This window comes from Nelumbo lutea, chromosome 2, assembly GCF_056320005.1.
Source record: "Nelumbo lutea isolate HS-2025 chromosome 2, American lotus-T2T, whole genome shotgun sequence".
Lineage (NCBI taxonomy): Eukaryota > Viridiplantae > Streptophyta > Magnoliopsida > Proteales > Nelumbonaceae > Nelumbo > Nelumbo lutea.
The window spans coordinates 92,829,272-92,973,450 of NC_142685.1; the positions used below are offsets into that span (position 1 = coordinate 92,829,272).

At 37.7% G+C, this 144,179-nt stretch overlaps 4 protein-coding genes and 1 pseudogene across 7 annotated transcripts in view; 2 read left to right on the forward strand and 3 right to left on the reverse strand.

Moving 5' to 3' along the window:
• Nucleotides 1-14,518: 14,518 nt before the first annotated feature.
• ANNAT8 (annexin 8) lies at nucleotides 14,519-17,044 on the forward strand. The gene is made up of 6 exons (XM_088971109.1): nucleotides 14,519-14,655; nucleotides 15,493-15,638; nucleotides 15,730-15,948; nucleotides 16,046-16,258; nucleotides 16,362-16,451; nucleotides 16,552-17,044. The coding sequence occupies exons 1-6, from the start codon at nucleotides 14,583-14,585 to the stop codon at nucleotides 16,756-16,758; spliced, it is 948 nt and encodes a 315-aa protein (XP_088827235.1). The 5' UTR covers nucleotides 14,519-14,582; the 3' UTR covers nucleotides 16,759-17,044.
• A 13,026-nt stretch (nucleotides 17,045-30,070) lies between these two features.
• ANNAT4 (annexin 4) lies at nucleotides 30,071-34,082 on the reverse strand. 3 transcript variants are annotated; one of them, XM_088971111.1, is made up of 6 exons: nucleotides 33,997-34,082; nucleotides 33,312-33,484; nucleotides 32,096-32,308; nucleotides 31,118-31,339; nucleotides 30,909-30,980; nucleotides 30,071-30,547 (listed from the first exon to the last, which is right to left on the reverse strand). In XM_088971111.1, the coding sequence occupies exons 1-6, from the start codon at nucleotides 34,040-34,042 to the stop codon at nucleotides 30,338-30,340; spliced, it is 936 nt and encodes a 311-aa protein (XP_088827237.1). In that variant the 5' UTR covers nucleotides 34,043-34,082; the 3' UTR covers nucleotides 30,071-30,337. The 3 variants fall into 3 exon arrangements, with proteins under 3 accessions (XP_088827237.1, XP_088827236.1, XP_088827239.1); XM_088971110.1 differs by having other exon boundaries at nucleotides 30,909-30,983; nucleotides 33,997-34,072; XM_088971113.1 differs by lacking the exon at nucleotides 30,909-30,980 and having other exon boundaries at nucleotides 33,997-34,072.
• A 13,022-nt stretch (nucleotides 34,083-47,104) lies between these two features.
• On the forward strand, nucleotides 47,105-50,167 carry LOC148871986 (annexin D3-like). The gene is made up of 7 exons (XM_088971114.1): nucleotides 47,105-47,236; nucleotides 47,342-47,429; nucleotides 47,496-47,641; nucleotides 48,559-48,786; nucleotides 49,006-49,218; nucleotides 49,635-49,724; nucleotides 49,840-50,167. Exons 2-7 carry the CDS (start codon nucleotides 47,354-47,356, stop codon nucleotides 50,041-50,043), a joined length of 957 nt encoding a protein of 318 aa, XP_088827240.1. The 5' UTR covers nucleotides 47,105-47,236; nucleotides 47,342-47,353; the 3' UTR covers nucleotides 50,044-50,167.
• Nucleotides 50,168-52,500: 2,333 nt separating this feature from the next.
• On the reverse strand, nucleotides 52,501-86,881 carry LOC148871987 (mitochondrial fission 1 protein A-like). The gene is made up of 5 exons (XM_088971115.1): nucleotides 86,682-86,881; nucleotides 72,211-72,346; nucleotides 71,875-71,996; nucleotides 53,064-53,127; nucleotides 52,501-52,974 (listed from the first exon to the last, which is right to left on the reverse strand). Exons 1-5 carry the CDS (start codon nucleotides 86,772-86,774, stop codon nucleotides 52,889-52,891), a joined length of 501 nt encoding a protein of 166 aa, XP_088827241.1. The 5' UTR covers nucleotides 86,775-86,881; the 3' UTR covers nucleotides 52,501-52,888.
• A 51,324-nt stretch (nucleotides 86,882-138,205) lies between these two features.
• Nucleotides 138,206-144,179, reverse strand: part of LOC148871988 (MLO-like protein 13) — a 16,013-nt pseudogene continuing 10,039 nt past the window's right edge. Inside the window, exons 5-13 of the transcript XR_016107837.1 lie at nucleotides 143,741-143,807; nucleotides 143,503-143,603; nucleotides 140,814-140,888; nucleotides 140,613-140,701; nucleotides 140,459-140,508; nucleotides 140,344-140,384; nucleotides 140,011-140,214; nucleotides 139,856-139,916; nucleotides 138,206-138,590 (exon numbers count right to left, since the gene is read on the reverse strand). The product of XR_016107837.1 is annotated as an MLO-like protein 13 (transcript). The remainder of the gene's footprint in view (nucleotides 138,591-139,855; nucleotides 139,917-140,010; nucleotides 140,215-140,343; nucleotides 140,385-140,458; nucleotides 140,509-140,612; nucleotides 140,702-140,813; nucleotides 140,889-143,502; nucleotides 143,604-143,740; nucleotides 143,808-144,179) is intronic.

A 144,179-nucleotide genomic window follows, 5' to 3' on the forward strand; every position in this document is an offset into this window, starting at 1 on the left:
GCACCAAGGACTAAAAAACCATTAAAACAAAAACTGATGCAGCTATTTATAAAAAAAATCTACGTGATGCTGAAATGTAGTTGAACATGTATATAGACAACTAACAGTGTAATGCTCACCTTCCGATAGCTAATAAGTTGATTCTATCCAATTATTTCAGAAAAGAAACGAAAGGAAAAAGAACAGAAATCATGCTACTGGGTATGCGAACACGTGTCATACCTAATAGAAGATTTAAGTGTTTAAGTAGCGGAAATGGACTCTGGATCTCCTCCCAACGATAATTCTGCCCACGTCTACCCACAACACACTACCCCCATGAATTGGGAACATCTCTCCCTGAATAATAATATGTATGAGGATGAGATTTTCTCCATGTGTGACTGTGATGTTATGTGGATAGATGTGGATAGAGTTTGTATAGGCAAGAGATCCGAACTCACCGAAATGATGTTGTCCCTCCACTGATGCATTCACTTATGACAGTATGCATGTCTTAAGCAACTTATTCTGTTTGGAGACCTTCGTAGGAAGGATTAGTGATCGTTCATGGGCTATTCTTGGGTTTGATATATAGCTAATTGGTGTAACGCTTTGATATGTTTGTAAATTTCTGTTATGTCGTTGTTGCATCAAGAATGCTACATGCTCCTTCTCTTGGATGTATGCACAGCCTGTGGGTGTTCTTTGGCTTCTAGAGGATATGGGGGAACTCTAGGGACGTTGGAGACAGTGGAGAGTGGATCTAGGATGTGACTTAGGGAAGTTTGAGTCTGCTTGGGATGTGAAGGGGGTATTCTCTAGGCTAATGGGGGTAGAGTTCTCTCCCTAAGTTAGATTGTGTATGTCTAGGTTAGGATGTGTGTAGGATTGACCTAGGGGGGATTCATTGGATGTGATTGAGATTTTCTCATGTGTTTGGATGGGGGTTAGGGAAGCTTGGAGCTTCTTGGGACGTGAATGGGGTATTCTCTAAGCTAGTGGGGGTAGAGTTCTCTCCCTAAACTGGATTGTATGTCTATAATGTGAGAAAGGAATAATATTTATAGATTTTTTGGGAGGATTCTAGAAGGGAATGAAGGGATGAGATTGGGAGAAAAGGGAGATCAAAGGATGAGGTTTAAAAGGGTTTTTGGAAGGAAATTGATTGAGAGAATGGGCTGTCAAGACAGCTTTGGGAGAGATTCTCTCAATCAATCAAGACAATGAGTGAAGGATTTTACCAATTTACCCAAATTGGACATTCCAAATTTAGGTGATTGGCTTGATTGATTAGAGGCTCCTATCTGGCCAAACCTTGGATTTTAAGATGGTTCTAGAGGTTGGGAGAAAAGTTTGGTCATGGGATGCCCTAGGCTCGAAGTTGTAGTGAAGGGGATTCCAAACGGAAGGCCCGAATTGAGTCTAGCGCCAGGCCTCAAGATGAAGGGGTTAACGGTGTCTGAATTAACAATCTTGGTATCGTTGGACTCAGAATTTTGAGTTCTATCCATATACAATGTTGGATTTTAGATTTCATAAGGCATCGGGTTCAGGATCAAGGATGATCTCGATTGAATGATCAGAACGATTCCGGCTTCGGGTCTTGAGATGAAGAGGTAAACAATGTCAAATTTGGGTGATCTTGGTATTGTCATATTTCAATTTTTTTAGCTCTATGTACCTATGGTTTTGGATTTTTTTATTTAATGTGAAATGATGTTCAAGGTAAAAATGACTCCAATCGGACAATCGGAATCGGTTTCAGCTCCAGGTGTTAAGATAAAAGGGTAAACAATGCTGTATTTTGGTGATCTTAATGTCGTGGGTTTTTGGACTCTATATACCTATGGTTTTGGATTTCTGATTTAATATGAAACGAGGTTTATGATCAAAATGACTCCGATTGAACGATTGGAATCGGTTTCGGCTTTAGGTCTAAAGATGAAGGGGTAAACGGTGTTGGATTTGGGTGATCTTAGTGTCATTGGATCCAGATTTTTGGGATCTACATACTTATAGTTTTAGATTTGTGATTTGGTGTGAAATGCGGCTTAGGATCAAAACGACTCTGATCAAACAATTGAAATCAGCTTTGGCTTCTGGTCTAAAGATGAAGGGTTAGATCCTTACTTATGGTCTTGGATCCTTAAGGCCCCAACTTTTGTACTTATGACCACAACTTCTGGTCAAAATGATTTTGTGATTTGATGTCATTAGATTTGGATTTTTAGGCTCTATGTACTTATGGTCTTGGATCCTTAAGGCCCCAACTTTTGTAAAATTCTAAAAATACCCCCAAATCGATTGAAAGATTAATTGAAACATGCTTGAAGTTTGAATTACTATAAAAATATTAAGAAACACAAAAATAAGATGTCCATAATTTGAAACGCCCTCGAACTGAGCATCATCAATAACATCACTCAATACCCAAACTAAGTTATACGTGAGAATTCAAATCAATTAATCACAACCAAAGTGTTCACCTAAAAATCAATTTTCTCGTATAAAATGCACATGGTAAGGTGATAACTCCCTCTAAGGCGGAATGAAGTGATGTTTTGCGCGGTATAAAAGCAGCAAACAAGGAATCTCTCACCTACATGTTCTCTGTAATGCTAAAAGAATTGTGGAAATTATGATAGATTCACTCACTCCTTGCTCTTGGGAGAAGAAATTATACATGCATGGACCAAGTGTTGTGCTTATATCAATGTTTGTAAATTGTTATGTAAATGATATAATCACAGTATGGATTATATGGAATACTCTTCACTTCTTCACTTCTTCATGTAATGTGAATTACAGAATTAAATATACTCGATTCACTTCTTCGGTACATGCAATGGTTTTAGGACAAATGTCATATGATTCATCCATGTGACAAAAAAGTTTTAAAGAGAAAATCATAATTAAGTAATGGTATCAGCATGTCAATTTGTTTCTGCTAATAATGGTGCTGGGCCAAAATCACTGAATCAAATAATATAATATGAAGGTAGAAGCTTTTGTTTGAAAAAAAGGTAAAAACTAAATGTAGAGCTGTAAAAAAGGCACGGCCTGCTTGCATACAAAATAATATAAATACTAAGGTTTAGTTTGGAAAGATTATAAGTACAAATATATATATATGCATACATCAATGCTTTTGAACTGTCGTTGATCCGGACAGTCAAACTATTTGGTTCGGAAACCGTTCAAGCAATCGGTTCCATTTCACTCTTGACTCATTCTTGAGTCAAAAACCATTGACTTAGTCAGAAAACTACTGACCCGGGTGGTCAAACTGTTAATTCATTTGACCCGGATAGTGGTTCACGGTTTAAGAAATTGTAGAGATGGGAGAAACCCTTACTGTTTGAGTCTAAGATCTGATATCCAGAGAGAAGAAGAAGAAGTTGCAGAGACCTCTAAGAAATCAGATCTGAGATCTAAGAAAAAATGAAAATCAATCTAAGATCTGAGATCCGAGAACTCATATATCAGATCTCAGATCTGTCATCCGTGTTGGTACCGCCGTCGCTGGCGAACATCAAATGATTCTCCTCTTCCTTCTTCTTTCCTCTTTCCCTCTTTCTTTCCTTCCTTCTTCTTTCCTCTTTCCCTCTTTCTTTCCTTCCTTTTCTTTCTCCCCTTTTCCTTATTTTTCCTTTCTCCTTCCTTTCTTTCTTTCCTTTTTTTCTTCTTTCTCAGTCGACAAAAACTCTTTCCTCCACCTCTCTTTTCTTATATATATAAATATATAGCTACTTGTGTTTGCCCTAATGCAAACCGTTTGAATCATTCAACCCAAACGGTCGAACCGCTGACCCAAAAACTGGTAGCTAGAACGGTTCCATTTCCGGATCAGTTTTTAAAACATTGGCATACATATAAAATAATATAAAATACAAGGTTTTACATTCTATATATTCCTCCCAAATTGAGCCTATTAGGTCATATAATAAACAAATTCTGGACGTAAATTTAGGCTATATTTGCTTTGAAGGAAAATGCAAGGAAGGAAAAGGTAGAAAACCTTTACAAACCTTATATGGATTTCCCTATCTCTCTTCCTTTCCTTCAAACCAAACATAGCCTTAAGGTATCACGTCAGTTGTACTGATTTTCTCGTTTGGAAACAAATTTTAATTTATGGCCTATAGGTTATTATAATAAAGCTTGCATGAAGCAATCAATCACTTCCTTTCTCTATCGAGTATAATTTTAGTGCTAATTACTACTGTCACCCTGGCTCTCACTGATTGATGAACATGCTGGGCCATAATTCCTGCATCCGCTATGATAGAAATACAGATACTAGTCTCTGAGCTCCTTAAAGAATGCCATTCTTGTGCACAGGAATGCTTTAGGTGGTGATGGCTTCTAGGAAATAACATGCATAAATGTAAATAAGATTGTTCCTTTTCTTTTAAATCTGAAGTGTTTCATGGCGAAGAGATCTCTGAAGAAGATTTGATCATCCCAGCACGTCTTCATTGAAATCGTTGTAATAAGAGCATTGATTGTTCCAGCATGTTTGACTTTAAATCTCTGTAATAAAATCTCCAATGATTCACAAAGAAACAAAATGGAAAAACACACAAATACAAAAAAAAAAAAAAGGTGGGGAGAAGAGAACAAACAAAGAAAGATGGAAAGAACAACAAAGAGAGGAAGAAGAGAGAAACATCAAGAAAGAAAAAACAGAAAAACCCAAAGTTAGACCAAGAAGAAGAGAAACTGCCAGAACTGCAAAAGTGAAGAATGAAGGGAGAGGGAGAGAGGGAGAGAGGAAGAGTGATGGAGGCCCATCACAAGAAAGCCCATCTCACCCCTAGGGGCGGCAGCTCTAGGATAAGGCAAGAAGTCAAGATAGAGAAAAAGCCAAAAACCCAAGGTTATCAAGATTAGTCCAAGAAAAATAAGCAAGAACAACTCAAAACTCCCAAGACTATCAAGATTAGAAAGACTCCAAGCATCATCAAGATTTCCAAAGACTTCCTAGATTTAAGTATAGAGAACTACCAAGGAGATTGGACGGTGGAAGATCAAGCCCAAGAATTCCAAGAGGGTTCGACCTTATCAAGATAGCTCAAGAGGATCAAGATCAAGATCAAGATTCATGTTCTTTCCTAATTATTTTACAATTTCCAAATGTATTATAAATACTACTATTTTCCCAAAATTAGGAATCAATTCATACTTCATATTTTTCATATTTTCTTGAGTTCTCTTCTTTTAGCTTTCGCCACCTTTTCTCTCTCCTAGAGAAATCGGTGTTATTCGCTAGGTGCTAGTGAATGCCCAGTGCTTGCATAGCCAACTCCGGTTTCCATTGCTTCCATGCTGTGTCAGGTGGTATCAGAGCAGGGAGTTCACCCAGTCAGATGACCAACCAAGACGGTAGCAGTCACAACCCACCCCGTGACGGAGATCAGGGGTTCCCAACTGTTTAGAGAGCGATTGAAGAACAACGCACAACCACACGTAACATCGAACGACAGTTGGCAGAGGTGACTGAGTAACTGCAAACCTTGTTACGGGAGGTTGCCCCATGGAACCAGAAAAATCCACAGCAGATCGAAGGAGACAACCACGACAGACCACCCGTCGTTACTGCGTCTCGACGTCCAATTCTTGACGATGACGGTGATGATTTCGAATTTGGTGGTGCTCCAGTTCTTCCCGGCAACGACAGAAACGGTAGAATTTGGCACAATCAAGGTAATTTCAATCCTCATAGGAATAATGATGAATTTAAACTCAAGGTAAATATTCCTACTTTTAGTGGAGATCTTGGTATAAAGAGACTTCTGGATTGGATCACAGAAGTCGATAGGTTCTTTGATTACATGGAGATACTAGAGAAATGAAGGGTAAAACTAGTAGCTTTCCGATTAAAGGGAGGCGCATCTGTTTGGTAGGAACGGATGAGAGAGACCCGGATGAGAGAAGGAAGGGGTCCTGTTCGAACCTGGAGGCGCATGAAACAATTAATCAGATGTAGATTTTTACCTCCTAACTATGAACAATATATGTTCGAATCTTATCAGAGGTGTGCACGGGGTTCTCGCAGTGTTAATGAATATACATCTGAATTTTTGAGATTAGCTGAGAGAAATCAATTATCTGAAAGTGATAACCAGCAGGCAGCCCGTTATCTAAGCGGTTTGAGACCGTCCATCAGAGATAAAATTGGTGTACAAATGGTTCTTAGTGTGCAGGAAGCAAGGAACCTAGCCTTGAAAGCAGAATTAATGTTCCAAGACAAGGCACGCGGTGATAATTACCGCCAGTACAGCGGAAGCGACAACAGACCGGCAACTGTCGACCGGAACAAATCAGTCCCGACAGTACAACCTTCTCACCCGGCAAGCACAAGTAATGCCGGTAAGGCTACTACAGGAGGACATACGCGAGGTAATCCTTCCAACCCTCCTAAACCCAGTAACCCTTATGCAAGGCTTGCTCCTATTAAATGTTTTAAAATATAATGAGGTGGGACATAGATCCAGTGACTGTCCCAGGAGGAAGGCAGTTAATATGGTAGAAAGGGAGGAGGAAGAAGATATTGAGGAGGAAGTATACTGTGGACCTGATGGGGAGGATGAAGAGGGTCCATATGAACATGAGGAGTATACTTGTGTGGTAAGAAAATTAATGTTGTCCCAAAAAAATAAGGATACTTCTCAAAGGCACAGATTATTTCGTACCAGATGTACTGTCAAGGGAAAATTATTTAATTTAATTATTGATAGTGGCAGTCAGGAAAATATTATTTGCAGGGATGTCATCCAACAATTACAGCTGGTTCCTGAAAAACATCCCAACCCATACACAATTGGGTGGATCAAGGAAGGAGGCAACGTACGAGTGGAAGAACGCTGCAATGTACCTTTTTCAATTGGTAAGTACCATGATGAAGTATATTGTGATATTGTTGATATGAATGCTTGCCATATTTTGTTAGGGAGGCCTTGGCAGTTTGATATAGATGCAAGGCACATGGGTAGAAAGAATACTTATCAACTTGAAAAAGAGGGTACATGTTATACTTTGTTACCCATAGCAGAGAAAAATATTACAAATACTCCAAAGGCACATGAGAAGAATTTCCTTACCATCACCCATCATCATGTTGAATTTGTTAAAGAATGTAAGGATACTCATGAAATACATTTGTTAGTAGTAAAAGGAGAAGATGTTAATGATGAAAATAAAATTCCAACTGAAATACAAGGACTACTAGATGAATTTAATGATGTAGTTCCAGAGGAGTTACCAAATGAACTCCCTCCCATGAGAGATATACAACACCATATTGATTTTGTTTTAGGTGCTAATCTACTTAACTTCCCACATTACAGGATGAGTCCTAAGGAGAATGAAATCTTACGGGAAAAGGTAGAAAAATTATTGAAAAATGAACACATTCAAATTAGCATGAGTCCTGTGCAGTACCTACCTTACACCTAAGAAGGATGGCAGTTGGAGAATGTGTGTCGACAACAGGGCCATTAATAAGATTACCATTGGGTACAAATCTCCCATTCCTAAGCTGGACGACATGCTGGACCAACTTAGCAGAGCTGTAGTTTTCTCAAAAATAGATCTCAGGAGTGGATATCATCAAATCAGGATCCATCCCGGAGATGAATAGAAGACAACCTTCAAGACTAGAGATGGCTTGTTCGAGTGGTTAGTTATGCCCTTTGGACTAACTAACGCACCCAGTACATTCATGAGGCTGATGAACCAGGTATTGCACCCATTCATTGGTAAATTTGTGATAGTCTATTTTGATGATATTTTGATATACAACAAATCTATCACTAAGCATGTGGGACATATTAGGGAGGTCCTACAAACATTGAGGGAAAATAAATTATATGCTAATTTGAATAAATGCATCTTTATGAATGATAATTTATTATTCCTGGGATTTATTATAAGCAATGATGGAGTGAAAGTAGATGAGGAAAAATTGAAAGCCATTAGGGAGTGGCCGACCCCATCCACTGTCACAGATGTCAGGCGATTTCATGGGTTGGCAACCTTCTATAGGCGCTTTATTAAGAATTTTAGTAGTATCATGGCTCCCATTACTGAATGCTTGAAAAAGGGTAAATTTCAATGGGGAGAAGAACAAGAGTAAAGTTTTGCTCTCATAAAAGAAAAATTATGTTCTGCTCCTATTCTTGCCTTGCCGGACTTTAATAAATTATTTGAAGTTGAATGTGATGCTAGTAGAGTTGGCATAGGGGCTGTATTGTCCCAAGAGAAAAGACCCATTGCTTTCTTCAGTGAAAAACTATGTAAAGCCAAGAGAAAGTGGTCTACTTATGATAAGGAGTTCTATGCTGTGGTCAGAGCCTTGAAGACATGGGAACACTATTTAATTGCAAAAGAATTTGTTCTCTATACTGACCACCAGGCCTTAAAATATCTTAGTGGGCAAAAGCAATTAAGTAGTGATTTACATGCTGGATGGTCTGTTTTCCTAAACAAGTTCCCATATAAAATTGTGTATAAGACAGGACAGCAAAATAAAGTGGCTGATGCACTTAGTAGACGTGTAGCTCTCATCAAGACCCTCAGTGTGGAAATTGTGGGTTTTGAGTGCCTAAAAGACTTATATACCCATAATGAAGACTTCCAACAGGTATGGGAGAAATGTGTGAGTAAGCAGCCAGCAGAAGACTTCTTTATTTATGATGGGTTCCTTATGAAAGGGGAACAGCTGTGTATCCCTTGCACTTCCCTCCGCGAAAAGATCATCAGGGATTTGCATGGGGGTGGATTAGTAGGACACTTGGGAAGGGACAAAATAGTAGAAGCAGTTAAAGGGCGATATTACTGGCCGAAATTAAGAAGGGACGTGTGTACCATTGTAAGCAGGTGCTATGTTTGTCAGACAGCTAAGGGACAAACCCAGAACACAGGTCTCTACATGCCCTACCCATTCCTACTGCTATATGGGAAGACCTGTCCATGGACTTTGTGCTAGGCTTGCCAAAGACCCAAAGGAACATGGACTCCGTCTTCGTGGTGGTTGATAGATTCTCAAAAATGGCTCACTTCCTCCCATGCAAGAAAACAGCAGATGCATCCGCTACAGCCAAACTATTTTTCAGGGAGATTGTCCGCTTGCATGGGGTACCCAAGACCATCACTTCAAATCGTGACACACGGTTCCTCAGTCACTTTTGGATGACCCTGTGGAGGTTGTTTAATTCTTCACTTAATTTCAGCAGTACAGCCCATCCGCAGACAGATGGACAGACAGAAGTGGTAAACCGGATCTTAGGGAATTTAATTCGTAGCAAATGTTGGGAGAGGCCAAAACAGTGGGACTTTGCCATAGTCCAGGCTGAGTTCACCTATAACAATGCAGTGCACAGTTCTATAGGCAGATCACCATTTTCCATCATGTACATGAAGGTCCCTAACCATGCACTGGATTTAGTAAAGCTTCCCAAAGTACGCAATGCCAATATCTCAGCAGAACAGATCCAGTCCGTCCAAGAGGCCATGAAGCAGAAGCTAGAGCAATCCAACGCCAAATACAAGATGGCCGCAGACAAGCACCGCCGGTCTCAAGTGTTTGATGTAGGTGATGAGGTTATGGTCTTCTTAAGAAAGGAGAGAATTCCCGTGGGTACTTATAACAAGTTGAAGCCCCGGAAGTATGGTCCATACAAGATCATGAAGAAGATCAATGATAATGCCTATGTAGTGGATCTACCAGATCAGATGGGCATATCCAAGACCTTCAACGTTGCTGACCTTCACCGGTATTTGCCAGAGATCACACTTGCCTATCCTAATCACGACTCAAGGTCGAGTTCTCTCCAAGTGGGGGAGAATGATGGAGGCCCATCATAAGAAAGCCCATCTCACCCCTAGGGGCGGCAGCTCTAGGATAAGGATAAGGCAAGAAGTCAAGATAGAAAAGAAGCCAAGAACCCAAGATTATCAAGATTAGTCCAGAAAGATAAGCAAGAACAACTAAAGACTCCCAAGACTATCAAGATTAGCAAGACTCCAAGCATCATCAAGATTTCCAAAGACTTTCTAGATTTAAGCATAGAGGACTACCAAGGAGATCGGACGGTGGAAGATCAAGCCCAAGAATTCCAAGAGGGTTCGGCCTTATCAAGACAGTTCAAGAGAATCAAGATCAAGATCAAAATTCATGTTCTTTCCTAATTATTTTACAATTTCCAAATGTATTATAAATACTGCTATTTTTCCAAAATTAGGAATCAATTCATACTTTATATTTTTCAGATTTTCTTGAGTTCTATTCTTTTAGCTTTCGCCACCTTTTCTCTCTCCTAGAGAAATTGGTGTTATTCGCTAGGTGCTAACGAACATTCAATGCTTGCATAGCCAGCTCCGATTTCCGTTGCTTCCACGCTGCGTCAAAGAGAGGAAACGGGAGCGATCACATCCTTAGTACTACTCAAACTTACGTGAAGTGGTTTTAAAGCCATGCTTGTTTGTGATGCAATTTCATTAGCTTTAGCTCCATTTGGTTTAGTGTAATTTCATCTGTTATAAAATAGAAAATTTCATTTTAAAATCTATAGCCAAGAATCGATGGACACAAAATATATTGAATAAGAATTAGGGCCGTAGTTGGATCGGATTCAGAGGATCTAGCTACATTCACATCCAATCCGATTATCAATATTTTAGAATATCAGATTCAGATTTAATCTGATAATTATTAATTAGGTCAAATAAGATTAAGCACACATATGATGATTATTTTTTTAAGTACACATATGATGATCATTAATCAAATGCAAATTATAACTTTCAAATACACAATAAATCAGATTTGGAGTCCAACTACATTTAACTATGGATCCCCTTTTGCCCCACAATAATGGGTTCAGATCACCTACTAACACACAACAACACATGGTGACAGGGGTGTTCATTGTTTGGTTCAAATCGCAAAACTGAATTGAATCAAATTGAATTTGCGATTTGGCGATTTGGTTTGGTCTGCACCTGAAAATGGTTTGATTCAGTTTCAGGTTTTGTTAAATTGCGGTTTACGGTTTTTCGGTTTGATTTTATGGACTTTATAGACCTAACCAAACTATAAATCATAAACCATAAACCGAATATATATATATATATATATATATATATATATATATATATATATATATATATATATTAACCGGATGTATAAAATTATAAATATATAATAAATTCTTTTATTTTATAATAAAATAATAAAATAAAAGTTTTAAGTTTTAATTTTTAGGGGTGTTATTTAGATATTTTAATTGGGCAAAGCTTAATAGAATCAAAGAATGGTCCAAAATTCCTCAAACTGTATTAAAACCATGGTCTAATTTGGTTTTCATGCCAAAATAGTTTGGTTTGATTTTAGAAATTTTCAAACCATAATTTATTAGTTTGGTCTAAGATCTTTTCTAACACATCAAACTGGATTATAAACACCCTTAACAACTGCGCATTTGGAACATCTCCCATGAATGAAGAGAAACATGTTCCCAATATGCGGCTGTAGTGATCGGGACATTGTTGGGAGAGTTTTATTGGCAGAGATACCTGTTCCACAACAACATCGACATGCTAAATTACTGGTTATTTCACTATTTTGAAAACTGGATCGGACAGTCAAATTGTTTGACCCGAGACTAGTCATCTTTCCAGGTTTGGTTTTAGATTGGACCACTTCTTTGAAAAAAAAAAACATTGAATTGGTTAAAAGACTATTAATCAAACGGTCAAACCATTAAACCATTCAACCCAAACAGCAATTTACTGTTTTAATAAAATTTTATTTAATTTCTTTTAACATTATTAATAAGAAAAAAAGGAGATTGAGAAATGGGGAGGGACTAAAACGATCTCACTCAAATCTAAGATAGAGAGAGACAAGATCTCATAAGTTAGATAGAGATTAGAGAAAGAGTCATTGGCATCGTTCGTGGCCTCTCGCCTTTTCCGTCGTCATTGTCGATGAATGTTCATCCTCCTTCCTTCTTTCCTTTCTTTTTATTTCTTGTTTTTTCGCCGATAATTATCTCTCTCTTTTCTCATATAAGTAGAGAAAATGGTCTTCAAAACCGAACCGAACGGTCGAACCGATGATCAGTTTCCAGTTTTTCCCCAAAACCGAATTTTCTCCAAAATCAACGGTCATTCTTACCCCTTTTTTTATACGGGTGATGGGAGACCACGGAATAGCAGAACCGTCCAAAGTCCAAACAACAAACAAGATCATGGCCTGGATGGTCCGTCCAATTTGTCCCTTCAACGCTCTGGGGAGGTGGTGGGCCCTTCCCCTTCTACTCATCTGTCAAAGCTCAGCATCGCCACCCACGTTGAAAATCTAGAACTTTGAAACTGCCAGAATGTAAGTGGTGGGCCCATCAAATCATGTTTGTTTCAAATTGAACACGTAATGCCACGTATCCCTTACATGCCAGGCTTCACGTCAATCCCGCGGTCCAGCATTCTCCTGGTACTGATTAGATTCCACACAATGGGCCCGTCATGTCATGATGGTGTAACATTTCTTATTTGTCGTATTACCTTAAAGCCTGAGACGCTCACGGGCCGCGGCATTCTTCGTGTTAATCTTTTGGGGCAGTTCACCAACTGCATGATGCCAATTTCTCCTGTGGGTCCTATTACGCTCTTTTTGTTAAGTCGTACAACTGATCACAGCCGTCCAATTTTGGAGTAATTCACCAAAAAGTAAGCAATTTAATTAACTATGTTTTTGTCAACTTATTTAACTGCTAACCCGGTTCGATCACCAAAATTACATTGACTTACATAGTGATGCAAACGGATCGAATCGAATCGGATGCAGGCATATCCGAATTCATTTAGATAGGAATTCCAATTGAATTTTATCCATCTCATGTAATTGCAATAAGATAATAAGATATTGAATTGTATAAATAAAATAAATTAAAAATGATCAAAATGTCATATACTATTAAAATGAATTAAAATTTAAAGCAGCCTCAATTATAAATTATTTGAATTCGGGTCACTTTTAGGACCGAATTCGAATTCAAATTTGGACAACCAAATAACATTAACAACCCTATGGTTAGGGATGGCAATGTGAAGGGTTATTTTAGATCATCTTCACCTTCCTAAACCTCCATTATCAAACTTCTACCGAAGATGCGGATTGAGTCCAGCTACTCGTTACCATTGAGGTTGAGAAAAATTATTAGTATGTATTGTTGCGTTGTGCCAAAAAAAAAAAAAAGGATAAAAACAATAATTACGGTTATTATGGAGATTCAGGCGTACAAGTAATATAAAAAAAAAAAAAAAAAAAAACCTTCAACACATACCCTCCAAATCTCAAGGATGAGAATTCAAACCAATGTTTTAGAAAACGATTCACAATCATAACCGTTTTAGTATGTGTTTGATTTTATTGGTATTTATTGAAAAAATGCTGCTATATCAACGCTATATGACATTCGCATTTTTTATATATGAAGTAAAATGAAATAATTGTTTAGTTTCACCGTTTATCAAATGAACGATAAAAATCTGAAACGTTTTGAATTTTGTGCATGGGGTATTTGGAGAAACGCCAAATTTTTGTTCCCCTCAATGCCCTAGTATTTTTTGAAATCAAATGCTAAAACGTTTAAAGTAAAAATAGGAAACATTTAAAGTAAAAAAAAATATATGTTTAAAGTGGAAAAACACAAATAAACGGCCACTCATAAATGGAACCAAACACTAGGTTAACGGTTTGATTGTTTGATTCGAATAGACGGCCTGTTCTGATAAAAAATTTTAAAAATAATTAAAAGTTAAAAAAAATGTTATAAATCATTGAATTGGTTAAACAAGTCAATAATTCAACCATCCAATTTGGATTATTGACCGATTCAGTAATTTTTTACCAGAGACCGAATTTGGAGTAAAATGTAACCAGTTATCTGAGCAATTCATAAAATGATGGTCCAACTGTTCGAATCAACAATAATTAAAAAACCATCATTCAAACCCCATTTACATATTAAGAATATATAACCTTCCCCATTTAACAAAGCCACCCTATTGGAATGGGGAAATTGGCATCCCTACCTAGGATTAATGATTTTCAGTTCGACCCGTGACTCAATTAGTATGATGATCATGCAAACTGAGCAGTGATTCTTTAACCCGACAAATCATATTGTCCGGATATAGGACCCGACCAAATTGTTGGAGTATCCGGGTTTAATGGTAAGAGATTACAAAATAGGAATACTCCATTATAACTTGCCTTATACAATGAGGGTAGTTTTGTCATGTAGGAGGAAAATTTTACTCATTATTTTATGTATGTGCGCTTGCTTTATCGAAACCAGACTGTCCCAGCACAAAAATCCTCGGCAAAATTAGAAAAAAAGTGGGCAAAGAAATGGACAAATTGCATGCTTTATTTCAATTGATTGAATACTAAAAACGTCAAAGAAACAGAGTACCGAGAGTGGGTGTTTGGATTATAAAAGGAAGAGCAGTCGAAGGAGACTTACTTGTGTGAAGGCTGTAGAGTGTAGAAGAGGAAGAAACAGTAAGGGGTTTTAAGTGATTGCTCAACAATGGCTACCATCACAGTCCCTGATCACACTTCTCCTGTTGAAGATGCAGAGAACCTCAGAAAGGCTTGCGAGGGTAATCTAGTTGATTTGATTTAATTCTTTGCATTTTTCTATCTCCTTTTCGATATGTTTCTTCTCTGTTGACTGTTTATTATTCATGAATTTAAACGCACATGGGTTCATATATTTTGTCACCTTGTTCGTAACACTGGTAGTTCCATTGGAAAGATCAGTCTTTTAGTTTCATTTTGATCTTCTTCATTTTTTCTCCTTTGTAAATGTCTGTTTTTTTTTTTTTTTTGATAGATAAATAAACCTTTGTAAATGTGTTTGAATATGTGTTTTGATGTATAGATTTCGTGATCAACCAGAAATTGGTCAAGGTAAAATTCACAATATTGGTAGTTCCAGACTCCCAGGCCATCGAAAAGATCAGACCTTTTACTTTCATTATGATCTTCTTGCTATTTTTTTCCTCTTGGTAGATAAACAACCCGATACTGTTAGTTCAAGTGAAAAGATCAGTTTTTTTTTTTACTTTCATTTTGATCTTCTTGTTTTTTCCTTTGTAAATTTTTGGGTATGTGTTTTGAGTATTTGATAGATAAGAAGCAAACCTTTGTAAATGTGCTTGAGTATGTGTTTTGAAAAAGGATTTGGTGATCAACAAAATATTAAGATTTACAATATTGTCTGATTGGTTTACTTCAATTTCTGAATCAAACAACTTAACTTGTGATGGTAAGACCAATAAAATCTACTCAAAATTCCCATTTGTAAGTTTTCCCCTATTGCAGATTTATAGAAAATTTGAAATTTGAAATTGTTTAGCAATGGTCATTTTAAGTGTTACATACCCATTAGTTTCAAGTTCGTCACACAGAAGTTTCATTCTTTTGGAACTTGTTAGGATGGGGGACCAATGAGAATACCATTGTTTCAATACTCGGGCATAGAAATGCAGTTCAAAGGAAACAAATCAGGCAGGCTTATGAGGAGATTTATCAAGAAGATCTAATTAAGCGACTTGAATCCGAACTCAAAGGGGAATTTGAGGTTTATTTTAGACACTTTCAGTATGCAATGTTTGATTCATATGTTCTTCTCAATAAGAATGAAATGACCAACTTAATTTACATGTTTGTAGAAAGCTGTATATCGCTGGATACTAGATCCTGCAGATAGGGATGCAATCTTGGCTCATGTAGCTGCTAGAAATGCAAAGCCTGACTATCGGACGATCATTGAAATTGCTTGCATTCGATCTCCTGAGGAACTCTTGGCAGCGAAACGGGCCTACCATTTGCGCTACAAGCATTCTCTGGAGGAAGATGTCGCCTCTCGTACTACAGGCGACTTCCGTAAGGCAATGCACTTGACATAGCAATGATGCTGTTTACAGATTAGAATTGCTTCTCTGAATTTCCTAATGCTTGCATTTTGGGTGGTGGCTTGTGTTACAGCTTCTAGTTGCCTTAGTGAGCACTTACAGGTATGATGGTGATGAGGTAGATGTGAGCCTAGCTGGATCAGAAGCCAAAATTCTTCATAATATGATTGAAGGGAAATCCTTCAACCATGAAGAGGTAATCAGAATCTTAAGCACAAGGAGTAAGGCACAGCTCAATGCAACCTTCAACCGCTATAAGGACACACATGGAGCTTCCATTACCAAGGTGATTGTCTGATTGAAAACTCTTTGATGAGAAAGCCAAGTATGTTGCATTGTAGTGGGAAATTATTTGATCTCATGTGATCACATCTTATTTCTGTTTGCAGAGTTTATCAGGTAATCCTGCTGATGAGTTCTCTGAGGCACTATGTATAGCTATCCAATGCATCAGATCACCTCAAAAGTACTTTGAAAAGGTGAGATGTTGTAAAAAAAGACATAATGGCGTTATGCTTGAATGCTTGCATACCTAGACTTAGAATTCTCATGGGATTTTTGGTGTGTTGCATTCATCAGGTTCTGCGTAATTCAATTAATAAGGTAGGAACTGATGAAGATGCAATTACGCGTGTGATTGTAACACGTGCAGAGAAGGACTTGAAGGACATCAAGGATTTATATCACAAGAGAAACAATGCATCTCTTGAGCATGCAATCAGCAAGGATACTTCAGGCGACTACAAAACTTTCCTCCTTACTTTACTGGGGTGCGAAGAGCTGTAACTCTGTTGTCCAAATGTGTGGAAAAATTTGTTAAATCTGGATTCTGTGGTTTGAGAGTTGGCGTCTGGTTTGTGGGGTTTAGTTTCTAGGCTACTGGGAAAGCATTTTGCTTTCTGGGTTGTTAGATGGTAATGAGTGTTGAACTTTGGTGTGCCGATAATCCTATGATTTTCATTACTCCTCCCCTGTTTCTTCCCTAGTTTCTGAGTGTCTTGGATCAGAATCTTGCTTGATGTTTACCGGTTGGAACTCTGCTTTCTAAGAAATTTTTATGATGTTGATGTCATTTAGTTTGGCTGTTCCAGTATTTATCTTAGGTATTCATATTCTATTATGACCCTAATTAATTTTAGATTAATATATTAATAAGAATGCACATCATACATACCTCAAATTTGAGATTATAATGCCACATTGCTTTATTTTTTGGTAATTGCCATATTATATTTTAAGCATAGAAAAATTAATCAAGAATTAAACATCCCTTTGAACATATCCTTTATTATTTCCATGCTCTTTATATCATGCACAAGTCTCAAGCAATGGGGAAACAAAATCAAAATGTGGGTCACCACCTCTCATCATTTATGTGGTGTTTCTTTGCTTGGAAACAGTATGCAGGGAAATCAAGATGTACAAGTAATGGTTATACTTTGGATATATCCCTTAAACAACAAAAGTTTTATCTTTTCAAACGAGCACATATTTTGGATAGTGAAAGGAAATATGACAAATGAAACATGTTTATTAAAACCAAAGGAAGAAAATCTTGTAGGCCAAAAGCTAATAAAATCCACAGTTGTGCTCTGGATTATTGCTAAAGATAATATGGTTGGATTCTGGCTCAGAGAGAAATTATGGGAAAGGGAAAACTTAGAAAATAGAAAATCTAATTTTTGCAATACTTCTGGTTTACTTTTGCTTTGATCTGTGTTGGATGTAGATAAAACAAACAATAGTTGGAATGCAAAGAGCAACCTATACTTTGCTACATTTAGGAAACCAAAGAGTTGCAACAAGATAGTTCACTACACAGTAATTTGTAATTCACCCCATTTCTAGAGATTTAAGCAACAATTATTTTAATATGTAATCAGTGAAACATGACCAACTGGTTCAATTGGCCACTAAATTTAATCCAGTTCTAAGTTAATAAAAGCTCCTGTACTAGATGGATTTAAGTCCCACTCTTGCGTTCTTGTTGGGTTTTAGTTTGATCTGACATTATCATCTGTTTATAGATTTTATTTTAGGAATGATACTTATTTTTCCAATTGATTAAACTAGGCTGTTTCAGTGATCCCTCTCTAATCTTGTACTATCTCTCATGACTTGGAATGTTCAATGACCCAACTGGTTGATCCATGCATGATGGCAGTATGGTATTCCCAAGAATCACTTGGGGGATTTTAGTCCATGCATGATGATACTTTGTATCCCCAAAGTTGGTTAGAGGATTTCAAAAGAAACTTGAACGACTTTTAAAGTTAAGGGTAAATTACAAAGACCCCCTGTAATATTGGGTCTGTGACAAAGATCCCCCTGTACTTTGTTTTGCACAAAGATTTCTTCTGTACTATGACTGACAAAGACCCCCTTCTATTAGCCTTCTATCCAAAAAGGCCGTTATAATATTTTTCAATTCCCATACTATCCTTATAATAAGGATGAGAAAAATACTGTTCATCTTCCCCTTTTAATAATCATTCCTTCACATTCCTCCCTCTTTTTCCCTCTCTCTCCCCTGGTCTCTCTTCTTCCCCTTCCCCTTTCTCTCCTCCTCTTTCTTCTTCCACGCAATCGGTGCCTTGTCGCTCTCCTCTATATACGACCTCACGATACATTACTGGTATTTCATCAAAATTCACGGGTTTTTGAGTTCTGCTTGGCAAAGTTCTACAAAAAAAGTCTTTGTGAGAATTGGGAAGACATAAATGTATAGAGGGAGGATAGGAGTAATCGACTCGAGAAGCAGCCCTTGAATCAGGTCGCCTGCCGTGCCGTAACTCATGCTATGGTGGTAAGTCGGATTTCATTTGCCTTCTTCATTTTCTATCCTTCTTGCTGTTGTCGCTCATTTGTTTCTTTTGGTAGGTGAACTCTTCTATTCACGCCTTAGTGGCCCAGGTGGAGAGGAGCTCGCGACAAGCGCGAGCTGCTGAGGTAGTTGCTCATGCTGCCGAAGAGGCTTTTTGTGCCGCTGAGGCGAATACCCGAGCTGCTGAGGCGGCCGCTCATGCTGCCGAAGAGGCTGCTCACGTAGCTATGGCCAGGCAGGCGATGTCTCAAGGGGATGCCGAGGCCATGGGGGTAGTCGTGAAGCATATGGCGGATCTGAGGTTGGACCTGCAGCATCAGGTCGAATATCTTTAGGAGGACATCAGGGAGAAAACGCAGATCTTTTCCCAATGTATTGAAGATGCCAAGAAGAAGGCCGTTGAAGATTACATTGCCTTGCCGCGTTTTGATGACCTGATGGTGGATTCTTACAGAATGGGATTCAAACTGAGCTGGTGGATGATCCGGAACACGTATCCCGACCTTGACGTTAGTGTCATATCCACTTCGCATATAACTCAGGAGATGGCAAATGCTGCCGATGGCGAGCCGAATTCTGAGGGCGAGGCAGGGACTTCGGGTGTCAATGAAGTGCCTTCTTATGGGGAAGAAGTAGCTTCGGGCTTGTAATAATTTTTTTTTGTACTCTTCCTTTTCTTGCAATGAAATAGACAATCTTTTTGGTTAAGTGTTCATTTTTTTGAACTGATAACATGCCCGATCTATTTCTTACCCGGGTCATTGTATTTGCGTGACCTATTTCGGTGTTTAATACTTAGTCTCTGCTCCGTTTTATTCTTTTGATTGAAATTTTGCCGAGCTGATAACATGCCCGACTTTTATTTGCTCGCTTATGCTGAGGTTCCTCTTGTTGGCTCTGCATCTTAGCCCTAAGGCTCTTGTAGCGATTTCGTCCACTTCGCTTGGCGGTTTATAGGTAGTATCGCCTCAAGTTAATAATGTTCAACGCTCAGGGTACTTGTTTGCCTTCTAAAGTTTCGAGCTCGTATGCCCCCCCGAGCGCTCTCTTTACTTTATAGGGCCCTTCCCAATTTGGTCCAAGTTTGCCCACGCCAGGTTCGGGCACCATAATCTTATGGAGAACCAAGTCGCTGACTCGGAAGCTTCGCTGCTTTACTCTGGCGTTGTAGTACCGAGCTACCTGCTACTGGTAAGCCGCTGTACGGATGTGCGTGAGGTCTCTTACCTCATCCAGTAGGTCAAGGTTGGTACGTAACTCATCTCCGTTCGTCTAATCGTCATATGTTTCTAGTCACAATGTTGGTACTTCGATTTTCGTCGGGATTACTGTTTCAGTGCCATAAGTGAGGTTGAAGGGGGTTTCTCCCGTGGCAGTATTTTTTGTAGTTCGGTGAGCCCATAAAACACTTGGTAGCTCTTCTGCCCACAACCCCTTAGCTCGATCTAGACGTGCTTTCAGTCCGCGCAGGATGGCTCTATTCATTACTTCTGTCTGACCGTTTGCCTGCGGGTGTGCGATCGATGTGAAGTTCTGCCGAATCCCCATATTTTGGCACCACTCTTGGAACTTGATATCCTCGAACTGCTTTCCGTTGTCGGAGATCAGTACCCGAGGTAACCCGAAGCGACATACTATGTTCTTCCAAAAGAAGTTCTGTATGTTTCGGGCCGTAATTGTTGCCAGAGGTTTGGCTTCTATCCACTTTGTGAAGTAATCTACTGCCACCACTAGGAATTTTCTCCCACCTGTTGCTGGCAGGAATGACCCCAGGAGATCGATGCCCCATTGTGCAAAGGGCCATGGGCTGGCGAGGTATTTGAGGTCGGAAGCAGGCTGATGGTGGATATTGGCGTGCTTCTAACACTTGTCGCATTTTCTAACGAGCTCGACGGCTTCTACCTTCATCGTTGGCCAGTAGTATCATTGTCGGAGTGCTTTTTGGGCGAGTGCTCTGCCCCCAGGTGTCCGCCGCACAGACCTTCATGAGTGTCGGTACGAGCTCGGCTTCGGCAGGTCGTAGGCAACGCAAGTAGGGGAGCGTGTAGGACCGTCGGTATAACCGTTTGTCAATTATGACGTATTTGGCTGCCTGGCGCTGCACCCTCTTGGCCGCATTGCGGTCTGCAGGGAGGGTTCCATCTAGCAAGAAGCTCGCGAGTGGGTCGATCTAGCTCGATGCTTCGAGGACGGGAGCGACCTCCTCTGCCCCACCAAGAATACTAGGCCGAGGTAAGTCCTCTATGTACACGGTTCTCATGTTGTTGTGACTTGTGCTGGCTAACCGGGACAGAGCGTCGGCCTTAGTGTTCTCCGACATCGGGATTTGTCTGATGAAGTATGACTGGAAGTTGAGCAGTGCCTCTTTTACTTTCGCTAAGTACGCGATCATGGAGAGCTCACGTGCTTCGTACTCGCCCGTAACCTGGTAGACCACGAGCTGGGAATCGCTGCAGATGACTATGTGCTTTGCTCTTACCTTTTGCGCTAGGTTCAGTCTGGCTATTAGTGCTTCGTATTCTGCCTCGTTGTTAGATGCCGCGAACTCAAAGCGTAGTGCGTATTCCAATTTTTTGCCACTCGAGCCGCATAAGACTATTCTAGCCCCGCTGCCTTGCTGGTTCGAGGAACCATCTACGTGAAGGATCTAGGGCTCCTCATCCCAGTTTGCGCTTGGCCTGACCAGGAGAGATGTCACACTGGATACTAGTTTACGGGGTTCAGACTCTATTGGCTTGGGAGCTCCGGGTTCGCCCGAACTGGGGGCCTCGGGCTCAACCTGTTGAGGGGCTTCGAGGCTAAAAGTGCACTCGACGATAAAATCTGCTAAGGCTTGAGCATTAATTGCGGTCCGTGGTTTGTACTGGAGATCGTACTCGCTGAGTTCGATGGCCCACTTCGTCAGATGACTGGAGACCTCGGGCTTCAGCAAGACTTGTCTTAGGGGTTTGTCGGTTAAGACGACGACGGTGTGAGCTTGGAAGTATGGGCGGAGTTTTCAAGCTGAAATCACCAGTGCATACGCTATTTTTTCTATCTGCGGTATCTTGTCTCTGCTCCCTGCAGAATTTTACTAACGTAATAGACGGGCCGCTGGACCCGATCTACTTCCTTTAGTAGTACCGATCTGACCACCTCGTCGCTCGCCGAGATGTACAGTTCTAAGACCTCGCCCTCCTCGGGTCTGGCTAAGGTTGGCACAGTGGCGAGGTAGGTTTTTAGCTCGTCAAACACGAGCTGGCAATCTCGGGTCCATTCGAACCCTTTGCCTTTGATTGCCTTAAAGAAAGGCAGGCAGCGGTTTGCCGATTTGGACATGAAGCGGCTCAGAACGGCTATGCGGCCGTTTAGCCTCTGAACCTCTTTTACTTTCCGGGGTGGTCTCATATCAAGGATGGCCTTTATTTTGTCTGGGTTGGCCTCAATATTGTGCCGGTTGACAATGTCCCCTAGAAACTTACCCGAGGTGACACCGAAGACACACTTGTTTGGGTTTAGTCTGATTCTATATTGACTTAGAATTTGGAAGACAAAATCCAAGTCTTTTATTAATTTCTGCGAGAACTGTGTTTTGACGACCATGTCGTTTACATAACATTCTATTTTCGTGCCGATTAAGGGCCGGAAAAGCTTATTTACAAGTCTTTGGAAGGTCGCCCCAGCATTCTTTAGTCCGAAGGGCATGACTTTGTAACAGTGTAGGCCGAACTCGGTTATGAAGCTGGTTTTTCTTCGTCGGACTGGTCCATCTTGATTTGGCTGTAGCCTGAGTATGCGTCCAGGAAGCTTAGCAGCTCACGTCCTGAGGTCGCGTCCACTAGGCGGTCAATTCGGGGCAGGGGGAAGCAGTCTTTTGGGCAAGCTCGGTTCAGGTCGGTGTAGTCGACGCACATGCGCCACTTGCCGTTGGCTTTTTTCACCAGCACTGGGTTGGTTACCCAACTCGGGTAATGAACTTCCCTTATGAAGTCCGCTGCGAGGAGCTTTTCGACTTCTTCGTCGACCGCCCTCCAGCGCTCTGGAGCTAATTTGCGTTTCTTCTGTGGTCTGACTACAGGGTCAGTGTTAAGTTTGTGATTTATAAGGCCAGGGTCAATATCGGGCATATCTGCCGCGGACCATGCAAAAATATCAAAATTTTGAAGTAAGAAACTCACCAGTTCGGTTCGTAGAGGCTCCTTAACGGAAGCACCGATCTGTAGCGTTCGCGCCGGATCTGTAGCCAAGGTCGGGACTGCGACTGTTTCCTCAGTGGGCGAAGTTCGTTCCTCGCCCTGCTCCGCATGCCGCTCCAGTTTGAGGTCGTCGGCTACCTTGGTTTTTCCCTTTAGGGCGGAAACATAGCATTTGCGGGACTCAAGTTGGTCACCCCGCGCTACCCCCACACCGAAGTCCGTGGGGAACTTCATTGTTAGATAATAGGTGGAGACCACTGCACGCAGAATGTGCGTAATTGGCCGCCCTATTATGGCATTGTATGGGGAGGGGGTCGCGACCACCAGGAAATCGTGGTCGAGTCTTACCGCACACGGCCATGTGCCGACTTCCACAGGTACTGTTATCTTCCCTAGGGGCCTGACTTCCTCTCCGTTGAAGCCCACTAGAGGAGTGTACGTGGGCTTTAACTCGCTTTTCTGCAACTGTAATTGGTCGAACGCCGATTTGAAGAGGATGTCCGCCGAACTGCCTGAGTCCACAAGTATGCGCCAGACTTCGAAGTCGTTGATCCTTAGTTTTATGATGAGCGCGTCGTCGTGGGGATAGTAAACACCTCGCGCGTCGTCTTCTGTGAAAAAGATCGGTTCTTCTGTCTTCGGCCTCTTTGGAGGGTTCTGCTCCTCTTGGGCCGCCTCACGAACTGACGTCCATGCTACTGCCGAAGTGCAACCTGCTACCACCGAACCGCCCACTATTACGTGGATGGTTCCCCGAACTGGCCTCTCTTCTGGGGGAGGTCGCTGCAAGGCTTCGACCGGTCTGCTGCTCGACTCAGGGGCATCCTTTCCGTGTTTCCCTTGCCGACCTGCTTTATTACTATTGTCATTATGTACAAAATGTCTCAAGTACCCGCGACGGATGAGTCCCTCTATCTCGTCCCGGAGATTATTATATTGCTCGGTACTATGACCGTGATCTTTATGAAAACTACAGTATAGATTTTTGTTTCTTTCGTTTGGGTTGCTCTTTAGGCGAGGTGGCCACTTTATGTAGGGGGCGTCCTTGATCGTCATCAAGATCTCGGTCCGCCTTGTGTTCAACGGCGTGTAATCCATCCGAACTGCTAAGGGAGCTCGGGACGGCTGGCTTGGCTTCGCCTCTCGGGTCTGGCTTCTTCTGTCGCCTGGGTTGGAGGGCTCGCCTTCTCTTTTTCTTTTTTCAACCCCGCCTTCGGTTCTTTGGTTGATCTCTTCCTCTGTTCTCATGAACTTGTCCGCAAGCTTGAGGAAGTCGGCCACGGTTGCTGTCTGGCTGGCCACCATGTGCCATTTGAATTCTTTGTGCGTTACCCCTCTTTTGGCCACTGCGAGCTGTACCGCGGGGTCTAACCGAGGGATCTGCAAGCATGCTTCATTGAACCGCTTGATGTAGCTCCGGATGGGTTCTCCTTCTCTTTGGATTACCCCGAAGATACTTTCCTCGGTTCTGGGGCACGCTTGCTGGTAACAAAGTGGGCGGTGAAGATCTGCACGAACTGGGCCCAGCTTCTTATTGACCCGGAAGCTAGGTTCCGGTACCAGGTGTGGACCACCCCCCTGAAGGTGGTGGTGAAGGCCACGCACATGCATGACTCGCTGGCCCTAGTGAGGTGCATTTGTGTCTGGAATGCGTTGACGTGGTCGTTGGGGTCAAAGGACCCATCATACTTGTCCAGAGATGGAAGTTTGAAGTCTCTGGGCAGGGGGACTGCCAGAAGTTCTGATGAAAGGGGGGAAGGAACTGAGAGAATTGGGACGGTTTTTACCTCGTCCGATCTCGTCTCTTCCTTGCCTCTGAGCTTGAGTAGGATACGGGTAGCAGTTCGGCGACTTCGTCGGCGCCTTATTTGAGCGGGCCTGGTGCTGGCGCTGCTGGCCTCCGTATTGCCGAGTTCGATGGGCCCGGACTGCTGGCCTACTGCTAGGGTGCTGAACCGGTTCTCCGTGAGTGGGAACTCGAGCTTGGAGCGCCGAGGTGACTTTGTGGGCGAGGTTCCTGACCCACCTGCGAGCTACGAGGCGGGGGCGATTTTTCTTTGCTTTCGGCATGGGGATGAGGCCTGGCTATTAGGGGGTTCTGGGGTTGGGAAGCTTCTCCTCGGTGAGGTTGTCCACCTTGAGGGGAGGCCTTAACCGGCTTTGAAACAAGGTGCCAGGGGGGAGCAGTGACTGGTTTAGGTGTAGCTGAGGGAACTGCTACTGGTAATGTTGTTGGGAGAGGTGGTGCAGTACCTGGTGTTGTTGGAGTTGGTGCTGCTGGAATTGTTGCATTTGGGCTTGCATTGCCTGCATTCATCGCATTAGATCGTCCAACTGGTTCTGGCGGGTTGCCAGTGGTACAGTAGTTGGTTCAGTGAAGTTCGTTTCAATAGGGAGTGGAAGAGGGATGTTCAACGAAGGAGGGTTCAGGGGCGCCACTGCTTGTGGCACATTCAAACTGGGGATCCCATCCACTGAAAGAGGGATGGTGAACTGCCCAATGCACACCGCGGGAACATAGAGTTGCTCTCTTGTGGTGGCCATTTCTGTTCCACGTCTGGCACTATTGGAGGAAGCCATGGGTGTTGGAGTTTTTGAAAGAATGGTAGGTAAGAGAATTTAGAGGGAGGCTTTTAGAAGCATTCCCACAGACGACGCCAATTGATGGAGCACAATCCTGCCGGTCTTACCTGTCAACGATTTCACCTCTAACTGGAGCGACAGGGAGCCTAAAACGGAGAAGATGAGGGAACTCCGGGAGGAACCCGGTGAGATAACTCCGAAGCTCAAGTTAGTATTCTCTCAAAGGCAAAGTAAAGACTAGATGGCGCAAAGTTCACATACCTTGTTGTTGGGGGTAGGGGGCCTTTTATAACTACTTCGTGCACTCGCTCCGAAGCCCTTGTTAGGTTGGGTATGATTACCCTTGCTTCTGTCAGTTCGGGTGTCGTCCTTTCGGCTGTGACAGAACCGCCACTGCTCTTTGTCGGAGCCATCTCTATAACTGGAGATGGCAGTGTCAGGAGGTGGTGGCAGGTGGCCGTTTGGAGTGCGGCCGTCAAGCGTTAGATCCCAAGTCAGCCAGGTGCGCCGCCCTTGGGTACGGACTTCCTCGGTGTCAGGCATGGTACGGTTTGTTTGGTTTTGGTGTCTTGAGGGCGATGTGGTGGAGTGGTGAGCGAGGCGAAGTCTTGAGTTTGGAGGTATGTCCTGTATTGCTATAGGGCAGGCCAGTTTGGCGAGGTGTGTCCCGAACTGCTATAAGGCAGGCCAGTTCAGTGAGGTGTGTCCCGAACTGCTATAAGGCAGGCCGGTTCGGTGAGGTATGTCCCAAACTGCCATAAGGCAGGCCAGTTCAGCGATGTGTGTCCCGAACTGCTATAAGGCAGGCCAGTTTGGCAAGGTGTGTCCCGAACTACTATAAGGCAAGCCAGTTTGGCGAGGTATGTCCCGAACTGTTACATAGGCCAGTTCGGGTTACTGTCTGGCTTGGGGCCGAATGGAGAGTTCGGGCTCCTAGTAGGGAGTTCGACCGCTGGTAGGGGAGTTCGACCGCTGGTTTCTCCCCTTGGTGCTCGTGCCTTAGGCATGCTTTTGTGCCGAGTTGTTGCCTTTGCCACGTGTTGCGTAACTGTGAGGTCGGGCCAAATCTTCCTTCCAGTTCTCTTCTCTGTTTTGCTCCTCTTCCTCCCTTGTTTTCTGGCCGCCTCTATTACAGAAGACGCCATCTTCCTAGACCGAGTTAAGAATTCCCATCTCGATGATTCCACGATTGGAATCTACCCCCGCAAGTCACTAACACTACTCCCTCTAATTGGACTGGCATTGTCTGTGATCCTCTTTCCCTTTCCGTTATCTCTATCCACCTCTCATGACTCCACATCTACCGCTATTTTCCTGCTGATTTCTGCCGCATTCCCACCCTTCAGAACCTTTCGCTGATAATTTCTTCAGCAGTTCCCTTATTTATACTTCCATCTCTTACTGCTCCCATCTTCACCATTTGAATCTGTCCCTCAACTTGTTCGTCGGTAACTTACCCGACTTCACTCCCGATTTTGTCAACTTGCGCTCCTTGGATCTCTCGTTTAACAACTTCTCCGGCCACATCCCCCTGAGCTTCGGCCGTTTTCCCAACCTCACTATCCCTTGTCTACAAGGAAGCCTGTTCAATTGTATCATCCCTGCCTTCCTTACCAATCTCATCCAACTCACTAGATTCGAACTGGCTTACAACCCTTTCACCCCAAGTTCCTTGCCATTGCATATTGGAAACCTCACCAAGCTAGAAAATCTATGGCTTCCTAACTGTAATCTGGTCGGAGAGATTCCAGGGTCTTTAGGAAATCTCGTTTTGCTCAAAAATCTCGATGTTTCCAACAACTATCTTTCCCACAAGATACTGGAGAGAATTGTTGGATTGAGGAGCATAGAAAAATGAGAGAAAGGGGAAGAAAGGATATCGGGGGAGAGAGAGAGAGAGGAGAGAGAGAGGGACAGAGAGAAATGTGAAGGAATAGTTATCAGGGGAAGACGAACGGTATTTTTTCATCTGAATAATTATTATAAGAGTAGTATGGGAATTAAAAAATATTGTAAAAGGGTCTTTGTTTCACGGTTATAGTACAGGGGGTTTTTATGGCAAAACAAAGTATAGGGTCTTTGTCACAGACCCCATAGTACGGGGGTCTTTGTCTCACAGTCATAGTACAGGGGATTTTTATCACAAAACAAAGTACAGGGATCTTTGTCACATACCCCATAGTACAGGGGGGTCTTTGTCTCACAGTCATAGTATAGGGGATTTTTATCACAAAACAAAGTATAGGGATCTTTGTCACATACCCCATAGTACAGGGGGGTCTTTATAATTTAGCCTAAATTTACAGAAAGGTGAAAGATGTGATCTTATAAGTTTGTAAAATCTATGAGAGGTCCTCTTCTTTGGTATCACATTAGACACGTTATAGGAGGGATTCATGGGGTGGGGACGAAAGGTTCACTGACCTTACCATGGAGAGCCTGTGGATATGTGGGTTTGTTCCCACATCGAAAGCAATGTGGTTCTGAGATTGGGTGACCATGTAAAGCCATTCCATACATCAGAAAGCAATAAAGAAGGAAGGGGTTTGTGAGATGAAATCTTGCATTTTCACTCCAATCTTGGTTCTTAGAAATGGTTTTCACAATTTATCGATTCTATTCCAGAAATTATGGTAGGTTGCAGAGGCATTTCAACTCTTTTGTTTTCTTTTCTTAAGTCGTTTTCTCTGTAATGAACTCTTGATGTCCAATTATTGAAGAAAAGTAAAAATACATAAGAAATAATACAAAATTCAAGGTTTTGAACCCTACATATTTGTATTTGTACTCCTTTCAAACTAAGCCTAATTGTCTCTGGTGCTAATATTTGCAGCATTATTGACATTGACTAGAACTTATTTCTTGTCAAGTTAATTGGCATCACTTTTGTTTTGTATGAGATTTCTGAATGATGATTACAAAAGCATGGAGAATATCAAAGGTGAAACTTCAAAATCGGAAGAATCTCTCTAATTTGTTCTGTATCTCTAATTATTTCGATTGATGGTATCGGCTATTGGGTGTACTGGAATTGGCTTTTCCTTGTCACAAAAGTAATGCAATCCTCTAGTAGGGTGGCACAGATCTTACAAGAGAAATTCAAATAGTCAGCTTCAAAATATCTATGCCTTCCTCTCTTGACTCAGAACTAGGAATGGCAATGGGGAGAGGCAGGGCTGGGTTTTGCATGCCCAGTCCCTGATCCCGAGCTCAAATACCCCACCCGTACCCCAATGGGGCTAGAAATCCCAACCCCATCCCTGTCCCAGATTTTCAGGTTTCCCAAAAATTCATCCCAAACCCAATCAGTGTTAAAAAAACCCGCCATGACCGGGTCAGAACAGGTTGGAGCCCCGACAGGAATGGGTCAAATTGCCATCCTTTGTCTATGATTATGGATGATTGGAGTATGCAGGTATTGTCCATTTCCACAAGTCAATCTGCTCCATGAAGGCATGAATCTCTTGGTTTCAGTTACCTCTACCAAATTGGAGTCTGGGCAGTCATGATCATCATTCAAAAGTTAATCAAGCTGAGAAGATTGTCCAGGAAGTATTTAAGCGTAAAAATAGAAATGGTGATAGAAAAATTAGCTTGGAGGGATCCATGGCATTCTCTGAGTTAAGTCGAACAGTTGAACCTAAATAAACAGCCTTATTGAAACTTTCTGGAATTGATTTTCTTTACAACTAAGTTGGATCCTATTATTTTGACCATGAAAACCAGTTTATATGGACACCAATTAGAAATGGTGTTTTTGCACAAACCATTTTGCAATCACATATAAACCATTTTGCAATTAGAAATGGTTATATGGACACCATTACATGGAATCCTTGAGCCTGCTAAAGATTTTTTTGGTAAGCACAAGGCATGTCCATTTATCAAGGAGGATTTTCGTTTTCAGAATCCTCTTGTTTCTGTCACCTTTTTCTTGGTTTATCTTGTCCTCCATGATTTAAGTTGGTGTGCTTAAGGTTTTTTTTTACTCGCAAGACTGCGTTGGATGTTTCCACTCATTGCTTTGTCACTCCTTATCTCATTCTGATCCATGAGAGTAGTGGTCTTTCTCTTTGTTCCATTCCTTCCAATGGCAGATATTAGTATGACTATGACCTTGTTTATCCAGGTTTAGGCGTTTAGCCTTGAATTTTTATGGTGCTATACCAAAGGGAACTGATTGTGGTTTTAGCCTCATAACAAGTGCTTGCAGAAAGGTATTCAATCCTATGCATTCTCATGGATCCATATATATGAAATATTTACTTAGTCTGTGACTGCTTTAAGAGCTGCTCTATCAATGCTGGTTCCTCAAATGTGGGGTCTATACCAGACCTTAATTTGAATGGTTTCTAGGGATGGGAAATGTCTGCACCCAAATATAGCTCTTTTGTTATATTCTAATATGTTCTTTCACACACTAAAATTTTTAATTATGGCTTTAACTTTAGCTCATCTAGGAAAATCAAATTCCATTCTACTCATCCTATCCTCTTTAAGAAAGAAACAAAAGCACTTAAACTGATAACAGATGTTTAACTTATTATGGTTTCACTTTGCAGGGAATTTGATATCCATACAGATAAACATGCACAGTAAAAAAGCTCTATTATTAAAAAAGAGGTCATCCTTGGCTGACCAGATGATGCATGAAACACAACAGACCACACAGAATTGCATATGACCAACCAACTTAACCTGATTAGACTTGAGATATGAAATAGGAAAATCAAACAATGCATGTTCAGCTGCTTCTTATGGAAAGGTGACTGTTCTGTATTTCTTAGTCTCCCCTAGCAACCAAGGTAAGCAAGCAGTCTTTGTAGTTCCCATTGGTTGTCTCTTCAATCTTCTGTGAGAGGGAAACTCCATGTTGCTTATGGTACTCCTCTGATATCTCCTTCATGTAAGAGTCAGCTTGGGTTACAATTACTCGAGTCAGAGCTTGCCTATTTTTCTCATCTGCACTTCCTTTCAGTGCTGAAGCCAGTATCTGGGAACCAGAATGACTATTAGAACAACGAAAGTAAAAATGTTGAAATTGGACATCTTGGTCATGGTTTTTAAAACCGGCCCAAGACCGAACCGGTCAGGGGTCCGGTTACCGGGTCGAACGGTCCGACCATTCGAACCGAATGCTCGGCCTGTTCTGACAAAAAAATTAAAAAAATAAAAAAATAAAACTGTCAAAACCGTTCGAACGGTTAACCGCCCGGTTCAGCAGTTCGATGACCAAAAATCAACGGTTCTGGGGAAAATCCAGTTTTTGGGGAAATTCCCAGTTTTTCCGGTCTGACCATCCAGTCCAGTCCGGTTTTGAAAACCATGATCTTGGTTGGTAGGTTCATCTTTACCTTGCTGAAGTATGTTTTAGGAGAGGAAATGCACTGAATTGCATAGCTCAAGCATGAGCCTTCTTCCAGATCCTGCTAAAAGCATCAATTCATATTGACTTACAATTCAATGAGACATTAGTTTTCACCAGAAGCAACTATCTCAGGGTACATAACCAAGAAAACCATGCAATAGTTCTTCAATTGTATTGCCAGATATAATTGGATACCTCTTCAGTTGTGGTGCCAGATATCTCCTTGTAGTAATTGAACACTGCTTTGAGATGAAGCTTGCTCCTGGTTGTTATTATCCTCACTACTTCTTCATTCTCTATAGGCCTCTTTTGAGCATTTTTTATGGCTTCAGAAAGGGTCTTAGCCTCTGTTTCAGCAATCTCGTCATTGAATCGTGCTCCCTCATATCTGTAGGAGCTCACTAGTGCTACCAAGAGCTGTTGCAGTTCATAGACATTCCAAATTAGTTTGTTACAAATTAAGGGGCTGTTTGCAAGTCTTTCTAGGTAGATCTTTCAACAGCCCGGTAGACAAGAAGATGCAGTGAGCTTTTGGGGTCTTGTCTTTAAAGATCAAGATTGCTTGGTTCACGTCATGATCTACCGGGCTATTAAAAACAGTTGCAGAGGCTATTTTCAATGCGGAAAGACCAAGAACTTCATTTGAAGCTTCCTGATTTTCAACTTCATTTCAATGGAAAAAGACCATTTTTTGGTCTTTTGATCTTCCCGCAGACCACTTAAATGTTCTATTTATGAGAGAAGGATAAACTTCTCGAAGCACATAGTCATAGATGGGCTCAGCAGTAAATGGGCTTTTAAGGCCTAATAACTGCCTTTGGCAGGTCTTGTCAACAATTTGTAGGGTCTCATCCATTGGCTGAGATAAGCTAGATCAATCCCGTTGTCCAGGGCTCCACTGTGGTCTACCAATCTCAGCATGGATATCTTGCCCATTAAAATGAAGGCCCATCAATTGAATGAACCAAAGACGAGGCAAGAAAAACTTGTGGCAATGTTGTAAGACTCAAACCGGACTAAAAACCAGAATTCTCCATTGGTCCGGTTTAGTCCAAATAAACAAACCATCATTTAATTGGGACCTGGAAAGGCGATCAGATCCCGGTTTTCATTGTCCGACTGTCCGGTCCTGGCCAAGTCTTACAACATTGGCTTGTGGTACTAACTACTCACATTACGGTTGCTGTCATTGACACTGTATGCAACATCTTCCTCGATCGAGTGGTCGAAGAGGGAGTGGTAAGCCCTCCTTGCCCCCAAGAGTTCTTCCGACGACCGGGTACAGGCAATTTCGACGAGAATATCGTAATCTCCCTTAGCCAAGGCTTCTTTTGCAAGACGGGCATCTCTTTCCCAAGGATGCAATGTCCATAACACCATAGCATTCTGTGTGTTAAAAGAGAGAAGCAAGTGAGCTGAGAAGGAAAAATTCAAGATCAATCCAATCCTCCCAATAGATAGACGAAAGAGAGATCCATTGGGGCCCAAAATCCAAGCCCATAATAAAGAATTTCATGGGAATGGATAGATGAAATCAGTGAAGGTCATCCTCAAGTTTATAGCTGTCAATGGGCGGGGCCTGATTGGGACAGGGTGGACCAGCCCCGAACCAATTATTAATCATTTCTATGACATAGACCTAGAATCAAACCAATTATTAACCGGAATAATCCCGTCTGACCCAAATAGACCTGATTGTACTTGACATCAATGATTATATATGATAATAACTAAGAACTTCATTTTTTTTTATTATCTAACCTCGATAAAAATTACAGTAAAATGGTAAACTATTTATATGTATGAAATTTACACTTTTGGACATAAAACATAACAAAAATTAAAAGAAAAAAAATATGAGACCTTTATATATTTATTAACCATAAAACCGGTTTAGTTTTTTCGGATTGATCCGATCTATTGACAGCTCGCCCACCAGAGTAGAATGGGCTCCAAGTCCATCTGGCCCACTAAACCAATGTGGTCCACTTAAATCCTGGAGCACTCCTTCAGTCTTCACACCAAATACAACTGCATCAAACAATATTAATGTAAAAAAAAATAAAAAATAATAAGAATCAAAACTATAAATTATGGTTTTTAAACCACCATTGACCCAGATGATTGAACCATTCAGCCTGAAAACCATCTAAGCAATCAGTTTTGTTTTACGTTAAACCTGGTCCCTGGTCAAAAATCATTGAATCGATGACCCGGGTGGTCAAACTTCAATCCATTAACCCATTCAATAGTTCTGGCCATATTTTATTTTTAATTTTTGTTATCAGAATGGACTATCCATTTGAAACGGACAGTTGAACAGTCAACCCGAAAACCAGTGGCCAGAACGATTTCCAGATCGTTTTTTAAAACCATGCTATAAACATACCTTAAAACGCAAGAATTCATGCTCAAGGAAGGCGATATGGCGTTCGTCCCACCTCTCGAAGAGGCGTTCGTCTTCCCTGAAGAACTGAGGGAATCCCTTCCTGAAGGATTTTCTCTGCTCTGGGTGCCATTTCCCCAGTATCGATATTATTGAATTCTCGTCAACTCCAAACCCTACAAATTGGAGAAATTGCAATATTTTTAATATTAAAAAGAACAAAGTTAGTTCCTGAATTGAGGGATTTTCTTTTCTCTGGTTGTATATTCAGTTTCTCGTTTATGAACAAACAAATGAATTCAATAGACATAAACATCAAGAAACCCATCTCTTTTCTTTCTTTAATTTTGCTTAAATACTACAGAAAACAGAAACCAATGGTAAAAATAATTAATTAGAAAAAGCAAGAAATGGTGATGGCAACAAAAGTTGGGTTTGCGCAGGATTTGTGCTTTTAAAGTCCAAAAGCACAGGCCCCAATTTTATATTTTGTGCTTTTGGGGCTTAAAAGTGCTTTGGCTTTAGAACTTTTTATGCTATTAATCAAACACTCTTTGACTCACTTTTTGTTTCTCACAGCCCAAAGCTCAAAAGCAGAGAAGCTGAGAAAGCCTTTGTGAGAGCTAAAAGAAAAGAAAACTTTTAAGATAATAGATAGGATTATAGGAATGATGGAAAAAGCCAGAACCTGAGAAAGCCTTTGTGAGAGCGTCGAGATCTCCAGGAAGAGCCATTCTCTGTTTTCTTTCTTCAGGATGAGAAAGGATGGCGCTCTTTTTTCTCTTCAGGCTGTTATATATGAAAATTTTAGGGGTATTTTTGTCATTTAACGAGTCATGGGGCGTTATGGTCATTATGTTTATCAACTTAAATATAAAAAAAAAAAAAGACAAAAAACAAAAAGGAAACTTGAACATATTTTTTCTTTCTCCATAATTACGAATAATTAGTTTTTATGGATAAGCGTTTAAATTTGCAAGTGGGTTGGGCATATATTAGTAAATTGGCCCAGTACATAAAGTCCATAATGACTTGTGGGCCCCCACAAATAATTCGATGTATTTAAAAGTTGATGTAACGTTTGATTTAAAAAGTAGTTTTGTTGTCCTCGTGTTAAACGAGCTGGAATGGGGGTAGTTTTTTATTGGATTTTATTTTAGTCCTTTATTTGAATTTATTTGTAGAAAACACCTTTCCTTTTTTGAAATGACCCACACCTCCGATTTTCAATTTTCTTGTTCATCGGGATCCCTTGCCTAAATTGTTTCAATTCGGAACAACCTTTAGGGATCCGCTATTAGGGGTGGCAACGAGTCGAGCTTTTCACGAGCTGCTTGAGCTCGGTTCGTGAAAAGCTAAGCTCAGCTCAACTCGGTTTCAATCGATCTTCGAGTCGAATTCGAGTTTAGTTCATAGGCTCGATTAAGAAATGAGCTGATCTCGAGCCTAATAGAAAATAATATGTATACAATAAAAATATTATAATTCTTAGTTATTATAATTCTTAATTTTTAAATATCAAATAAAAAGTATTTTTATATAGAATTTTTTATTTTTATAAAACATTGTTCTCAAAATCAAGGTCGAATCGAATCGAGCTTGATCTCAAAGTTCTGACTTGAATTCGAACTCAAATCTTTTAGAACAGTCTCAAGCCGAGCTTGAACCTCATACTATTCAGCTTGGCTCAACTTGACTCAAATCCACCCCTATTTGCTACCAATAAAATCCTTCCAATATTGTCCCAACAAACCATTGCAGTCCTACATTGGAAGTATCTCCTTTATCAGAGGTGTTTCCAATATAGTGCTGCAATGGCCGGTTGGGACATGTTACTATGTTAGAAGCATCAGGTTACTAGCATATCTGAAGTGCCCACCTAAGACTACAATCTGCATACATTTATTCATCAATTCTATGCAATATTAGAATCCGATCCATTTGATTGAAGAAATGAATCAATACTAATTGATACATATAGGTTTATTTGTTAATCGGCCAAATTCGAACCTAATGAGCTGGGCTTAACATATATATAATATATATATATATATATATATATATATATATATATATATATATATATATATATATATAATAAAAATGTTATATATATATATATAATGTTTTTATTTATATATAATAATAACTAAATATTATAATTATAATTTTTTTAAAATTAAATAAAAAATAATTTTTTATTTTTATAAAACATTTGACTCACAATCAAGCTCAAATTTTTAACTTGAATCAAGTTTGAGCTCAAGTTTCTAACTCGAACCTCATACTTTCTTGATGAACCATATTCGAATAACTAACTATTGGGTTTGGTTCGGCCCAAATCCACCCCTAAATGCATATTTGGATTTAGGAATATTTGATCTTATTCGGTCCATATTTTCAATCAGTCGACATAAATGCTTGAACCAGACGTGCTCGATCCATTTAGTAGGTTACTGATTTTTGCGATTATTTTTACTTATTTTTTTTTTAATTGTTATTATGACGCTGCAGGTTATTGACCCATTGGTCCTAATTAGACCTAAAAAGTTGATCCAAACCCGATCCAAAAAAGTGGTTTAGGACACCCTATCTGATGACCGAAGTAGAAGACGATCAACCTGACCTAACCCGACCAAAAAGAATTCTATGGTCCTCTAATTAGGGTTTTAAAACATTGATGCAGAGTGGTGGTCCTAGTGGAATAAACAATTAATACATGATTGAGCAAGGTTTTTAAATTTGAACCGGACAATGAACCGGTCAGAGTTCTGGTTCCTGGGTCAAACGGTTTGATCATTTAAATCGAATGGATGGTTCATTCTGACAAAAAATAAAATAAATAAAAAACGGCCAAAACCATTAAATGGTCCAAATGGTTTGAACGATTCGACCACCTGAGTCAGTGGTTTTCTGATTAAATTAACGGTTTTTGGTGAAATAACGATTCTGGGGTAAAACGGAACTGATCACTTGACCGTTCCTGATTTTTCCAATCCGACCATCCGATCCAATCTGATTTTAAAAACCATGTGATTGAGAGGTGACCAGAATAAATCATGGGTTGTGCCTAAACCTATTCATGGACTGGGCTCGGGCTTGACTTTTGTCAAAATTCTAATAGGCTCGGCCCAAAGCCCGAGCCCCAAACAGTGTAAAATTGAGCCCGAAACCTGGCCCGTGAACAGGTTTAGTCGTGCCTGAACAAAATTCTAGCATGTTTCTCTTACTGTTGGAGATAGATAAAAAGTTTAAAATCAGACTGCCCATTCATGAAAATCACACCCCAACCAGTCTATTGACGGTTCAGCTTTGGAAAAATTAGGTTTCTTCAGTATTTTTAAATTGTCATTGACTCAGACAGTCGGGCCATTTGGCCTGGAAATCGTTTAAGCAACTGATTTCTGTTTCACCATTTGACAAAAAACCGTTGACGTGATCAGAAAATTGTTTATTCAGGCAGTCAAATCGTTGATCTATTTAATCTAAACAATGGTTTTTGGCCGTATTTTATTTTAATTATTTATTTTAATCTTTTAAATTTAGAATGATTCATCCATTTAAACCGTATAGTCAAACTGCTGACCCAAAAATCAGTGGCCAAAGCAATTTCAGTTCCAATTTAGTTTTTAAAACATAGTGTTTCTTTATCCTTAGTTTACTTTTTGGACCACAGGAATGTTTTAAGCCGGATTGAACCAAGCTAGCGGGTCTAGTTTTTGGAACATTAATTAGTTGTTCATTAATTTTCTGTTCTCTGAAGTTGATTAATTGGACAGTTTTCCTTTTGATAAATAGCATAATGCCTTGACCATCCATTAAACTAGTTTTCTTTTCTTTTCAATTAAGCGAGGTTTGTAGTAAAACCCCTTCAAAATTAAATAAATCATTTTATAACTGCCTTAAAATCTTTACATTGTAAAAGCAAATAAAAATCTCAACGGCTGATCTTCATGATTATACACACTGTTTAAAAGTTTACATATATATAATTTACAGTTAAACAGGCCATAATTTCTTAATTTTATTAAAATATTGTTTTAAAAAATAATAAATATTAATAAAATGAGGTTGATGGGCTACTTCTTATATTTCAATTATTGTTTAATAAAAAAAAAATGGGTGTGAATTGATTGACTCGATGGTTGGAACTAATCAACATTTAAGTGTTGATTAGTGCAATTTGGGCAATTTGGGCAAAGTAATTATATAGTTGAGTTCTTTGTTCATCTCAAAGAACTCAACTATATCTTCAATATTTCTCCATTTGCTTAGTGCAATTTGGGCAAAGTAATTATATTAATTCATTGTCAAAAAAAAGAAAATCATCACCAACAAAGGGCTGTGAAGTGGTTGAAGTGAAGGACTTATTGTTTTGTATTTTATTAGATAAAACAAACTCAATAATAAAATATTCCAATATAAAGTAGTCAACCCATTTTCAATTTCAGTCATCGAGGAGCTTACAACATTCTTATTAATAGAGTTAAAATCATCCCCCCTCCCCCCGGTGTCCCACAGCACATTCCTATGTATATTGGGAATATCTTTCGATGATGACATCATCATTTCAGGTATTATCATTTCAATACACGATGAAGATGTTCTGTGAGGGACATTGTGGGGGGTTGATTTGATCTCTTCTTAATAAATTATTCACAAAAAGAAAAATCAATATATTAAACGGCCCATAATCAATGTTATGAAAACTGAACTGGTGGTTCACGATTAAGTAATTCAATGACTTAGTTCAAATGATTTAAAACATGCCCAAATTGCACTCCTAATTATATGTAAAGTAGTAGAAATATGAAAAATATGAGAGGAGAAAAACATGCATTAAAACCAAAAATATGCTACACTTAAATGAAGAGTGAGATCATTAAATCTGATTCTCAGGGTTGAACTGGATTTTTCGAATGAAACTTGACCAAATTGATGGATTTCTTACCAAAAGTAATGTTCTAAATTAAGGTCCTATAAATTATGTGAGACTTCTTATTTTTGAAAGCCCTCTGGCTGAGTTCATTCACTAAATTTGAAAGTGAACAAAGTGAACTTAGCATTAGGAGAACCTTGATAGTAAGTTTTGTGTTGTGCTTTGAATTCTTATTGCAACCCACTCCATGTTCCGAAAACTCAAAGACAATTTTTCATAGTGGTTTGTGATGGAAGTACAAGCTTTTGGCCGTTGGATTTATCCATTTTCGGCTTATGCTTATTACTAGAATTCATTATATTATGTTGTTTAGGGTTTTCTCTTTTATGTAATATTAAGTTTGCATAAGAAGAAAGTGAGCATGTATTATAAGAGTTTGGTTGTATTGGGATTTAGGATTTCTAAAAAAGAGTGTTTTTTGCATAGCCTTCTATCTCCATTGTCATTTTCTTGGTGCATTTCGTCCTCTCCTTCGTCCATGGACATAGGCTATAAGCCAAACCATGTAAATTTGTACGTGTTCTTCTTGTGAGTTTATCTATTTTGTGTTTTCTTTTAGATTTTCTCTAATCCTTGTTAATATAGTTCTTGATCTTGAATTATTGATCATCATATTTGCCAAGGGGAATTCAATGAATCCTCCAATAGGAGTTTAACAATCTTTGGCCATCTCCCTCCAAAATAATCAAAGATAATCCTACCTTTAGTGCAAGATTGAGAACTTTAAAGTAGGGAAAGGAAGGGAAAGGCAGAGAAACCTATATAAACTTTTTATAGGTTTTCCTACCTTTTCCTTCAAAAAACATAAGTGAACATGTTAGAGAATCATAAGCCTTTGATACATTAATCCAAAACCAACTTGAGCTTATTGGCAAGAGGTTTTGTAATTATCTTATAGAGCACATTACATAGACTAATAAGCCTATAATCCTTCACTTATGTTGCTGCCTTGAATAGGCTGAGGGCAATAAGGTAATTTTTCTTTTGAGTCGAAGGCTGGCTGACGAATCTGAGGTCTGCTTTGGTCGAGGGCTGGTATCAGACTTATGAAGAGAGAGAAAACATCAAAGGCATTAGGTGCTAACCCGAGGCGAAGACTCCGACGGTTAAATTAGTATGAGGGGAGTAGGAGGTGGACGAGGCCTGAGCAAGGAGTGCTCAAACGAAGTCACACAGGAAAATGTAGAGCTCTTATAGTTTAGAGTCTAGATGTTTACCTTGAGGGGGTTTTCCCCTATTTTTACTTGAGGCCGCTTGGAGGTAGGTGGGCTCAGATGGTCAGGATGCAGCCCGGCCTTGAGGAGTGTGGCCATCCGAGGCCACCATGTATGGCTGCTCTATTGGTTCCATGTCATGCGTCGACCTCTGTTCCGCACGTGTCCTCATTGGGTCCACCTTGGGCACCGTTGTCTGCCACGCGTGTGCACGCTATTGGTCCAAGCCACATGCGCCTACATCAACTTTCATTGGATTTAGATTTTTTGGGTTCAAAGTAATCAAACTCCATTTTGCTTTTGTATTTCTCATGTAATGCAATAACTCTTTCTAACTTTAGCATATTAGCAAGAAGTTCTATGATGATCTTATAAAGCACATTACATAGATTAATAAGCCTATAATCCTTCATTTTCATTGGATTTAGATCTTTTGGGTTCTAACTAATAAAAGTATGATTTATTCTACCCACAAATTTCTTTGAATTGAAAAACTCATAAACATACTCATAAATGTCTTTTCCTAATATGCTCCAAAATTTTTTATATAATTAACAAAGCTAGTATACCATCAGGACCCAAATCTTTAAGAGATCCAAAACTCATCACAACTTCTTTGACCTCTTCCATTGAAGGCATAGTTGTTAACATTTCATTAGATGCCTGTTTGAAAAAGATCTTGGTTATCCTCAAAGTTTCCATCTCTTGAAGATTGAAATAAATCATAAAAAGATGAAACAAATAGTTCTACTATCTCCTCAGACAACCATTTTCCATCACCATTTTTTATCTAAGAAATTTTGTTTCTTTGCCTTTTAAACATTGTGGCTTTATAAAAATATGATGTATTCCTATCACCACAGAAGCACCACATTTTTGTTTCCAAAACATTTCTAGCTCATCCAAATATATATATATATATATATATATATTTTTTTTTTTTCAGTTTCTCTAATTTGCAGATTAAAACTTCATTTTGTTCATCCATTATTAATAAATGATTAATGATTACACATTCTGATTCATGGAGCCAAGCCTCAAAATTTTCGGCCTTGCTGTTTCACTAGGACTCAAACATCAAGAAAATAAGTTTATGATCAGAACCCCATCTAGGGAACACATGAACTTTAATAGAGTGGAATAATTATAAACCTTCATCATAAACCAACACTCTATCAAGTTTCCTTTCTATCCTTCCTAAGCCCATTTGTCGTCAAGGTCTTTCCCCCACCACTTATATTAATTTGAGATAAATGAAATATCCACAAAGTCCAAAATCAAAATTTGTTAACCCATTAAAGCCATGACCAATTAAAACACTATTAAATCTATAAATCCAAATTAAAATATTTTTCAATAATACAAGCATCATTAGGATTGTGAAATTGATTCAATTTAACCATAAATTCATTCCAAAAAGCTACTTTCTGTGTTTTATAATGTTCAACATGGATGAAACCAAGCACAAGAACAAGGAAAAGATTAACAGAGCAGGCAATATACCCGTTAACAGAATAAAGGATGCCCACCAAAGTATACTCTTTCCAAAAGTAGCTAATCCACCAGCTAACCCTTTAGAGACCAAAACATGATAATTAGGAGATTTTAGACGTTTCCCTAAATTAATAGCTTTAGCATAAAAAATTTGTCTCTACCAAAAAAATCCAGATTGTTATTTTTGACAGTTTTTTTCCTTAAGTTTTGTAAAACTGACTTCCTACTAGCACCTTTACAATTCCAACAAAAGATAAAAAGAGAGTTTTGAATTCAAATTCTGCAAATTTAAGTTAAACCTTAAATCCCGATGAGAATGACTATTATTTGTCCTTTGACATTTTCAAACCTCTATCCCCTCTTTCAAAAATTCGGGTTTTGTTCTTTTGACATTTTCAAACCTCAAAAACTTAGAATTAAAAGGACAGTCTCCACTCCCTTCTTACAAAAAAACACAATAGAAAAAAAAAATAGAATCTAATGGCAACTAAACAAAAACCAAGGGTAGAAACAACAAGATCTCTTCTCTCTTCTGAGATGAAAAATATAAAACCTTAGGCTCAGTTTGGAAGGAGCACAAATGCAAATATGTAAAGTACAAATACAAACAAAATACAAGGTTTTGTGCTCTACATTTTTGCATTTGTACTCCTTCCAATGGAGCCTTAGGATAAAAGAAAAAACAAATTCTAACAAAGGAAAAAGAACCCCACCAAAGGGTAAAAAACCCCAACAAGGGGAGAGAAACCCCAACTAGTGGTAAACTACAAAAACCCCAACAAAACAAGAAATCACCAAAAGAACACTAAACACACCCTAGATCCACAAGAACAACATAACACATAGCATTGCAAAAAAAACTTACTAGAGCATTACAAAACAAAACCTTTTCTCCCTAAACAATCTTACCGATCCAGTAACATTCCTTGCCTTCGAATTTTAGATTTCACACTAAATACAGATAGTGGAATCACCGCTCATCATTCTAGCTCAAGTGACTCTCACTATGCGATATGACAATACATATTTATCACCAATTCATACTGATCAACCCTATAGTTGAGGTAGAAACAACAATGGTTTGGTTGCTGATTTGCTCTTTTTACTTGAAATGTTTTATGTTGATCTAAAAATCGGCAATAAAAAAATATTTTCAATTTAAAACATTTTGGATTGATCAATACAATTAGATGTTTCACATATAAATGTGAATGACCAATCCTATACATGCATTTTTCTAACTGGAAGTGATGATATTCTCATATGTGATGTACTTCTCACCAATTGATTTGTATTGCAGAAATGGTACCAAACAAAACCTTGGTTAGGATGTCTTAATCCATTTATTATTTATAAAAAGATAATTACAGCTCATACAAGTGGTTTTCTTATTTATGTGTCTGATCAAATAGTCATACTCAATGGGTCCAACTCCAATCTAGTAGATATTTTAAGCTAGAATTTATTATATAAATTATTAATACACATTGGTAGTTTTAATTTATATTGTTTTATATAGTTTACTTATCTTGATAGAACCGAATGATTCACATGTTAAAGATATCATATATCAAGCCAGATCTGATAGATATCTACAAATTAGATTGAGCAATACAAAATATTATTTCTACCTAAACTGTGACATTTTACATGTAAATGCCAATGATCAATCCCACGCAGCTGAAATAGTGATTTTCATATGTGAAGTAAGGATGCATATTTTTCATCAATTTCTATGGATAAATCCAAAAACATTTTAGTAAAAAAAACAGTGATATCAAATACAACCTAGTTAAGATGTCTTAATCTATTTATTCTCATGCAGTGGCTTTACATGTATCATCAAATAGCAGTACTCAATGGGTCCCAGCTCTAGTCTAATAGATATTTTAAGCTTATTATTGATAGTTTTATATTTTTTTATATAGTTTATTTCCCTTGATAGAACCAGATGTTTCACATGGTATATTTTTTTTTGAGGGAGATGATTCACATAGTATAGAAAAGATTATAATAGGATCAGTTCTAGGTCAAAGTACATACATACTAATATACAGTTTGGCTCCAATTAGATAGGCTTTGACATTTCTAGACTTGGATTGTAGGAAACAAAAATGAATCACAAAATGTTTTGAGCATTTCACCAGAGTTGCTTTTATAATCATAACAATGGAAAAATACTTTAGCCCCAAACCTGAAACTGAAACTTTGTGCATTTGAGTTTAAAAAAATAAAATAAAAAAATCCTTATACTTATTCAATACAACCCAAATCTGTTTTTTTCTTATTAGTTCAGGTGGGATTTACCCTGAAGACAATCGACTTCCCTCTTACTTTCCTTTTTAATTATCAATAGAAAGAGATATATTGATTAGTCTATTTGCTTATTTAACTTTGAATTTATTAACATAAGGAGGGGGTTTTGAGCTCCTTTTTCCCAAATGTTTTGGAGTTTCCTTGTTAATTTATGCACCTTTTGATTAACCAACAAAAGGAGAAACTTTCTTCACCTTTTGAAATTTTTTAAAGGTAAAGTTTTAAGGTTTATTACTATTGGGAAATTGGGGTTACTGAAATTTGGAGGAGAAGCTTTGAGACGTGTTTGAAGACACTATCTTTAGAACGTTGTTTTCCCCTACCCAATTTTATTGAATTTGTTATTGGGTTATAGGCAAATTCGTTCCCAAGATACAACAAAGTCTTGGGCGAGAATCTACAATCAACGAAGTTAAAGAGTCTCTAAAGAAACATTTTGTGAGACAGTGGTAGATCGAATTGAGAGAGACAAAAGTGATTTTTGAAAAACTTATGCATGCATTTGTTTGATTCACGCTCCTTAAATAATTTATGAAGAGTCATGGAGCAGAGGAAGGTGCTAATTCAGAAAAAACTCCTTGAATAGTCATAATTTCAAACGTTGTGACTATTAAAAAGGTAATTAATAGTTAATGATTGTTAACTTTGAATAGTGCCACTTGATCACACCTGATCGAATCATGACCATTGAAACATCAACTGTCAGCCTCGCACCAAAAGTTAAAATCACCATTCGCAAGCCATGCAAATGCATACGAAGTGCAAGCAAAGTGTGCCTCATTATGTCGCAAACACGCGGTAGCAACCCTCCATGCTCTCCTCTTTATTTCTAAGGAGTGTAAATAAGCTCATATTAAAAAACTCAAAACAAGTTTTGTAATTTTCCGATGTAGGACAAGTTGCAAACTGGTTTTAGTAAAAGATAAAATTATTTTCCAAGACATGTGTGCAAATGTTTTTTTTTTATGTAATTGATCAACCAAACCCATTGAATTTAATCTCTAATGAGATTAAAATCTAAAAATCCCCCACTTTGATAAATCAATTAAATAGGTCTCTCTCGACCCAAACTACTATGACATAGCTATGCATACAAAAAGTGTTTTATAATTTAAACATTTTATTAGTACAAATATCTTAGAGCCTTGTCAAAATTATTGGTGGTAAGACCTTAAACCAATTACTCTCAAGACAAATCAAAGATACCTATACACATAAAAAATGTTCAATCTCTACAAGATTTTCAAAATTTTGTTCAACACTGCTATGACCATGTGCTTCTTTCTTGGTTTCATGAACAATCCCAAGATTAAACCCAAGCTCTCATGATAAGCGGCATCACTTCTATGTTCACGTAGGTGAAAATCCACTATGTTTTTTGCTACTTGACACATTTCAAAACTTCATTAAGAGTTTAACTCAATCTTCCATCATAACAAATAACATTGTTTATGTTGCGATGGAAATTTTCTTAATATCAGTGCTAACAGTCACATTGGAGTAACTTGTTGTTACCTAGTAAACCTAATACTGATGTTTTCAGTTCATGTCAGATTACCATTACTAGTGACTAAGTAAAGGGTTTTAATCTCATCTCTTTAATTGTTAGTCTTACCAATTCTCTAGGCAAACCTTTAGTAAGAGGACTAATCAAGTTTTAACTTGACCTCACATAAGTTATAGTGATGATTCTATCTTAAATTGGTTTCCTAACAAATTCATATCTTAGACCTATATGTCTAGACTTACCATTATATGTATCACTATAGGCTATCAACAGAGTTGCTTCACTATCATAGTAAATGGAAATTGGAGGCATAGGACTAGTCGAAAGTTTTATATCCAATAATAAATTTATAATCCATTCTAGTTATTTTTTAGTAGCCGCCAAGGCTATGAATTTGGATTCTATGGTCGAGTGAGATATACAAGTTTGCCTTTTAGATGCCCAAGAGATTGCACCCCCAACAAATTTGTCTCTTAGATGCCCAACAGATGTAGACTTGTTATTTCCATTACCGGTAATTCAATTTGCATTAGTGTACCTTCTAATATAGCTAGATAATCACAGTAGAATAAGCCAAGTTTCAAGGTTCTTTTGAAATATCTAATAACTCTCCCAATTGCCTTTTAATGCTCTACACCAGGATTACTTGTAACCCGACTAAGTTTGCTTATTGCAAATGCAATATCAAGTCTAGTACAAAGCATAGTATACTTCAGACTTTCTATTGCACTAGCATATTCAAATTGTGCAATTGCTCTACTAGAATTTTCTATTAGTTTTATACTAGAGTCATATGGTGTGTTATATTCTTTAAATTATAAATACTTAAATTTCTCAAGTATTTTCTTAATATAATATAAATGTCTTAATGCATAACCCCTACATTGCTTTTGAACTTTTATTTTCAAGATGGTGTCTATTTCTCCTAAATCTTTTATCTTAAAGACAGAGGTTAAGTAGTTTTTAGTTTCATTTATTCTAATCATATTAGTACCCACAATAAGTGTGTCATCAATATATAGACATACAATCACACCACAATGTTTAATAAACTTTGAGTAAATGCATCTATCAATACTATTGTGTTTAAAACCAAAATCTAGAAAGCAAGAATCAAATTTTTAATGCCATTGTTTGGTATTTGTTTTAAACTATACAATGATTTAACCAGTTTACAAACTTTCTTCTCATTTTCAAAAAGAACAAATCCCTCTGGTTGTTCCATATAAACTTCTTTATTTAAATCACAATTTAAGAAAGAAGTTTTAACATCCATTTGATGAATAGATAAGTGATAAATGGACAATTATTATATTAAAAAACAAAAAATAGAAAACTACAAAGAGATGGGTCAAACAAACTAAACCCTGGCTTGATAAAGCCAACAATAAACTAGGTCACCACTAAAACTACATCAAGACATAAGCCGATATATGAACACACACAAACACACTCCCATCATACAAATACAATGGACCAAAAAATGAAGATTTTGCTACAATGTCTACTTTTATATTTTATCTCAATAAATAATTTAAAAGTTGGGATGTGTTTGATTGCCGTACAAATCTTGACTAGGTATAAAATTTGTAACCAGTTCAATTTTGCTTTCGCTTGTATATAACTATGATTTGTATTCCTACTCAATATAATACAAATTTATATTTATTGTCTTTCTTGCACTTGACAGTGCAAATTTTGCATCCCAAAAACTAATATAAAATTTACACCACTTTTTTACTATCTTAATTCTTTCTCATATGAAGTGGGGGGCACATCATTTTGCATCCTACCTTATCCCTAGATAGAACCCTCCTATCTCTAGTTTCTTCAAATTAAAATGGAATTCACTTCATTTTGCTTCTCACAAACAAATAAGCTAAAGTCTATCTAATGTAAAAAACAAATCAAATTTACACTCAACCCTTTTGCACTCTCATATATTATTTAAACTAGTGAAAATGAAATTTATACTAAAATCAAACACAAACTTTTTATTTAATGAAATTATTTTTACTATGTTACTTTCTTATTTAATGATAAACATAAATAACTCCTATGTGGCATTACTTATGTTGACTTAATATAATTTAATTCTATTTAACAAAAACCTTCTGCGCCTTGTTTAGGAGAACCCCCATGATGGCCACAACGAATGAGAATGAAGTCTTGTTTATTGCATCAGGGGTAGGAATGAAAATAACTAAAAGTTAGTGGAGAATAAGCACCAAATATGAAACATACAAGGCTGTAAATGCAAATAAACAAATTGAAGGGCAGAGGTGCAAAATGGGTTAGAAAAGGGAGCAACCACAAATTTAAAAATTGGAGAAGGATATGTTAGTAAAAATCAACAGAGAGCGTGCGTTTCATTTTCGGCGATATATAGAATAATGGAAGGCTTCTTCAAACAAACAACGACGACAACAACTGAAAAAGAGCAGAAAAAGCAGCTCAGGTGATCCAATCCAACAGTTAATTTGTTTTCCCTCAATTGTGTAATTTCATCTCTGCCCATTTGGTGAATGCAAAACCCCATTCTTTTTTTTCTTTTTATCTTCAGAAGAAAAACAAAATGGGTACGCTGAGAGTACCAGATGTAGTTCCTTCTCCGACCCAGGACAGTGAGAGACTCAGAAAAGCTTTCCAAGGTAACTCTCTCTCTCTCTCTCTCTCTCTGTGTGTTTCTGTTTGTGACGATGGTGAGATGAGTGCAGGGTGGGGAACGGACGAGAAGGCGATCATATGGGTGTTAGGTCACAGGACTGCCAGCCAACGGAGGAAGATCAGAGACACTTATCAACAACTCTACAACGAGTCTCTCATCGATCGCCTCCAATCAGAGCTCTCCGGCGATTTCCGGGTTCTTTCTCCACCCCATTTTCATTCTATTTTTCCCTCATTCTTCAATTCCGATTCCAAACCAGAAAGAAGTAAATCTTTTCCTCTCGTTCTTATCCGCTGCCTGCCTGCCTGCCTATTTTCCTCTTTTCCATAATTTTTTTCTTTCCACAGTAAAATAACAGACTTCTGGAAGATATATGACAGTATATTATGAGCAAATGTATGGCAATCAATCTAGACCTTCCAATTCCAATCGAACGGGCCATATAATCCAATAATGGTTTGATAATTCTAGCCGTTTAGGTATTGAGTGGACGGTCTGCAGGTACTTGTAAAGCATTGGAATGCAGACATCCAACCGGCTTACCTCTGGTTGCTTTGGTTCAGCTTTGAAACCCACCCGGTTCAGAGACCGGTTTGGTCATGTCAATATCTCCCTGGACCCCCTCTGGTCTGATATCTTTGAGTAGCTTCATTATGACTAACTGCTGTACATTTTATCAATCTGCTTGAATCTAACTAACACCACTCATTTGAAAAATAAGTGATTATTGAATTATTGTTTAAAAACAATTGCTTATTCTAATAAAACACTTAACGAGCCTTCAGTGAAAAAGCACTTATTTTAAATAGGGGTAATATAGGTATTTTCAAAATGATGTAACAGGTCAAGAAATAAACACTTAAAAATAAATCTAAAATTTAGGCTTTTTAAACAAGTGTTTATTCTCAGAAATATAAGCACTTATTTCAGTTTTATTTTCCAGCCCCAAATAAGTGTTTATTGGTGTATTCCCAATCCAAAATAAGTAATTATTCAAATAAATACTTATCTCAAACTTAAAATCTCAACAATCCATCCTAGAACTAGATCCAACGGTGTTGAATTCATGTTGCGAGATTTACAATTAACATTCAAGCTTTTGGTGGGGACAGAAAGCTGTGATACTGTGGACATTGGACCCTCCTGAAAGGGATGCCAACTTGGCTAGGGAAGCTCTGAAGAGCAAGCGGAAGGGCGTTGATCATCTTAAGGTGATCGTAGAGATGGCGTGTGCCGCGTCCCCACATCATCTGATGGCTGTGAGGCAAGCCTACTGTTCCCTCTATGATTGCTCCCTAGAGGAAGACATCACAAGCAACGTGACCCCACCTGTACGAAAGGTAATCCCAATTCACCCAACCAAAACAAAAAAAAATGCACAATATTGGTCCAACCGGCCAGATTTTATGGGTTAACCCTGTCTCAGTGAGGAACCGAGTCAACTCAGTTGACTGGGACTCGCACTCGACTCGGGGAGTCTACCCAAATGGCCAAATCACAGCCAACTTTAACCGCTGGACGAGTTGCAGTACTTTCTAATTTAAGTTTATGTTATGCAGCTTCTTGTGGGCTTAGTAAGCTCCTACAGATATGATAGAGAAGTGGTGGAAGAGATTGTTGCCAAGTCGGAGGCAGGTAAGCTTAGGGATGCCATTGAAAGGAAGCAGCTGGATGATGATGACCTGGTTTGGATACTCAGTACAAGGAATGTGTTTCAACTCAGAGCAACATTTGAGCGTTACAGAGAAACATATGGGAACCCCATCGACGAGGTATGGGTTTCCAAGCCAATTACATGCAGATGTTGAGTTCATAATCATCATCATCATCCAAGTCTTATCCCAATTTTATGGGGTCAGCAACATGAATCCTGTTTAACAATTCTGCTCTGTTTAATGCCATATTCATCATTAAATTATTAGTGCTTAAATCATAGTTTACTGGTACTCCTAGCCCCTTCAACTTGCAATGGATAACTTCTTCCTTATGGGTGTTGTCAAAGGTCTTTTATGCACGTGATCAAACTATCTTAGTCTACTTTCTCTCATTTAATTACCGATTGGAGCTACTCTAATGATTTCATTTCTAGTTTTTCCACTCATCCATTTCAGCATGCACATTTCTGCCATGTTTCTTCATATATAGTGCTAATAGCATTTATTTGCACTGTTTGATTCTCCCTTGATAGCACATTAAGAGGTGTGGTACCGGCAATTTGGAATCCATCTTGCGAATTGTTGTCTGGTGCATTGGTTCGCCGGAGAAACACTTTGCAGAGGTGACTATACATGGCCATATTGAGAGGATTTATTGCCTTCTTATGGATGATTCATTTATGTATGCCTGACCTCTGTTCTGGGTACCATCTTCATTGGTTGGCTAATGCTTTACAGGTTGTGAGAGCTTCCATTGTTGGGTTTGGAACTGACGAAGATTCACTTACCAGAGCCATTGTAACTCGGGCTGAAATTGACATGGTGAAGATCAAAGAAGAGTACTTCAAAGTGAACAAAACTACCCTTGACTATGCAGTCATTGACGACACATCAGGGGACTACAAGGATTTCTTGATAACTCTTCTTGGAGAAAAAATGTAATGCTTAGGCTAAACTTAATGCTGTTTTTTTTTTTTGGCTGGATAAAATTAATGTTATGATGTCAACAACCTTGCTCATCCAATTGTCTGTCTATAATAAAATTAAAAGGGGAATTAGCTTGTGATTTGTGAACCTGGAGAAATTCAGTTAGCATGTGATTCATATTGTTTGTACATAAGGTTTCTTGCTGAATGTACTTTATGACAAGCCCAAGATCATAAATCCCCATGAATGATGATGCATTACTGCTCCATCCTTGATTGACAGTGCTTTAGTTTTACATGGAAACCATTGAACTTGAAACGAGTACAGCACACTGACAAACTTCTTGTAAATCCAACTGATATGATAAAAATTTCAACTGTTTGTTTTACAATCCACTGGTTTTAGTTTTACCTCAAATCCGGTCTCTGGTAAAAAACTGTTGAATTAGTCAACAAACCGTTGACCCGGATGGTTTGACCATTGAACCGTTTGACTCGGAGAACAGTTTGCAGTTTATTAACTTATCAAAAGGGAAGCTCAGATCTGAGATCTCTCAAATCTAAGATCTACTAAGACTCAGAGAGGTGTGAGAGAGTGAGAGAGATCTCACATTTAGAGATCTGGAAAGAAGTTTAGACTTTAGACTCTAGATGACAGATCTGCAAGAGAGAGAGATCTGACTGAGAAATCTTAGAGCTACTCCCATTTTTCACCATCGTTGCTGCTGTTGCCACCATCGTCGTCGCTATCGCTGTCGCTGCCATCGTCGCCGCTGCAGCCTTCAAGCCCTCCTCTTCCTTCTTCTTCTTTTTCTTCTTCTTCTTCTTCTAAACTCTTTCAGCTGAAACTTCTCAAATGCCTCTCATTCCATCTTTATTTTCTCTTTATATTGTGCATCTTACCCTAATATTCCAATCTAATGGGTAAGATGACATATCACTGTTAAAATACTCAAACCATCCACACTATTTGACCCGGATGGTCGAACCGCTGACCCGGAAACCGGTGGCTAAAACGGTTCCATTTCCGGGTTGATTTCTAAAACATTGCCCAAAACTATAGGTTTTTTTATGTTAACAATGTTTAAACTTTAAACTTATCCCCTTCCCTATTTCTAAAAAAAAGTCATTTACTAGATTACCCCCTATAGTTTCACAAATTTACTTAAACCTACCCTATAGTTTGCATTTTACTAAAACACCCTTATAGTTTGCAACCTATTTACTTAAGTGGCATTTGATAAATCTGAAAATTCAGATTTGAAAAGTTAAAAATATATTAAGTGTTTGAAATCTGAAAAGAAGCATAGATGCTTTTCTACCTTTTAAAGAATCTGAATCCATAAATTTGTTTGTGTTGGATCAACCCTTTACCATATGAAATTTACTGATTTTACTATTTTATCCCTAAAACATACTATTTGGAAATGTTGAGTTTAATTTGCATCATCTCATAAAAATAATTTTCAACCTCAAAATAATATTGAAACAATACAAATAGAAAATAATAAATTAATAATTAATAATTAATCATTAATAAATGAAATGATTAAAATTAAAAATAATAATTAATGACTATAAAAATATTAAAATAATTAATAATTTATAATTAATAATTATTATAATTATTAATTATTATTATTTTAATATTATTAATCACCTAATTGTCACTGATGCAAGTTGCAACAACTGTGGCAGTGGCGAGAAGACAAGGGAGGGAGAGAGAGAGAGAGTTGCAAACCCCCATCTTAGACCTCCCTATCTTTCTCTCTTCCTTCTTCGTTCCTCTGTATTAATCACCTTTCATTAAAAGCTCTTTGATTTGCTATCTGAAAATAGTGACATGATATTTAAGTGGAAAATGCTCAAGGACATGAACCCATGAATTTTTATTCCAAAATTACCTATAAACTGAGTGGAAAATGTTAAAAGATATGAGTCCATGATTGTTTATTTCAAAAATATCCATAACACTTTTTTTGTATAAAAAACAAAATTATCCAAATAGAGAAAATAGAATGGTTGTCCATGTTTTAGTAGGAGCAAAAATAGACTTTTTGTTTTTAATTTATTTTGACTAAATTTATTTGAATGGATGTTAGGATTCACACTATCATTTTCCACTTTCATCTAGTGGAAGATCGATTAAGTAAATAGATTGCAAACTAAAGGGGATGTTTTAGTAAAACACAAACCATAGGGCCCAAAAAAACTAAAAAAGGGTGATGCAGTGTAGCTCAACGTACCGATACACCCCTTTTACTGTATTAGGGTCTACTGATACTTTGAACCTTGCTGCCCCCTAATGAGGGGTAGATATTGTCCTTTTAATTACAATTACACTTATTTAGGGAGGACAGAGGTGAGAAAGGCAGCTGCCCATTCTTCCATTCCCTCTTCTACTTTTTCCTTAATTTTCCTGCAGTTTGGATTCAATTTCGAGTATTTCAACTACCATTCACATACCAGCTGATTGCATTTTATACTCCACTACAATTTTCTCATTAAGCATTCACTGAGACTGTTTATACCGTTCACATAATCTTACACATGCAAAGTATGAACACAAATGGACCATTAGATGCCAGAGTTGACCATCAAAGCACATCCATTCATGTTGTTTCAAAGAAAGGAAATCTCCACCAACCCGACTACCATAAACGTTTGCAGAACCAGAGGTTTAGCTGTCATTATGTGAACTATATATTTTTTACACATTATTGTAAAGCTAAATGAAATTTCAAAACCCATCTGATACAGAACAGGATTTTTGAACCAACAAGATTTTTACTGTTCGGCACGTTTAGGCATAGGCAAAGATTATAGTAGTTATGGACACGTCTGGCGCACAGGAGGTTTGATCACTTCTTACGGGCCAATGCTGCAGCAACCCCACCAGCCAAAAGCCCAACAGCTGTTGCAGCAATGCCTATGCCGATTATGCCATCTGCATTTCAACACAAGTCCTAGTTCTCATCCAAGAAATGCTAATAGAAAGATCTAAAAATCAGAAATAAATAGGTATTTGTCATTTACCTTTAGAGATTTGATCCTCAATCACCTTCTTCAGGGTCAGAGCCTGTCTCCAATCTGCTGCAATCTACAAAAACAAGTCCATCTAGTACATTCAAGACTTTTATAAACAACATAAAAGTAAAGTTTCTGCAGATTTTAAAAGGAAAACTCTAACAATGAGATGTAAAATGTTATTGTACAGGAAGTTCTTGTTCTGAAATAAACCAACTAATGAATTGGTTATAAAAAGCCAACTAGAACCTCAGAAGATTAATTGCTGAAATTGTGAACTGCAACTAGTAAAGAATACTAACAGCAGATAGAAAACAAGAAAAAGTGAGGTAATAGTTGGAAGATTGAAGAGAATGAAAGAAATGAATGCTTCTAAAATGAGCTTAGGAGTATTATTATTTAATCAAGATGGACCTTTTTAATAGTGAGTTCCTTCCCCCTTGGAGAGCTATTGTCTGGGTAGACAAGATCTCTCTAGTCAATGATTACACACATCTTACGTGAAGGCAATTCTGTGGTCGACTCTCTTGCAAACTTTGCATGTGATCACCCAGGCAACACCTTCAGTTCACTTTCGGAGCTACTGGACTCTCTCTAGATCCAGCTTCTTTGAGGATGCACTTTCTTCCTCGTCTTCATTATGACTAGGTTCCTATTCTTCTATTTGTTTTAGGATGTACCAGACACGTAAATTATAAGCCGATCATCCTCCTGTATAGATTCTTAGAGGGGTATGGTATTTATGTCTCCCCATCATAGGCTATTTCTTTATTATATTTAATAAAATTGCAGTGGCCACCCCTCCACCACGAGTAAATTTAGGGGCTTAAAATATGAATTTAGGAGTACCATGCTACATTTCGCATTAACTTTGTCAAATGTCCAGGTGGATGCTATTTGCCTGATGCTGGGGGATGTGATGGGGAGATTTTTTTTTTTTTTGATCAATAACAAAGTCACATTATATTAAATAAGAAATAATTACAGCACTTTACATTGCCGAAGTATCTGCAAAATCAATAAAAATGACCTAACTCTCCCCAAAACATTTGATCCCTTCCCACCCTCTACATTGCCAAAGTATCTGCAAATGCATTCGCTGTTCTCTTCACCCACTGAAATCGGATTTCCAACCCCCTAGTTAGTCATTTAATCTCCCTCCTCTCATTAGCAAATTTCCAAAGTCCACTATCCTTCTGTAACCAGCTTAAAACCAGCTCTGGATCCCCTCCAACAACTTTTGTATATTCAGTTCCTTGGTCTTCCTTAAACCTTCTAGTACAACATAAACCTTAGCTCTAAGAGAGTCCCGAACCCTGATGAGACCTGAATACATTGCAATCACCTTCCCATTCTCATCTCTAAAAACACCTCCTGCACCTGAAGGACCTGGATTGCCCTCACTATTTCCATTAAAATTTAACTATAAAACCAAAGCCCAGTGGTGACCAGACAGGACAGGCAGATGAATGAGCAGTAGAGTTTGCCACTTCCATCAAGTTGTTCAGCAACATACCCGTAGAGACATCATCAAACAGGTCCAAGGATTTTAACCAATGCACCACACTAACTGTTATTACTTCAATAATACCTTCTTTGTTTCTTTCTCTTTCAGAAAATGTCCTTGATCCAAAAAGACATTTTCCAATTTTGTGAGTAGGTGAACAAGGGAGTCACACTCAATATCACTCAGGCCTCTTCTAAAATCAAAATCCTAGTTCAAGTGTTCAACCCATTTTCCGAAAATAGGCCAAATTTAGAAATAGGTTGAACCTTGTAATTGGATAGAAAGTAGAGAGTAGGGAATTGTAGTTTGAGTGGTTGGTTCGCAATCCAAAGATCCTTCAAAAATAAGACTTCCCACAGCCCACATCAAACTGGGTGAAAGTGAGAATGTTTGGTAGTACCTCTACTACTGCTTTACAAGGATGTTTTGATGAAGTGTAAGGTGCTAGTTTTGGTCCCAGCCATTTTCCACCACACCATGAATGGTTCCAATGTACCAATCTTTGTTGTTTCTTCTGCTCTCAACCATGAATTGCTTTCCCTCTATCTTATTCCTCTGTCCCTATTTTTTCACTAAGAAAATCAGGCCATCTACAAATCCTTTGAGCCATTTTAGAACCACCAAGTCCAAGATTAGCGTTGCTTGTTTATCTTCTCTAACTTTCAGATTCGTTCCCCCTTTAGATTTTGAATCCTCCAGTAGTATCCTTTTCTTTTTTTCTTTTTGACAAGTATAGTAGTCTTTTCTTCTCCACCTTGAATTCTTTTCTCCAACTTTCTGTTGGAATGAAGTTCTCCATCTCTCTCTAACAGCTCTAAAGTTCTTGCATTTGTGCCTAAGAACATGAAGCCATTGAAAACAATAGTCTCAAGGGTCCAAGGGTGTTCTCCATCTCTCTCTAACAGCTCTAAAGTTCTTGCATTTGTGCCTAAGAACATGAAGCCATTGAACACAATAGTCCCAAGGGTCCAAGGATGTTCTCCATCTCTCTCTAACAGCTCTAAAGTTCTTGCATTTGTGCCCAAGAACATGAAGCCATTGAACACAATAATCCCAAGGATCCAAGGGTGTTCTAAGGCAAAAATTATTTGGAGTTGTATTCCTTTTGTTGTCTGTTGGGAGGTCTGCAAGAGAGAAACAAGAGGATTTTTTAGGAGAAGATGAAAAGTACAGAAGAAGTTGGCCCCAGGGTGGGCTTATGGGCTTTCCGAGCCTAATGACTAATGACTTTGGGCCCATGACATCATATAATGAAAATTTAATCATTTAAAATTTTAAATAAATAATATGTAAATGTAATACATAAAAAAAAATTACACAAGCCAAAGTTAAATTGGGCTTGGCTAGGCTTTAAAATAAAGCCCAAGCCCGGCCCTGAATTTTCCAGGCTTGGTGCACACAAAAATTTGGGCCCAAGCCCGGAAATTTGTGGGCTGGGCTGGGCCAGGCAAAGAATGATCAACCCTAGTTGGGGTGGTAATCAGTTCATTGATTGTTGGTTGGGTGGTGGTTCTTCCAGATTTTGAAGGCTTAAAGAAAGAAGACTTTGGAGCTGACTTCTGGCACACTTTGAATGACTAATCAGGAGGTTTTGTTTTCCTGGTTTAAGTATTCTGAAGTTGTTTATGAGACCTTTGCTTGCTTTCTTGAAATTACTTGATGGGATGACTCAAAATTCTTGATGTGTACAGACTTTTATAGAATCCAACCACCTTCTCTGAGATTTCATCCCAAGATTCCACCACCTCTTTCCCATTTGTATTCTTAAGATCAAATTCCTCCTCCTACATAGACATGAAAGAAAAAGGTATTTTTGTCACCTGCTTTTAGCCAAGTCATTCTCAACTTTTGCCTCCAACTATCCTACTCCCTATGGATTAATCTCTCCAATTCGGCTTCTAATTAACTTCTCCATAGAGAAAATTCCTTCCTCCCCCAATCTGTCCAACTGAACCATTTTTTCAAGGACCCCTTCCTACTCTCCATATTGCTAAACACTTCTTTATTCCACCCCTTTACTTCCTCCTTCAATAATTGCAGTTTTATAATCAACCTGAATCCTGTTGAACCTTCTACTTGCGAACAACCCCATTTCTCTCCCACTCAATCTAGAAAATTTGGAGGTCAAGCCACATGTTTTTAAATTTAAATGGTTTTGGCCCATCCCCCACCACAAACTTTCTTAGGATGATTGGCTTGTAGTCTGACAAGAAGAAAGGTCTTCTTGAACCATCTCCCCAACATGTTCATCCCATTCTCCTGAATACAGAAATTGTCAAGCCTTCTAAATATAGGTGGCCATTGCCGATTTGTCCAAGGTGAATCTACTACCACTTAGTGGAGGATCAATTAGGCCACTTCTCCTAATGAACTCACCAAACCTTCTCATCCCCAAGCTTTCTCCTCCCTCTTCCCCCGTTACATTGAAATCCCCTGGTCCCCCCTAGACACTGAGGACCCTCCCATTCCTACCTCAGCCCCTCTAATTCAACCCAAAACTCCACCCTTTCTCGTTCATTTGGCCCACACATGTTTGTAAACCCCTACCTCCACTGCCCATCCAATTTGGAAGCAAATCAAAATTGAAAACACTTCTCTCTTCTGCCCAATCTTTTTGAGGACCCTTGGATCCTAGATGACCACCAAACTACTCGAAAGACCGTCTACATTCACCTTCACCCAGTTCCTATTATTAGTGCCCCAAATTTAATTCTTCAATCTTATGTCAAATGTTTCCATCTTTGTCTCTTGCAACATCACTACATCTAGGTTATGTTTTCTCACCACATTACTCAGAAAAACTCTTCTTCCTTCTCTCAAACCCATAACATTCCATTATATCAATTCAATTTTTCAGCTTCAGCCTCCTACATCCCTCCCATTTTTTCAAGAGTAAAATGAAAATTTATTAAATTAAAAGATTGATACAACCCAATAGATGACAAGAGGGCACCAAACTTGCAAAACAAAACAGCTAAGATCTAAACATCACAGGCCGATACAAAACTGGGACAAAATACAACAATCTCTTCACCTATCTTCCTAAATACCCCTGAATCCCAGGATATGATTAGCCCCTTAAAAACCCTACAGCATCCAACTCCATCCATTCCCCTCCGCTCCTTCCCCATATCTCCTTCAGGACGACGTTGCATAATTCCAACTCTCTTGCAACAGAACTACCACAGGACAGTAACTCCTCATCAAATTTCTCACTATACCCTCCCACTATTCTCCCTTAAACCCCTCAAAAATCCATCTTACCACACTCACCCTTCCTCCCCTCTTCCTGCACTTCCTAATACAATTTGACCTCTGCCCTCATAGATCCTCTTCAAGCACCTCCTCTCCTTGAAAACTCTTTCCCTCCCCAAAAGAACACTCCCAGGGACTTGTCACTTACCTTTCCACAAGCTTACTAATTCCTACTCCCCTTATTCCTTACTCTCCCTCTCCACGTGTTTCTCCCCTTCCTATTTGAAATACCAATCTTGCCCTTCTCACCCCCCACCTTAGCATCTTCTCCTTCCTTCGACCGACAATTCGCCTTCCCAACTTCGTCCCTGACCTCGCTCCACCCTCTCTCCTTCCTTACCCCCTCCTTTCCATCTACTTCCACTATCACAACATAATGTTGTTCCATCTTCTCCCTCCAACAGTAACCTCAGCTCAAAAAACTCCCCTACAATTCTAAAAACTTTAATTTCATTCTATTCGGGATATTTTAAACACCATTTACATCAACCAATAGCTTTGCCCAATCCAACCTGTCCCAGGTCCTATTTTATCGTCAAATCTCAGAACTCTCACACACTGCTTTCCTGTTTCTTCGAACATAACTATACTCATGTGGAGAGTATTGATGTATTCTAATATTGTAGCCCCTACTACATTATCTTTTATTACTTTATTTTTCTCTTTTAGCCCCTACAAGGGCAATTTGTAATCCTTTTGTGTGGAGAGTATTGATGTATTCTAATATTGTAGCCCCTACCGCATTGTATCTTTTATTACTTCATTTTTCTCTTTCAACCCCTACAAGGGCTTTCTTGTAATACTTTTGTGTGGAGAGTATTGATGTATTCTAATATTGTAGCCCCTACTGCATTGTATCTTTTATTACTTTATTTTTCTCTTTCAGCTCCTATAAGGGCTTTCTTGTAATCCTTTTGGCCTATAAGGTCCATCTTGTAAATTCCTTAAGTTCTTGTGGGCTTAGTTGTAAATATCCATAATATAATAAAGGCTCTTTGGGGTGGGAGTCGGATTCATTCTTTGACACCCCTGAAACCTGGTTCTAGACTCTCTACTGTTCATCTTATTGACATGGTATTAGAGAAGGTTCTGTGTACCAGCTTTAGCATCTGATTTGTGCTCAAAATTGAAGGTTACTCTTGAATTCTCACAACTGGTTTGAAGCTTCTGTGGATTGTTTTGATCAGTCAACACTATATTTTCTGGACTTTTGCACCAGCAACTTTAGGGCTTTCTTTGGTTCTCATGTTTGGAGTATCAGATCTGCATAAAACTTTGGATTTGGTGTCACCCAAAGGAGTTGTACTGATATCTCCTTGCTCGGTCTGGATCGAATCAGTTTGGAAAGGGTTTTCAGTTCTCCTTCTTCTGGTATTTCTCCTAGAAAAGGACGCCTACTAGGTAGAGTTTTCTCCGATTTCTCTTGATTGGCGGCTTTGTTCATCTTGAAACTTTGGAGTTGGTTTCGCCCTAGCCTACTCTAGATACTATTTGGTTTGACTGAGGATTTAAATCTGTTTTGGTAGGGTTCTGAACCTTTCTTTGAATCAGTAGGACTGCAATCTCACTTTATTGGACTATTAACTTTGAATACTTTGCTAGTTGGACTTGTTTCTTAGGAAATCCTTCTTGTTCTGTTGTTGGACTCTTCTTCTTAGTGTGTTGAAGGATTTCAAATACCTTTGCTTGAAGATCAGTCATTGTTTGTCCAATTGTAGGCTCGGCTTCAATATTGACGTAGTTTTCATCTGTGAACTGTTCGATAAAATGGCTGAAAAAGTAGACACCATTCCAGTGAAGTTTAATGGAACTAACTACAGCTTGTGGAAGTTCCATTTGATTTTTTTTGTTGAGGGAAAAGGTTTAGAGGGCTATTTGAATGGTAAAGTCACTAAACCTGAAGAAACTGATGTAAAAGCATTTCAGCAATGGAAAGTAGGTCTCTTGGATTCTGAGTTCTATAGAGACCCATATTTCTGTTCCTATGAGAAGAATGAGGACTGCATATGATACATATGCATATTTGGAGAAGGTTTATTATCAATCAAACATGTCAAGGCAGTATCAAATTGAATCTGAAATTTTTGCTTATTGCCAAGGGGATAGAAAAATACAAGAATACTATTCTAGATTTCAGGATTTATGAGATGAATATGAGTTAGTCCACATTGACCCCTCGGATTCTGTTGAATGTGTCAAATACCTTCAAAAACACTTTGAGAAGTGAAAGGTAAATCAGTTATCTGTTTCTCTCAAATCCTCTCCTCTTCTCTCTTCTCTCTTCCTTCTTCTCTTTTCTATTCTTCTTCTGCTGATGCTGAAACTCATTTGTTCACTCACAGTTATCTAGTTTCTATAATCTGAACCTGTTTAACTGATTGATAACTGTATGTGGTGACCAAAAGCATCCACAGAGCCATGGCTCTTATGATTAGGATCTATAGGCATGTCAATTGGCTTAGCTCCAAGCTTACTTGTCTCCTTAGATATCTGAGGCATACTTTGTTTAAGTGATGATGTCCTTCCATAATCTCAACCTCTATTCCCAAGAAATACCTGAGTATTGGATCCTTGATCTCAAACTGGGTTAAAAGAACATGTGTTTGGCGTGGTGCATTCCAGAAAGAAACAAAATGGGTATCTACCACAGTACCAAATCTTTCCTGTTTGAGCAGGGAAGGACAAAGGGGAAGGTTCTCTTGAAAATCAGAGAAGGGAGCAGGGCGTCGATTCTCCTACCAGAGGAGGCCTGTGTGTGGTTGAAAGGTTTTGTAGATGGAACTGTAAATTCCTTATGGGAAGAAGGTTGGAGAAACTCGTTGACCTGTGAGAATAAGAGGTTCGATTCTGTGCTAAAAAGGAATGGAAAAGGGTGGTTCATAATGGTTACCGAACTCTTTGGTAATAACAAAAGGCAAGTGTTGTGTATTCCAGAAGGTTTGAAGCGGAGAGGGTGGGCTTCTTTCGCTTTTAATCTTCAGCCTTTTCTCTTGGAGGTCGAAGGGAGAGTAGAAGAAGCCCCTGGTTCGAAGGATTGTCTTCATTCTGTCCTGTGTGATCAGGTGCCCTGCTCTAAGCATTACCCTGAAGTTTTGGTGTCCAGCTCGACTGTCCTCCGACGAGTAGCTTTGGAAGGAGGGGGTGGGAGCTGGGAGAAGAGGGTGTTCCTAGTGGCAGAAAGGGTGATAGAAGATTGGACGAAAGTTTTAGAAGTAATTGCATAGAGGTTGGGATTAGATGAAGATGTAATGTTGCTGCTTTTTGCTGAAAAGAAAGCTTTATTAGATATTGGAGATAAGAAACTGATCTTCAGTACTTTCCTTGTAGAAGGAAGTTTGATTCAGGTCTAGAATTGGGCTCCAGAATGCAACGAAGTTGAACCCAGTGCCGGCAGCTTTTTGATTAAACTTCTCAGTCTTCCCTTCAACCTTTGGAATGATCAAATACTGAGGAAAATTATTAGAGCGTTGAGTGGAGTTCTGTTGGAGGTTAACTTAAGAAACTTGAGAGCGGTGGAACTTAAGGTTGCTGGGATCAAACCGGAGAACTTGTCGCGGGCCTTCGAAGTTCTCTCAGAAGGTGCTTGGTACAAGGTCTGGTTAGCTTCAGAAGATGAAGCCTTGCTTTGGGGAAGACGACCAGAGGTTGAAGGAACTGACAAGCTTGCAGGTTGGTGTACACGTGGCCTTCAGGGGCTGGCGGGAAAGCCTGATGCGTGTGGACAAAATACAGAGGAAGGGGAACAGTCGCAGGGGTGCCCCAAGTTTCGAAGCTTTCCTTTTAAGGCTTCTAATTCAAATTTTTTTGAAGAGGGGTTGTTTAAAGAGGGTGGCACATCCTTTGCTGACGTGGCTAAAATGGGAAAGAGTCGTTTGTGCTCTAAGTCTTTCTCTGAACTGGCTTTAAGGAAGGTTGGGCCCGTCGGGTCAATGGGTGAGCCTTCACTTGGTTTTAAAAGCCCACGTGACAACTTAAGTCATCACGTGGGGCGGGGCAGGCTTGGGGAGATGATAGATGGCAACATTCATCTATCACCATCTAAGTCTCGCCCTCTCGACTGTGGAGGGGCGAAGTTAGCGAGCAAGGTAGAAGGACGCCGGCCTCTGTGTTGGGTCTAACGTGTAGCCGGCGACGTGCAAAAACACAACATTCCTGATCGCCTGAACCCACGCTATTCGAGAGGCAAATCAGAAGAGAAGGAAGAGGTTGATCAAGGTTGGTTAAGCTGCGGTTCAGATTCTGAATATGATGAAAGTTTAGAAGCCTGTGGGAGTTTAGGCAGTGCGGCAGATGAAGCTCTATCTAAAGATCAGAACAGGGATACTTTTATCCTGGATTGTTTGTTCTTAAGGGATTCGGTGGGGGAAGGAAAGGAGGAGGGGGAGGAGAGGGTGAATGATCTTAGCCCAAATCTGGATGAGCCCCCCCCCTAGTTCTAGTGCTTTGCAAGAGGCCTTAAAGGAGGTAGCTCGGGTCTTCTCATAGCTGAACAAGGGTACCTCACAGAGAGGTACATACTTGGGTACAGAAAGGGGTCATTGTGTTGATACAGCGACAGGGATTTTCTTCCCCCAACTCTAGGAGACAGAGTGGTTTAATTTCTCAACAAAGAAAGTGACTACCACTCCCTCGCCTTTGCTCTCTCCTCACTTCTCTACCTTAGGTAAATCCCTCAACTCTGCCAATACAGTTTTGGATACTAATGAGCGCTCTGTGTCTCTTGTTCTAGATTCTCTTCCCAACCAAGAGTCGGAAGCCCTTGGTCTGAAAGCCATAGTGAGTCTACAAGGGGGGGAAGTGGGTGAGGAAACTTGCAGAGAGACAATAATATGGGAAATCTTAGAAAGCCTCTTGGGTGAAGTAGAAAGGAAGGATTTCAGAGAGGGAGTCTGGAGGGGACAGAAAGGGCTGTAGTTGGAGGTAATGTGAGAAGGAACAAGAAGTTTCCTAGGAGTGAGGAGAGTGCTTCTTTAGAAAAGGAGGAAACTAATGGGGAAGAGCCAGTTGCAGAGTTTGTGAAAAAGTTGGGGTGCAAGCTAAAGAACCCAAATGATCTAAAAGCCTACATGCAAAAAAAGAGGACAACAAGATGAAGTTTAGAAGGTTGAGTGAAGTGGAGAGATTAAAAAAAGATATTGAGGGAGACAAGAAGTTTGAAGTGAAAGGGATTAGAAGAAAAGGGTCTAAATAGATCTGGGAGGAGTTAGGGTTAAGGCTAATAGTTTTCAATGAGAATCCTAAGTTGGAATGTGAGGGGGTTGGGTAGCATTAGGAAGAGAGCAACAATCAAAGAGGTAATTAAGAAGTTTAATCCGGATGTGGTAATGCTTCAAGAGTCCAAAAGAATGGATTTTGATTCCAAATGGGCAAGGAGTGTGTGGAGTTCTAGAGGTATAAAGTGGGTGGCTGCTCCTTCGTGGGGTTCCTCTCGAGAGGGATTGTAACCTTGTGGAAAGAAGAGATACTCTTAGGTGTGGAGTAGCTAATTGGAGATCATTCTGTCTCCCTAAAGTTCAGATAGGTGGACAATGGATATGAATGGGTACCAACAAATGTGTATGGCCCCAATGACTATAGGCAAAGGGAGAAATTATGGGAAGAACTGAGTGACATTAGAGGCCTCTGGGATTGACCTTGGTGTGTGGGAGGGGATTTTAATGTAATGAGATTTATGGACGAAACCAACAACCCCAGACAGAGAGTGACAACAAGTATGAGGAAGTTCAACCAATTTGTGGACTCTTTTAATCTCAAAGAACTTCCTTTCCTAAATAATAACTTCACTTGGTCCAACCTTCAATCTCGGCCAATTTGCTCTAAGTTTGACAGGTTTTTGTTCTCAACAGATTGGGAGGAACATTGGGGCAATATTACTTCTAGGGCTCTCCCTAGACTTACTTCAGACCACTGGTCAAGGAGGAAATAAGAGGAGTAGGGCCTACCCCTTTCAAGTTTGAAAATATGTGGTTGACTCAGCCGGATTTCATTGGGAAAATCGGAGTGGTGGGAGCAAGCTAATCTGGTAGTTGATTGGGAGGGAATGAGGTTCCACAAGAAACTCCAATACTTAAAATCTCAATTAAAGGAGTGGAATAGCTGGAGTTTGAAAGATTAGAAGAGAGAAAGCAAATTATGGTGGAGCAAATCGAGGATTTGGACCTGAAGGAAGAGAGAGGCCCCTTTGGAGAGGAAGAAAGGAAGTTGAGATGGGTTTTGAGGAGGCAGATGGAGGACATCCTGATTAAGGAGGAAATCAATTGAAGGCAAAAATCTAGGTGTAAGTGGCTAAAGGAGGGAGACAGAAACACAAGGTTTTTCCATTCAGTGGCAAATGGAAGGAGAAAGAAGAATTACATCTCTAATTTGGAAGTTGATGGAGCAGTTTTGTCTCACCCGGCTGAAATTGCAGAGGCTCTAGTAAACCACTTCAAATCTAATTTTAGAAGGCCTATAAATGAGAGAGTGTGATTGGAGGGTTTGGATAGGTCGACTCTAAGTGCAGAGAAGAGAGAGTGGTTAGAAAAAAGGTTCGATATGGAGGAGATAAAGGAAGCAGTATTCTCTATGGATAGGACAAAAGCTCCGGATCCAGATGGGTTCACAATGGCCTTTTACCAGAATTGTTGGGATATTTTGGAGAATGATCTTACATCGGTTTTTGAGGAGTTCCACAAGAGGGGGTGTAATAAACCCGGGCTTGAACTCAACTTTCATTGCCTTAGTCCCAAAGAAGAAAGATGCTTCTCAACCAAAAGATTTTAGACCTATTAGTCTGGTGACTAGCTTGTACAAAATCATTGCAAAGGTGTCGTCTCTTAGGATAAAGAAGGTGCTCCCCTCTATTATTGCACCCAACCAAAGTGCTTTTGTGGAGGGAAGACAGATCACCAATCAGATTCTCATTGCAAATAAGAGCTTGGAGAGTTTTAGGAAGTCAAAGAAGAAGGGAGTAGTTTGCAAATTGGATTTGGAGAAGGCTTTTGACTTGGTTGATTGGTCTTTCTTGATAGAGAGGTTGAGGAGTTTTGGTTTTGGTGACAGGTGGTGTAAGTGGATCCGGGGCTGTGTTAGGACTTGCCATTATTCTATCATGGTGAACGGGACTGTAGTTGACTTCTTTCCGGCGTTGAGAGGTCTAAGACAAGGAGATCCTCTTTCCCCTTTTCTTTTCACCCTGATTGTTGATGTGCTTGGGCGATTGATCCATAGAACAGACTCGAGGAATCTGATAAGAGGGTGGAGAGTAGGAAGGGAGGAGGTTCCCTTAACTCTTCTACAGTTTGCAGATGATACTATCCTTTTCTATGCAGGAGGGAACCTCAATTGGATCCAGAATCTAAAGTTGACAATATAACTTTTTGAGCAGATATCTAACCTCAAGGTAAACTTTGATAAGAGTTGTGGCGGAAGTGAATGTGAACAAGAGAGACCTAAGGGAATTTGCAGGTGAGCTAGGTTTTGCAATTACAGACTGGCCCCTGACTTATTTGGGACTCCCTTTAGGAGATAACCCTAAGAGTGTTAGCTTTTGGGCTCCAGTAGTGGAGAGGTTTGAGAAGAGGCTAGCGGCCTGGAAGAGGAATTATCTTTCTTTAGGTGGAAGAGTCTCTCTCATTAGGTCTACCCTAGCTAACCTTCCTGTTTACCTTCTGTCAGTGTTTAAGATCCCCTCAAAGGTTTCAAATCTTTTGGAAAAATTAATAAGGAACTTTCTTTGCGAGCCTGGAGAGGAGAAGAGAGATCATAGGGTGAGTTGAGAGGTGGTCTCTAAGTGTAAAAAAACTAGGAGGTCTTGGGATTGGTAATTTCAAGAAAAGGAACATGGCTCTACTGGGGAAGTGGTTGTGGAGGTTCTCGTTGAAAAGGGATAAATTGTGGACTAAGATTGTGGCTAGAATTCATGGGCTGGAAGACAATGGCTGGGATCCTGGAATCTTGGCAAGGGCTTCAGCTGCTTCTCCTTGGAAATCCATCCACATTCTACTTCCAGTTTTCTCCCCTTGGATCAGGCATGGTCTAAACTCTAGTAACCGAATAAATTTCTAGGAACAACTTTGGGTCGGGGATTTTCCTCTGAAAGACCAGTTTCCCTCCTTGTATGTTCTTTCAGACTTGAAAAATGAACCCATTTCTTCTTTCTTGGTCCCTTTAGCCTCCACTTCAGGCTTTGGTTGGAACCTTGGCCTGCGTAGGGCAATTAGGGATACAGACTTGGATAGCTTGGTAGCTCTGCTAGCCTCCCTTGAGGGTGTCTTCCTAAACCCTGCTAAGGAAGACACCAGATTTTGGACCCTTTCTAGCTCTGGTACATTTTCTTGTGCTTCTTTCTTTGAAACCTTAACTCAGCCTCCTACCCCCCTGGGGTTGTCTTTTCCAGTTAAGGAAATTTGGAGCAGACCTATTCCTCCTAGGGTGGGTTTTTTTTGTTGGGAAATTTTCCTGGAAAGATTCAACACTTTAAACTTACTTCAAAGAAAGAGACCCAACTATTGTCTACTTCCTAATAGATGTGCTCTTTGTAAAGCTGATGGGGAATCTGGCTACCACCTCATGGTCTCTTGTAAAGTTGCTAAAACTGTTTAGGAGTGGGTTTTCTCCCGTTTTGGGTGTTCTTGGTATCCTCTGGAGACTGTCCAAGGTTTGTTTTCTCCTTCCTTTTTCAGTTGGCCTAAGAAGCGAGGGAAGACTATGTGGAGGTGTATTAGGGCAGCAGTATGCTGGTCTTTGTGGGAAGAAAGAAACTCACGCATTTTTTCTGACAAGGAAAAAACATTGGAAGGTTTGTTAGATCGAATCCTTTTAAGAGCTGTCCACTGGCTAAAATCTTTGGACTTGTTTTCAGATTGTCCTATGGATGACTTGCTGAGAAACTGGAAAGAGATTGCTTCCACTGCTAGATGCAAGAGGACTCTTTGTCCGTTCTGGTCAACTCCCCCCTCGGGCTTTATAAAGCTGAATTTTGATGGCAACAATGTAAGGAATCCAGGGCCCTCTGGGATTGGAGGAGTCTTCAGGAATGAGGAAGGGATTGTTACTGCTTTATTCTCTGGCCCTATTGGAGAAGGTGACTCTCTTAGGGCTGAGATTCTTGCAGCGCTTGAAGGAATTCGAAGGGCAAAAGAATTAAATATTCACCGCTTGATTCTGGAAGGTGATTCGAAGGTGGTGGTTAATTGGTTGAAGACAGAGGACAATGGTTTGTGGAACTTTAACAATGAGAAAAAACAGTTCTTATAGCTGGGTAGGGACATTGAGATTCAGTACAGCTGGGTGAAGAGGAGTGCCAACTCATTTGCGGATGGGTTGGCCAAGCGAGGAGTGAATAGGGAGGTTGTTTTTTGGGCTAGTTTTTAATTTTTCTTTGCATTCCCTGTGTTTTCTGTTTTGGGGGAGCTAAGTTATTTTATCTCCCTTTGTATTCTTTTCCCTCTCTTCTCTTAATTTAATGAAGATGATGTTATTGATCAAAAAAAAAAAGCGAAAGGTAAACCAGTGATGGGCAAACTCCTCAAGGAGGAGACTAAACTCTTAACTGTTGTGGGACTTGATGGAAATCGAGCTGATTTTGGGGCTGATACTGCTTTCATTGCCCATGGAAATAATAAACTAGCCAATGAAGATGCCTCTAAGACTCAATGCTATGAGTGTAAAGGGTTTGGCCATATTACTTCACATCGTAAAAAGAAGAATGTGTGCACTTATTGTAAGCAACATGCTCATATTATTCTGGAATGTCTTATTCGACCAGCTAGAGGTGTTCAGAAAAAGAACCAACATCGTGCTCACCAAGTAACTGAGAACCAGACTTCTGATATCATCCCTACTAAATTTGATCCTTCTGCTAAAGGTGAATCATCTGCTTTTATGGATAAAGAGGAATTTCAGCAACTGATATCTTCTGCTATCTCTTCTACTTTCTCTACTATTGGCTTATCTAGTGAGTTTTCTGGTTATTGTTCTTTCTCATCACCTATTTGAATTATTGATTTGGGAGCTACCAATCATTTGACTAGAGCATACTCAAAACCCAACAACACTGAAACCCATCACAAACACATTGTTACTACCAATGGCAAAAAATTGGACATCGTTAGTAGTAATGATTTGTCCCTTAGGCTTTCCCCCTCTTCTTCCCTCTCCCTTACCAAGACCTTTCTTGTCCCGAATCTTACTGCAAACCTGACTTCAGTTGGACAACTTGTCGATGAAGGCCATATTCTTACTTTTTCTTCTAATGGCTCCTTGATTCAGGACCAGTGCATTGGGAAAGTGAAAGGGAGGGCATAGGCTGGGCTGACTATTTGCATTGGAGTTCGAGAAGCCACTCACAACCAAGTCATCTGCTTATTTCAGCTCCTCATCTAATTCCTCTTTTGGTGAAAGAAACAGTGTTTGGGACATATGGCATAAGAGTTTGGGTCATCCGCATTTTGAAAAATTAAAGTTTTTATTTGACAATGGTTTATAAGAAACAAAATTCCAATCTTTGCAAACTTTTGCCACTTCGTGTGTTTCTTGTTGTTTGAGTAAGAGTCGTACTTCGCCTTTCTCTCATAAGTCTGAGCATGCTACTTCTCCATTTGAAATTATACATATTGATGTTTGGACCTCTTCTATTACTTCTCAGTTGACATATGAGTATTTTGTATTATTTATTGATGATTGTACTAGGTACACATGGATTTATTTTCTTCGGCACAAATTAGAAGTCTTTCCAACATTTCAGTTATTTCACACCATGGTACAAGTTCAGCTTCAATCTTGTGTACATATCCTCCGCTCAGATTCAATGGAAGAGTTCACTGATAGAGACTTCCTATCTTACTTAAAGACTAATGGGGATACAAGTTCAATGAAATTGTCCAGATACCCCCCAGCGAAATGGAGTGGCTAAGTGCAAGAATGGGCATGTCCTTGGTGTGGTGAGGACCTTATTACAGGAGTCACATGCTCCCCCTACCTTTTGGGTGGAGAAAGCTAGTACGACTATGTTCTTGATCAACTATACTCCTTCGATTCTGTCTAATGTCTCTCCTTTAAAGAAATTGTTTGGTCGTCCACCAAACTTTTCTTCTCTTCATGTGTTTGGTTGTCTATGTCTTGTACATCTCCCCTCTTGTGAGCGCTCCAAATTATTTTCTCAACCTACTATATGTGCCATTGTGAGTTATAGACCTGACCATAAGGGATTTTTATGCGATGATCCATCTGTCCGACCTATCTATATCTCCCGTAATGTTGTTTTTCTTAAACATGTTTCTTTCTTTGTTGGTGTTGCTAAATTACCTGCTCCTTCAATTTCTATCTTGTATGACTTTGATTCACAAGACAATTCCTCTTCGATGGCTATGAAGGATCTTCTTGTCTTTTCTTGTCTTCTCCCGCAAGCGATTGCATGCACCAGACCCTACTCCTACACCTCCCCCCCTTTCTACTGATTTAGATCATCCCACTGTTCAACTTCTAAGTGATAGATACTCTTCTTGTTTCAAATACTCCTCTTACTTTTGTTCCTCTTCATCGTTCTACTCACATTTTTAGGCCTCCTAACCGCTATGGTTTTCCTTCAAATCTGTAGTCTTATCCTCTATAGATATTCTTCGTACCTACCAACAAGCCAATAGCAAACCTCATTGGAAAACATCTATTAAAATCAGAAAATGTTTATTAAATTTTATAATAGACCATATTCTACATTTAATATAAAAAATCAGAATGAGTTTAATAAATTTTATACTAAATCATAATTTATTATAAATTTAGTATTAAAAATCATAATAAATTCATTAAGTTTTATAAGAAATCAGAATTTATCATAACCTTAATACTACAAAAAGGAGAATCAGTTTATTAAATTTATAATAAAACATAATGTATTATAACTTTAATATTTAAAAAATCAGAATAAATGTATTTCTATTTACTAGTGTGAAATAAATATATTAGAATTTATAATAAATCAGAACTAAAAATAAGAAAATAAAATATCAGATAACCTTGTAAAATCATCAAAATGCATTATAAATCAGTAAATCGTCATTTACTAATTTGTTATTGATCTTAGTTTCTTAGCTTTATATAATGGTTGGGAATAAGATAATAGTCTAGAAATATGTATTAATGTTTCTTTTATCATTTTACAAAACATTTTTGCATATTTCCACATATTTCATAATATTTCCGCAGTCTCTAATTTTTACAATATTTCCCCTCGACATTTCCAACATATGTCCTATATTTTGGTAAGCGACATTTCCATTGACATCAACATTTTGAACCTTGAACCGAAGTTCTTCTCTTTCTATTATACACCCTCTTATATATTTTCCTCTTCAGCCTGCTTCCCCATCCTCCCACTCACCCAACCCCAGATCCCCTAATATCTCCCTCCTTGTTAGAAACTTCAGCCCAGGTGGAAAAGATTGAGAAGGTAAAGGATCTCAAGAGTTTTCAAACTAGGTAGCCGTCCTCTTGGGCCAACCTCCATCACTTTGGTAGCCACCTGATCCGTGATGACTATATCCCCAACTAAATGTTCCACTTACCCAAGACTATCTTCCCAGCATTGGTGTAGGTATTCAGTGGTTGAACTCCAACTGATGAATTTTTCTACTTCAATGGACATTTTCCTTGGCTTAGTTCATTACTATGATCCAGCTGTGCTGTTGTGGCACCAAAACCTCTTCTACCACTATATTTCTAGACTGATGCAGATCTTCTTTTCGAAGAGAATCACACCCAGATTCCTTTGTCTTCCTTTTGTTACCACTATCTTCTTGCCATTCTCGTATCTTGTGACAACCCAAACCCAATCACCCTTCAACTTCCCCTCCCTTCTTCAACTCTCCCTAACGTTATGGAACCCCACTCCCTTCAAGCTATGCCTCCATTTTCCAAAAAATACGCCTCACCATTTGTAACCGCTTGTTCTAGTTCCTCTCTTTAAACTCCTCGTTCAACGTCTTGAAGAAGTGGTCCCCATCCCTAATTTTATTTTAAGCTTACCTAGTAATGTCTATTCCTTGTCTCCTTCACCCACCCAATCACTCGAATTTTGGGCTTCCATTGGCTCACCCATGTTACCCACCACTTGTCCACCACTGAGTGATCCACTCAACCCAACCTCATCCACAGTTTCATCTCTGCCCTTCGAATTTGCTACCTCACCATCTTCTTCTACCAAGCTTCTCTTTGACTCCCTTTCTCCTTCCACCTCTTCTGCTCTGAACCTAGAAACTACTCCAGCTCCTTACCAAACACTTCAACTTCTACCTTCCTTTCTTCGCTCAAGCCTTCATCCTCCACCTTTAAGAAAGTCCCATCTACTCCTTCAACTATGATTCTCAAACCATATCATTCCCCTGCAAACTTAAAGCTTATCTTACATGGAATTGTAGAGGCATCCTCCACTTCAATCATTATTCTTGCCATATCAAGCTTCTCCCATGTTCTGTTCTTGTCATCAAACTTCAAGAATCTACTGTATCACTTACCAATCTATTCAAAGGTTAAAATGCTCCAAGCATGTAATGGGATGCCCACCACTCCAATCCAAACCGCATATTTTCTCCTGCCTGCAGAAATCTCTCCGGCTACCAGGAACCACCAGTCCAATGTCATACCAAACTCTCTTCTTTCTGATTCCAAAACCCACTCCGTGTACTATGGAACATGAACAACATTAATCCTATGTTCAATCTTCTCGCCCCCATGACTTTCTCCATTCCCCATTCCTAAACCTCCCAAGCTTCCATTTTCTTCGCCTCCATTTCCTTTCCAACAACTCTGCCTACCATGCTCACCTGCAACACTCGCATTCTTTCACCCATCTTCCCAACCCCCCTAACATTGATGACAACCTCCTTCACGCGAGTTTCCTTCATCCTCTCCTCACTTCCCTCATAGTTCTAATATCACAGTTACTGATTAACTAGTTGATGATGCAGTCTACCTAAACTAAATGGTTGGCAATTAGTTAACATTTTGATTACACTGACTGCAACTGTAAATAAAACAAAAACAAACCATTCAAGGATTTAAAGCAGAAAAGGATCAAACCTCCAAACATCGTTCCACAAGCTGCCGGCTCCTTGTATAATCACCACTTCTGTAATGCCCCACTGCTAGAAGATAAAGCTTTTCTCTCCTTTGCAGAGAGTTTTTTGTAGTGGCCAAGGAAGCTGCAACAATAAGTTGATCTTATTCATCCTCGTACCAATAATGCCATAAAAAAGAGATGGCACAAATTAAGTCTACTAATTCAATACAGAAGTTCAACAGAATCGGAACAAGGTAGAACATATAGCACACTCTTATAAGTAAAGGAAATGAGAGAGAAAGAGCATAAAAAGTTTTGAAATGTAAAAGAGAAGCAGTTGACTCTATTTATACCACCTTCAAGCATCGCTATTCCACGCTGAACATCTTCTGGCTGCCTTGAGTGAACAAGGGCCCATGAAAGCCGCATGATGCTCTCATTTAAACCTTCCTCTGATACACCACTAGCTTCTGCAACTTCTCTCTCACAACCCTGACAATGCATGAAAGTTATGAACATGGTAGCAGAATGACAGAAGAAAAGAAATTAATGTCTGCAATTAAGGTAGTGGATTTACAAAAGAATGTATAGCATATCTTTGCAGCATCTGGTATATAAAATCCATTAAAGGAGAAAATGAGGCATCATCAGATGGCAATGACCAGTGCTTCAAAATGCATGAGGCTCTGTGCCTGAACCTTATGTTAAGGTGTTAGATGGCACTCAAAGAAAATGCTTCAAGATCCAATCTTTGAGGCTCAAACCCCCAAGTTCAAGTTCACATATCAAAGTGTGGATTAAGGCTTAATCAGTTTCCTCTTTTTATCATTTTTGGTGATACCCAGCCCCTCTCTCCCCCCAAAATGATGAACCCTGACCTTATCTCTGATGATAAGCATAAGCAATTTGTTGAGATTATGTATTGTGGGCAAGGACATTCTTCCCCTTCCATATTTTTTTGGGCGCCCATTCAGGGGAAACTTTGTAATTTCTCCAACATTGAGTTAAAATGTTTGTTTGGGTGTGTGAATAGGAACACCATGATTCCAATTTATTTCTTCTTCCACACTTCCAACTCAATTATACAACAGTAGCACCAGTACAGATAAAAGCATCGACTACTCATCAATCACAAGATCAACCATACAGTTCATAAGAGTGGTACCAACTACCAATGTGGATGATTTCACCCTTGTATGTTTATAAAACCACTACCAATTGAATGTAGACAATCAAATGTTAGTTGATCCCCACAATGTTATATTGGTATGCAGTACAGGAACCAAATTTCCAGGTATCCAAAGGTGATGGTGGGTCAAGTATAACCATGGAATAATAAAACATCAACAAATGAAATATTAAATTACATAAAATATTTTGAAATACATTAAAACTAAGAAATTTAGGAGCCATTGCCTGATGCAATGGTAAAATATTGGGCTAACAAGTGTGAGAACATGAATTCAAGATGAATAGTGGCTGGTTGTTCAGAAAATACAAAAGTTAGATCCATATCCAGTCTACCCCAGCAAAGATCCCAAGTAGTCAGGACCAGCATTGGGTAATGGCCCTTACAGTAAAAATAAGAAATTTAAAGCAAAGCATGGAAAATCAAAGTCTTGGTACCTTGTTTTGATGCATGTTTTCTCAAGACACATTGTCTGAGAGCAGTAGGTACAAGCATCTTCTGTTGAAATCAGTGTTTTAAAAGTGTTAAGGCACAAAAAACAAACAAAAAGGGAAATTTTGTGCCCAAGGCGCAAGGTGCAACGCAAGGAACACACTTTTTCAAAGCATGGTGCAAAAATGCAAAAAAGTCATGCTATGTTTTCAAACATGCCAAACAAATCAAGTAACAAACAACTTCTGTTGAAATCTGTGTTATAAAAGTGTTAAACAAAAAACAAACAAAAATACACACTTAAATTTTAAAATAAATGTTTTAAAAAACCTATTAACTTAAATTAAGATACATAAACATAACATGTAAAACATATTTAAAATGAAAATTTAAAAATAAAATCAAGCATAACATATAAAACATATTCAAGCATGCAAAACTGTCAATCTCTTTATACTTTTCCCAATTGCATTACTTCAAATAGCTAATGTGATGTTAAACATTATGCATTCCTAATTCTATGAACTGCCTTTGTACCCAGCCCCTCAAGGCAAGCCCAAACAAGTTCATATCATGGTCTTAAATTCTTAATCCTTATCGTAGCACAAACCCCAGAAATACAAATTCGAATGGCAATGGCACCCAAAAACGAAAGAAAAAACAGAGATAAAGAAAAGAAAACAAAGAGGACACACAGATTTACGTGATTCAGCTTATAGCCTATGTCCACGGGCAAAGGAGGAGAAGAAATCCACTATGTAATCTGTAATGGAGATGAATACAAAGTTGTGCATTCATAACCTCACTCAGAGAAAACCCTAAACCCCAAATACACCCAAGTCTCTCACTTCTCTCACAAGACAAAAGACCAAGTATACAAGAGAGAAAACCTCCGAAATACATAACTCTTTGTATTCGGTTAGGACCCATAAGCTGAATATGGATCAAGTCCATACCACCACAGGGGCAGGCCTCCAATGGCGATTTGTGGTGGACTATGCTTCCACCACAAGCCACTATGAAATTTTGCCTTCAAGTTTTTTCAAATTAATTCGGAGCAGATTCATGAAGTGGGTCGCCACAATGAATTCAAGGCACAATCATAATGCTTATAAAAAAAGATTTTAAAACTCAAGGTTCAAAGTATTGATATATCGGCCAGTATCGATACTCTTTTGTTGTTTTCTTTTATTTCTTTTTCGAATCTGGTTCAGAGGGGCCAGTCTACGCCCTGAACCACTTGTCGACCCAAAACACCCCCTGGAGGGGTGTATCGGGAAGGCTCCGATATGATACATATCGATACTTTGAACCCTGTTAAAACTTTAGTTTTCTTTTAAAAATATCTTTTACTAAGATGATGAATGAGCAACATTAACAAATGTGGGGCCCACCTAGCCCCTATCCACTACGCATAAAAAAAATAGAACAAAAATAAAAAAGATGCAAATTTTCAAAAGGCGCATGCCTAGGCATGCTTCCACCACAAGCCACTATGAAATTTTGCCTTCAAGTTTTTTCAAATTAATTCGGAGCAGATTCATGAAGTGGGTCGCCACAATGAATTCAAGGCACAATCATAATGCTTATAAAAAAAGATTTTAAAACTCAAGGTTCAAAGTATTGATATATCGGCCAGTATCGATACTCTTTTGTTGTTTTCTTTTATTTCTTTTTCGAATCTGGTTCAGAGGGGCCAGTCTACGCCCTGAACCACTTGTCGACCCAAAACACCCCCTGGAGGGGTGTATCGGGAAGGCTCCGATATGATACATATCGATACTTTGAACCCTGTTAAAACTTTAGTTTTCTTTTAAAAATATCTTTTACTAAGATGATGAATGAGCAACATTAACAAATGTGGGGCCCACCTAGCCCCTATCCACTACGCATAAAAAAAATAGAACAAAAATAAAAAAGATGCAAATTTTCAAAAGGCGCATGCCTAGGCATGCTTCCACCACAAGCCACTATGAAATTTTGCCTTCAAGTTTTTTCAAATTAATTCGGAGCAGATTCATGAAGTGGGTCGCCACAATGAATTCAAGGCACAATCATAATGCTTATAAAAAAAGATTTTAAAACTCAAGGTTCAAAGTATTGATATATCGGCCAGTATCGATACTCTTTTGTTGTTTTCTTTTATTTCTTTTTCGAATCTGGTTCAGAGGGGCCAGTCTACGCCCTGAACCACTTGTCGACCCAAAACACCCCCTGGAGGGGTGTATCGGGAAGGCTCCGATATGATACATATCGATACTTTGAACCCTGTTAAAACTTTAGTTTTCTTTTAAAAATATCTTTTACTAAGATGATGAATGAGCAACATTAACAAATGTGGGGCCCACCTAGCCCCTATCCACTACGCATAAAAAAAATAGAACAAAAATAAAAAAGATGCAAATTTTCAAAAGGCGCATGCCTAGGCTGAAGCGCAAGGCACACCAAGTGCACACATTCTAAAAGTGTTGCGTATGGGAGCTAGGCGAGGTGCATACCATAAAATGTGCCCTGCCCAGGCGCACCTTTTAAATCACTGCTTGAAATCTACTTAGAGCATTAGCACATTACAAGAGGTACTATTTTTTTAAAGATAAATAAAGAAAAAAATTATTAAGAGATAAGAAAGAAAGAAATACAAACGGTGATAAGAAATCACCACAAATAGAACAAAAGACAAAACCCGCCCTAACAAACCTCAACCACACCACTCCCATCCCAAAAAAAACTAAATTGAACAACAAACCAACCCAACACTTGTCGCCCAACTCTCCATCTAGAGACCTAACCTTACATACCACCCAGACTTAATTTCTAACCCAAAAAAGAACATTTTTTTATCAATAACAAAGATTTCATTAACCAAACAGAATAATTAAATACAAAGGAGAGGAGATAAACTTTCTTAACTCCCCCAGCAAAGGCAAGAGCCCTCAAAGTGAAAAAACCAAAATTACAATTGATCCCAAAATAAAGATTCCCTAATCACCCCTTGTTTTGCTAACCCATCTACAAATGAATTAGCATATCTCTTCACCAGTTGTACTTTATTTCCATGCCTTAGCCAACCACCTGAACTTTTTCCATTCATTGGTGCAGTTCCATAACCCGACCTTGTCTTCTCTCAACCACCCTATTACCACCTCCGAGTCCCCTTCAATTACAAGCCTCCTAATATTCATTTCCTTAGCCCTTTGAACACCTTCCAGAGCCACAAATATCTCAACCCTAAGAGTCACCTGCTCCAATCAAGCTTGAGAACATGGCTGAAACAATTCCATCTCATCCCTAAATACACCCCCAATGCCTGAATGCCCAGGGTTCCCTCTACTACTGCCATCGAAGTTCAACTTTGCAAAACCAATGGGGGAGGGATCCAAGACTAATAAAGACGCGTTTTCACCTGAGCAGAACTAGCAATCTCTTTCCACTTCCTCAGCAGATCATCCACTGTAAAGTCTATGAATAACTCCAAGGACTTCTACCAATGCACCGCCCTGAAGTGAATCAAGTCAACTGCAGCATTAGCAACCTCTTGCTTTTTATTTACAATTCTTAGTCTTCTTGACCCTCTTGTTGATTCCAACCCCAAATATACCCCCTTCCAGTCTAGCGAACACCTTCAAAACTAGCATGGATCTGTTGAATTTTTTATGCCCAGATGTAAATCAGTCCTCTAAAACTTATGTAAACTTGGAAAAATTAGAGAGAAAAGAGGAAGAAAAGAAGAGAACAGAAGTACAAGAGAAAGAAGATGGAGAAAAGAGGAGGGAGAAGAAGAAGAGTTCGAATATCCCTTCCCTCCCTTCTCTAATCCTTACACTAAACTTCAATCTTAACATAATTACAAGTATGCCCTTAAGTGGGCGGCCAGCTAGGCAGTAACATAAAGAGAACTAGCAAAAAAGAAATAACAGACCCATTAAGATAGGCCCATTAGCTAACAGATAAATAAAGCATACTACAAAAAAAGATACTAGGGACCATTCAACACAATCTCTTTACAGTCCCCCTCAAGCTGAGCATAGATGTCAATCATGCCCAACTTGCTTATATAGTGTGTCAGCTTCCCTCTCGGAATTCCCTTGGTCAAAATATCAGATAGTTGCTCTTCTGAGGTGATGAATGGCAAATGAACTTCTCTTGAGGAAACTCTTTCCCGTATAAAATGTCTATCAACCTCAATGTGCTTAATTCTATCATGTTGAACAGGATTATGTGCAATATTGATAGTTGCTTGGTTGTCACAGTACAGCATCATTGGCTTGTCATAGTCAACCCCCAATTCTTCTAAAAGGAATCGTAGCCACAGTAATTCTGACACACCATGTGCCATAGCCCTATATTCTGCTTCAGTAGAGGAACCTTTCCTTGGAGTACCTTTCAAGTAATACAGAACTCTTTCTACAACAACTAAATGAGTATCTCTAGGAGAATGCATAAATTGACTAATAACACTCACTGCATAGGAAATGTCTGGCCGAGTCATGCAAAGATATAACAACTTCCCAAGCAGTCTCTGAAACACTCTCCTATCAAATAAAAGTTCACCATCTGTAGCAAAAAGCTTATGATTAGGATCAATAGGAGTGGAGGCTGAGGCTGGTTTAGCACCAAGTTTACCAGTCTTAGCAAGGAGGTCAAGGACATATTTGCATTGAGAAATGAAGATACCATCCTTAGATCTAGCAACTTCAATCCCCAAAAAATATCAGAGATCTCCTAAATCCTTAATCTGAATTTAGAGTTAAGAAATCTTTTGAGTTTACTGACTTCTTGGGTGTCATTACTCGTGACCACAATATCATCAACATAAACTATCAAAAAGGTCATCAGAGAGCCATTTCTTTTCAAGAACAGGGTATGATCAGATTGAGTTTGTGTATAACTAAATGAGACAAGAGCAGCCCTGAACCTCTCAAACCAAGCCCAAGAAGACTATTTGAGACCGTAAATGGATTTCTACAGTTTGCACCTTCCCCTGCATTTCCTTTCCATACCTCTTCATGTAGATCTCCATTCGAGAAGGCATTTTTAACATCAAACTGGTGGAAAGGCCAATCAAAAGAAGCAGCCAAAGATAACAAAACCTGGACTGAGGCCATCTTAACCACAAGAGCAAATATCTCAAGATAGTCAATACCATACATCTGAGTGTAGCCTTTAGCAACTAGTCTAGCCTTAAACCTCTCAATAAAGCCATCAGAGTGAATATTAATGGCAAATACCCATTTACAACCCATTGGATCCTTCCCTTCAGGCAAGTTAACAATATCCCAGGTATGGTTCTTATGCAAAGCATCCGGTTCAGCCATCATAGCATCCCTTCATTCAAGTTTAGATAAGGCTTCTGGTACAGACCTGGGTATCACATGGGAAGAAACAAAAGCAAGAAAAGAGTAGTAGGTAGGAGATAGAAAGCTATAAGACAGGTGTTTGGAGATACAATGGGCTATACACTTCCACTTGCCCTTGCGGAGAGCAATAGGAAGATCAAGGTCTGGGAAAGAAGTAGATGGGTCAGAGGAAGGCTGACCTGTGACCTCAGTAGTGATGGGAGGAGCAAGAGGCTCTTTTGTAGGAGTGGAAACAACTGGTCCATGTCTGAATCTGTGCCTTTGGTACTACCGTTGAAGAACAGGATGAAGAGGAATTATAGGAGGATGAGGTGGAGGAGGAGGAGGAGGAGGAGGAACAGGAATATTGGAGGTAGGCCCAGTGGGAGAAGTGGACACCTCATGAGATGACTCAAAATGAATAGGAAGAGGAACTGTTGGAGACAGAAAAGAGTTCCTCAGATTTCTCCCCCTTAAGAGGAATACTAAAGAAAGGAGTAGACTTAGCAAATGTGACATCCCAAGATACAAAGTGAGTAACATTAACTAGATCAAAACAGCAGTATCCCTTCTATGTGGGGGCATATCCCAGAAAAACACATTTACAAGCCTTAGGTTCAAGGTTGTGCCTTTGATGGCTGTGAACATGCACATAGCAAGTGCACCCAAAAACACAGAGAGGAAGAGATAAGAGATCATCATCCAGAAAGAGAAGGCTAAAGGGGGTTTTGAAACCAAGAACCCGGGAAGGCATACAATTAATCAAAAATGTAGCAGTAAGGATAGCATCTCCCCAAAATTTTATAGGAACATGGGATGCAAAAAGGAGGGATCTAGCAACTTCAACCACATGTCGGTTCTTCCTTTCCGCCACTCCATTCTGTTGTGGAGTGTAAGAACAAGAACTTCGATGAATAACCCCAAAAGTTTCAAGATAGGCTAAGAGGGTTTTCTCAAAATACTCCTTAGCATTACCAGAACGGAATATTTTGATCCGGGTGTTAAACTGGGTAAGAATGAGTTTATGAAATTTTTGCACAATAGTTGGTACTTCATCCCTAGATTTCATGAGATAAATCAAAGTGTAACAAGAAAAGTAATCATCAATAAAAAGGATAAAGTACCTGTAAGCCCCCATAGTAGGCAAATGATATGGCACCCACACATCAGAGTGAACAATATGGAAAGGAGAAATAGATATTTTATTGCTTACTGAATAAGATTGTCTACAATGCTTTGCCAGTTCACACGACTCACAATGAAGACTTGATAAAGACACTTTATTGAACATATCTGAAAATAAATGACTCAAAGCAAAAAAAGACAAATGACCAAACCGAAAGTGACATAACATAACTTTGTCAATAGACTTTGACAAGACTTACTCCAAGGCAACTCCATGAGGTGGTCCAAGAGCACTATCAGGTGTTTCCGGTAAGTATATTTTGTTTGCCTCATGGCCACTCCTAATCATCCTCTAAGATTGTAGGTACTAAAAAACACAATGAGTGGGAAAGAAGGTTATGCCACAGCTCATGGATTTAGTCAAGCTACTAACAGATAAAAGATTTGTATTAAGTTTAGGGACATGAAGGACAGAGGATAAATAAAGGGTATCAGCAAGGGATATTTTCTCTTTACCAGAGAGAAGGTGGTATGAATAGAAACGGTTAGACAAGCTGGTCATATGGTCTGATGCACCAAAATCAATGACCCAAGGAATTTTATGATTACCTGAAACTAAAGCATGGTTTGTAGAAGTACGAATACCTGAGTGAGCAAATGCTGATAATGATGATGTATTACCTGAAGAGTGAGATGTAGAAACAGTAGCCTCCAAGTGATTTAACAGCCTTCCATACTTTTCAAATTCTGCCTTCATTAGCTGCCTTAGGCTTTCCTGTCTGACTGCCCTTCTTAAAGTTGTTATTATTCTTAAACCAATCAAGAAGAAGATCAGGATGAAGCTTCCAACAAGTGTCCTTTGTATGCCTCGGTTTCTTGCAATATTCACATACCTGCTCCTTCTCAGTTGGACCCTTCGGCTTTATTCCAGCATGTGCAAAATGTTCCATAGGTGGACTCTGTAACTGAACCTGCCACCTACTCTCCTCACTACTCACCATAGCATATACCTACGAAAGAGTAACCTCATCTTTCGCCAGAATATTCTGCCTAATGATGTCAAACTCAGGGTTGAGTCCAATAACAAATTCAAAAACCCTATTTCTTTCCACCAACTTCCTAAACATTTCTGAATCATTCTTAGTCTCCCAAGCAACTGTCTCCATAACATCAATTTCCTGCCATAAGGATTTCAGTATAGAATGGTAGATTGCCACACTCTTCTCCCCTTGCCTTAGGTTCTTCACATCATTTTTCAGCTTGTAGACTCTAGCCACATTCAACTTTTATGAATAAGTTTCAGTAACATTGTCCCAGATCTCCTTGGTAGAGGACATCTAGAAATAGTGTTGACTTATATGAGACTGCTTAGAGTTGACCAACCATCCTATGATAGTATAGTTCTCCTGCATCCATTTCACAAATTCAGGGTCTATCTCTTCGAGATTCACTTTACTGCCTATGACATACCCTAATTTTCCTCTACTACAGACATAAATCCTTATAGATTGTGCCCAAGCAAGATAATTTGTCCCATCTAGCTTGATTGTGGTCACACTAGTCAAAACGGAATCTACCAAGCCAAGCCCAAAAACCAACACCTACTTGAACTCACTTCCGTATTGCTCCATTAATCAAACGAAAATCAAAAAACAAGAAATTTGATCTTTATAAATTTATTAAAGTCAAACCAGTACCTAGATGCTTGAAAACTAGGGTTTCACTGCATCCGGCTATTGGGGAGAAAGAGAGAAGATGCAGTCGCTCCTACCAGAGCTTCCCAATCTCTTCCAAACCTGAACCGCCCTCTTTTAGAAGTCAAAAGACACCTCCCAAGCATAGAGTGCCACACCCAAAGCTTCACTTTTACTTGTAACCTCGAAAATCTCTAATCGGCTAGGGTTTTGGGCAGAAACAGTACAACACCACTTCTTGGCAATATTCGGCCAGATTTAAACTCTCCAAACCCTCTACCAACTAGGCAAAAGATCCTCCGAACTATAGAGAACCTATCTCTCCATATACTCTCTTAATCGAAGGTTGTATGGGAAAAGAGAAAGAAGAAAAGAAGGAAGAAAGAAACCTACTCTGATACCAAGATTTAAATCAGTCCTCTAAAACTCTCCAAACCCTCTACCAACTAGGCAAAAGATCCTCCGAACTATAGAGAACCTATCTCTCCATATACTCTCTTAATCGAAGGTTGTATGGGAAAAGAGAAAGAAGAAAAGAAGGAAGAAAGAAACCTGCTCTGATACCATGATTTAAATCAGTCCTCTAAAACTTATGTAAACTTGGAAAAATTAGAGAGAAAAGAGGAAGAAAATAAGAGAACAGAAGTACAAGAGAAAGAAGATGGAGAAAAGAGGAAGAAGAAGAAGAAGAGTTCGAATATCCCTTTCATCCCTTCTCTAGTCCTTTTACTAAACTTCAATCTTAACATAATTACAAGTATGACCTTAAGTGGGCGGCCAGCTAGGCAATAGCATAAAGATAACTAGCAAAAAATAAATAACAGACCCATTAAGATAGGCCCATTAGCTAACAGATAAATAAAACATACTACAAGAAAAGATACTATGGCCCATTCGGCCCAGCCTCTTTACATGCCCAAATATTTTAATTGCATTAGGATGACCCTCACCAATCTTTCCATCTCCGTTCACCCTTTCAAGCTCCAAGACTGCATTCTTCTCAAACACTTTCTTCGTTGTCACACTACCTCCTGTATATTCCAAGATTTTACTCCTTTCTGCAAACTATCATCCTTCCCCTGGTAGAAGGAGCCTCGAAAGTTGTTATGTCCATCAAGGTTTTAAAAACCGACCCAGAAACGGAACCATTCTAGCCACCAGTTTCTGGGTCAGCGGTTCAACCGTCCAAGTCAAACGGTTCGGATAGTTTGAATATTTAACTGTGATATGTCATCTTACCCATTAAATTGGAATATTAGGGTAAGATGCATATAAATATAAGAGAAAATAAAGAAGGAAGAGGAGGGCTTGAAGCTACAGTGGCGACGACGACGATGACTTATAGAGGCGACAGCAACGGCGACAACAATGGCGGCAATTGTGGTAGCGATGGTGAAAAACTGAAGTAGATCTGAGATTTCTCAGTCTTAGATCTCACTCTCTCGCAGATCTGTCATCTAGAGTCTAAACCTCTCTCCCAAATCTCTCTCACTATCTCACACATCTCTCTCAGTAGATCTCAGATCTGAGAGATCTTCTTCCCTTTTCATTTTGTTGTGACAAGTTAATAAACCGCAAACCGTTCTCCAGGTCGAACGGTTCAACGATCAAATCGTCCAGGTCAACAGTTCATTGACTAATTCAACGATTTTTTACCAGAGACCAGGTTTGGGGTAAAACGAAACTGGTCGCCTGAACGGTTTCCGATTCGAACGGTCCGACCATCCAGGTCAACGATGATTCGAAAACATTGATGTCCATCTTACCGACCTTCAAAGATTTACTTGGGTCCCCTTCCACTTCCAAGAAAGCTTTCCTAGAAAAATCCTCTCCACCCAAGAAGAATAATCCCATCATTTTACCTACCCCCACCTCTTTGCTGATCATCGTTTCCAAATCGTTCATTCTTCCAACTTCATAAATCTCATCAAGCACGACCTCATCATCCTCATCCTTTTCCATTTCTAAACCATCCTCTAGAGGAATCATTCTATATTTTCTCCTCTAATAGATCCTTGTTTCATTTATTTCAAACTCTTCATTTCCTTCCCTTTCCTCCACATCTTTATCAAGGCCATTATTATCCAATTCCTCTACCGAGCTATCCTCCACATCACTTGCAGCATTCCTTCAAATTTTCTCATCCGCTTCTCCTCCCTCATCTTCCAACCCCCCCATATTTTCCTCCCTTTCATCAACAAAAGCTGATCCGAACCCTTGCCTAAAACCTTGAACCAACTGTTGTAGGACCTTACCATCATGAGAAAGTCATGGCACACCAAGTCCATCCACTTCATCCTTTTCAATCACTTTCTTCTCCGCTCTCTGAGAACCAACATTCAACTTCCTGTTTGCACCATTTACATCATCTCCCCCACGAGCAAATGTAGAGGAATATGATATATCCTCAATGGTAATATTCATCTCCCTTCCCAAGCTAATCATGTGCTCACTTAACATCTCATATGCCTCCTCAATAATCACTGAACCATTATCCTTAGGCCTCGTCTCTTTATCCAACCCATCGATTTTGGGCTTCTCAGAAACAAGCCCATCCTAACAACATGTCTTATTACCTCCCACGTAACCCCTATAAATGTCACACCCAATAGCTTGCTCCAAACCCTCATCCCAATTTGACCCGTTAACCCAATCCATCCCTTCCTCCTGCGACCTCTTAAACTTCTCAACCAAAAACACAGGCTCTATCATCACTAAATGGCACCACTAATATTGAAGAAGGTTAAATTTATTCACTATTTCATCCACAATCAATTTCTTTTTTATCAATAACAAAGGATTTCATTAATTAGAGAAAAGGGAATATATCAATAATTGATTTCCAATCAACAATCTTTTTGTCGGCAATTAGTACAAATCTTCTCTCCCACATGTCTTTCTCCACTTCCATTTGCAACTTTTGCGATTTTAATGAGCGTGATACTGTCAAGTTTGGTCTCTGTTCTGCCTCTTCCCTTTAACTCAAATGCTCCCCACTATTTACCATATTGGCCTCTATCTCCGACCTCTCCTCTTTCTCTGGTGTTTTCTTTTGTTCAGTTGTCTTCTCCGTCAACACTAGGTATTCCTGTAACTTTTCTGTGAACATTCTCCATCCTGCCTTCTTGTTTCCTTCTGGTATACACACCCTCTCTCTCTTTTGTTCGCCAAAAAATTATGATACCACTATTTACCAACCTTTTCTATTGTTTCTTAGCTCAACTGTGAAGCTCTTCCTCTCCATTTCAGGTGGCTCTTCCATCCATTCTCTTTTTCTGCATAGACTGCTCCATCGACAAAACCTTTCACCCATACTGCTGCATCTCTGAGGAGGAAAATAGTGGTTTTTTTCTCTACCCTGACCTTCAAGTATATCTGTCCATAGTTTCTGCAATCTTCAAACACAAACTTCTTTGCTTCGAATTCTAGCTCTCTTCTTCATCTCACGGATAGCATGAAATTCTGATACCCCTTCTCCATTTAGATGATTACTTCAACATGCCCATATCAGATGAGTGCTTCTTTTGCGACCTTCGAGTGGTGGTATCCTGCAAAGTGCCAAGTTTTGGCACAGCATTCAAGTCAGCAGAGCTAGACCTATTACTTCTGAGGCATCCAGATAACATTGGACAAAAGTGTAATTAGTCCTTAACTAGGTTGTCCAGAACACTACACAACTTAGGGAATCCAGGTGTTCAATGCCTCAATTCCCTTCCACTCTTTTTGGATAACAAAGAGAAGCCCCTTCTCTTATTTTCTCTCAGCTGGTTAGCACGCCCCTGTAAAACAGAGAATTCTTTTCTTTCTTGTACAAATAAACGGCGGTTATGCAATGTCTACTTATATTTTTATTAGCATATACATGATTCTACTTCCTTTCTAGATCTATAATTACCCTAAAAGATGCTGACTACACACTTCCTGCAATCTTTTGCATACATATTTGAGAAAAAAAATAAAGGGACCATAAGGGTACAGCTATTATATAATAATACAACATTAGGAATTTGATTTTATACAGACTTCCATTTTTTGTGATATTTTTCTATTACCTTTTTAACTATTGAAGTTTAATATAGTTTTTTCATTCTAAATCTTTTCTAGAGATGGGTTAGAAGCTCTTTGATTTCATCTTTTGTTTATGCCTCAAGTAACATTTCTTCAAAGCTTTCACTTTGAGTGGTATCGAGACATGCTTTATGTAGAGGACTGGAGATAATGTAATATACCAGCATACAGACAATGAAACAACACAAATGATATATTAATGAATAAATGACTGATATAATGTTGCCTTTAAGTTATGTTTTCTGGTTCTCCCATAAAAACATATAAAGCCTCACATGCAAAGCAGATAAGGTTTCTGCTCTAATATTAATACACTATATAATGCATGTGGGTATGAATAACAGTGTTCTTGTGTCCAGATTTCATGGCTTTGTCATTTCCAACACTCTATGTTCATGTCGATATAAGAAATCTGTGTTCAACACCTACAGACCATAAATTCTATCCCATTTAATAGACTAGTTTCAATCCTTGCACTAGGGTCAGATGTTAAACTCTCAAGGAATCCTTCACAAGTTGGCACGAAAAGCTGAGGATGACGTTGCAAAGACAATTTTTAAACAGTCCATCTATACCTGACGAACCTGGGTTACCAAGATGTTTCGGTTCCTCTTTTTGAACAAGTACTCAAGTAACTTCCTTCTTGGCAACCCAACTATCCAAGAAAATTTTCAAAGCCACGCGCTTCAATCAATTCGATCCACTTGTATATCTACAGATTAAGTAATTAACAATTAAAAAGGAAGCAGTCACGCATGACTTAATAATGCATTAATAGGTAATGATAACAATACCTACTTCCAAAATAAATTACGCAAGAAAAAGAAAAACAAATTGAATAGGCAATTTTAATTCGTTCGCAAAAAATGTACCAGAAAATGGAAAAATCTAAAACGAAGGACGAGAAAAAACAAACCCTAATTCCCTCCAATAGAGGAAATGAAACAATCCTCGGATCTTTATTAATTAAGAAGAAAACATACAACGATGATGTCTCGGTCGCACCAAGGCATCTGATCTCCACCACTGAAAAAAGTTCCAATGGATTCAAAGAACTTCCCGATCGTTGCCTCCATGTCTACTGCCGCGATACAAATCCTACGAAGGAGGTCAGCGTCCCAGACTCACAGTTTAGTTTTTTCACCGTTTTATAGGTTTTGGATTTTTTGACAAGGTGAAACGTGCGACAAGAAGTTTTAAGGGGAAAGTTACTGATAAGCGCTCTTTTTAAATTTTTATTTACAATTAACCCCTCGACAATGGGAATGGGATTACAAAAAGGGTGTAAACGGCATTCGAAAATTTGAGTTCGTCTTCGAGATTGACAAAATCGAATTCAGATTATTCGAATGTAATTGATGGTCTTAATCGAATTGAATTCAAATAGGAATCCATTCGATTCAATAAATACTCGATAATATATATTATACATATATACCGATATTAGTGATGCAATTATGTTCATATTAAATAAATATATTAATATATTATTTTGTTGGAATACAATGAATGATGATTTTTGAAAATTCTCTTTTATAATACTATTTTAGTTATAAAGAATTGAATGAAGAAAGACGTTATGATGATTTTTCGGTCAAATAAAATAATATTTTAATACTTGTTATATTTTAATAATAAAACAATTAAACAGATACAAATGCTATGATGATTTTTGGAACAAATAAAGTAATATTTTAATACTTTTTTAAGTTTTTATCAAAAGACTTATATCTCATTAATTATTTTGTATTTTTCATTTCAGTGACTTTTAATTTACTATTCATCTTTCCTCTTCTTCTCGTACTATGCAACATTTCTTCTTCATAGCTTCTCTTGTTGTTTTGGTCCATTGCAACTCGTAAGTTTTAATGTTAATCTCTATTTCTTCATTCTTTTTTTACATATAATTATTTTTTATTCTTTGTTTTTTAGTAACTTTCTCTCTCTCCCTCTCTTCCTCTCTCCCTATCTCTTGCTCTCTTTCCTTCTTGATGTTGTAGAGCATATGAACATGGAGGACAATCTTTCCATTGCGTACTACACTATGGCGACTTTTGTTGCAGCGACATCAAATAGATAGCTATGGTTCAAAAAAGTTTTAATTTGTTTTTTTTTTTGTTTTCTGAAAATTAGTTGTCAGAGAATGAAAAAAAAAACTTGAAATTAGGTTTCTTCTTCCTCCCATGGTGAAGGGGTTGGTGTTAAAATTGCATTTTGAATTCGAATCAAAATCAAATACTTGATTATTTAGACGATTCAAATTCGATGTATTGCTTAACGAAATCGTCGAATATCAAATTGAACTCAAATATTCATCCATTTAATCGGTTTCAAATTTGAACCAAACCTGATTCAATTCAAATTCGCTACGTTTACACCCCTACATACGAATTTGGGGAGGGTTTCACTTCACCAAACCTTTGAACCTCAAAGGTTAAATTCTAGACCTCAAGGATTCATATAAAAATAAAAAAAAAAAAGGTATCGATACGGTACTCTCGATACGCCACAACTGGATAAGCACTGCAAGATTCATGTGTGTTGGCACGATATCCATGCCTAGTTTGACAAAACTATATATTGACTACTTTTGGATTGATTGTCATCTTTAATAAAAGTATAAAGAAATTTGTATTATGAAAACTGAAATAAATAATTTAAGATTTAACTTTTTCAAAAAAATAATAATAACTAAAAATTATAAAAATAATATATTTCATCTACCTTAGATGATTTATATATTTTATTTTACACATAATTATATGTTAAAAATGAAAACATAGTTATTATTTGAAAAAATAGAGTTATTATATAAAAAATATTTTTTTCCAACAAAATTAATGAAACACAGAAAATTATAATTATAAAATACTGAAATGAATAATTTAAGACTTAATTTCCCAAAAACATTAATAAAAACTGAAAATTATAAATAATTTATAAAAATTCAAAATTAATAAATATTCCTAAAAAATAATAAAAATGTATAATTATAATTATAAAAATTGAAAGAGTAGAATTATTGTATGATGTTTGAAAGTTCTAGAGTCCCAATATTGTTTATTGTAATATTTTTCTTCATATAACCTATTGAAGTATGCATTTCTTATGTATATCTTATTATTCATAGATAATTCAGCTTTTGGTTTTAATATTATTAATGTATTTATGTGATTTATATGCATTTCCCTAGCGTATCCAAGCATTTCTATATCTTTCATTCATATCCGTGCATTTGCAAAGTATACCCGTATTCCACTTGTATGATACAATACCCAATACCGATACTTTAATCCTTGCAATCGGGTAAAAAAGATGACATAAAAAGGGTCAGCATCAACCCATTTTCAATAAATTGTGTAACAAGTTGATGACGGCCCATTTTTGATAAATTGTGTAACAGGTCGATAACAACCCATTTTCAACCCAATAGTTTATTTATCGTGTCATACATAGTTGTTACATTTATTGTGTATGACATGGTTACATAATAATAATTTTAACTATTATTATTATTATTATTATTTGTTTAGTAATAATAATTTAATTGTTATAATAATGATTAAATTATTAACTATTATAACAATAATGCTAATATTAATAATTACTAATATTAATGATTAATATAGGGAGTAAATTAGTAGAAAAAATAGAAAGTTATCAAAATTTTAAGAAATTGTCGTAAATTAGTATAAATTAAGAGAAATTAATCAAGAACATAATAAAAAATTATCAGTATTATTAGAAAATATGATAATTTCCATAAAAACTTACCAATATTTAAGGAAAAATATCAGAATTACAAAAAATGATTAATAATATTTCCAACAAATACGACAAATTACCAAAACCAACATAAATAATTATCAAAAAGTAAATTACCAATATTATCAGAAATGTTGATAAATAATCAAAAAGTTTTCAATAATTTTCAAAAAAATAATAGTAATTACTAGAAAAGAATATAAACAGAGAAATTTATTAGAGATTACCATAAATTGTCATAGATTATTAAAGATGAACAAAATTTAACCAAGAAAATAACCAAATAGAAGTTACCAATATTTCAAAAAAATAATAATTCCTATTAATTAATAGAAAGCAATAGAAAATTATCAAAATTAAAAAAAAAACTCCTATCCAAAAATTAACAAAAATTTATCAATATTATTTCTAGTAGTTATGATAAATTACAAAATATCAACGTAGATAATTATTAATAATCTTCAAAAATTATAGTAATTAGCAAAAATTACTCTACATAGCAAAAACTTATAAAAATTACCATTAATTGTCATAAATTAGTAGAGATGAACAAAAGTTGACCAATAAAATAACCATAATTAGGTGATCAATATTTCCAAAAACAATATGACAATTTCTAAAGATCAATAGAAAATATAGAAATTTACCAATATATACCAATAAATTAAGAAATTGTCATAAATTAGTAGAAATTAAGAGAAATTACCCAACACTTATCAAAGACTACCATAAATTGTCATAGGTTATTAGAGATGAACAAAAATTAACCAAGAAAATAACCAAATATGGGTTACCAATATTTCAACAAAATGATAACTTCTATGATTAATAGAAAATTATCAAAATTAAAAAATTGTTAAAATTACCAATAATTTACTATATTTTTGTTATAAATTTATTCTTAATATTTTTTTGCTAAAAAGTTTCAATAATTATTAGAGATTAAACTATTGCTAATTATTAGAGATTATATTATTAATTTATCTGAATTTAGGAGTGTTCATGGGTCGGTTTGTTTCGGTTGCAGGCTATTTAACCAACCAAATCGACCTAGTCAGGTTAGAGAGTTTGTCACCCAAAATTGACTGACCATTAGAAAAAAGCATCCAAATTGGGTTGTGCCAGTTTGGATCGATTTTTAGTTTGGTCTATCACTTCAAAAGATTTAAAATTAAAAAATTAAATTTAAATTAAAAAAAATTATAGTGGTATTATTAAATAATTATATTTATAATATGAATAAGAAATATAGGGATTTTCTCACTTTTTCATACTAAAAAAATATTTTTAAAATATAAAATATTAATATATTTATTGTCATGTTGGTTCAATTTTGGTCGATTTACAAATGACCAAATTGAAATTGACCCAACTTGGTCAAGTTGAGAAATTGTTGAATTAAAGCCGACCAAAATTACTAGAAAACTGAGCAACTCGGATTGGGTTGGGTTGGTTAATTCAGTTAGTTTCATTAGTTTGATGAATAACCCTAGCTGAAATTAATTGTTGTTATTTTTGTATTGTAAAAAATTATTAAAAGTATTTTATAAAATATATATAATTATTAGTTATTTAAAATTTTAAAAATAACTGTTTGCTCTTATGTGTTTCTGTTGTTTATATTTCAATTAACATTCCATGCATCGCAAAAACCCTACTACTTTCTTATTATTTTTTGGCCTATAAACTAATATTTTCAAAACCAACTTGAAAATGGATCTATTTTGGCCACCATTTTTTGGGTCAATAGTTCAACAATCCAAGTCTAGTGGTTTGACCTGTGATGTCATAAATAAAATAAAAAACATAAAATATTTATAAATTCTAAAAAATACCATAAAATATTTATAAATAAAGAATGAGGCATGTCAAGTTTGATATGGGCTTTGAAACCTATTTCATGCCCCATATATTATAAAATTTAACCCACAAACCACTACCCAAGTTGAATGATTTAGTGGTTCAATTGCCCGAGTTAGTAGTTCTTTAACCAAATCAACATTTATTTTTCAAAAAAGTATGGTCTAGTCCAAAACCATATCCAGAGCCATGATAGTTCTAAAGGTGAACTATCTAATTGTCTAGTTTAGTTTGATTTTTCAAAATAGTGGTACAAACAATAAACAAGCAAAATAACATGAACAAACATCAAAATCCTAGTTATTTGATTGAAACATTTAAAGAACACATAAATTATTAATTATCCTTCACATAAGATTCAAAGTATTATTAAATTAAACACATACTACATAATTACATGCCTTACAACAATAATTTAATTATGAGCACTTGGGGTGTTTTAATAAATTCAATGTGTGATCAGGGAAGGTTGGGTTTAGCCTAATACCATGCCCACCCATATGAGTTGTAAAACCCCAAAACCCATCCTTGCCCCAAAATTCGTTCTTTAAACAAAAAAATGTTAGATAATGTATACCTCAACTCTAATAGTTTTATGCACAGTGACATTTATTAATGAATAAATTCAATTCATTTATTGCTTCATGTGTATTTTGGTACCTTTTTTGTGAATACCCTTAAACTGTATATTTATGAAACTTTTGTAAGTTTGTATGTTCTTAACTAATTAATAAACTTAGGGGATTTATTATATTAAGACTGACATTTTTGTACTATTAAACTTGTGAAATAGTTAGTTTCTAATGTTGCACAATCCGGGCACTCCTAGATGGTTATGGACTGGCTCCTAACTGGTAATGGACGACACCTGAGAAGAAGACAATGAAGAATTCCCAGGGGACTTGCCCGATGGGAATACTCCGATGCTTAAGTTAGAACGCTGGGGAAAATAGTAAAGAGTGTAAAGAGGCTAAGATTGTAGGTCGCGCTAGACCACTAAGTGCTCTAGATTAGCTCAAGAGCAAGCTTGAGTAAAGTAAGATGATTCAAGATCCAAAATCAGATCAGATCCCCTCCCCTTCAACTAAGGGGCTCTTATATAGGCGTTCTTGTCAAATCGAGTGTAACCACCATTAGGCTTCTGTCATAGCCATTATCTGCCAGGGCTGCGCAAGTAACCGTTGTAGGGTACTACCCAATCGGATGAGTGAGACATCCCAGGAGGACAGACACGCCACCATTTGTCAAGAGACGTGCGTGCAGTCTGTTGAATTGGCAGGTACTGCGCCATTAGCCAAGAGACGTGGCACAATCTGACGGGTATGGTCTTGTCAGATAGAAGCTTCCTGAAAGCATCGCGTCGCTTAGTCGCAAGCTACCTTGTAGCGAGCTATCCTGTCACATAGCAAGCTACCCTATCGCGAGCTATTTTATAGCGAGCTCCTAGGGGTACTTCGAGGTGACCCCCTCTCAAGGTTGCCTTTGGGGAAGTTTTTCTACATAAGTGTTGGAGCGAGCTGGTTACCCTAGCTCGCGAGCTAGGATCGACTTGAAGTAATCCCTTTAAGTAGATCGGGGGTCCTCAAGCTCGCGTTGTAGCGAGGTTCCCCTATAGTGAGCTATGATGTAGCGAGCTATCTTGCAGATTCGTTACTTAGCCGCGGTCAGGATGTGGTGCTGAGCTGTTGTTCGTGCTGTGTCATGTCCATGTGTCATTGTCTCAAGGGGTCGGGTCAAATCATCCTCCATCAATTGCCCCCCACTCCTCGGGCTAAGAGTGCTACCTTAGCATGAGGAGTTCATGAATTGTGACAGGTGGATTTGACCGAAGTTCAAACTTGATTGACTGCTTGCATTAAATGTGCATGCGGAAGTTAGGGGATTTCTGACTTTTCGAATGCTGAGAAATGCGCCGAAGCAGCTTTTAACTCCGGATGTCGTGCAGCCAGTCACATTTCGGTTTTAGAAGACATGTGGTCAGCTTGACTGTGAACCGTCAGATTTGTCTCAATCTAGGCCGTTGATCTGGGGGCACAATGGCTATAAATAGGAGGGCCCCCAGGCCTCATCTTCTTTCATGCTAACTTGCTTTGCCTTCGGATTCTGAGGTCATGTATCCATCTAGCTGCCCGAGCTCTTCTCCTGTTCACAATGTCTCGTCTTTTTTGGTGAGTCTAATCATTCTTTCAACATGTATGGGTATCCGTACCACATCTATCCTCCGGATGGTAACCAGGATGACGCCCCCTCGAGCTCAGGGAGAGCTCGGGGGCAGGCTTCGGAGGCTCGGGAGGCCTCTGGCGAGATGGCTTCTACTTCTCTAGGCAGGGAGCTCAACAGCTTCGGTCCCTCCTCTATGACAATGGAGAGACTTAGATCTCTAGTTCTTCACTTTAACCTTCCCGGGGACCTTATCTACAGCCTCCCCTCTGGTAACTTTCCCTGGGAGCATGGTCCCAACGAGATAGTGATTTTTTAGGAACAATTCGAGGCTGGCTTGCGTCTTCCTCTACATCCCCTGATAGTGGAGGTGTTGAATAATTTCAACGTCATCATTGACCAACTCCACCCCAACTCCATCCGGAATGTAGTTAGTTTTGACTATTTTTCTGTGTTATGAGAATTGTCTTCCCCTCAATCTTGATATCTTTTCTACCATTCTCTGCATCAAGAATGCTTCTCCCGGAGCGCCTCCGGAAAGGCATTCCTACTATTTTTCTCCCCGCTGCGGCTTCAAGCTCTTGCACAAGCTGCCGAACAAGATCCCGGCCTGGAAGTAGGACTATTTCCTGGTCCGTAACCCCGAGGAGTGGCCCTTCCCAACTACCTGGAGGGCTGCCATCCAGGATTCAGGGGTTGAGTTAGACCCTGAAGTTCGAAAAACATTACAATCCTAGGCAACAATAGGCCTTCACTGTTCGGACTACTTGACCGAGGAAAAGCTCGCGCAGGCTTGGTAGGTTGCCTTTTAGGTCGTGTAGTGCCTTGTAATATATATATATATATATATATATATATATATATATATATATATATAACCCCGAGGGGTGGCCCTTCCCAACTACGTGGAGGGCTGCCATCCAGGATTCAGGGGTTGAGTTAGACCCTGAAGTTCGAAAAACATTACAATCCTAGGCAACAATAGGCCTTCACTGTTCGGACTACTTGACCGAGGAAAAGCTCGCGCAGGCTTGGTAGGTTGCCTTTTAGGTCGTGTAGTGCCTTGTAATATATATATATATATAATATATATATATATATATATATATATATATATATACATAGATACATATATATATATATTACTGGACTAATACCTTGTGGTTTTTTGGTGGCCATCGTGTCTGGTGTTGATGCGCGCCGCCTTCTTTCCAGCAACCAGAAGCGTAAGGCGAAGAGCTCACGTCCTGACCGAGCTTCCACTTCTGGGGGCACTAAGTTTGAGTCTGCTGACCCAGACTTCACCTCTCCACCGCCTAAGGTTCCACCGGTCCCATCTGAAGGAGTTGCTAGAGAAGGTGGCCTCGAGGAGGGTGAGCTCCCGAGGCAAGGGCTGTTTCCTCCTGGGCCATCCCGTCCATTCCCCTACCTGCAGTTCCTAGTAGGGAACTAGGAGGGTGTCAATGACTACCTCATGGCTGGGCAGAAGAGCCAACGGGCGATCTGCTACGAGGAGGTCGCTAGGAGGGGGGAGATGAACCCCAAGGAGCTCGCCGCGTTTGCCACTTCTCACTGTATGGTGGTAAGTGGTCTTTTCTCTTTCTTCTCGTTCTTTCCTTTCCTTTCCTTTTTTCTAACCTTAGTCTCTTATTGGCAAGTGAACTCCGCCATCCACGCCATAGCCCTCTAGACCAACATCCACTCCGTCGACGCTCGCAATCAGAGAGTCTAGAAGCTCTAGGGTGAGCTCAACCAGGCCCGAGGTGAAATCCTTCAGGCTCGCAAGGGGAGCGAGGCCCAGGAGCTGCTCGCTCGAGACCAAGAGGCGCAGATCGCCAGACTTTCTAAGGAGAGCGCACGCTACAGGGAGGAGTCATCGAGGGTGGCGGCGGAGAGGGAGCTCCTTCGCCAGCAAGTTCGAGACTTGGTTTCTACATTTCAGGACTGAACTCAGAACTTCGAAACCATGGTGGAGGCCGAGCGGGCTAAGGCGGTCTAGGACTTCAAGGACTCCCAGGAGTATCACGACCTCCAAGTGGAGTATGGCTCGAGCTCGTATCAATCCGGATTCAAGCTCTACCACTGGTTGGTCTGAAAGAAGTTTTCTGGGCTCAACCTCGATGACGTCACAATGAAGGGCCTGGCTCCCAAGACGGCGGACTAGGCGGAGGAGGAGGAGCCTGACTCCCTAGAGGATGACGACGAGGTGGAGAAGGTGGACCCTTGAGGCTAGCGACTCTTCTGTTTTTCTATTCCTCTAATTGACTTCTGGTGGTTCCTGGGTGCCAGAACCCAGTTTTCAAAATCTTTTTCTTGGGTAGTTTGCCCTTCTTTACTTCCTATTGAACTCTTCCCGAGTTGTTATGCTCGGTTTTTTATTTATGGAATAGTAATGAATTTTTTTTCTTTTTCTGCTAAGTATGGCGTGATCTTTTATTTTTTGCCAAAGCGATCTCATCACTCGAGCTGTTAGAGCTACATACCCAAAGTAGGATTTTTTGGTAATTGTTACCCCGAGCTATCCCTTAGTGTTTGAGGCATTTTTATAGTATACCCCAAAATAATCACCATATATGCCCAAACTGTATGTTTCTAGCTTGTTCCTTTTCTGGTCCAACCGATGTACTGAGACCAACTATGCTTCGTAGGGTTCAGACCCAAGCTGCTTACACCTCTAATACTTCATACTTTGCCTTTACTGGTGGAGCGACTAAGTCTTCCACAGTGTCGAGGTCTTAGTTAGCTCGGTGTTTTAGCCCTTAGGCTCAAGGAGTGACTTATAGTCCACTCTTAGAGTTTGCCCATGCCATGGAGACGACTGGGTCTTATTGTGCCGAGGTCGTGTTAGCTCGGCATTTTAGCCCTTAGGCTCTAGGAGTGACTCGTGGTCTACTCAGTAGTTATAGATTATACTGCCTTAAGTTGACAATATTCCATGAACGAGATACTTGTTTCCCTTCAAGGGTTTCGAGCCCACAAGTTCCTTCCCTGAGAACCCGTTTCACTCAGTAGGGTCCTTCCCAATTCGGTTCGATCTTGCCAACACGGGGCTCAAGTACCATAACTTTATGAAGGACCAGGTTGCCGACGCGAAGGTTTCACTTCTTGACCCTGGCGTTACAGTACCGAGCTACTCTTTGTTGGTAAGTTGCGGTCTTGATATATGGGAGGTCCCTTACTTAATCGAGTAGGCCAAGGTTGGTACGTGGCTCATCTTCATTTTCCTTGTTGTCATACGCTTTTAGTCATAGCGAGGGAACCTCGATCTCAGTTGGGATGACTGCTTCGGTGTTGTAGGTAAGAATGAAGGGGGTCTCTCCTGTGGTAGTTTTCTCTGTGGTTCGGTAGGCCCACAGAACACTGGGTAGCTCGTCTGCCCATAGTCCTTTAGCTCGGTCTAACCGTGCCTTTAGTCCGCAGAGGATAGCTCTATTCGTGACCTCTGCTTGACCATTTGCTTGAGGGTGTGCGACTGAAGTAAAGTTCTGTCGGATCCCCATGTCTCGGCACCAGTTCTGGAATTAGATGTCCTCGAACTGCTCACCGTTATCAAAAATCAGTACCCAAGGTAACCCAAAGTGGCACACTATGTTCTTCCAAAAAAAGTTTGGACGTTTCAGGCTGTGATCGTTACAAGGGGTTCAACTTCTACCCACTTGGTGAAATAATCCACTGCTACCACTAGAAACTTCCTTTAGCCTGTCGCTAGTGGAAACAGTCCAAGTATATTGATGTCCCATTGTGCGAAAGGCCATGGGCTGGTGAGATACTTGAGGTCGACAACGGGCTGATGGTGGATATTGGCATGCTTCTAGCACTTGTCACACTTTCTGACGAGCTCAATAGCATCTGCTTTCATTGTTGGCCAATAGTACCCCTGTCGTAGTGCTTTTTGGGCGAGGGCCCTACCCCCAAGTGTCCACCGCACAGGCCCTCATGAGTGTCGTGGAGTACGAGCTCGGCTTTGGAAGGTCACAAGCAGTGCAGGTAGGGGAGCATGTAGGATCTTTGGTACAACCGTTCGTCTATCATGACGTATTTGGCAGCCTGATGCTCTACCCTTCTGGCGGCATTGGATATGCAGGGAGGGTCCCATGTAGCAGGAAGCTCGCAAGCGGGTCAATCCAAGTCGGCTCTGCTTGAACGACAAGAGCGACCTCCTCTGCCCCCTCGAGAATGCTAAGCCGAGGCAGGTTCTCTATGTACACGGTTCCCATGGTGTTATCACTGGTGCTGGCTAACCGGGACAGGGCGTCGACCTCAACGTTCTCCAACCTCAGGACTTGCTTGATGAAGTGTGATTGGAAGTCAAGCAGAGTCTCTCTTACTTTGGCTAAGTAGGCAATCATAGTCGGTTCGCGAGCTTTGTATTCGCTTGTGATCTGATTGACCACGAGCTGGGAATCACTGCAGATGATGATATGCTTGGCTTTCACTTCTTTGGCTAGAGCTAACCCGGCTATCAACGCTTCATACTCCACTTCATTGTTGGATGCCACGAACTCGAAGTGTAGTGCGTACTCCAGTTTTGTGCCACTTGGGCCGTGCATAACTATTCTGGCTCTGCTGCCCTACTGGTTCGAGGAGCCATCTACATGGAGGATCCATGGCTCTTCATCCCAGTTCGTGCTTGGTCTAACTAGGAGAGATGCCGCATTGGCTACTACCTCACGGTGCTCAAACTCAACCAGCCTGGGAGCTCTGGGCTCGCCCAAACTGGGGGCCTCGTGTTCAACCAGCCTGGGGACTTCAGAGCTAAAAGTGCACTCCGTGACAAAGTTTGCTAAGGCTTGGGCCTTAATAGTAGTTTGCGGCTTGTATTGGAGGTCATACTCGCTGAGCTGAAAGTGCACTTCATGTTCAACCGGCCTGGGGACTTCAAACCCTTTGCTTTTAATTCCTTGAAGAAAGGTAGGCAGCGGTCTGCTGACTTGAACATGAAGCGGCTCAGAGCGGCTATTCTACCATTCAACCTCTGAACCTCTTTCATTTTTCGGGGCAGTCTCATGTCTAGGATGGCCTTTATTTTGTTTGGGTTGGCCTCAATGCCGCGCTGGTTTACAATGTATCCTAGAAATTTACCCGAGGTGACGCCAAAGACACACTTATTCGGGTTCAACTTCATATTAAATCTACACAGAATTTCAAAGACTAAATGCAAGTCTTGTATTAAGTCGCATGAAAACTGGGTTTTGATGACCATGTCGTCTACATAACATTCTACTTTTTGGCTAATCAATGGCTCAAACAGTCTTTTCTTCATCTGCTGGGTCAATCTTGATCTGGTTGTAGCCCAAGTAGGCGTCTAGAAAGCTCAACAACTCATGCCCCGAGGTCGTGTCCACCAGACGGTCGATCCTCGGAAGTGGGAAGCAGTCCTTTGGGCAAGCTCGGTTCAGGTCAGTGTAGTCGACGCACATGCGCCATTTACCGTTAGCCTTTTTCACCAGAACGGGGTTGGCCACCCAGCTCGGGTAATGGACTTCCCTGATGAAATCGGTTGCAAGGAGCTTCTCGACCTCCTCGTCGACTGCCCTCCATCACTCTGGGGCTAAGTTGCATTTCTTCTGTCTAACGGGATTAACTACAGGATCAGTATTAAGCTTATGAGTTATAATGCTAGGGTCTATGCCGAGCATTTCTATCGTTGACCATGCAAAAACATCTAAATTTTTAAGTAAAAAGCGTACCAATTTAGATTGTAGAGGCTCCTCAAGGAAAGCACTGATCTGAAGCATTTGGGTTGGGTCCTCCATCGAGGCTGGGATGGAGACAATCTCTTCTGTGGGCACAGCTCGCTCCTCGCTTTGCTCCGTAGGTCACTCCAGCTCGAGGTCATTGGCCACCTTGGCTTTCTCTTTGAGGGTGGCGGCGACGTAGCACTTGCGAGACTCAAGCTGGTCACATCGCACTATCCCAATTCCGAAGTTCGTGGGGAACTTCATGGCCAAGTAGTAAGTGGACACCACAGCTCGTAAGGCATGGGTGATTGGCCGACCTACTATGGTGTTATACGGGGAGGGGGTTGCAACCACTAAGAAATCGTGGTTGAGCCTCACTATGCTAGGCCAAGTGCCAACCTCCACGGGTACTATAATCCTTCCTAGGGGCCTGACTTCATCTTCGCTGAAGCCTACAAGGGGAGTGTTTGCGGGCTTCAGGTCACTCTCTTGGAGCTGAAGTTGGTCGAAGGCTGCTTTGAAGAGGATGCCTGCTGAACTGCCTGAGTCGACGAGGACGCGCCTGACTTCGAAGTCGTCGATCTTCACCTTTATGATGAGCGTGTCATCATGGGTGTAGTGGACCCTGCGTGCATCGTCTTCTGTGAAGAAGATGGAGTCTTCCATCCTTGGTCGCTTTGGGGGGTTCTGCTCTTCCCTGGCGGCCTCGCGAGCTGATGCATGAGCTGCGGCTAAGGTGCAGCTCGCCACAATCGAGCCTCCAACTATGACGTGGATGGTCCCCCAAAATGGTCTCTCTTCGGGGGGCTGCTTCTGTGGTTGTTCCGCTTGCCTTCTAGACTCGGGAGCGTCTCTACTCTGCTCCCCTTGCTAACCTGCTTTATTATTATTACTGTTATTTTGTACAAAATTTCTCAGATATCCACGACGGATGAGTTCTTCTATCTCACCGCGGAGGTTTTTACAACTTTCGGTGCTATGATCGTGATCTTTATGAAAACTACAATACATATTTGTGTTTCTAGCATTGGGGTCGGCCTTCAGCTGAGGTGGCCACTTCACATATGGAGCGTCCTTGATCGCCATGAGGATCTCGGCCCACTTTGTGTTGAGGGGCGTGTAGTCCCTTTCTACTGCCAGAGCTCGGAAGGGCTGAACTGGCCTTGCCCCTCAAGCTTGGTCCTTCTTCTTGTTGCTGTCGCCTTGAGATGGGGGCTCTGGTTCCCTCTTTCTCTTCTCAAGGGCCTGCTTGCCCTTCTGGTTGATCTCCTCCTCCGTCTCGATGAACCGATCAGCGAGCTTGAGGAACTCGATCACAGTTTTGGGCCGATTGACAACTACGTGCCACTTGAACTCTTTGTGGGTGATACCTCGCTTGGCTGCGGTGAGGTGAACTGCGGGATCCAGGTCGGGTATCTGCAAAAAAACATCGTTGAACCACTTGATGTAACTCCGAATGGACTCCACTTCCTTTTGAACTATGCCAAGGGGGCTTTCCTTAGTTCTCGGGCACCTCTTGCTGGTGACGAAGTGGGAGGTGAAAACTTGCACAAACTACGCCCAGCTTCTTATCGAACCGGGTGCGAGGTTTCGGTACCAGGTGCGGGCTACCCTTTTGAAGGTGGTGGAAAAGGCCACGCACATGTAGGACTTGCTGGCTCTTGTCAGGTGCATCTGAGACTGAAGGGCGTCCACATAATCATTTGGATCGAAGGATCCATCATACTTGTCCAGTGGAGGGAGCATGAAGTCCCTTGGCATGGGAACAACAAGGAGTTCTGGAGATAGTGGGGAAGAAACTGAGAGGAGAGGGGTAACTTTCACTTCACCTAAGATTACCTCATCTTTTCCTTTGACCTTGGGAGAGACCCGGGAAGTAGTCCAGCGAGCTCCCGGCGTCTTCGCTGCTACTTTGCTGGCTCGGCGTTGGTGCTCAATGCTTCAGTGTCACCGAGCTTGATGGGCTCGGACTGCTGGTGGTGGCTCTGAACTGAAGGGTCCTGCCTGTAGTCTACGACTAGGACCTCAAACGGGTTCTTTGCGAGTGGGAGCTTGAACTGCGAATGTTGGGGCGAGTCGGGCTTGATTGGCTGGGAGGCCCCCGACCTACCCACAGGTTGCAAGGTGGGGGTGGCTGGCCTCTCCTTCCTACCATGGGAAGAGGCTTGGCTCTTGGCGGGATCCTGGGCCTGGGAGGCCTCTCCCCGACGAGGTTGTTCCCTCCGGTAGGAGGGCTTGGTCTACTTCATGGCCGGGTGTCGAGGGGGAAGCGACAGCTGGGCCTGAGGCAAGGAGGGAAACTGCTGCTGGTACTAGTACTAGGAGACCTGATGCAACACTTGCTGTTGGTAAGTTGGAACTGTTGGAATTGTTGCATTTGAGCTTGCATGGCTCGCATGCATTGCATTAAGTCTTCCAACTGGTTCGGGTTGGCCACTGGGGGCACAACCGAAGGTTCAACAAAGGTTGCTCCCACCGTGGAAGGGAGTGGAGCGACCACGGGTGCCACTGTGAGAGGCACATTCAGACTGGGAATCCCGTCCACGGAGAAGGGGACGATGAACTGTCCATTACAGACAGTGGGAAGTTGTGGTTGCTCCCCAGAAGCGTTCTGAATGGCACCACGTCCGGCATTGTTGGAGGAGGCCACGAATGCTGAGTTTTCAAAAGGAAATTGTAGAAGCTTAGAGGAAGGATTTTTGAAGCGTTTCCCTTAGACGGCGCCAAATGATGCTACGCAATCTAGTCACTCCTAGCTGGCTGCTGACTGGCTCCTACCTAGCAATGGACGACACCTGAGAAGAAGACGGTGAAGAATTCCTAGGGGACTTGCCCGGTGGGAATACTCCGATGCTTAAGTTAGAATGCTAGGGAAAATAGTAAAGAGTGTAAAGAGGCTAAGAGTGTAGGTCGCGCTAGATCACTAAGTGCTCTAGATTAGCTCGAGAGCAAGCTTGAGTAAGATAAGATGATTCAAGATCCAAAATTAGATCAGATCCCCTCCCCTTTGACTAAGGGGCTCTTATATAGGCGTTCTTGTCAAATCAGGCGTAACCGCCGCTAGGCTTCTATCGCAACTGTTATCTACCAGGGCTGCGCAGGTAACCGTTGTAGGGTACTACCCAATCGGATGAGTGACACGTCCTGAGAGGACAAGCACGCCACCATTTGTCGAGAGATGTGGGTGCAGTCTGTTGAATTGGCAGGGACTACGCCATCAGTCAGGAGACATGGTGTAGTCTGACGAGTACGGTCTTGTCAGATAGAAGCTTCCTGAAAGCATCGCGTCGCTTAGTCACGAGCTACCTTGTAGTGAGCTATCTTGTCGCGTTGCGAGCTACCCTGTCGCGAGCTACTTTATAGTGAGCTCCTAGGGGTACTTTGAGGTGACCCCCCTTTCAAGGTTGCCTTTGAGGCAGTTTTTTTTCCTAAGTGTTGGAGCGAGCTGGTTACCCTAGCTCACGAGCTAGGATAGACTTGAAGTATTCCCTTTCAGTAGATCGGGGGTCCTCGAGCTCGTGTTGTAGCGAGCTCCCCCTATAGTGAGCTATGACGTAGCGAGCTGTCCTACGGGCTCACTACTTAGCTGCAGTCAGGCTGTGGTGCTGAGTTGTTGTTCGTGTTGTGTCATGTCCACATGCCATCGTCTCAAGGGGTCGGGTCAAATCATCCTCCATCAGTTTCAATTGTTTAGGTTGAACCTAAGGTAGAAGGAGTGGATGTTTAAGAAACTCTAGGGTCCCATTCTTTTACCAATAAATGGGGGTGGGGGAAATTGGTCAATGAGTATCTCTTTCCCATTGACCAACTTTATAGTATTTTTTTGCATCAAGTATCGGACCTCATGGTAAAGAGAGCTTCACTTACTTAAGTAAAACTTACCCATCTCCTAGGTGGGTAGGTAGCATTCCCACATGGGGGAAAAGTTTATAAAACATGGTGGGATATGTTTGTCCTTTTTAACATTAGCTTTTTAAGGGTAAAAAGGTGACTATATTACTTACTTAGAAATCAAAAGAACATGGGTAACCGAACTTACCCGAGTAAGTAAGAAATTTTTGAACGAACGAGACCTAAATGAAACAATTTCTAGTTTATTCCTAGACCTTGGAGATAAGTGGATTAATCTAGATAGTCATTAGTGATTTGACTTGATAATGATAATAAATTAAGTATCAAATTAGTTGTATTTTGATATGCCAACCAATGAGATCCTTCTAAGATCAAATACTTGGGTATATTGGGGCAAATCGTGAGTGATCATTGTGATAGGATCTATCACTATATTAGACAAAGAGAACATGCCAATTTATATTCTTTTTTATGGAAACCTAAAATTGTTGGAAATGGATTTCACATGTTCTTAAAATTGTTGGCTTCTCTACAAATATATTTATATTATAAATAATTTATTTTAACAAATGTTTGTAAATAGTTCTAATTTCAAAATCCATTTGAGCAAAGAGTGTGATATTACATTTTACAATAGGAGAAGAGGTCCTTCCCTATCGATAGTGTTCAAAATTACTAGTTGAGAGATTATCTGCAAATGTCATATTAGGCTAATTACTTGATGGGCATTTCTCATTTCAAGTTAATGGATTTAGGCTCATAAGATGGCTGAAAACCAACATTTGTGGGAAAAGTTTAGGCCCATTACATTAGTGGATGATTTACATTGTAAGACATAGTGAATTTGGCCATAATGGGCCCCATGCTTTTATAGTATAGGATTTTATTTAAATGTTAATTTGAGCTAAGATAGTATGCACCACACACTATACAAGGTCGAATTCCAAGTTGACTTGATTGAGAATATTAAGAGTTTTGTAAACTTGTTGATTTAAGATTTTCTAGTTTTACTAGGAAAGTCATATCTAGCTAGACTAGAGTGGATCAAATTTAGAAACTTCCTATTTGTTCTCTACCCTAAATTAGTTGGGATGCTTGTCTATTAGATGGGCTTTCCTATTTGTGTTGTACTAGGACTTTCTGAAGTTCATTACTTAAATAAGAGACAAGAGGATGTGTCCTCTAGTGCCATTGGAATTCAACAAAGGAGCCTACTAGTTTTATCTACAGAGCAAGAGAGTCTTCTCCCTTCTTCATTCTTTTGTTCTTTTGTAAACAAGAGTGTTGATAACAAGATTTCTCACAGTTTTGAGAAACACATTGAGTGGATTCAATCCATACACATGACTTGCAATAGCTAGGGATGGCAATTTAATTTATGGGAATTTTAAGGTACTTGGCCCATCTCAAACCTAATAGGACTTAGTTTATAAAGGGTTGATAGAGGATGCAAACCCTTGCCTTTGTATCTCATCATATGCATTTTTAGCACTAGTCTACCACACCATTTCTACTTAAGAGGGATATTACATTTTACTAGTGTGATGTAAAATTGGATGTAACATTCAATGTATCAAAAAATGCAAAGAATATTGAAGAGAGTCAATTTAAAGAAATGTATCTGGATTTTGGTTGCACTTAGGATATTAATGGATAAGTTGGAAAAATGAAGATACACATGGAAACATTGTGAAAAACTCAAATATATATTAAAAATATAGAGTTACATATAATATACATTTTAATAACTCTATACATAAAAAAAACATGTATTTTAATGGTTTACTAGTAGGGACCCGGTGCACATGATTTATTAAGAGAAAGATAAATAATAGAATGGGTCATATACTAAAATACCCCTTATAGTTTCATGGATTTACTAAAATCTACCATATAGTTAGCATTTTACTAAAACACCACTTATAATTTGCAATGGATTTAATCAATCTTCCATTAAATGACATTGGAAAATGACAGTGTTGACCCTAATGTTCATTTAAATAAATTTAATCAAAAGAAAATAAAAACAAAAATACCATTTTTGTCCTTAATAAGACACGGACAACCACTCTACTGGCTATATTTGGTCAATTTTATTTTTATACAAAAAAATGTTAAGAGTATTTTTGGAATGTTTTCAAATAATAGTATTTTTAAATAAATTTATTTAATATAAATAAAAATTTTAAATTATAAAAAAAGTTTTAAATATGTCTTGATATATATAATATAAATAATATAATAATATATTTAATATAAATAACATTTAATATATATATATATATATATATATAATCGGGGTTGGGGTTGGGGTGGGGACGGGACCTCAATCCCCATTCCCGACTCTGACCCCGACCTCAACCGGGGATTCCTATTAATCCCTGCCCCTACCCCCGCCCCGCCAAAACAATCCCCATCCCCATCCCCATCGGGTCAGGGAAGTCGAGTCCCCATTGGGGATAGGAAAATTGTCATCGCTAAAAGTGTGTTCTAATAAATGACCCTAATAGAAACATATACGAGCAAGGTTCAAAATATCAAAAACGTCCAGTGTATCGGGAAAGTAATTTTAAGAGACGTATCGAGATACGCCTTGGGCACACATGCGTATTGGAGAAAAACTAAGATACGCATAGATACACTTGGAAACACTATAAATACTTCAATAAATCATAAAAATACATCAACAACACTAAATATAAGACCTCAATGAGGTTTATATACATTAAATTAATATATTTTAATAGTTTTATGAAGAAATATATTGTAGTTAATTATAATTTTATTAAAAATCATATGCTTAATTATAATTTATATATTATAATTCTTAAGTTTTAATGTTTTATGGGATGAAAAAAGCCCAACTCTCCTATCCAACCATAAAATATGCATTGGCACAACTTCTAAGTGAAAATATAATTATTTATTATTTATTTTCAAAAAAATATAAAAAATAAATAAGCATATATAATATAATAAAAAAATAGTAATTAAATAAGAAATTTCAATTTCTTTATGGATATGATAGATCATTCATAGAATTATAATATATTCAATCATTGTGATCAAATGATATACTATATTTATTTATTTATTAATTCTATAAATAAAAAAATAAAAAAATAATTATTAAATAAGAAATTTCAATTGGTGTTTGGATATGATAGATCATCATAGAATTATGATATATTCAATTGTTGTGATCAAATGATAAAATATAATTAATTATTATTTATTTTTTAATTCTAAAAATATAAAAATAAAAAATATTAAAGAAGAAATTTCAATTGCTCTATGGATATGATAGATAAATCCATAGATATAAAACATATTTAGTTTTTATAGGCAGAGAAAAAAAATTACATTTTCAAATTTTTTGTTAATTTATATTTTCCCCAAATATCTTCATGAAATTTCCATAAATCTACCGATAACACAAAAAAATTATGATTTGGAAAGTAAGAAATGTAGATTAACATGAATTTATACATTCAAGAAAGAAATAAATTATAAGATATCATTAAAAAATTGAAACAATTTACCTATTTTTACCATTTTTTCAATATTTGAAAAATCTTTAAAATATATTAATGATTCACACTTGTTTCTTGCAAATTTTTTTCAAATTTAGCACTCTAAGAATGAGGTTTGGAGTTTTACAATCATTTAGGGGGTGAAAGAAAGCTTATTTCGGGGAAAAGAAGCTTACTTTTCCGCTTTATATTTTTTCAGTTTTTGGCCATATTTTTTTTGTCTATACGCTGAGATACACCCCTAATACACCTTTGATACGCTCCAATACGCCTCCGATACACCCCCAATACCGGAACGATACGCATGAAAAAGGATGATACGCATGATTTCTATTTGTATCCTGTATCTATTTTTAAAAGATACGATATGCTTGATACGTGGCATATCGTATCGAAATTTTAAACCTTGCATAAGAGTATACAATCGATTTATATTTTTGACTTTTTAAATAATTAATAACTATTCATATGTTATATACTACTTTTGATAAAAATTTTATAATAAAAAATAACAATAATTAAATTCAATTAGGTTTATTTATCAAACTGATGAAACTGACCAGCTTGGTTAACTTGACCCGAGTTGGTCGGTTTTCTAGTATTTTAGGCCATTTGTAAACTGACCAAAATCGAACGACTTAACTTGGACAGGTTAATTTGGTTGCCCAAATAGCCGACGACCGAACCAAATCAACTCATGAATATTCATAATTTCGTCCAAATTAATAGTCTTATCTTTGATAAATAACAATAGTTTAATCTCCAATAATTATTGAAAATTTATAACAAAAAATACACAATTATTGAAAATATATTGATAATGAAAAATACAACAATTATAGAAATTACAAAAACACAATAAGTACTAAAAAAATATTAACTTAGTCAATAAATAGTATAATCTCAAATAATATTTTAATCTCTAATAAATATTAATCAATAACTTATAACAAAAATACAATAAATACAATAAGTACAAAAAACTATATTTAAAAATTTCAATAATAGTAATTTAATTTCCAATAATTGTTGAAAATTTTCTATTAAATAACAAAACAAAATAAATTTATACATAATCATTGAAAATACATTTATCAAAAAAGACAATAAATATTAATTGTAGTATATATAATTATATAATAAATACAGATTAAGAGATTAAAGTTATTATTAATAAATATTGATTTTTTGATAGTTATTTTCTCAAATTATTACTTGATATAAATGAAATTAATTATTTACAATATTATGTAAAAATATTAAATTATTATAAAAAATACAATAAATACAATATGTACAATAATAGTAGTTTAATATCCAATAATTATTAAAAGTTTTCTGTTAAATAACAAAACAAAATAAATTTATACATAGTCATTGAAATTTGAAAATACATTTATCACAAAAGACAATAAATATTAATTTTAGTATATATAATTATATAATAAATACAGATTAAGAATTTAAAATTATTATTATTAAATATTAACTTTTTAAAATTTATTTTCTTGAATTATTACTTGATATAAGTGAAATTAATTATTTACAATATTTTTAAAAATATTAAAATATTATTAATTTCAATATTATGTTATAATTATTTTCTACTATTTAGAATATTTTAAGTTATTGCTAATTTTTTTTTATTTTAACTATTTAAAATCTAGTTATGTTAAATATTTTGTAATTTAAAATATTTAGTTATTTAAATACTTAAATAATATGTAAACTTTTTAATTTTTAAAATATTAATTGTTTATTGAATTTAACTATCCATAAAATCATAATTTATTCTGTTATTACATGTTTCATTATTAATTTTGTAATATATTAAATTATTATTAATTTCAATATTATGTTATAATTATTTTACTACTGTGAAGATTTTTTTTAATTTATTACATAATTTCGTTATTTTAACTACTTAAAGTCAAGTTATGATAAATATTTAAACAATCTGTAAAATATTTAAATTTTTTTGTTATTTGAATTTTATTCATTTAAAGCTATTACATATTATTAAATATTTAAAAACATTTTAATTGATAATTTATGAAAACATTATTTAAAATGTTAGTACATAATTTCATGATATATTTTGTAAAAATATAAAATTAATTTTTGTGCTTTTAATAAATATTTTTTGAAGTTATTATATAATTTTTTTTAGAATATTTAAATAATTCTTAAATTTTTAATCGAAACTTTCTTTTGATAGATATAGATAAAAAGTAGGGGAGAGGATAAATAGGAATTACAGATAATTTAGGAGAGAAACTCTCTACTAAATTAAAGGTAATTTTGGAGATAAATAGGAATTAGAGATAATTTAGAAGATAAATAGGAATTAAAATAACTTTGGAGAACGTGGGGGAAATAGTTTAGGAGTTCTTTTAGGAGAAGATATTATTTAGGTTATTGGGAATGTAAATCTATTGGTTGTTTAAAAAATGACATGGAATAAAAAAATAAAAAATTCAAAAAAAGGAGAAAATTTCTTGACCGCTATATATATATAGATAGATAGATAGATAGATAGATAGATAAGATATAGATGTAGATAGATAAATTTATGTGAAGTGTAATTTTACCATAAAAATGAAAATGGAAACTATCAGAATATCTCAGAGAAACTAATACTATACATCTCATTGATGACCATGTAGGTTATAAAATTTAAAATAAACAAAGTTTAATAAATAATGGTATTATGTCATAGAAGAAAAATTATATTCTCTTATGAAATTAGTTATCCAAAAAAATCTCTTAAATGGATGCAAGTTAGTGACATGGTGAGTTTTAGAAATTTTGAAAAGTTGTGGTGAGTTTAAGAGAATGGTGATTTTTTGACAATTTCCCTTATTTTTAATTAATATGATGAATATATAACACTAGAAATATTTCCAAATGTTTTTGACAAAATTCTATACTTTTTCATTTTTGTGTTCTATATTTTTTTAAATATTTATTATTCAGTTATAACATTATGGATTTCTTTGAAAAGTTGGATTATTGATCTACCATATAGATAAGAAATTAGCTTTGCTTTTAGATCAGTTTTGAATGATATATTTCATCTACATTATATAAACAATTTTGATTTATCACAATTAATTTTTGTTTTACATAATTAATATATACATTTTTTATAATTTTTTTTATTATTTATATTTTTTATTTTTTAAATATTTATTATTTAACTACCATACCGTCGATTGATCCATTTTACCCATACCACTAACCGACCACCCAAAAAGGAAAATAGTTTGATTTCTAGATTGACATTAAATTTTGTATTACATTTCCATCTTTAATAAAATAATTTCTTATGTATAATACTTACTTTTGTTCAATATAATGAATGCATAATATTAGAGATGTACCCTATATATATTTATTTTTTATAAATATATAACATTAGATATGTGCCCAAATTTGTTTCTATTTTTTTTTATTTATGTGATTCTTTGTATTTTTTTAATTTTAGAATATTTATTATTTGACTATGATGTTGTTTCATTTCTAGGTTGATTTTAAATTTGGCATTCCATTTTCATCATTAATAAAAATACTTCTTACATTTAATATATCATTTTTTCAGTATAATGAATATACAATATTTTAGATATACCCAATTCATTTTTTTGTATTATATATTTTATTTATTTTAATTTTTACTATTTAATTATGGCTTTATTTTTAACCCATTTGACCCAAAATGGTTGAATTGCTTACCTAGCACCAGGAGGGAAGAAAATAGTTTTGCTTTCAAATAAATTGTCAGAATAATTATTTTTATACTATTAAAATTAATGTTGTGGATTTAATTAGTAGAATTTAATGATGAGAAAAATATATCTTTAATATAGGATTTAATGAGAGAATATAGGAAAATAGTTTTATTTCCAATTGGTTTTAAATTTTATATTCCATTTTCATTGTTAAGAAATACAATTCTTATTTATCATACTTATTATTGTTTAACATGACAAATAAATGATGTTAAAAATGTTCCCAATTTTTTTAATCATGCATTCTTTGCATTTTATCAATTTCTGAATTTTATTATTTGTGAAAACATGAATTTTTATTTTAACAATTAATTTTATTTAATATGATGAATATAAAGCATTAGAAATGTTCTCACATGCTTTTAACAAAATGATATACTTTTTTATTTATTGTGTTTTATCTTTTTTTTAATATTTATTATTCAATTATGACATCATGAGTTTCTTTGAAAAGTTAAACCATTGACAGACCCATCATCTAAGTATGTAAATAGCTTTGCTTTTAGATCAGTTTTAAATTATATATTTCATCTACATTATATAAATAATTTGTACTTATAACACTTAATTGTTGTTTGGCATAATTAATTTATTTTTTGATTACTTGTACTTTTTAATTTTTTTAAAGATTTATTATTCAACTATAATGACATTGATTAATCCTTTTATCCCAAATACTAACTCACCACACAAAACGAAAAAATAGTTTACTTTCTAGGTTGACATTAAATTTTGTATTACATTTCCTTCATAATTCATAAAATTATTTCTTATGTATAATACTTATTTTTGTTCAATATAATGAGTGCATTATATTACAGATGTACCCAATATTTTATTTTTTATAAATATATAACATTAGATATGTACCCAAAATTTTCTCTATTTTTTATTTTTGTGATTCTTTGAAATTTCTATTTTTAAAAGTTTTATTATTTTACTATGACATAATTTCGTTTCTAGGTTAATTTTAAATTTTAAATTTCATTTTCATCATTAATAAAAATACTTCTTATGTTTCATACTCATTTTTATTTAGAATAATGAATATACAATATTAGAGATATGCCCAATTTTTTATTGTTTAATTATGGTATTAATTATTAACCCATGTGATCCCAAATTGTTGAATTGCTTACCCACCACCAAGAGGGGAAAATGGTTTTGTTTTTAAATTATTTTTTCAAAATATTTATTTTTATACTAATATAATTAATGGTCTTTAATAAGTAGAATTTGATGATGAAAAAAATATATCTTAAATACAGGATTTAATTATGAGAGAATATATCCAATTGGTTTTAAATTTTACATTCTGATGATGCACAATTTGGTTGCTCCCTCATGTCTAGACCTGTTCATGGGCCGGGCTTTTAGTCTTCATTAACAGAAAAATGATAGGCCCGAGCCCGAGCCCGGCCTAACCAACAGGCCTAGAACTTGGGCCCGAACCCAGCCCTGATAAAAAGCCCAAAGCCCGAGCCCGAGCCCGAAGCCCAACCTAATAAAAGAAATTAAAATTTTTCCCTACATTATCTATTTTAATTCAGATGTTTTTTCCCCTATTTAAATAAACACAATTTTACATTTTTAAATCAAAAAATTTATTCAAATGGACATCACATAACCCATTTTAATTTCATTCTTTTTTTTCTTACAATCAAGTGAATCAACAACCTTCTTTAAGGTTGTTTAATATATTCCCTTTTGTTTGGTTGTTTCTACACAACAAAGACAAACCTGAAATGAAACACATAAGAGGCTTAAGAGCAAATCATATAGGTTCATATTCCTACAAATAGCATCACACACTAAAACTAAATTCATATAACTTCAAGTTCATGTTCATCCAAAGTCATAAAAAAATAATCTGAATAAGACAAACAAAATCCATAAAACATGTTCTCCACCCATTCTTGAATTCACCAACAAGATGGAATATTCCAACTCTCAAGTTCCAAGCCATTCTAAAAAATAAAATAAAAGACTTCATTGCCTATGACCATATCAAATAAAACATGTTCTAAGCTTCTAGCAATCTCCATTCATTCTTGAATTCACCAACAAGATTCAACATTCCAACTTCCAAGTTCCAAGCCATCCTACAAAAGAAAATGAGAGATAAATTTAATAGCCATGTCACATATGTAATTTGTTATCATGTCAAATGACAAATAAATAATGGAAATTTATGTTATTATAATACCTAAAACATATCATCAAGTTCAACATTTTCATCATCATCATCACTACTATTTGATTCTCCATCCTCTTCTAACAAGCTTGATCCCGAAGAAGCCCCTAACAAGCTTGATCCCCCTGCATATAATTGGAAAATCTATTAGAAAAAATTCAATGAATCATATATTTTAATAAACAATAAATAAAAAATTACCTAATATAAGGCCTTTTGCACGAAACCAATCTTCAAGACAAACCAAAGCTTGAATTGTCTTGGACTTAAGTACACTTCTCTAAGGATTGATCACCTTCTTTCCAATGCTAAATGCAGATTCAGATGCAACTATGGAAATAGGAATAGCCAAAATATCTCGAGCCATTGATGCCAATTCAGGATACCTAAGTGAACTTTTATTCCAATACTCTAAAACATTAACATTTGCTTTGATATCAAGGTTTTGTTCCTCCAAGTAAAGGTCTAACTGAGTTTTTTCACTTTGAATCTTTTTTTTTTTTGAATTAAAAAATTGCTCATAATCCTCAAACCCATCACCACCATCATTTCTCTCACTCATGTCAAATTGAATAGAATATCCAACAAAGGAGGTGGAGGAAAAATTTTCTTTGTATTCATTAAACAAATCATGGAGAGTTTTAGTTATAGCATTAACACGCTCCTTAGCTTCATCCCCATAAAGTTTATCAAAACAATACTTCATTAACCTAATCTTGCAACGAGGATCCAACACAGTAGCACAAGACAAAATCATACTATATTTAGCCCAATATTTATCAAATTTCTCCTTCATTTTTCTAACCATGTTAGTCATAAAATTCTGAGGTTCCTTATTCATTAACATCAAATGTCTATGAATCATCCACACTCCCTTGAAGTAAATGTTTGAAGTAGGGTACTTAGTGGCAGAAATACATGCAAGTAACATCATAAAAAACCTTTAAGAACTTGTGAAGCTTATCCACTTTTCCCCATTCTTCTTCCGAAAGCAGAAACATTTTAAAAATATTACCCCTTTGCCCCCAATATTGTAAGACTTGCTTATAATAAATGGCATGTTCAAGCATCAAATAAGTTGAATTCCATCTCACACACATATCTTACCTCAGTCTTCTAGTTGTGTCTAAGTGAAAACTTTTTTCAGTAAGTTCATAAAATCTATGCTTCCGGGCAGTTGATTTTTTTTTTTTATATTTTTCACACCATCCCGAATCTTACAAACAACATCATCAACAATATTCAAACCAGCTTGCACAATAAGATTCAAAATATGGTTACAACAACGAACTTTGAAAAAATCACCACCACACACCAAAGATTTATGTATTGAAGATCTCAATTTCAAAGAGTTAGCCATCACATCATTATAACTAGCATTATGTAATGTGATGCTAAAATTTTTTTGATCAATATTCCATTCGCTTAAGTACATGGCCACCTCATCTGCTAAAGACAGTCCATCAAAAGGAGGTGCCAAAGCTTTAAAGCAAATAATTCTTTTCTGTAACTTCCAATTGTTGTCAATCCAATGAGCAGTTATACACATTAATTCATCATCAGTGTGCTCAGATCTCCAATTATCGGAAGTTAAACAAATTCGACCAAGTGTATTAGACAAATCACTTTTCACACCCTCTCTCTCTTTCACATAACTAGACATGATATCTCTTTTAGCAGTATGCTTACTCACATTTTTAAATTTGGGATTTAGAGATTGAATAAAGACTCTAAAACCAGGTTCTTCAACAATAGTAAAATGGTGTTTTCCACATACAAGAAAAATTGATAATGCCCTACGAGACTCTTGTTGATCAAACTTGTAGTTTTTCAAAGAAGTACTCCCATCAGTGTTTGATTGAGTAGTTACTTTGTACTGTCTAATATCCTGAATTCTACGTCTAGGGCAACACTCTAAATGACGCTTCAAGTGAGTAGTTCCCTTACTTGACTTACCTTGTAATATTTTCATGCAGCGCTTACATCATGCCTTCTCCGAATTAATCTTTTCCATTTCTTCCTACACCTTAGATGTCAATCTTTTCTTAGTGGAAGCTGGTCTAACTCTTGATAGTCGTCATCAACTATATCTACTCCAGCAACCGTATTTTCACTTGCCATTGACATGATAGTAATTATTAAATATGAAATAACCTGCATAATGAATTATAGTTTTATCATAAGACAAGCATATATTAAATAAAAAACTAAAAGAAATTTCTACAAATTGTTTACATTAAAAAAGAATATAATTTCTGAATATGCAAAAAAAAAAACCAATTGCAGATTATCCAATATAAATTCTGAATTCAATAATCAATATAAATCAGAATTTATTTACATTAAAAAAGAATATAAATTCAGTATAAATTCTGAATTCAATAATCAATATAAATCAGATTTATTTACATTAAAAAAGAATATAAATTCAATATAAATTCTGAATTCAATAATCAATATAAATCAGAATTTATTTACATTAAAAAAGAATATAAATTCAGTATAAATTCTAAATTCAATAATCAATATAAATCAGAATTTATTTACATTAAAAAATAATATAAATTCAGTATAAATTATAAATTCTGAATTCAATAATCAATATAAATCAGATTTTATTTACATTAAAAAAGAATATAAATTCAATATAAATTCTGAATTCAATAATCAATATAAATCAGAATTTATTTACATTAAAAAAGAATATAAATTCAGTATAAATTCTAAATTCAATAATCAATATAAATCAGAATTTATTTACATTAAAAAATAATATAAATTCAGTATAAATTATAAATTCAATAATCAATATAAATCAAAATTTATTTACATTAAAAAAATAATATAAATTCTGAATTCAATAATCAATGTAAATCAGATATTATTTACATTAAAAAAGAATATAAATACAGTATAAATTCTAAATTCAAGAATCAATATAAATCAAAATTTATTTACATTAAAAAAATAATATAAATTCTGAATTCAATAATCAATATAAATAAAAATTTATTTACATTAAAAAAATAATATAAATTCTGAATTCAAGACAAAATAATATAAATTTTGAATTCAATAATCAATATAAATCAGAATTTATTTACATTAAAAAAGAATATAAATTCAATATAAATTCTGAATTCAAAATCAATATAAATCAGAATTTATTTACATTAAAAAAGAATATAAATTCAATATAAATTCTGAATTCAATAATCAATATAAATCAGAATTTATTTACATTAAAAAAGAATATAAATTCAGTATAAATTCTAAATTCAATAATCAATATAAATCAGAATTTATTTACATTAAAAAAGAATATAAATTCAGTATAGATTCTAAATTCAATAATCAATATAAATCAAAATTTATTTACATTAAAAAATTAATATAATTTCTGAATTCAAGACCAAATAATATAAATCAAAATTTATATAAATTCTAAAGGAGAGAAGACCAACATTACCTAGTAAATTTCTATTTCAAGAGAAACAATATTCAAGCAAGATGATAGCATTCGACTATCACTATTGTTTCTTTGTGCATGTGAAGACTAACAGATTTTCACTCTTCCTCTTCTTCTATTTCTATCACTTTTCACTTGAGGTATGATGCTTAAGTCCCATGGGTTATAGAATTTTCAAGAAAAATGACAATCAAACTTTATTAGTATGGCTTACTAATGACAATCAAACTTTTACAGTCAAACTTTATTAGTATCACTTGAGGTGTTGTTCACAGTCGATCAGTATTCTGAATTTTTTAGTGTAGTTTCAACAGGAAAACCAAAAAGAAAAAAGGGAAAAACAGAAGATGCATTTTCTCAATGTTCGTAAATGGTAAAGAGGACTGGTAGTAACAGAATATATTATCTCCAACAGTTATAATACATAAATCTCCAACAGTTATAACAGAATATATTATCTCTAACAGATAACATCTCTAACAAATTTTAAACAATACGATAGTGTTTAAAATCAAACTTTATTAGTCTCACTTGAGGTGCTGTTCACAGTCGATCAGTATTAAAATCAAACTTTAAACAATACGGTTGACAAGAAAAATGACAATCAAACTTTATTAGTATCACTTGAGGTGCTGTTCACAGTCGATCCGTATTCTGAATTTCTGATGTAGTTTCAACAGGAAAACCAAAAAGAAATAAGGGAAAAACAGAAGATGCATTTTCTCAATGTTTGTAAATGGTAAAGAGGACTGGTACTAACAGAATATATTATCTTCAACAGTTATAATACATAAATCTCCAACAGTTATAACAGAATATATTATCTCTAACAGAGAATATCTCTAACAGATTTTAAACAATAAGGTGGCGTTTAAAATCAATACGGTTTTCTGATAAGCATATGAACAGGTCTAAACAGAATATATGGTACTAACAGAATTTGCAGAAGTTTATAATATATCATCTCCAACAGTTATAAAAACAGTAAACACTAAAGATTGTAATAGAATAAAATGGTAAAGAGGACTCACCGCCACCGCCGATGATTGTATTTGTCGGAGAGTTTGCGGTGAGTCGGTGGCTGTGGTCTGTGAGCTGCGAGCCTGACCTGCGATTTTGACAATGATCACTCGATCAGTTCATGTCTGAGAAAGAAAGAGAGAGAGAGAGAGAGAAAGAGAGAGAGAAAGAGAGAGAGAGAGAGAGAGCTCACCGCCGCCGCCAGAGTTGTTGCGCCGGTGAACGTTTGCCACCTTGCCAGTTGTGGCTGCCTGAGAGTGTGAGGATGAAGGGTTCGACTGTGTTGGACATGGAGATTGGATAATGGAGATGAAGGGTTCAGCTAGAAAAAAGAATGGGAAGAGGCAAAGAGGTCTCGAATAGGGTTTACTTAGGTAGGTTTAACTATAGGTCAGGCCGGGCCGGACTTGGGCTGGGCTATTTTGGCAAATCCCAAGCCCCGCTCGAATTTATTGCGGGCTGGGCTTTTTGGCCTGAGGTTAAGCCCTCGTGCCTGATGACTTGGCTTGAACGAGGTTTAAATTTGGCGGGGCCAAGTTGTATGGATGAGTTGAGACTTGTATGTCCGAGCTGAAAGCGAGCTACAAGGAGAGAAGGGTAAGAGTGCCTGGGTAGGTTTTACCTGGAGAGGACACTCCGATGCTTAAGTCAGAAAGGTGGTATGGAAATCTCTTGAGAGTGTGAGAAAGCTAGAGTATATTAGTGCACATACCTTTTTTGGGTGAATACGAAGCCTTTTTATAGCTTATCTAGATTTCAGGTGTCTTGGCAGAGCTGTTTCTGCAATATAAGGCGCTATTGTGTTAGTTGCTAGATTCGCGCAACAGTTATAGGTCGATCGCGGGACTTATGGTGCACAGTTTGGTGAGCTGCTCCCATGGTCGCGATAAAGGAGCCTTTGAGGGCGAGGCACGTGAAACGGTTTGGGCAAGCTCACATTGTCGGTTGCTCAAGCTCACCCCAGCTTGGACGTCTTCTTGATGATTTGTGCGAGGTGGTCCAGGTTAACCCATCGAGTTAGCCTGCTAATATGGCGTTGTGTTGTCGATAGCGTCCACGTGTCCCTATTTGTATGGGGGGGGGGGGCAAAATGCCCCTCATCAATTGCCCCTCACTCTCGAGCTGATGTCTAGTTGGTGAAGAGAGTAGGATCGTCTGCGGCATTTTGGTCTACTCGCTTTGTCAGTGGTTCAGCTTGCCCGGTTCGGGCTTACAATCTGGACCGCTCCTTCTGGAATCTTCTGGATTTTGTAGAGCGATGGGGGATTTTGCGCATGTGCCTAGAGGCACTTTTGGCGGGCATTTCAAATTTGAGCATGCGCTTGGATTCAAATCTTGAGTGCTTGCACATTCAAAATTTTGAATTTGTGCGCTCAGGTATTGAGCTCGCGCTCTGCTCCCTTGTTGTCACCAGGCTATGATGCACCTATGCCATTAGATCTCTGGCTAGCACGCCTCTGCCAGCTGTAGATTTCATCCAAGCTGTTGATTTCATCTTCTGCGAGCCATAAATACGGGGTCCCAGTGAGGTCCCCAATCACTCACTATTGTTTTAGGATTTTTCTAGAGAAGGGTGGTTTGCAAGTTAGTGTCCAGAGCCGGTTTGCTGAGGTGAGCTCCATTCTCTTGTTGGCGAGCTCTTTTTAGTGAGTATTCCTGATTTTCTTCACCATGTCCCATTGTTCACTTAAGGATAGGCTGTTTGGCCATGGGTCAGACGATGAATCGAGCTCCTCTGGGGAGGGCTCATACGGGGTCTATTTCGATGGTGCCTTGGTGGGCAGGAGAGAGGAGGTTGAAGCTGTAATGGGCATGTTTGAGACAACCCAACTGTCTAGGGAGGAAATAATCGATAAATACCAAAGGTATGAGATTCTCGATGAATATCATTGGATTGAGCTCACTGCCAATCACTATCCTTGGGACCACAGTCAAGAGGGGTTGTGCATCTATGAAGAATCACTGGCAGCTGCTCTCCACTTCCCTCTCCATTTGTTTATCACCACTGATTTGAGGTGCTACAGAGTATCACTGGGTTAGCTCACCCCAGATGGGGTCAGAACATTGGTTGGTTTGATTAGTTTATGCCACCACCGAGGCTTCCCCTTGAGTCTTGAGTCCTTCTCAACTTTAGTTCAGATGAAAAGAATCTTTGGCCCATTTTTCTTTTACCTTCCCTTCCACAATGGGAGGAATATCTTTGATTTCCCCAACAAGGTTAAGGGTTGGAAGAAGAGATTCTTTTTTCTTGAAAAAGATGGAGGTTGGGATGTCGATACTACCTGGTATAGTAGTTGCCAAAAGGTTGTTGAGTGCAGGGACACCAAGCTACAAGTTGTAGTTTAGCAACTCGTCTAGGAACAGGTTAGGATTAAGGAGTTCTTGGTCGAGCCGATGCTTATTCAGGCAGGACTGAGCCGTATAGGTGGGTCAGTTGTAAAGTCGCATATTGCATATTTTCTCTAGGTTGTACATTTGCTTATTTCCTTTTCTTATTAGCTCGGTTGATAATTTTGTTATTATCTGCAGGTATGTGAGCTTGTCTTCAATGATTTCAGTTGATGAGGTCTTCTCGTAAGAAGCACTGAGCTAAGTGTTGTCTTCTAGGGGAAAGGCTTCTTTGTTCAGGACCCCTCCTATTGTCGATTTGGGGGGGGGGGGGAAGAGGATCCGATGTGCACTGAACAACACCCTTCTTGACATATCTGTAATCGATAGGTCAAAAAATGCACGCGTGGCTCTTCGGTTGGCCAGGGGCATACTTGTTCTTGAGGATATGCGGTAGTTTGGCGAGCTGGATCTTATAGAGACTGGACCTCGGCTGACCCAGTGCATCATCTAGGTCTGATTTTCCTTTAAATTTCTTGTTTCCTTTTTGCAAGACATTTCATTCTGGTTTCGATTACCACAGGCGAACACCTATAGCTAGGTTTTGCTGGATCGTGCTCACTCAAGGCAAAAGGTGTAGGCTAGCATGCAAGCAAACATTGGCTTACTTAACGCTGAAGTGCAAAAACTTCGGCTCGATTCAAAGGGAGAGTGCCAAGAGCGCTAGCGCCTTTATCATGCGAACTAGAGCCTGCAATGCAAGTTGACCCAGTCATAGTGCGAGCTGAGTGAGGCGTGTTGTGAGCTGAAGGAGAGATGGTCAAAGTGTGCCTAGGACTTGCATCAAGCTAGGGAGGAGGCTGTTGCTTCTTATCTGAAGTCTCCTGCATATGAGTAGTAGAGGGTGGTGGATGGTGTCCCTTCCATGAAGAAGGGCTTCAAGCTATGCCATCGTTTTCTAAAGTCCCTATATCTCGACCTCGATGTCAGCTCCGTTACTGCACGTAGGGTCCTAGGCGAGCTCGTCACTCAAGTGGATGAAGAGCCCTTAACCCTAGAAAAGGAGGATGATGACAAAGAGGGGGTTGAGGAGGGAGGCGATGAGGAGGCCTAGGATGGAGGTGACGAGTAGCTCATTCTACAGCTCGGCTGGTGGTCATTATGGTTTCTCTTGTTATTCCGGGGGCTTTATGCTCCTGTAAGATTTTTGGGGCCTACGTGCCCTGTCATGTATGAACTTATGAACATATTCTCTCCCTCTCTCTCTTTCTCTCTCTTTCTCTCTTTTCCAGCCATTTGGCCCACTCTCGTGTATGGCCGTTTAGCCTTTTTGTTAATAGAGGCAGTTGTTTCTTCTAGCATCATTTGTTTGCTTGGCTATCTTCATGTCGATCAGCTTGACTCTATCGTAGAGCGTATTTCCATTATTCTCTTGCCTTTTAGTGTTGTTGGTCTACCTTCTGTGACATTGGGCCGAGCTGTTAGTTTATTCTAGTGAGCTCACAGATGCAGCTTGAAGCACTTTGTTTTCAAAGGTAGTACCTATGCAGGTTGTCCACATTCCAGGCCTAAGGCACTACCTTCCCATTTGAGCTCATAAGCATTCCCACTTATAACCTTAGAAACCATGTATGGGCCCTCCCAATTTGGGCCAAGCTTACACACACTAGGCTCGGGCACCATAACTTTCCTGAGCACCAGGTCACCGACCTAGAAGTGGTGTTTCTTGACTCTAGTGTTGTAGTACCGAGCTATGCACTATTGGTATGCTACGATTCGAATGTTGGCCAGGTCTCAGACTTCTTCCACTAGGTCGAGGTTGGCTCGTATATTTTCTTCATTTGGTTCTTTGTCGAATACTTCAGACCTTAACGTTGGGATCTCCATTTCAATAGGTGTCACTGCTTTAGTCTCGTAAGTTAAGTTGAAAGGTTCTCGCCTGTTGCTATCTTGATGGCGGTTCTGTAGGCCCATAACACACTGGACAGCTCATCCACCCACAAACCCTTAGCTTGGGAAAGTTGAGCTTTGAGGCAACGTAGAATGACCCTATTGGCGACGTTAGATTGGCCATTAGCTTGGGGGTGCACCATTGAGGTGAAATTTGTCTTATTCTCATTTGTGTGCACCAACTCTGGAACTTAATATCCTCAAACTACTTCTCATTATCCGAAATCAATACTCTAGGTAGACCGAACCTACAGACAATGCTTTATCAAAAGAAATTTTGGATGTTGTGAGCTGTTATAATGACTAGAGGTTCGGCTTCTACCCACTTGGTGAAATAATCCATTACAACTACTAGGAACTCTTTTTGCCCTTTTGCTGGTGGTAAGGGGCTCATCAAGTCTAATGCCCACTGTGCGAACGACCATGGGCTGGTTAAATATCTCAGGTCAGCAGTGGGTTGGTGCAAGATGTTGGCATGTTGTTGGCATTTGTCACATCGCTGGACTAGATCGATTGCATTTGCTTTCATGGTGGGTCAGTAGTACCCTTGTCGCAAAGCCTTCTGAGCGAGGGCCCTTCCCCCCATGTGTCATCAGTAGAGGCCTTCATGAATCTTGTGTAGGACTTGGTTTGCTTTTGCTCGGCATAGACACCATAGGTAGGGCAACATGAAGGATTTCCTGTAAAGCAGTTGGCCCACTATTACGTTGCGAGTTGACTGTCGTTCTATTCACTAAGCTGCGTTCTTTTCTATTGGTAATGTTTCATGTTTCAAGTAGTTATAGATCGAGTCTATCCAGCTTGGCTGAATGGGTGGGAGATCCATCATATGGATGGCCGAACCCTACAGGAATGTTGGGTGAAATTTCAAAAATTTCTTTCTCTCCCATCCAGGAATCATATTCCCTAATTTAGAAAGCTGTATTTTCAAGGTTCGCTCTTGAATAAAAAAACCGGACCAGATTTGAAACCAATAGGAAGTGAGAGATATACCTGATATGAAGTAGCAGTAACTCCCAATGCAGGTGTTCATGCCCAAAGAGAAGACCAAAACCTACCTCCATTGAAGATGGCACAGTGTGTAGTGAAGTAGAACCAGTAGGATGGTTCTTTAGCAAGAACCTGAACTCTTCAGCAAGAATTGGGTAAGGGTTGGTGACCACGACTTCAGATTGCTTCTTCTACCAAGAAGCAATATCAAGAACTCTTCTTGATCAGATCCACACGTGGATATCAAATTGGGTAGGGGCGGCAATAACTAGGGAAGAATTCTACAATTTGTTGTTGTGTGTTTAATCTGAAGAATTCACCCCCTATTTATAGCCTTCTCTAGATCAGCCTCCTAATCTAATTAGGAGAGAGTTTCCTAATCCAAATCTTATATTTGGATCTGGACTCTTAAATGGATAGTTCGACTGTCTGGTCTGAATGGACAACCCACTCTGACAAAAATATAAAAAATAAAAAAAATGGCCAAAACCGTTGTTCAGGTCGACGGTTCAATGGTTTGACTGCCTGAGTTAGTGGTCCGTTGACCAAATCAATGATTTTGGCCAAAAAGCAGTTTTGGAGGGAAATAGAACCGGTTATGTGACTACTTCCCAATTTTTCTGGTCCAATTGTCTGGTCTAGTTTGGTTTTGAAAACACTCATTTCTAGTTAGGTGTTTTCTGAAGTAAATGGCTATGCAACGCCTCACTAGAAACTGCCACAAAACAACTTTCTTGATGTTTGGCACTATTGCTGCCATCTAGGAAAGAAATCAATGTTTTCACTTGCATTCTGTTTGGTTGAAAATGTTTTCTTGAGGGTGTTTATTCAAAGAAGTGTATGTCATGTATAATGTACTAACATAGGTGGATGGTCAATCTACGAACAACACTCACCTAGCTTCATATCCAATGGACATCATTTGTTTATTTGGAGCTCTAATGGCTAGAATAATGTGTCAAGACATATATCCAATGGTTTTGATTGTATCACAATAAAGATCCATCCATAATTATGATGAAATGTAATTATGATAAAGTCTTTTATTCCATGTGAATTAATCGTTAACACACACTATGAAAAAATCTTCCTATAAAATCTCTTGACAACTACATATGTGAAGGATTTGTGGTGATAAACAGCAAAAACATCACAGAAATTGTGAAGAATATCACATATTCTTAAAACTAGCATACCCGTTTTCAAACAACTAGCACCTATGTCTTTCTTCACCTCCAACTAACACCAAATCCCACATGTGAATATCACATAGCAAATGTGAAAAATAAATTTTAACTTAGATTAAAATAAATAAATCACTTACCAAAAGTGACGGAGAAATAAATCCATATGTGCTAATACCAATTAGCAAAAGTGATACATAAAATTCAAGGGAATGTAACCTAATATTTGCAATGTTGGTTTAATAAATATACTATTAGTCTAACGCGTGTCACAAAGAGTTCATGACAATATTGAGATCAACTACATGCAATGGGAAATGGTCTATTAGTTTAATACCACCAACTTAACTTGTATCAAAAGTTTAAATACCAACAATATCATTAGAAGCCAAATCCATAGAACAGAGAAAATTATGTTGCAACCACAACATGGAACAAGAGCATATAGTATTTGTTGTTATGTTGTGGTTGAACATCGAAAGAAGTTGGTTGGTCAAAGTGAGGTCGTGATGGCATTTGACATGTATAAAGGTATTGGTCCGCCCATATGAAGAAATCCCTATGATTCCCTCTCATTGGACAATGTAAAGACCAACGCCCATAGTTCACTTTAGTTTTTGCCATGTGTAGTGCCATCTCTCCCTTTCCACATGAACAATTTAGTAGAAATGTCCTCTCAATCATGTGTTTCCTACAAGGTAATTTGGCATGATATAATTGGACATAATTTCCCAATAACTTGTAAGTAATCTAAATGTTAAAAACATATCAAACACAACAATCATTCAATGCAAACAACTCAAACATAGATTCACCTCCATGTTTGTTGGTTGTTCGACTATACCACCACCACTAATATCAAAGGCTTTATCTAATGTATCAATGTGTGCATCTGTGTGCTTCCTTTTTAATGAAATTGCATGTTATGAAATATGCCATGACTATAAACCATTGAAAATCTAAGTCATAACAATAATTGCTCTTTAAAATTGGGAGTTTGCCTTTGAGGATACCAAAACAATGTATGATCACACTATTTAGGGAAGTGTGTGTGCAATGGAAATATTCCTCATGTGATCTAAACCTACCAACGTGTCCCTAAAAATCATTTGTGTGATACTACTCTCCAAGGTAAGGAGCAAGAAATCTGGATAAATTAGCGATATCAAAATCAACAAGGTTCCTTGCATTGAATATTAATGATAAGGATATTATGGAATGAAGAATAATTTGTTTAAAAATTGTTATTTATATCTACATTATACTTGGTGAAGGTACAAAAAATCATATTTTTGGTATAGCAATTACTTCTGCAAGGATTCTAGAGTCGTTTGCTAAACCTTCCCATCTAATGTACACAAACGTGAAATACATATGAAAATTGCATATGGGTAACACATTTGATGTACACAACTTCCTCCTCCTATAAAGAATTTGCTCACTAATTGTTAGCACCTAATTCTCGCTCAATCCCTTCTCTGATCTACTTCTCACCCTCTAGATTCCCAATTAGGCCACATCATTATTTTTATACTCTTAAATTCACCTATAAATCTACAAGTTTCCCTTCCAACATTTATGATTGTGTCACATCACCACACTTGTCATACAATTAGGTTACATCACATGAAATAAAACCTTTAATCAACCAGTGACACCAAATTTCAACTTTAAGTTCCTCCAAATCTCTCTAAAACTAGCAAGATTTCATTTTTAAGCATTTTTAAAACCTTGATCTAAACCGAATCATTTAATCCATACATCTGATCAAAGATCCATCAATTCCATTCATTTCATAATATTTACAAATACCTATCTACCAAATTTCATCTAAAAATTTCCATGTTTGACCCTCCATTAAGTAAATATTTTTTGTTTCAATAAATCTTGTTAGTTAGAAATTGTCATCCATAGATCTTTACATCCTAGCCTTGTTCTACTAACCAAACCTTACCACTGATATCAAAGACCGAGAAAACCCCAATATGTCAAATTTTCCAACCTAAGTCACCCTTTTAAACGTTAAACCAAAAAGATTTTGTTTTGATGCACCAGATTAAATTGCCCTTTTATGTGTCCTAACCTAAGACCACAATAGAGTGTGTGCTGAAACCTTGGACACATGGTTAGATTAAGGTTTTAGGTTTTCATGCATGGTTAAGCTTGCCTAAAATCTTAGACATGTGGGGAGTTGCTTCAGACCTGTTTCAGCCTCCCCTCTCTATAAATAATATGGGTTTAGAGCTTTGAGGGCAGCCTTTTGAAGAGGAAAAACTAAAGGAAGAACCCCCTCACTCGAATCCCTAACCATTTCAGAAAGGAACTTAAGAAAGAATTTCAATATCAGATTAAAACCCACAAAAAATGCTCCCATTTCTTCATATATTTACATCCTAGCATTTAGGGAAGATAGAGCCCTTTTCAAATATCCATTCTTTCACATCAAGGAGTAATTGCAATACCTTTCTTCATCCAAAAATCTCAAGAGATGCCATTTTTAAGCTTTACGATCGTTGCTATAAAAGTTTAGTCAAGGCTACATCAAATAAGTAAGCTTCTTAACCAACATTGTTAGTTTTTCATTCTTATTAGCTAATTTTTGCATTAGTCTCTTTCTAGAAATCAATTAGTTTGATTTTGGATTGATTGGGACTGGAGCTCTACACCTGTTAAAGCTTTCCTTCTACCTTTATATAATCTTAGAATTAGAGGAAGAGGGTTGAGTAATTTAGGGAAAATTAATACCTAATTCTCAATAACATCCCCTTAAAACTGAGATTAAAAGATGCTAGAAGTGACTCCGTTCACAAGTCTTAGGATTCTATCTTTATTAATTTGAATTTTTACGAAGTTGAGAGCCTAAACAAGTTCCATATTGGGCTATCACTATTTTAAAGAAAAATATCAGATTTTAGAGTTTATAAAGACAACATTTCCTCTTAAGTTAAATGAGTGGTGACTCCTTTGTTTGAGTCGACCATGAGCTTCCTAGAGTTCATAGTACTCGGAATATTATTTGAGTAATATTTGTCATCTATTGCCCCCATACAATCATATTAAAATATACAAACCAAAAATATTCACATTTTGTTGGGTGTAAAAAATGTAAATGCGTACTAGCAATCAACATAGATGCCCTCACACAATCCTAATAAAGGGGTGGGTTTCTATGAACACTATTAGATTATTAACTCACATTTCTATGAACACTATTGGCAAGTTCTATTAACTTGCCAATAGTCAACACACATTCTTTAGATGTGTATTAATAGTCCACGAAGAATGTTGGAATCATTCAACCATTTATCAATTCCTTTCATTCAGTCCTATAGCATGCAAGAAAAATGCAAGAGATTCTTCAAAAGTAGTGTTTCATGTATTCTTCAATGGTAATTATGGTGATAATAATTATGCCACTAACACTGTTAAACTAATATAAGAACAATATCAACTGGTTAAATTTCATTAAAGTTGCCATTGAATTGGAATAAGTCAACTAGTAATGTCAAGAAAAAAACTAGCATCACTAACACATAGACAATGAAAAAAAAAATATAGCCAGTAATGTTTAACAAGCAACCATGTTAAGTAGCATGAAGCAACACCAACAACATAGCCAAAAACATCCAAAAAACCAATAAGAAATGGTAAACTATAGATCCAAGGATCTATCACTCATAAGTCCATGAAGCTAAAAAGCTCTAACTCCGGATTCATTTCCAAGAAAGTGTTGCTCCACTTTTCATCTTGAAGATAATGGGTGGCCTTGAAGTAGTAGGTTGCAGACAGTCCTTGTACTTGGAAGATTGAATCAAGTCTTGAAACACACCTTTCAATGTGATCCTTCTCCCATGCCTTCTCCATTTCATGTTTCAATTCTTGTTCCCTCTCTCTTTCCTTTTCTCTTTATTTCTCAAATTTCTTCTCCTTTGCCCTCTCCGTTTCCAATTCTCTCTCTCTCTCTCTCTCTCTCTCTCTCTCTCTCTCTCTCTCTCTCAGCATCCAATCTATCCCTTGTTTTCTTAATAATTTGAACCTTCCCATTTTCTGATTCCTCCACCATTCATTGTTTACTCCAAAATGGCCTTCTACATTTAAAGCTTGTGTCTTTTTAATGCGGCCCATGAATCCAAAGCATTGTTAAGGCCTGGAGGAATGAAGTTCTTTTTTCCTTTCTTCATGCTTGTTAGTGGATTGCCAACCCTCCTCTTGTGCTCAATCATCTCCACAGGCAATTCATCATTGAAGTCAATTCCTGTAGGGTTAGCAAGAGACTTTCCTATTAATGAAGTGCCCTCATCAACCAAATTGACAATTGGTGGAGTTTGTGCATCAATAGTATCATAATCTTGACAGCTAAAAACACATCCGCCTCTGTTAGCTTGTGTCCTATCCAAAATAAAGTATAAATCATCCAGTGTTTGTAGGCCCACAGCCTATACTTACATGCCCATCCATTGTGTTTAGACAATTTTTTATTTTTTTTTGTGTTAAGTGATTAATAAATATATAGTCATTAAAAATATGTAAGAGAAATGTATTTAATGGAACACATTTTTTACAGATATTATTCCATACTTCTTCATTGGCACATGGTTTTCTTGTTAGAGGATCCACCATCACTCCTATATGATTTAATAGTCTAAGGTGCTTAGTATGGTGTTTCCTGAGTGCATATATTGTTCTTCTTGAACTATGCATGGACATAGTTTTTGCTATGAATCCAGTTGGAATTCTCTCTTATATATGTCCATCTTGCATTATTATTAAATGTTATGAGCATATTGTGAACCTTTACTTGTTTAATTATTAGATATGTAAACGTTGAGTCTTCTGACTCTATCCATGAAGCATTTTCATTAAACCCTAGTCTCCTGATATAATTAGTATTCAACTTAGTTGCCATTTTGTCACATTTTCACCATCAAATCAACAATAGTATATTGATCTCAAATCCTTCAATTAAAAGGAGTGACATAATTTCCACCATTAACCATGCTTCCTCCAATTAATCCCATAAATATAAAAACTCACAATATTATAGATAACCAAACCAAACTTATATCCATCAATAAGCAAGAACCTCATGTACTAAACTGGAATAGGACAAGGTGGCTACCCATTTGCAAGCGGTTTCAATTAGGTAGAGATGGAGGGGAAGAGATCATGTCTATTTGGTTATGATTTGTATTTACCATGATAGTTTCAAATAGATCAACAAAATATTAAATATATTGTTTTTAATAATGGAGCTGCAATCTTACATTACATGGGGGAATCTATATATGTATAGTCATCCAATATAGTAAAGGTTAATATCAATGATACAACATACAAAAAAAAAAAAATCATCTCACTAAATACTATTTCTTTTTCTTAACACTATTTTCAAACATGCAAAAATCACTAATGACACTATTTCCGTTTTGTTGCCATATTCATTGTCCAATTGTGGGCGCCATTTCATCCTGTTTGGCCTTTTCTCCCCTCTTTTATGGCTCAAAGCTATGTTTGTGGCTAAAAATTAAATATGATGATTTCATTTGCAACCTATCTCCTTGCTATGCATCAAGGCTACTAACTCTATAGGATCATTTTAAACAAAAGATCATCAAAAGTTCATATATTATTATTAAAATGAACTAACAATGTACTCCATGAGCAAAATGAATTGAAAATTACTTATATGAAACTTGAACCAAAGGCAATTTAGTAAAAGCACAGCATTCAAATAGGATTTCTAATAGATACAAGGGTCATTTACTAGAACACCCCCTATAGTCTTACAAATTTACTTAAATCTACCTTATAGTTTGCACTTTACTAAAACATCCCCTATAGTTTGCAACCTATTTACTTAATAGTCCTTTCCTTGAGAACTATTTGTGTTTGCCATTTGAAAATAGTAACATGATCACCTAAGCTAAGTGCAAAATGTTCAAGGGCATGGACCCATGATTGTTTATTCCAAAAGTACCCCTAAATTGAGTGGAAAAGGTTTAGGGGTATGGATCCATTTTTGTTTATTCCAATAGTAACCCTCATTGGAAAGCATCTATGGACGTAGAGATCAATGCCTTACATGAACTAGCAATGACTTTGATATTGTACTTCATGAGCAAAATGAATTGAAAATTACTTATATGAAACTTGAACCAAAGGCAATTTAGTAAAAGCACAACATTTAAACAGGATTTCTAATAGATACAAGGGCCATTTACTAGAACACCCCCTATAGTCTCACAAATTTACTTAAATCTACCTTATAGTTTGCACTTTACTAAAACACTCCCTATAGTTTGCAACCTATTTACGTAATAGCCCTTTCCTTGAGAACTATTTGTGCTTGCCATATGAAAATAGTAACATGATCACCTAAACTAAGTGCAAAATGTTCAAGGGCATGGGGCCATGATTATTTATTCCAAAGGTACCCCTAAATTGAGTGGAAAAGGTTTAGGGGTATAGATCCATTTTTGTTTATTCCAATAGTAACCCTCATTGGAAAGCATCTATGGATGCAGAGATCAATGCCTTACATGAGAATGACATTTGGGATCTTGTCCCTACTCCCTCAAATGCTTTTGTTATTGGGAGTCAATGGGTTTACACTGTCAAATTGAAATTTAATGGTTCTTTAAATTGATATAAGGCTCGCCTTGTTGCCTAGGGGTACACACAAGAATATGGTATTGATTATGAAGAGACATTTGCCCCAGTTGCTAAGATTACTAGGATTTGTGTTCTTTTGGCTCTATTAGCTGTACACCCCAAGCGTGCAAAGGGATCTCCACTACTACAATCCAAACTGCCTTTCCTCTTCCTCTCCCTTCACTCAGTGCGCCTGTCACTAAGAACCACCAACTTACTCTAAGGTCATGTTGTCTTGATCTCAACGATTCTTCTTCAAACACCTATCCAGCCACTTGAAGTCAGCCCAAGCTTCGGTCTTGTCTGCGTCCAAGTTGTCTTGATCTCCACTACTACAATCCAAACTGCCTTTCTTCTTCCTCTCCCTTCACTCAGCGCACCTGCCGCTGAGAACCACCAACTTACTCTAAGGTCAAGTTGTCTTGATCTCAATGATTCTTCTTCAAACACCTCTTTAGCCACTCGAAGTCAGCCCATGCTTCGATCTTGTCTGCATTCAAGTTGTCTTGATCTCCACTACTGCAATCCAAACTGCCTTTCTTCTTCCTCTCCCTTCACTTGGCACACCTGCCGCTGAGAACCACCAACTTATTCTAAGGTCAAGTTGTCTTGATCTCAACGATTCTTCTTCAAACACCTCTTCCGCCACTTGAAGTCAACCCAAGCTTCAATCTTGTCTGCGTCCAAGTCCACTCCCACAAATCTTCTGACCAGGCTTGCCCTCAACATCATCATCCTCTCCTCCAATTTTCCAACTTTTCCTATGTCTACCTGAATCATCATTTCTTATGTCTCTGTTTGGATGGCATCCTCCATTTAAGTGTAGCTATGGAAGGAGGGCTACAAGATGGACGATCGGAATAAAAAAAAAGATTCGATTGCACGGTTCCACCAAAGCATTGAACTAATAGCAAAAACAAATCAAAAAAATTTATGATCGATTACGAACATAGAAAAAAGGAACAAATAAAATACCAGAAATTCCTAGAAATTGCCAGAAAAATATAGATATAAAAATTTTATCAATTTTTTCATTCAGAAAAAACTTCTTGTGTCATAACGAATCCAACAAACCTATCATTTGAATGATCTAAAGTAAAAAACCAAACTTATGGGACGGAAAAATAGAACTAACGAAATCATCCTGGTTCAATACAATACTCCCAATTTTTATTTTCAAATAACTCCCTTCACTCTTCATCAACAATTCCTTCTTCTCTCCCTTCTCCTTCCTCCCACACCTCCCTCCTTCCTTAATAGTTTTCTTTTTTATTGTATTCTACCCATCTATTCCTTTCCAAGTGTTCATTTTCCCTTCTCACCACCCTCTCCCCACTTAAGAAGAATAAGCCCAATGACCTTCTAGCCTCCACCTATCTATCCATTAATCGTTCAATATCCACCCTCTTCTCAACAATGTTTTCCTTTCCTGAAACTCCTCTCCTTCACTCCCTCTACCACCTCTTCTCCCTCCCTTATATTCTCCCCCAACTCCTGACCTTCCACTTCTCCCCTTCAACCCCAACCCCTACCACACCCTGAACCGAAGCATGGTTTCAAATGTCGCCAAATGTCGCTAATGTCGCCCGACATATGTTGATGTCGATGCTCACCAACATGAAAATGGATGGTAATATAAAAATTACATTATGTTGGTCGACATTTCCGAAAATTGGTCCAAATAACAAAAAAAAAAAAATACAGTTTTTCCTATTATGTCGATGGGAGGTCGACTAATGTACATTAAAAATATAATATATTAGTATATTATATTAATATAATACACTATGTTAATATAGATTATTCCATTAATATTTCAAATAAAATAATTATAAAAATAATTAACAAAATATAAAAACAAAATAATAAATTAATTATTTTATAATATAAAACATAAAATATATTTCAAGTAATAAAATATTAACTAGTTAGTATTTTTTAAAATATTTATTAAAATCAGAAAATGTTTATTAAATATTATAATAAACCATATTCTACATTTGATATAAAAAATCAGAATAAGTTTAATAAATTTTATACTAAATCATAATTTATTATAAATTTAGTATTAAAAATCATAATAAATTCATTAAGTTTTATAAGAAATCAGAATTTATCATAATCTTAATACTACAAAAAGGAGAACCAGTTTATTAAATTTATAATAAAACATAATGTATTATAACTTTAATATTTAAAAAATCAGAAAAAATGTATTTCTATTTATTAGTGTGTAATAAATATATTAGAATTTATAATAAATCAGAACTAAAAATAAGAAAAGAAAATATCAGATAACCTTGTAAAAACATCAAAATGCATTATAAATTAGTAAATCGTCATTCACTAATTTGTTATTGATCTTAGTTTCTTAGCTTTATATAATGGTTGGGAATAAGATAATAGTTTAGAAATATGTATTAACGCTTCTTTTTTTTTTTTCATTTTACATAATATCTTTGCATATTTCCACATATTTCATAATATTTCCACACTGTCTCTAATTTTTACAATATTTCCCCTCGACATTTCTGACATATGTCCTATATCTTGGTAAGCGACATTTCCATCGACATCGACATTTTAAACCTTGAACCAAAGTTCTTCTCTTTCTATTATACACCCTCTTATATATTTTCCTCTTCAGCCTGCTTCCCCATCCTCCCACTCACCCAACCCTAGATCCCCTAATATCTCCCTCCTTGTTAGAAACTTCAGCCCAGGTGGAAAAGATTGAGAAGGTAAAGGATCTCAAGAGTTTTCAAACTAGGTAGCCGTCCTCTTGGGCCAACCTCCATCACTTTAGTAGCCACCTGATCCATGATGACTATATCCCCAACTAAATGTTCCACTTACTCAAGACTATCTTCCTAGCATTGGTGTAGGTTCCACTTACTCAAACTAGGACATGGTGCGCTGATTTGCAAAAATGCAAAATATATATATTTTTTTGCAAGCAACAATGATTCTAATTATTAGCTAGCAGCTTACAACAATAGTCTCACTAGTCCATTTCTCAACAATAGTAATCAGCCATTTGATCCTATGTGGTATCTAGACTCTAGAGCAACCCATCATATGACATATGATGTTGACAACATTCAAAATTAGTCAGAATACATGGGTTTGGATCAGGTCAGAGTGGGTAATGGCCAAGGTTTACAAATTAAGCATACTTGTTCTTCTTCTCTACTCTTTAATTAGCATGCCTTTACATTAAATGATATATGCCATGTTCCTAAAATCTACAAAATTTTATTGTCAGTAAACAAGTTTACAAAAGATAATGATATATTTTTTGAGTTTCACTAAGATTGTTAAGGATTATACAGGGAACATCCTACTTCGAGGAACCGGTAGAGGAGGGTTGTCCTACTTCCCATCAACAGACGCCATTCACAAGGATCAACAATTGCACCATCTTCTCTTGTGGGTGAACGGATGTCTCTTCAGGGTTGGCACCCGTGTCTTGGTCATACAACACTTCATCTTGTTCAGCAAGTTATTTCTTAGTACAGTTTACCTTATTCCGGTCAAAGTTCTAGTTCATTAGTTTGTGAGTCATATCAAATGGGTAAAAGTTGTAGATTGTCTTTATTGTCTTCTTCACATAGGTCTCAACATCCTTTGGAGTTAATTTTTTTTGATGTGTGGGGACCTTCCTCAATTAAGTCTAACAAAGGTTTCTCTTATTATGTGTTATTTCTTGATGATTACTCAAGAGTTTCTTGGATCTATCCCTTAGCATGAAAATCTGATGTTTTTGATACTTTCTTAAAATTTAAGAGGTATGTTGAGTTATTATTTAATGCAAAAATTTGTTCTTTTCAATCTGACTGGGGAGGAGAGTATCGTTAGCTCTCTTCCTATCTTGACTCTCAGGGCATCTCTCATCATTTGTCCTGCAATGGTATAGTTGAAAGAAAGCACCGGCACATTATTAAATCCACCCTCTCTTTATTGGATACCTCCAAGCTCCCCTTCTCCTTCTAGGCTGATGCAACTGAGATGGTCGTTTACTTGATCAATTGGCTTCCTTATTCTACCTTGCAAGTTTCTTCTCCTTTTCAGAATCTATTACATAGGACCCTGATTATTCCATGTTGAGGTGTTTCGACTATGCCTGTTATCCCTTGTTGTGACCGTACAATGCACATAAGTTCCAGCTCCGTTCATTACAGTGCATTTTTCTTGACTATAGTCACTCTCATAAGGGGTATAGATGCTTTTATATATCATTAGGATGTGAGTTCATTGCACGACATGTGGTTTTTGGAGAAGGATTGTTTCCCAACATTCCTAGTTCACTTCCTATCTCATCACAAGTTGAGCCCAACTTTTATCTATGTGTTTGGAGAAGGCTTCATTTCAGGCTTTTCCTCCTACAATATAGACCCCAGAGGCCACCTCTCCAAGTTTGACCTAACAATCTTCTAACTCCCTGGCGTTAATTCTAGTACATAGACAACCTCATTTTCGTATTATGGAAGACTTGTTAGCCAACACACCGGCGGTACCTCCCCTCATCCAATAGCACTCCATGACTACATGATCTATAGACGCAACTCTTCTTGTTCGGTCACATCTTACCACCCGATATTCCATACTTGTTGCATTACTCAGTTCTCTCTCCTCAAAAACGAAGCCTAAAACTTATGTTGAAGTTGCAAAATCTCCTCAATGGCGATCGATAATGCAGTTGGAGTTCAGTGCTTTATTAACTAATGGAACATGGGATCTAGTCACTTGCCATCTGTCCATGAATATTATGGGTACTAAGTGGGTGTGCAAGATTAAAAGAAAATCAGATGGTTCTTTGGAGTGATACAAAGCCAAGCTTGTTTCCCAAGGCTTTCATCAGGTTCCCGATTTGGATTTCTCTGATACTTTTAGTCCAGTAGTAAAGCTAGTCATAGTCCGTACCATTCTAGCCCTTGCAATGGCTCATTGGTGGCCTATTAGGCAACTAGATATCAATAATGCCTTCCTCCATGGTCTCATCACAGAAGACATCTATACTCTCCAACCCAAGGGGTTCGAACATCTTGGCTACCTAGATTTTGTCTACAAATTATGAAAAGCTCTATATGGACTTCGGTAGGCTCCACGTACTTGGTACTCTTAACTAACTTCATCTCTTAATGATTTGGTTTTTCAAAACTTTGTGGATGATCCCTCATTATTTATTTACAAGAGTAACTCCACTCTATTGTACATATTGGTCTATGTCGATGATATCATCATTATTGGGAATTCCTCTTTTTCTATTACTTCTTTGCTTTAGAAGCTCTCTATGATTTCCCTATCAAAGATCTTGGCCCTTTACACTATTTTCTTGGGATCGAAGCTCAATTTAATTATGATGGTCTTCATTTGTCTCAAAAATGGTACATCCTAGATTTATTGCACTACACCAAGTTAGATGGAGCTAAGCCTTGTAGCTCTCCCATGGCGGCCTCAGCAAGATTAAGTCGAACATCTGGTACATCTCTCTCCGATCCATCTGAGTACTGGAGTGTTATTGGTGCCTTGCAATACTTTACTCTCACTAGACTAATATTTCCTTTTCGGTTAACAAGGTTTGTCAGTTCCTACCGTCACCAACTGATGAACACTGGTTTGTAGTCAAATGCATCCTACGTTATCTAAAGGGCACACTAGACCTGATATTTCCTCTTCGGTTAACAAGGTTTGTCAGTTCCTACAGTCACCAACTGATGAACACTGGTTTGTAGTCAAACGCATCATACGTTATCTAAAGGGCACACTAGACCTAACATTTCCTTTTCGGTTAACAAGTTTTGTCAGTTCCTACACTCACCAATTGATGAACACTAGTTTGTAGTCAAGCGCATCCTACGTTATCTAAAGGGCACACTTGATCATAGTTTGCATTTTTCTTCCTCCCCTACTTCTTTGCATTTGAATGCTTTCATAGATGCTGATTGGGCCAGCTGTTCAGATGACCGTCGAACTATAGGAGGTTTTGTAGTTTACTTAGGTTGTCATCTCATTAATTGGAGCTCCAAAAAGCAACACATTGTTGCTCGCTCCAATATAGAATCAGAATTCAGATCTCTTGCTAACACTATAACGGAAGTTTTATGGATCCAATCCCTTTTGGCTGATTTAGGTTTCCTTGTTTCAAGGCCAGTAGTATAGTGTGACAATTAACCTGGGTGCCACATATCTTGCTGCACATTTAGTGTTTCATGCTCACACCAAGAATGTTGAAGTTGACTTCCACTTCCTCCATGATCTTTGCTTGGCCGACAAACTATCTATTAGGTACATTTGTTCTGAAGACCAAGTTGTTGATATTTTCACGAAGCCTCTGTCTACACCACGTTTTGGTCTTTTGCGGTACAAGCTTCACGTAATGCCTTTCAACTTAAGGGGGCACATTGGAGATAATCATATCAGATCTAGATCTAGCTTGGACTCTAGGATAGATAAGGATGCTAAGAGTTAGCTATCTATTGTAAACTAGGATCAACATGATCTCTCCTAGCTGTATTCTATCTAGGACTCTCACTGATTCTAATCTTATCTTGTATGAGACCTATGTAAATCAAACTCTAGAAGAATTCTATAAATACATAGAACTTCAATGAACCAAAACCATTGAAGTCGATCATTCCTTCTCATTCTTCTTGTTATTATTTTCGATATTCTATTGTTCAAACTATTTCAAACTAAGGGGATGTTTTAATAAAACACAAACCATAGGGTAGGTTTTAGTAAATTCATAAAACTGTATGGGGTGTTTTAGTAAATGACCCTTTTTAAAAACTATAAAGGGGATTTAAGCAATTTACCCTTTTTGATATTAGAGTCCTCTCTATATGTTAGGGCTGCTATGTGGGCTAAGTTGGATTTGAGCATTTATTAATTTTGAATGGGACTGAACCTTAACCTAAACTCGATGTAGTTAAAGTTTTCATTATGGGCAACTTGATGTGCACCCCTAATAATCTATTTAAGTAAAATGCATATGTTCATGACCCAATATCTGACATGGTGCTCTTCTAAGAAAGGAGGCGTGGGATCAAACCCTATTAATCATAACATCTTCATAGCAAGGCCAATGGACCTCATGTGCAACCTACTCTATCCCCACCCCTTAATCGCTTGGTGATGTAGTTGAAGTTTATGCCCTGAGAAGCATCATATCATTTTAAAAGGAGAAGACAAGTGGGCCTAAATTTGAATTTATTAATGGGCTTTCAATAGCCATTTTAGTTAGTGGGTTTCTTAACAGCTAGTTTACTAATGTATTTCTAACAATTAGTTTTATTTAATGCTCCAACAACTAGTTTTACATTAAATGCTCCAATATAACTTTTGTTATCTATATAAAACTTTGTAATCTGAAGCTAGAAGCATCAAGTTATTTCCTTTGTTTTGAGAAGATTAGAGCTTTCTTTGAGAGTTGAGAGAATCCTCTCTTAGGATGAGTGAATCCCCAACCTCGTTGCCTCATATATATTGTAAGCTGCCTTAAATTAATGGAGTTTCATCAAATCTCTTTCTTCTTTTCTCCAGTTCTTTGAACAGATTCCTTTTACATTATTATCTTTTTATTTGACCTACATCAATAGTGAATCCCCAATCAACCTTATTACCTCATATTATAAGCCATCTTAAATTAATGGAGTTTCATCCAATCTCCCTCTTTTCTCTAATTCTTTGAGCAAATTTCTTTCACATTTTTCTCTTTTTATTTGAGCCACATAACTTGGTGATGATGCATGTAATACTAAAAAAAGGAAAAGGAAACAAAAGACCTAAAGTTGATAAAACTTTGGTGTTCATTCAAATTCACATGGGTCTCTTACCACAGCCTCAGATGGAACCTCCTCTTCTCTCTTTCACACATGTGAAATATTAAAATGCCTCTTATGTCTGAATTTTCTCTTTTAAAACCCTCTCCTCCACCTTTGTAATACTTTTGACCCTGTCTAATAATACATGGATATATAAGGAACAACTTTAAACAACCTTGAACATGGACTAGGCTTGGAACCAAACTAATGTCAAAACCTAAATTTGTCAATCCAAACCTATCCAAACTTTCCTTAATGTGCTTGCTTAATTAGAGGTGAACATGGAATCGACAAATGGAAAGTTAATGCTCAAGACCAATGAATTTGTAAGAAAAGAAACACAAGCAGATGAATTTAGAATTTTTCAAGCATGTGAATGCTGCATTGTACATGTCATAATTTCTTCAAGTTCAATCTCTAGTTGCTCAACATTGTGACTTTTTATAAAAGCTTCATTGCTCAAAGGTAGCATCTTAATTGAATTGGATGATGGTTCATCCATTGTATTTCTGCCATGCTTCATAGTACTCGTCCTCGATGGTCCTCGTTCATCTGTTGTATTTCCGCCACTTTTCACGGTACTCGTCCTCCGTATCTTCCAAGTGGGAAAATATGCCCTTCTTAAATGCGCTACCCATCTTCATTTTGGAAACAAACATGCGAATGAATAAGCAGCTCAAATTCATTATGTTAAAGTTGAAGACAAGTTCAAATTCATTACACTTAGCCACTTTTAAAGGTTAAACCCTATTCCTAAAGATTTCTTTGTTCAATTCTTGAAATTGTATATCATCCTGTTGAAATGTACATATGAGGGTATCATTAAGGGTGTCAAATGGACCGGTTTTGGATTGGACCCCGTTCAGTCCAAAATCAATTTGAATGGATTGGACAGACCAACAAGACATACTGGATTGGACCAATCTGGTCCAAAATATTTATTAGATTGGAATGGACCTGGTCCATCCGTAACAAATTTATATTGGATTGGGTTCGGATTAAGCCAATATCTGGTCCATTAATATGGACCAGGTTGGGGTTGCAACCAATCTAAATCAAAATAAATTTGAACAGAATGGACGATCCAAAAATTAAATTGAACCAGTCCAAATTGGTCCAAAGCATTCATTGGATTTGATTGGACTTGGTCCATTTATAATGGACAAACATTAGACTGGATCGGATTGGACCAAGTCCAGTCCAATTGACACCCCTAGGTATCATCATTAATACTTTGACCCTTGGGTTGTGTTAGGTTTCAGTGCAAAATTTGCACTGATGTAAAACTATGGTAGTGCAAATGATTTGGGTGTAAGGTTTGATTTATTTTTGTTTAAAATTTTACTTTACTTTGTAATAAATTAAAATCCAAAACAAAATTAAACAAAAATTTACATTTTATTTTTCATTTGCACTCCCATACTTTTGTACTAGTGCAAATAAAATTGCACTACAACCAAATACAACCTTGAGTACAGATGGATATCTAAGGCAAGGTTTTTAAAATTGAACCGGACAACGAACCAGTCAGGGGTCCAGTTCTCGGGTCGAACAGTCCGACCATTCGAACTGAATGGACGGTCCATTCAAACAAAAAAAAATTAAAAATAAAAAAACAAAAAATAGCCAAACTGTTGGATGGTTCGAATGCCTGGGTCAGCGGTTTGCTGACCGAATCAATGGTTTTTGGTGAAATAACAGTTCTGGGGTAAAACGGAACCAATCACCTAACCAGTTCCTGGTTTTTCTGATCTGACCATCCAATCCGATCCGGTTTTAAAAACCATTATCTAGGGCTGCAAAATGGATTGGATCGAATTCAAATCGCCATTGAATTTTGGACAAATTATTTGTGTGCGGACCTAGGTGTATTATAGTGAAACAAATTGGTTTTTAATTTCACCTGGGTAACAATTGCAAACAAAGGTAGAGTGCTGTAGCTGCATAGAACTTGAACAGCCACCCTGCACAGGCAAGCAACCTATGAGCTATTGTATGTTTCTTGGAATTGAATAGCCAGCTACAGCATAACAAAGGCCAAAAACATTCAACCATTACCCTATAATGATTCTAGGAATGATGTAGCCCAATTTTTCCACCATGCAGGATTTGAATCCAAAGGTACACTGCCCATGTGTATCAGTACAAGTTATGATTTGCTTGTTTGTATTGGGTTGAAGTAGAAATATTGTTCCTTTGTTCTACATCTTCAGCCAAACGAGTAATGATATGTTCTAGTTTAGCTCCAACAAGGAGTAGAAGCTGCAAAACAATCCAATTCAAGATAGTAATATATATTCTCCCCTAATCTCTTGCCTGTTCTTCCTTCGGCATCTGAAAAGAATCGAACTGAAGTAAAGGCAAAAGAAGATAACCAGGTAGTATACTTACAATCAAAGGCGAAAAAGATAACCAGAAGAATGTGTGCCATCCTGCATTGAAACCCACTAGTAAGAATGTGATAGAATTCTATTTTTGCAATCTTATTGTGAAATGGATGGTATACCATGCACATTCAAAAGCAGGAAGATCACCACAAAGAGCCACAGGTACCAGCTTCATTCAAGAAGTGAGTTGATCGAAAAGGAGATAAAACAGGTTTCAGTAAATCCAGAATATCTTATCAAAAGAAACAACTGACAATTTCCTTTGAAAGTTACCTTATTGTAACAACTATCTTGAAATCAACTTCAAGGGTCCGCATCATGTACTCGTGAAAATTAAAACCGGGGTGTGAAGGGCAGTGCTCCTACTTGAAATTAAAGGTAACAAGTTAATTAACACACATCTGCAGAAAAAGAGAAAGATGGGTCTACTAAAATAACTATTGGACTACTAATATTTCATGGTTTGTATCTTACCTTTATAAATCCCGACCTCATTGCAATGTAATCTGTTTTAGTTACAGAGGCATAGAACTGTTTGAAAAATGACATCTGCAAATACACATGAAGACAACTGTGTCTTAAAAATTTATAAAAGTATAAACGATTGTGAGATAAAATTGATCAAACTGGTTAATCAATGGATGCATGATGAAACTATTATTTTACAACATCAAACCTTGAAGGACCTCAGCTAGGGGAGGTGTTGTAATTTAGGGGTCATCTCATTTGCTGTTTAAATCAGATTTTGCTTTGTTACAGTTCGTGATGCTCTTGTTTCCCCTCTTTTCTTTTCTGTTAGGGGGTGTTCTTTTTTTTGGATTTTGAGAGGGGGTTCCATGTTTTTTTTTCAGATTTAGGTGGGGATCAGGGAAAGTGATAACCATCTCTTAGGTGGATAAATAACTTTTTCATCTGGGTGGATAATTGCCAATACATGAATGAGACGAAAATCTTTTAATAATGGATTTCTATAGCTAAAATGGTCATTGCCTTATTTATTTACTTGGAAAATAAAAGAACTTTGATAAATGCACTTACCTGTGTAAGTATTTCCCAAGAAAAACTTACCTAGATAAGTAATTTGCCGAAAAATAAACGGAAACTAGAAAGTTTCTATTATTAATTGGAACTAAGAAGAAAAAAGGAAAGTATTTGGAAAGACATTGAAATATGAAGGAATGTTAGTATACTAGTTCATTCAACTCTTGGAAACTTCACCCTGCAGTGATTGGTGGAACCAACCGAAGAACAAAATAGAAGAGAAAGATGGAGGCATTTATCTTTAATGGGTCTGAGATTGTTTGTAGGGAAAGAAATCCAAACTAGAATCCCCCTCTAAATGGTAAATGGTAAACAGTGGTCTAGACTCAACCATTCCTACTTAGCTAGCAAGCAGTGGTTCAAGAACTTTAATATTGCAGATCTGAGGTAGAACCCTATCTACATGGAATTTATGTGTTAAAACCAATTACATTCATGCTCTGAGTTCTCCAGTGAACTCGATCGATTTATTGCTTGTTCCTTGAGATGAACTCAATCTTCTGCATGTTGTAACAGCTGGAAGAAAAGAAAAGAAAAAAAGAAAGCTCTCTTTGACATGCCAGAATTCTAAACGAGACTAAATGGAGCTATATGATTTATTAATATTTGTTACAGGTTCCTTGTTAACTAGCTGGATAGCCCTAAGAGTCACTCACTGAGCTATAGAAATTCTAATAAGTTGCTTGAAGTTTCTCGGGGCAACGGAAGTGTAATGGGTCAAAAACAAGAGACTAATCAGTATTTTGAAAAAAAAAGAAAAAAGAAAAGAAAAGAGATAGAGAGGTAGAGGAAATTGAGCTACACTCTTACACTTTGTTTTAGTTCTTGTGTTCTTGTTTTTTTCAATGACATTGCAACATACAAGAATACAAATATATATATATATATATATATATATATATATATATATATATATATATATATATTCTTCTATCTTCTTTGTCTTCTTTCATTCTTATATCTAGGGGTGAGCATCGGTTTATTTGGTTAAAAACCGAATTTAATAATATATATATATATATATATATTATAGTATATTTTATGAAATTGAATTTCATTATAATACATTATATAATATATTAATATATAAATATATAGCATATTACATATTAAATGTTATATATTGTATATTATATATTACATATTATATTATAAATTTCAGTTAATTTAGTTTTTTCAGTTAACCAAATTTCTAATTTTGAAAGTCGAAACTGAAAATCGAAATTCATAAAAATCAAATTAACAAAAAATAAAAAAAAACCGAAATCAAAATTTTTGGTTCAGTATTTCGGTTTTAACCGAATAATGCTCACCCCTACTTCTATCAAAGGTGATTTTTTCTTAGGCTTTGTCCAATAAACTTCTGTTGCACCAACAAATTTTGGTTTCATAACCAAAATCTAGCCACTCATCAAAATCTAAAACCCTTCATGGCAGTCAGTTCCAGTAGCACCGTTTGACTCTTTCCAAAACCTTTCACTTCCTATTTTTATGAAGAAAACTACGACTTTTGGAGTGTAGTAAAACCTTCTTCATCTTAAAACATTTGTGAGATTTTGCATATATAAGGGTATAAAGAACAGTAAAACAGTGAAGAACTTGCAGTTTGGGCAAAAGAAAACAAAAAGGAGTAAAAGGAAGTAAGAAAAAGAATGCAAAACCTTTTTATCACGTCCAACAAACACTAAGTAAAATAAATTTTCCAAGAGTTACTGATTAATTTATCTAAACTATCTATGCATGAGTTGAGTTTAACTGAAACTTGTGAAGATAGAATTAAAAAAAGTTGTTAATTCCTTTGGAGCTGAATGAACAAGTTAATTTTTAGATAAAATTTGGTGATGAAAATCTATAAAATGTTAAACAAAAGAAAATGTTAAATAATACAAAATACAAGGTTTTGCACTCTAAATATTTGTATTTATACTCCTTCCAAATTTAGCCATAGAGTAAAACTTAATAACAAAAACCCTGCTCTTCTATCTCTTTGATTTCTGTTTTTCTTCCATCGAAGTTTATTTTTTCTTAGGTTTTGTCCAATATCCAATGCACCAGTTCAGCTCAAAAGAAATAGTTGAATGCTAATTAATTGAAATTGCATGAAGGTGGGTTCGAAACTCACAATCCAGCTTATAACAATCGACTTTCTCCAATATCTCCCTGCGCGCTTTATGACAAACAGGCGATGAAGGTTATAAGCACTCCCTGTTCTATCACTGACTTCTGCACTTAAGAGTTATTTTATATATTAAAATAAAAAAGGAGATATATACCTAGCTACCAATTGATCTTAACTAGTTATTAAATTTTTTTCTTCCACGCATAGATTACCCCAGTATGAAGGAATTTGTGTCCATTACCCTTAGTCTCACTAGTCTTTTGCTTCTGGCTTTTACAAGATTCCTCCCACGGCTTCCATTGTTGTATCTACACGGACCGAGATGTTTCTCATTAATATATAATCCACGAGATCAAAATAACAACTCCAGATTAGCCATTAGGGGTCTGGAATGGGAATCAGAGTGGGCTATATATTTTGATTCTAACTGTTTGATTGGATGGAATTGGAATCCCATTCGCATTTCTGCTGAAATGATATTCCTCTATTTCAGGGAATGGCCAATCCCTGCTCTTCATTTGGGAATGAAATTCCTTTTCTACTGATTCCATTTTCCATTTTCATTCCTGTCCGAACCAAACAGACTATGAAAATATATCATTCCAATTCCAATTTCGATTCCCAAAGATTTTGATTCCGATTTTGATTTCAATTATAAACCAAATGTATCCTAAAGTTTT

Bases quoted from the DNA above. Each gene is read 5' to 3' on its own strand.
- ANNAT8 (XM_088971109.1), top strand. From the start codon at position 14,583: ATGGCTACCATCACAGTCCCTGATCACACTTCTCCTGTTGAAGATGCA. The intron at 15,639-15,729 runs GTTTATTTTAGA...ACATGTTTGTAG, and splicing joins AACTCAAAGGGGAATTTGAG to AAAGCTGTATATCGCTGGAT. The intron at 16,452-16,551 runs GTGAGATGTTGT...TGCATTCATCAG, and splicing joins CTCAAAAGTACTTTGAAAAG to GTTCTGCGTAATTCAATTAA.
- ANNAT4 (XM_088971110.1), bottom strand. From the start codon at position 34,042: ATGGCTCTTCCTGGAGATCTCGACGCTCTCACAAAGGCTTTCTCAG. The intron at 33,485-33,996 runs GTTCTGGCTTTT...TCCAATTTGTAG, and splicing joins TCTCACAAAGGCTTTCTCAG to GGTTTGGAGTTGACGAGAAT. The intron at 32,309-33,311 runs GTATGTTTATAG...TTTAACACACAG, and splicing joins ATGAATTCTTGCGTTTTAAG to AATGCTATGGTGTTATGGAC.
- LOC148871986 (XM_088971114.1), top strand. From the start codon at position 47,354: ATGGGTACGCTGAGAGTACCAGATGTAGTTCCTTCTCCGACCCAGGAC. The intron at 47,642-48,558 runs GTTCTTTCTCCA...TGGTGGGGACAG, and splicing joins AGCTCTCCGGCGATTTCCGG to AAAGCTGTGATACTGTGGAC. The intron at 49,725-49,839 runs GTGACTATACAT...AATGCTTTACAG, and splicing joins CGGAGAAACACTTTGCAGAG to GTTGTGAGAGCTTCCATTGT.
- LOC148871987 (XM_088971115.1), bottom strand. From the start codon at position 86,774: ATGGAGGCAACGATCGGGAAGTTCTTTGAATCCATTGGAACTTTTTTC. The intron at 53,128-71,874 runs GTTTGATCCTTT...TTGTTTTTGTAG, and splicing joins TTGTGGAACGATGTTTGGAG to ATTGCAGCAGATTGGAGACA. The intron at 52,975-53,063 runs GTAAATGACAAA...GTTGAAATGCAG, and splicing joins TGAGGATCAAATCTCTAAAG to ATGGCATAATCGGCATAGGC.